We start from the raw sequence: 144,179 nt of genomic DNA on the forward strand, positions 1-144,179 counted from the left end.
AGCTGAGAACTGGTTTCTCAGGACAAAACTTAACCACAAGGAGATGGTGATGAGATGGAGAATAACTGGGGCAATAGTGGAGGGAAGTGGACACTGGTGGAGGGTGTGGTACTGGAATGTTTCATGTATGAAAGCCCTAGCACTGTAGTACTGGCCTCCAGTTGTTCATCGGTTTGCTTGAGCGGGCACCAGTAACGTCTCCATTGTGAGACTTGTTACTGTTTTTGGCAAATCGAATATGTCACAAGTAGCTTGCCAGGCTTTGCCATGCACACAGGATACTCTCAGTAGCTTGCTGTGCTCTCTGAGAGGGGCTGAGGAATCAAACCCAGGTCAGCCAGGCCGTCCGTGTGTAAGGCATTTATGGTCTCTAATATAAAATGCTTAAAAATATAAAAGGTAAAGGCCCTCCCGTTGATCGTCGATTTGCTCAAGCGGGCCCAGTAACGTCTCCATTGGAGACTTTGTTGTTACTGTGTTTGGCATATCGAATACTCTCGGTAGCTTGCCGGGCTCTCCGAGAGGGGCAGAGGAATCGAACTCGGGTCGGCCATGTTGGCCGCTTGTAAGGCGAACGCCCTACTGCTGTGCTATCGCTCCAGCCCACTTATAAATTTCAAAAATTTATATATCACCTAGTTAGCCGATGGTTACTATGAGAAAATTATTCTGCTTCTCATATGCTTGACTCTGCTGTACATTTGAGATATGATACAAAGTCTTTGGATTCAGAGTGTCTGTTTACAAGCTAGGTTTCCCCTAGATTTTTGGTTTCTTCAAATTTGCACTCTTCCAGTGGGTTTAGTACTTTCAGTCATCTTCAGATAATCAAAAAACAACTATCAGTTGCTCGGGAGTTGAACTAGATGGTGTGGTTATTGTACTTGACCTATATTTCACAGTAAATATACTACAAAAGTACAATATGTATAATGACAATTACTCAGATAATAGTAGTGATTTCTTTTCAGGGCGGGGCAGGGGTGTTTGGACACTCCTGGTGATGCTCAGGGATTACTCTTGCCTAAGCAATCAGCAATTACTCCTGACAAGGCTAAGGGAACCATAAATAGGGTCAGTTGCATGCAAGGCAAATGCCCTACTTGGTGTATAATCACTCTGACCCCAAGTAGTAATGATATTTCTATAATTAAGTTGTATGCCATAGATTCATGTCAAGATATGCTTTACCTATCTACTAAGATGAAACCTTGAATCAATACTTAGTTTCATAGAACATGAAGCATGGTTTACAGTCTTCTTTACTCTCTTTAAGGTGGCACATCTGTGGTCCTCATGTTACTGAATAATTTGGGGTTATTCCTGGTTTAATGCTTAGGAATCACTTTGGGTAGTATCTGGAGAACCACATGATGTTGGGGATCTAACCTCGGTCTCCTGCATGTAAAGTATGTGCTCCAACGTTTTGTGGTATCTGTCCAACCCCTAGATTATAGTGTCTTACCAAGACATTTGTTTGTCAACTTGATAATATTCCACTTCTATTTCTTCAATGTTTCCCCTATCTTTAATAATAAAACTCAGAAGTAGAGTAACCTACAAAATCTCACCCAACTTCCATAATATTGTCCTGTTGGTCACCCTGGGAAGTGCTGGAATGGGTCAAGACTCAAAAGAATTTCAGGAGAAAGCAGTGAAGTAAAAACAGCTCTACTTAGAAAATATGAGGAAGAAAAGAGTGACACACTCAAGAAAGAGCGTGGATTTCCAAGATAAAAGAAAACTGAGAGTACCCCATAAATAAAAGAAACAAATTAAACATACCATGTTGAGAAATGGGTGCCCCACAGCATAAAGAATAGCCCTGATTGCCTTTGCAAAGGTGACTTTTATAGATACTCTCCCTGGCAGGGCAATTTGGGGGGGTATACGGGGAATTCTATGTAAATAAGGGTGGGTCTATGTAGATAAGAGTTTATCTACATAAAAGGGTGTTATCAAAAGAAATACCTCTGGATGTTTGCTTGTCCATCTTTTTGCTCCTATAGCCATTTCTACTGAAGTTTCTTATCTCTGGAGTGGAGTCCAACCTTCTTTGGGCTGGTACCAGGGTCTTATTGGCCTCAATTCCTGTGTCCAAGAAAAGTGCATTTGGTTTTCCTGGGAGTTTCTTTCTTCTTTCTTTCTTTTTAAGGGCGGAGGAATGCTATTTTTGAGTTAACAGCAGAGTAGCTTCTTTAAATCCCATCTTGGTTTTATTGGTTCCTGAGAATTCATTGACAGAGTCATCTCTTCTTTTGTGTGTCTGGTTAACAACTCTAGTTTTCACTTACTGTTCCAGGGGAAAAATCAGGTTTCAGGTTATGAGCTACACATCATGATTAGAGCTCTACATTGCCTAAATTTTATAATTAGACCTGATATCCCCATGTCTTGTAAAAGGGAGGGAAACTGATCTATCTGATCCAAACTACCGATGAGTATTGGAAATCTTGGAAAGATAAGACTGAGGGCAGGTTCCTCCCTAGGCACTTTCATTTGAAGTGAAAAGGTGTCTACTTGTACACATTTTGTTTCTTTTATATTTGGCCCTTCCTTGTATAATTTGTTTTGAAGAAAGGGCTCTGGCACTTTAAGAAAGGGCATAAACACCAAATCCAGAGAGCTGTTATTGGTTTGCCTTCCTCTCCCTTTTCTTGGTAGTGTGTGCTGGGGACTAAGAAAATAATTTAAGCTGTGGCCTCCTGGGGATTTTTTTAGCAAGGATGGTATATTTTGACAAGCACTAATACAGAGAGTGTGTTCCTGGTATAGAGGTTGACTTCCTGGTAAGAATGCTTTTGAAAAGTTGTTTTTAGATTGCTCCATGAAACACTGGGGTGAACAAAATCTTCCTTTATTTCTATTGCCTTTGGTTTTGTCTCTTTTTTTATAGTGAACGTTGGTTATTTTTCTTTTGAAGAAAAGAAAATATAATTGCTTATATTGGTAGTTGAAAAAGTTTAAGCAACTCTTCTAAGAGCAGTTATATGGTTACTGAGAAAATATGAAATTTTGATTTGCCAAAGAGTTTGTGGCTCAGTTTGAAGTCCTGCCAGGACTGGTAGCTTTCGGGTGGACAGGGGCTAAGGAATTCTACCACAACAGCTCCTGTGTTTTCAGAACTGAGAGCAACTTCACTGGAGACTCCCATAAACTTTCTTTCTCAATCCTATTTTTACTGTTAAACTATTTTTTAAAAGGAAGAAATTATGTACAAGTATAAAATTACCATACTCTTATCTCACAACTAAGTCCTCATATAGAACAATTTATGAGTCCAGAATAAAATGTAATGATGTTACTGTCACTGTCCTCCAGTTGTTCATTGATTTGCTTGAGCGGGACCAGTAACATTGTGAGACTTGTTACTGTGTTTGGCATATCGAATACATCACAGAGAGCTTGCCAGGCTTTGCCGTGTGGGTGGAATACTCTCAGTAGCTTGCTGGGCTCTCCAAGAGGGGCAGAGGAATCGAACTCGGGTCAACCATGTTGGCTGCGTGCAAGGCAAATGCCCTACCCGCTATGCTATCACTCTAGCCCATAATAATGTAAGTTGGTAAATAATAAAACAAACACTGTTCTCCCGTTGTTCATTGATTTGCTCAAGCAGGCCCAGTAACGTCTCCATAGTGACACTTGTTGCTGTGTTTGGCATATCGAATATGTCATGGGTAGCTTTCCAGGCTTTGCCATGCGGGCGAGATACTCTCTGTAGCTTGCCGGGCTCTCTGAGAGGGGCAGAGGAATTGAATCCGGCTCAGGCCAGCTGCGTGCAAGGCAAATGCCCTACTGCTGTGCTATCGCTCCAGCCCAGGTAAATAGTAACTACAGTGTAAAATTATTAGCTTGAGGTCCAGAATGCTAGTATAAGAGTTACAGCACTTTCCTTGCACTTGGCTAACCCTGACTGGGTCTCCTAAAGCACATTGTTTCCTGAGTACAACTGAGAGTGACCCCTGAGCACAAAACCTGAAATAGCCCCCCTCCAAGCATTGTGAGTATGTTCAACCCCCAAATAATTAAAATATTTTTATATGCATACTAGCTCAAGAGGTATAACGGGATGCTACTAAGAAAAAAAGAAATAATATATTCCAGATCATGACATGTTGAGGAAAGTTTCTTTATATTTCATCTGATAGAGTAGTAGCAGAAAAATTACCATGCAGTATGACATCCTATTCCCATCATTGTCTATTATATAGATATTGAAATGATCTTTTCACAATTCTATACTGATAGTAACTAAACTGGGCCTCTGGTTTCATTCTTTTACACTACTTTTACATTTTATTCTACAGTCTTTCCTTCTAAGTGATAGAAAATAAATTTTTCAATTTCTGGCCTTATAATGACCCATACTCTAGAAAGACATTTTTTTGATAAATAAATGAAGGAAGGATTTTCATAGTCCACTGCAAATGAGCAAGTGGAAGCATTTATTCCTACAAAATTACTCTAATGCTCTGAAAAATTGAATTATATTTTCTAAGCTGATCTTTTAAAACTCTGGGTATATGTGGATTCTTTTTTAAAAACTCATACCCAGTGGTTCTCAGGGATATCTCCTTGCTTTGCACTCAGGGATCACTCCTGGCAGGGCTCAGGGACCATAAGTGGATGCTGTGAATTAACCTGGTTGGCGGTGTGCAAGGCAAAGTCCTACTCTCTGTAATATTACTCCATATCCAAATTCTTGTACTTTATATTTATGAATTCATCTAAATTAATGAAAGAACCATAAGTCCTTTTTGTCAGCTTACAAATAAGGCTAAAAGAGTTGGATGCAAAGTACAATATCTAATATGCCTTATATTTAGAATAAATGTCGATTTAAAGTTTCTTTACTGGGGCTAGAGTGCAGTGAGTAGGGGACTTGCTCTGCATGAGGCTGACCTGGATTCAAAAACTGGAACCACATGAGGTCCCCGAGCACTGCTAGAAGTGATCCATGAGCACAAAACCAGGAGTAAACCCTGAGCACTTCTGAGTCTGACCCCCAAACCATAAAATATCTTTTATTTGTTTTAACCTAACTTTGTGAGAGTGTCTAGTTGCTCCAGTAGGATGTAAAAACCATTGCTCAACATCTTTTGTTTCTGTAGGAATGACTACTTTGTACTTTTTGGAGCAGAGGGGAAAGGTTTGGGTCACACCTGGTGGTACTTGGGGCTACTCCTGGCTCTGTGCTCAGGTATCATTTCTAACAGTGCTTGGTATCATGTGGTGCCAGAGATCAAAACAGGGTCAGCTCCATATAAGGTTAGCATCTTAAGTAGTACTATCTCTCCAGTCTGGAATGGCCATTTTGAGCCTTTGAGATTTTATCTCTTTCTCCAGATACTTATTTCTGGAATAGAGCTCTTAAAGAGATTTTGCCTCTGCAAAGAACCAAACTAGTTATATCATTTCTGACTTTAAAATACATCAATAATAAAAATGGGATTCAACACATGTAATTGGGCTGTGTAGAGCAAGTGTACAATCCTTTGGTGGAGCACAGCCATCCACCTAAATCAGTATTAAGTGGAAGCTGTTCTGTGTTTTTTAATCATAAAGAATTTATCAAGACTGTAACATAAAGCTCACAAGGACTCTTAGAAATCTGGTTTAGGTTTGACTCTTTGGGATATACATCTAAAATAACTAGATTTAGATTTCTAAATCTAATCTAATAATTTAGATTTCTCTCTAAAATAATTAACTCTAATATCATCTTCTCATGACATGCCCAATTTATATATAGTTTAGAATACCTCTAAAACAGTTTTTTTATATGGAACTAAAATTTATTTTATGAATAGTAAGATGCTAGGGAGCATTAACACTTTTTTTTTGGAATCCAATGAATGAAGCCAGCACTGATAAGTGGTTTTATTATCTAGAAGAGATTTCTACTGGTCAAAACATCTTGGCTTAGAGGAAATCTATTCATGATGGTAAGGTTAATGAATTTCTGTTTCTGAAAGGAATTGAGTTAGGCTGAACCATCAATGAATACAGTATTATAAAGGATATTCAAGCATCTAAATTGTAATGCTTTGCTTCATCCAACTCTGTAATATTATTTATTTTACAATAAATTTTAGAAGAGTCTTCTGCACTCTACACATGTACATCAAACTGTCTACTTGTCTTCTCCTTTTGGATATTTCAAATTCAAATCTACTCCCCAGATCTTTGATTTTCTTATTTAAAAAATTTCAATTCTACTCATCTAAAAAAATCTTCATAATGGCAAATGGGTCCTCTATACAGCAGGTCAGTATAATTTATTTAATAACTCTAGTGACTTCTCATTTTTTCTCTTTATCTGGAATTTATCTCTTTCACTCCCTGTATGATCTGACCTCAATTTCTTGACCTCTGCTAAATTATTGTCACTTCAGAGCAGTTCTCCAAGACCACAAAAGCTGATTCTGTCATCACCACCCACACTTTACCTAACATTATTTTACTACGATCAACTGACATCATAACAATGCTCTCTCATCTGGCTGTTAACTGTTTGCATCCCCAATAAGAATATAAGCTTCTTTGATGAAGAGAATTTGCTTTCTTGATAGTGATAGCCCTGGTGCTTGGAACCAATTATGGCCTGTTGTAGGTATTACAAAATAGGAGTTGAAATGGTATCAATACTAATATACATATAAGTAATATAAGAAAAAGTGAAAATATGGAATAACCACATGTAGTAGAACATGTATTTTACATTATGTATTGTATTATGATGTATTTTACATTAATAGAAAATTAATTTTGGAAATTGATACATGTTTAATGAATTATTCTCCCCAAGAAGGCAGCTTATTATGAACCTCCCATAATCACTGGCACACATGTTCACTCTTAGACTTCTAAGGGAATTGGGACACTGCACGGATCTCACTAGCATTGGCTGAGATCAATTTTCCTAGAAAATATGGGGCCCTGGACATACTAGGTACCAGATACTTGACTGTAGATGTCCAGGAGTAGGAAATAACTATTGATTTTTATCTCTAAATCAGTTTTTATAAGAGTAAGACAAATACACATTTCATAAGTAGAGCAAATAAAGCTTTGCTATTTGCTCGTTCCACAAACATGATCTTCTTCATTCTAAACCCTCTGCGATTAGGTTTTCTTAACCTGTACAAATTAAGTTTCAGAGTCTTTAAACACAGTAAAAACCTCCTATCTCAATTATACTTCGATGATCAGGCAAAATCACTTCCAATTTTATCACTAAATATGGGTATTTCCTTAATAAAATTGCATCCCAAATAATGATTATTTGTACATTTGCTTAAAGTAATAATTATTATATTCACATATATCTTAAGCTTCTGTTAGTGACAAAAATGACTTTTCAATATGAATACATCTAAAATCTTACTCATGTAATGGGTTTTAAATGGGAACGGGAAAAGAAATACATTTTTATTTTTCTTGAAACTGAATTTTATCATCTTAAAACTGTCATAGACTTTAAAAATGAGAAGATATTCTGTGGAACTTTTATTTTGTTTCTTGGAGACTGTATTTTATTGGTGAGTTTCAGTGAAAATAAATCTAGAGATTGTTTAAATCCACGGTGCATTCTGGAATTCAATTTAGCAAACTCATAAAATATCAGACTCTTTGACTCCATATTTCTACTTCCAGGCATTTACCCTTAGGATATGGTCATGTAATAATTAAAAGATGGATACATACAAATGTATTTTACAAATCTGTTTTTAATGTATGAAAATTGGAAATATCCCAGTCATCTATCAGCAGGGACCAATTAACTGAATTATTGCACATAAACACAGTAAAATTCTTAAGTCATTAAACTTAATGTAACTCAATACTTATTGACAAGGAGAGATGTTTATGACATATCATGAGTGAAGAAAAGTTGAAAAGCTTCTCAAATATGATTTGTGTAAAACTATATTCCCTTTAGAAAGACATTCACTGAAATGCAGTTGGCTACAGATAATGTGCTTTATTTCTTAATAAGTTTCAACAGTGTTGTATATAATTTTAAGAAAAATTATGCAGCATACAGTATATTTAAAATTTTTAATTTAAATCCATTTTTATTTGACATTGATTTATAATGTAAAATTTTGGGAGTACAGTGTATGTGTCTCACTGTACCCACCACTAAGTACAAGTACCATCACTAAATCCACTGGTCCCCTCTACCTATTCTTCCTGTATCTCCCTGCCCCCTTCATCTGGTAACCACCATATTTTCACAGGTAAAGGTAAAGGGAAAGGCCCTCCCGTTGTTCGTCGATTTGCTTGAGCGGGCCCAGTAACGTCTCCATTGGAGACTTTGTTGTTACTGTGTTTGGCATATCGAATACGTCACGGGGAGCTTGCCAGGCTCTGCCGTGTGGGCGAGATACTCTCGGTAGCTTGCCAGGCTCTCTGAGAAGGGCGGAGGAATCGAACTCGGGTTGGCCATGTTGGCTGCGTGCAAGGCAAACGCCCTACTGCTGTGCCTAAGAAAATATCTGCTTACCACTCATCTGACAAAAGGTCAATATCCTAATATAGACTTGTAAGACTTAACAACTAAAAAGTAAACAAACCCATAAATGGGGACAAGAGATGGACAGACATTTTCTCAAAGAAGATATACAGATGGCCAATAGGTATATTTTTTAAAAAATGCTCTTCATCACTTGTTATCAGAAAAATTCAAATCAAAACAGCAATAAGAGATCACCTCACACTGTGATTTGGCACATGTTAAAAAGAAAAGAAAAGAAAAGAAAAGAAAAAACAGTGCTGGCATGGCTGGAGGAAAAAGAAAGAACTATCCTCTGTTAATTGTTCGATCTCTTTGGAAAGTATATGGACACCTCTAAAAAAGATAAACTAAAACTTGAGTTCCTGTATGATGCAGCAATTCCACTTCCTGACCCAAGAGCCCAAAACTATCTTAAAAAGGCATGTGTACTCCTCTGTTAACTGCAACAGCATTCACAATAGCCAAAATATGGAAACAACCTAAGTCCAAGAACAGATGATTAGATAAAGAAATTGTGGTATAATAAGGTACATTGAAGATAAAGTTGGCAAAACCCTCCATGACATTGAAGCTAATGGTATCTTCAAAGATGCCACGCCACTGGCCGAGCAAGTGAAAACAGAGATAGATAAATGGGACTATCTTAAACTAAGAAGCTTCTGCACCTCCAAAGAAACAGTGACCAAAATACAAAGACAGTCTACAGAATGGGAAAGGATATTCACCGAATACACATCTGACAAGGGGTTGATATCCAGGATATACAAAATACTGGTTAAACTCCACAAGAAGAAAACATCCAACCCCATCCAAAAATGGGGCAATGAAATGAACAGAAACTTTCTCAAAGAAGAAATCCGAATGGCAAAAAAGCACATGAGAAAATGCTCTACATCATTAATCATCAGGGAGATGCAGATCAAAACCACAATGAGATACCATCTCACACCTCAGAGACTGGCCCACATTCAAAAGAACAAAAGCAACCGATGCTGGCGTGGATGTGGCGAGAAAGGGACACTCCTTCACTGTTGGTGGGAATGTCCACTGGTTCACCCTTCTGGAAAACAGTATGGACGATTCTCAAAAAGTTAGAAATTGAGATCCCATTTGACCCAGCAATACCACTCCTGGGAATATATCCCAGAGAGGCAAAAATGTATAGTCGAAGTGACATCTGCACTTGTTTGTTCATTGCAGCACTCTTTACAATAGCCAGAAACTGGAAGAAACCTGAATGCCCAAGAACAGATGACTGGTTAAAGAAACTTTGGTACATCTACACAATGGAGTACTATGTAGCTCTTAGAAAAGATGAAGTCATGAAATTTACATACAAGTGGTACAATATGGAAAGTATCATGCTAAGCGAAATGAGTCAGAAAGAGAGGGATAGACATAGAAAGATTGCATTCATCTGGGGGATATAAAGTAACAAAGTATGAGATTAATACCCAAGAATAGCTGAGATCAGCACCAGGAGGATTACTCCATAGCTTAGAGGCCAGCCGGGTATCCTAGTGGAAAGGGCAGTTCAGATAGAGCAGGGAGCACCAAATAAAGGATGTTTAGAGGATCCTCCCAGGAGGGGAGATGCATGTCGAAAGTAGACTATGGACTGAACATGTTTGCCACTCAATGCCTCTTTTGCAGACCACAACACCCAAAAGGAGAGAGAGAACACAGGGGATTTCCCTGCCACAGAGACAGGGGGGATGGGGGGATGGGGGTGGGAGGGATATTATCCATGGTGGTGGAAAATGGGCACTGGTGGAGGGATGGGTATCTGATCATTGTATAATTGAAACCAAAGCACAAAAAATTGTAAATCTACAACTTTAAAAAAAATAAAATAAAATAAAGGGGAAAAAAAAAAGAAATTGTGGTATATATACATAATGGAATACTACTTGGCTATTTAAAGAAAGAGGAAATCATGCTTTATGAATAGAGTTAGAGGGTATCATGCAGTAGAATCAGCCAGAATGAGAGGGACAGATACAGAATTATCTTTCTCATATGGAAGATATAAATACATACAATATGGGCCAAAGAAAACTGGCCAAAGGTAGCAGAACATGAGAACTGGTCTACACAACTGAGTTTACCAAGTGGGGAGAAATGGTTGGGAGAGGACCTTGGGACATCGGCGAAGGGAAGCGAATATTCCTCCATAATGATGGAGGGCATGGTGGTGGAATATTGTATATATGAAACCCTATTAAGAGTGCTGTAAAGCAAAGTCCCTTAATAGAAATTGAAGAGGAGAAAAAAATTCATTGAAATGTCTCCCCCTTCCTTTCCTTCTGTTCTTGGTGCAATAAATGGAGATCATAACTTGAATGTAGTGCCCCAGAGATTGTCACTTGGGAGAGAATCCCAACAGCAGTGCCAAGGGGAGCATATCCGGCCTGAGGGTGATGCTAAGGATCTGGCTCTGGCCTGACACCTGCCATACAGGTGCACCGACACTGAGCTACATCCCTGATCTCCTAAAAATAAATTTTATTGTATTTTGCCAGTTTGTATGCTTCAGTTATTTATATTCCACATGTGTATCAAATCATCCAGTAATTGTCTTTCACTTCCTTATTTATTTTGCTTAACATAATCCTCTCAGATTCTACCCACATTGCAAAAGCATGATTGCATATTTTTAAGCTACTGGGTAGTATTTCCTTGAGTATATATGCCATAGCTTCGTTATCCAGTTATCCAAAGTTGGGTGTTTGAGCTGATGTCCTGATTTTGGTATGTGAGAAGTGCTGCTATGAACACAGAAGCATATATTCTTTTTTTTTTTTCCCTTTATTTTATTTTATTTTTTTTAAAGTTGTAGATTTACAATTTTTTGTGCTTTGGTTTCAATTATACAATGATCAGATACCCATCCCTCCACCAGTGCCCATTTTCCACCACCATGGATAATATCCCTCCCACCCCCATCCCCCCATCCCCCCGTCTCTGTGGCAGGGCAATCCCCTGTGTTCTCTCTCTCCTTTTGAGTGTTGTGGTCTGCAAAAGAGGCATTGAGTGGCAAACATGTTCAGTCCATAGTCTACTTTCGACATGCATCTCCCCTCCTGGGAGGATCCTCCAAACATCCTTTATTTGGTGCTCCCTTCTCTATCTGAATAGCCCTTTCCTCTAGGATACCCGGCTGGCCTCTAAGTTATGGAGTAATCCTCCTGGTGCTGATCTCAGCTATTCTTGGGTATTAATCTCATACTTTGTTACTTTATATCCCCCAGATGAATGCAATCTTTCTATGTCTATCCCTCTCTTTCTGACTCATTTCGCTTAGCATGATACTTTCCATATTGTACCACTTGTATGTAAATTTCATGACTTCATCTTTTCTAAGAGCTACATAGTACTCCATTGTGTAGATGTACCAAAGTTTCTTTAACCAGTCATCTGTTCTTGGGCATTCAGGTTTCTTCCAGTTTCTGGCTATTGTAAAGAGTGCTGCAATGAACAAACAAGTGCAGATGTCACTTCGACTATACATTTTTGCCTCTCTGGGATATATTCCCAGGAGTGGTATTGCTGGGTCAAATGGGAGCTCAATTTCTAATTTTTTGAGAATCGTCCATACTGTTTTCCAGAAGGGCTGAACCAGTGGACATTCCCACCAACAGTGAAGGAGTGTCCCTTTCTCACCACATCCACGCCAGCATCGGTTGCTTTTGTTCTTTTGAATGTGGGCCAGTCTCTGAGGTGTGAGATGGTATCTCATTGTGGTTTTGATCTGCATCTCCCTGATGATTAATGATGTAGAGCATTTTCTCATGTGCTTTTTTGCCATTCGGATTTCTTCTTTGAGAAAGTTTCTGTTCATTTCATTGCCCCATTTTTGGATGGGGTTGGATGTTTTCTTCTTGTGGAGTTTAACCAGTATTTTGTATATCCAGGATATCAACCCCTTGTCAGATGTGTATTCGGTGAATATCCTTTCCCATTCTGTAGACTGTCTTTGTACTTTGGTCACTGTTTCTTTGGAGGTGCAGAAGAGAAGCATATATTCTTTTAAACTAGCACTTCCATACCTTTTAGGTTAATTACTAACCTAAAGTAGTATTACTAAACCTAAGTGGCATTTCTGGATACTGTAATAATTTTATTTTGTGTCTTTTAGGGGGCTACACTGGTGGTGCTACTGGCTCTGTGCTTAGGGTTCATTCTCAGTGGTATTTAGGGGACCATATGTGGTACTGGGGATGTAACAGAGTCAGCCACATACAAAGCAAGCACTTTAGACATTTTACTATCTCTCTAGCTCCACTTTACATATTTCAATATTTTATCTTTTTAAGGACTCCATACTGTTTTCCTTAAAGGCTGCACCATTTTATAATCCATAGGTGAATTTCTTTTAAGGAAGCAAAATCTGATAGTATACTACTTTGACCTATTTAGAGTAATAAATCTAACTATGGGTAATTGGGGATCATTTGTTTAATGAGAGGAAAAACTGTAAACATAGTTCCATAAAGAATTTCCTCATGAAAAGAAGTTATAAAAGGAAAAGAATCGTAAAACGTGACCTGAACATGATATAGTGTGTCATTTGAACCTAGTGTAAAGAAAACATATATTTTTTTAAATTTTTAGACTACATAGCAACACTCAGGTTACTCCTGGATCTTCACTCAGGAATTACTCCTGGCAGTGCTCGAGGAACCATATAAGATTCCTGGGATCAAATCCAGGTCAACCTCAAGCAAAGCTAGCACCCTACTCACTGGATTATTGCTTCGGGTCCATATTTTCCAATTTTTAAAAAATTATTAAAGCAATGATTTACAAAGTTATTCATAGTTGGGTTTTAGATGTACAATGTTCCAGCTTCTATCCTGCCACTGCTGTCAACTTCTATCCACCAGTGTTCCCAGGTTCCCTCTGCTATACCCCACTCCCAGCCTGCCCTCTTGACAAGCACCTTTTTATGTTTGGTTGTTAAAGTTTGTTCATGATTTCAGTGTGGTTGATTCTGTGATTTCTGATATTTAGGTCTATCATTCCCTGACACAACTGATATACCTGAATCCCCTTGGCCCTTGTTGCTTCTCATCTGAGAAGACATTTTCCTTAGTATTCCTAGAATTCTAAGAATTCTAGACACTTCCAGTACTTTCTTCCTGGAAAAAACTCTTTGAAGGACAGTTTCCAGAGTCTGCATCTTTGATATTTAGTCTATAACAGAAGAGAGCTTGTAAGCATGTGGAGGTCTTGGGAACATCCCCAGCACCCAGGATCTTTCTGGTGGTTAACACAGTTAAATGAATGATTAAATCTGCTCATCTGCTCTCCACTGACTGCTAGCAAGCTCATTATGTATTCTCTGGAAGCTTTTAAACTATATAGCTTTAATTTCAAAGCAGTCATTATCTTTTTATTGATTGCTTTTCACAGGCAAAGATGGAAACAGTTTCCATTGTTCTTTTAACATAAGCTCCCAAGAACAGCTTCACAATCTCAGAGTTGAGAAAATTCCATTGAGACTTCTATGACTATAATAATGAAAACAATGAGACGCATGTGCGTTTTACAAAGAGAATTAATGACATATTCAGAATTATATTCTTACAGCAGTTATAATTCAAAGAAAATATTATGATTGATCCATTCTATATAGACATATTTTTGCTGTTGTGGCTTTAGCAGGTACGATGCGGCTTTGAAACTAGACACTACAGCAACATGTCCCCAGATTGCAGCTAAAATGTGTTTCTGGAGCAAGACCTGCAATATCTTTTTAAATTGATCAAACCCCCCCCCCCCCCCCCCCACACACACACACACTATTATTCCCTTTGTTGTTGCTACTGTTGTTTCATTTGCTGTTGTGATGTCTAGGGCTGTGGAATTCACACACAAACACTCTTGGTTGGGGTATGCCAGAAAAAACATACTTTTTTATGGCACTAGGAATCATTAGGGAGTCCTGCTGGGTATCCGGGATCTGTGTAGGGCTCTGCAAGGGGTCGGGGGAGGGGATTTATGACCTCATGCCTGCACAGTTGTGGCCTCCGCCGCAAGGCAGCCCCTTTATCATTGAGCTTCGTTCCTACCTTCAGCAGTATGATTTTGATTCTTCAGCTTCCTGTCTGTGAACAAGATAAAAGCCCGGCTCCTGTTCCTTTAAGTCCCTCCCGCCGGGAACCCTTCCTGGAATCCGGGCCCTTGCCTGTTATTCTGTTCCTTCCTATGACCGTGTAAACACCTACATCCCTGTGTTAGATGCCAGTCTACAGGAAAGACTTAATTCAATGTATAATTGGATTCCAACCTATCACCCCTCATTTGATCCATATGTTTTTGCCTGGGGTGAGTGTAATACATAGGAACCTTTTTTTTTTCTCAAATTGTTTCTGGATTGTGGGCATTACAGTTGCTGGTGTACCCCTTTCCCAGCTGTAATGTTACTGATTTTTACCAGCAAAGGCTAAGCTTTCATTCTGTTTCAAAAGAGTGTCCTCAGGATACAGCAGGATTTCGCTCACAGATGCAGAAAACTGGAAGGGTTGATAGTTTACGATCCCCTCGGGTGAGGCTTAGCTAATGAATGATCACTTTGGGGGATAAAAATCCAGTCCCGGGCCTTGGAGCTGTAACTTAGATGACAGAAATCCATGGACTCATGCTGAAACTGCTCTCCCAGGAATTTGCTGAAATCAAAACTTCTTGGTTTGTGGTTTTTTGGTTTTTTTTTTTTTCTTTGTTGTGCTTCCTTTTCTTTCTTTCTACCAGTTTCTTCTGGGAGCAGTTGTTTGCACACAAATCCTGATCTCAGGCTGCTTCCAGGGGTATCCAACCAGACAATAGATCAAACACTGCTTTTTAAAGACTCCGATTTTCCAGACTTGAATCTGGAAAAATATAATATCTATGTCTTCTACATTTGAGGCAGACAGGGGTCACACTTGATTCTGGGAGTTTGCCTTGTTCTCCGTTGAATCTGAGAATAAGGATTCGCAAGGGTAAAGGAAGTTACTGAATAAATGGAGGATCTAGGATGAGCAGTTAGTAATTTTGTTTGGAATTGCAATTAGACGTAAGTGAAAATTCTCTCATTATAATTCCCGTGGATTGATTAGCTTGATGTCCCTGGACCAAAAAAAAAAAAAAACTGGTTTGCTTCTATAAACCACTATATAGAATTAGACTATAAAAGATGCATTCCACCCTTGAACGTTTTTGTTCCAAATAATGAGGAATTGAACCATACCAATCTTCCTTCAATTAAGATAAATTGCCTTTTCTATTGTGCTGGAGAGCAAGGGGAGAGACTGTTCTTTTGTTGCTTTTAAGTGTGTCTTATTTGCATAGCACTAAAAATTAGAGGACATATGTGGATAGCAGAAGTCAAGCTTGCAAGCGTGAAATTAATTTAATATGATGGTATGCCAGCTTATTGAGGTCTGTTTAGCCTTCGTTTTCTACATAATAGAGGCATAGTAAGTGATATGGGAAATTTGGTTAATGGTGATATTTTACATTCATGTCCGGCATGAAAGTAAATTTCTCTTGATTTGATTTAGTTCTCTGCATTAGGAAGTAAGATAACTAAAGAAAGTGATTACAGTACTAATTAAATATTTTCTGTCATTTGTCCTTAGAAACCCTACACACACACACACACACACACACACACACACACAGTATTCTGGAATAATGAAATCCTCTCATCAGATACATGTCTTTTTCACAGGTAATTTTTGTAGCCCTAGTATATATTTACTGTTCAAAAAATAACTGGTTAAGGGCTGGAGAGATAGTACAGCGGGTAGGGCATTTGCTTTGCATGCAACCGACCCAGGTTCGATTCCCAGCATCCCATATGGTTCCCTGAGCACCGCCAGGAGTAACTCCTGAGTGCAGAGCCAGGAGTAACGCCTGTGCATTGCCAGGTGTGATCCAAAAAGAAAAAAAAAATGGTTAAAATGGTAGAATACAATTTGATGATTTAACTGTAAATAAAAATATCATTTAGATTTTCATTCTTGTTTATTTCATAATATATACATATATAGTATAGAAAAAGTTCTATTTCTTTTCTGATCTTTAGTCAATCAAAAAAGTAAATACTGATAGGTTATCATGTTTGTACCCCTGCCCATTTTCGACACACAGTTCCTATCCAGAGTGACCATTTCCACCCATTTTTGTCCTTGTGGTCCCTTTTCTATCCCAACTGCCCTTTCCCCCAGCACTCAAGGCAGGCCTCCAACAGTGGCCCAATCCTCCTGGTCCTTGTTTCTACTGTCCTTGGGTATTAGTTTCATATTATGTTTTTCTATATCCCACAAAGGAGTCCAATCATTCTATATCTATCCCTCTTCTTCTAACTCATTTCATTCAACATGATATTCTCAATGTCCATCTAGTTATAAGTGAATTTACTAACTTCATTCTTCCTAGCTGTACAGTGCATGTATAGACCAGTCATCTGGTCTCAGGCACTCAGGTTGTTTCCAGATTCTGTCTGTTGTGAATAGTGCTGCAATGAACATAGAAGTGCAGATGGCATTTCTGCTGTGTGTTTTTGGGCTCCCGGGGTATATTCCCAAAAGTGATATTGCTGATCATATGGAAGCTAGAAATTATTCTAGCTTTTTGAGGAATTTCCATATTGTTACCCAAGAGTAATTATTTTTAATGTCCCTATAAGAAATAGATGATCCAATGCACATCCTTTCCATGTTTTTTTTTTTTCTTAGAAAACAGGGCCCACACCGAGTGGTGCTGGGGAGGTGGGTGTTGAGGTAACCCAGTGGTGTTCAGCCTGGCGCAGGTGCCCTTTCAGCGCTCAGGCAGCTGCACCAGCTCCAGCCAGTTCTGGGGTGGAGGGTTTGTTCCCAAACAAAGGGCTTTGCCACACGCTAGACATGTGCTCTGTCACTTTAGCTATCTGCCCATTCCAAACCTAGCTTTTCTGAAAGAGAATGTCTTAGAGCAAGTTGTAACCTGCTCTGGGTTCTTGAACCCGGAGCTTAGGCATGCAAATCACGCTCTCCAGACTTTAAGCCATCTCCATAGGGATTTTGAAAAAACTTTTAATTAAAGCATCATAAGTTATAGTTATTTATATTTGGGTTTTATATGTACTATATTATAGCACCAATCGCACCACCAATGTCTTCCTTGTTTAAAGTGTTTTAACATTTTTAAATATTTTTCTATTGAATCACTATGAGTTAGACCATTACAAAGGTGTTCATGATTTCAGTCATACAGTATTGCAAAACTCATCCCTCCACTAGTGTACACTTCCCAGTATCAGTGTCCCAGGTTTTCTCCCATTACCGCCCCCGCCCCCCGCCTGCTTCTATGGCAGGAGTGTTTTTTCTTCTTCTCTCTTTCTTTTTTCTTCTCTCTCTTCCTTCCTCTCTCTCTCTCCCTCTCTCTGTCCTTCTCTCTCTCCCTCTCTCCCTCCTTTTGGCATCACCAATGTCTTCATCTCTCCACCAGGGCTCCCGGATTCCCTCCCACACACAATCCCCACCCTGCACCCAGCCTGCCATCTTGACAGGCACATTTTTTATCTTGGTTGTTGAAGTTTGGGTTTCTTGTTTTTCGTGTTGCTAACTCTTGGTTTGGATATTGAACTATCCCATTCCTTTCAAAATTTTTGTATGTATTCTGCCTGGTATCTCTGAATTTCCAAAATGTGTTGTTAGGCATTTGACATTGATCACTTAATCACTTGACATCCCCCGTTACTCATTGATTTGCTCAAGCGGGCACCAGTAATGTCTCCATTTGTCCCTGTCACATGCTAGTGTAGCCCACTGGTGTCTCCTCATTCTAGGAACATGAAGAGCTTCAAACCTATCATTCAGGGTCTTGCTGAAGAAGTCTGACCATCTTGTAGGTGGGTGGCCATGTGATCTTTTGATGTTCCATGGAATCTAGTCATTAATGGCTCTAGTCCAGCAGTCATCTCCAAATCGCATTAAGTATCCAGCCCGTGTGATTTTTAATGCCTTGGCAAATGAAACAGTGTCCCTGATTCTTGACCATCAATGGAGGTCAGAACTCCGGATTCTTTCTCCCACTTGAGTGAAGCGTGATACTCCAAGCATAGCTCTTTCGATTCCTCTTTGGGAGACCTGAATAGCGTTCTCATCCTGTTTTTGTAGGGCCCAGGTCTCTGAGGCATATGTTAATGCAGAATGAACAGTGGAATCGAAGAGATGTACCTGGTGCTGGAGGTTCTTTGTCCTCTTAGTTATTTCTTCGACGCTCTTGAAGGTGTTCCAAATCGCTCTCTTCCTCCTACGCAACTCAGGTACCAGGTGATTAGTCATGTTGACTTCTTGACCTAGGTACACATAACTGCTGCATTCAGAGACGTTCGTTTTGTTGAGAGTGAATGCAACATCAGGAATGAGACTGTTTCTCATAAACATTGTCTTTGTGAGATTCAGCTGTAGTCTGACCTTTCCACACTCACGGTCGAAGTTGGCGAGCATTTGTGCCACTTGGCTAATGTTTGGTGTTATTAGAATGATGTTGTCAGCGAAGCGGAGGTGGTATAGTTGCCGACCGTCTATCTTCACTCCCATTTGTTTTCATTCCAGTCGTAGCATGACGTTCTCGAGGATGGCACTGGTGAAATGGTATGACCCTGCCAAACCCCTCTCTTGACATGGATGATCATTTCCTTGTATAATGGTGAGACCCTAGTAGTGGATCTGTAATACAGCTCATGGAGGATCCTGATGTATTGAGTTTGAATGCCCTGATTGGCTAGGGCTTCGATGATTGCTTCCATCTCAATAGAATCAAAGGCCTTCTTTAAACCAATGAATGTTAGACAGAGTGGCATCTTGAACTCCCGAGAAACCTCAATGAGTTTGGTTATCATGTGAATATGGTCGGTCATCCTGAATCCTTTTTAGAACCCTGCTTGCTTATATGATTGTCCTTCATTTAGTGTTCTGCCAATCCTATTCAGGATGACTCGAGTGAACAGCTTGTAGATGACAGACAACAGGCAGATTGGGCAGTAGTTGCCAATGTCGTGGATGTCTCCCTTCTTGTACAGTAGTACAGTCCTGCTGGTTTTCCACTGGGACAGAACCTTGCATTCAGACAGGTAGTGTGTGAAGAGCCGAGCCAGTGTATTGATGAGTACTATCGGCAGGTTCTTCAGGTGTTCGGATCTGACCTTGTCTGGGCCAGGTGTTATTTGCTCCTTTACCGATAAAATGGTGTGTCAGATTTTGGAAGGGAGAATATTGGGAATGAATATGGTTTGAACCATGGGACATCTGCAAGGGCAATTAGAGTTCGCCCTAAAAGCCTCTATACCTCTCAGAGAGCCTGGTAAGCTATTGAGAATATCCCGCCTGCACAGCTGAGCATGGAAAACTATCTGTGGCGTGTTTATATGCTAAAACCAGTAAATACAATGGGTCTCATTCCCCTGACCCCGAAAGAGCATCTGACATTAATTTGGAGAAATTTTCAGTTGTTGCTTCAAATATTTTTCTTGTTTCTTTTTCTATTTTTTCCTGGTAGTCCCACTATATGTATGTTAACCCATTAATATTTGTTTCATAGATCATATATATTCTATCCTGGTCTTTCTCTTTCAGGTTTGAAGGCTCTGTTGAGATGCTCTCAAAATCAGAGCTTCCTTTTTTAAACTGTATCTAGTCTACTAAGTGAAAACAAAAAACAGCATTTTTTTGAAAATTTAAACAGTTTTATAACTTTATAAGATTATATTTTATTTTAATAAAGTTGTTCGCAATAGTTTATTATATTCAATATTTCAACACAAATTCCACCACTATTACACCTTCCCACCACCATTATTTCCAATTTTCCCAACCACCACTCAAGCCTGCCCCAATAGCAGGCCCTAACTTATTTATTTTGTATTGCTTGCAATAAATAATTTGCTAAAAGTAATCACCTTAGAGCCCTTAAGCCCTTGTATGAGAGGAGCCATTGGTGCAAATATTTTTAATCGAGATTGGTTGCCTTCTACTTTACATCCCATCCAATGTGATGTGCTACTCCTGGTACATTGGTAGTATAAAGTAAGAAATGTCACTCCAGGAATTCTAAGATTTTAAAAGACGTGATACACCTGAAATCAAAATTTTAACTGTATGGAGACTTTGGGGTCTGGATCCATCTTTGCATCTTGTTGATCTCTTCTGAGGTTCATTTGTGAGTCTCAAAAACAGCATTTCTAACTTTTAAAAAAAATTTTTATTAGTGAAACACCATGAGGTACAGTTGTAGATTTACAATTTTTTGTGCTTGGGTTTTGATTATACAATGATCAGATACCCTTCCATCCACCAGTGCCCATTTTCTACCACCATGGATAATATCCCCCCCCATCCCCCCCATCCCACCCTTCCTCTGTGGCAGGGCATTCCCTTTTGTTCTCTCTCTCCTTTTGGGTGTTGTGGTCTGCAAAAGAGGCATTGAGTGGCAAACATGTTCAGTCCATAGTCTACTTTCAACATACATCTCCCCTCCTGGGAGGATCCTCCAAACACCCTTTATTTGGTGCTCCCTTCTGTATCTGAGCTGCCCTTTCCCCTAGAATGCCCGGCTGGCCTCTAAGCTATGGAGTAATCCTCCTGGTGCTGATTTCAGCTATTCTTGGGTATTAATCTCATATTTTGTTACTTTATATCCCCCAGATGAATGCAATCTTTCAATGTCTATCCCTCCCTTTCTGACTCATTTCGCTTAGCATGATACTTTCCATGTAGTACCACTTGTATGTAAATTTCATGACTTCATCTTTTCTAACAGCTACATAGTACTCCATTGTGTAGATGTACCAAAGTTTCTTTAACCAGACCTCTGTTCTTGGGCACTCAGGTTTCTTCCAGTTCCTGGCTATTGTAAAGAGTGCTGCAATGAACAAACAAGTGCAGATGTTACTTCGACTATACATTTTTGCCTCTCTGGGATATATTCCCAGGAGTCGTATTGCTGGGTCAAATGGGAGCTCAATTTCTAATTTTTTGAGAATGGTCCATATTGTTTTCCAAAAGAGTTGAACCAGTCGGCATTCCCACCAACAGTGAAGGAGGGTCCCTTTCTCGCCACATCTGCGCCAGCATTGATTGCTTTTGTTCTTTTGAATGTGGGCCAGTCTCTGAGGTGTGAGATGGTATCTCATTGTGGTTTTGATCTGTATCTCCCTGATGATTAATGATGTAGAGCATTTTCTCATGTGCTTTTTTGCCATTCGAATTTCATCTTTGAGGAAGTTTCTGTTCATTTCATTGCCCCATTTTTTGATGGGGTTGGATGTTTTCTTCTTGTGGAGTTCAACCAGTACTTTGTATATCCTTGATATCAACCCCTTGTCAAAAGTGTATTCGGCGAATATCCTTCCCATTCTGTAGACTGTCTTTGTATTTTGGTCACTGTTTCTTTGGAGGTGCAGAAGCTTCTTAGTTTAAGATAGTTCCATTTATCTATCTCTGTTTTCACTTGCTCGGCCAGTGGCGTGGCATCTTTGAAGATACCATTAGCTTCAATGTCATGGAGGGTTTTGCCAACTTTATCTTCAATGTACCTTATGGTTTCTGGTCTGATGTTGAGGTCTTTAATCCATTTTGATCTTACTTTTGTACATGGTGTTAGGCAGAGTTCTGAGCCCATTTTTTTTTGCATGTAGCTATCCAGTGATGCCAGCACAATTTGTTAAAGGGGCTTTCCTTTCTCCACTTCACATTTCTTGCACCTTTATCAAAGATTAGATGATAATATGATTAAGGGGAGATGTCAGTGTATTCAACCCTGTTCCATTGGTCTGCAGTTCTGCCTTTGTTCCAGTACCATGCTGTTTTAATTATTACTGCTTTGTAGTACAGTTTGAAGTTCGGGAGGTTGATTCCTCCCATTTTCTTTTTCCCAAGAATTGCTTTAGCTATTCGTGGGGGCTTATTGTTCCATATAAATTTCAGGAGTGTTTGCTCCATTTCTTTGAAGAATATCGTGGGTATCCTTATAGGAATTGCATTGAATTTATACAATGCTTTCGGTAGTATTGCCATTTTGACAATGTTAAGTCTCCCGACCCATGAGCAGGGGATATCTTTCCATTTCCTCATGTCCTCTTTTATTTCCTGAGGTAGTGTTTTGTAGTTTTCTTTGTACAGGTCCTTTACTTCCTTAGTTAAGCTGATTCCTAGGTACTTGATTTTCTGGGGCACAATTGTGAACGGGATTGTTTTTTATTTATGTAGCTTTCTTCTCTCTCACTGTTTGCATATAGGAAAGCCATGGACTTTTGGGTATTGATTTTATAGCCTGCAACTTTACTACGCAAGTCTATTGTTTCTAGGAGTTTTTTGGTGGAGGTTATTGGGTTCTCTAAGTATAGGATCATATCATCTGCGAATAGTGAGAGCTTGATTTCTTCCTTTCCTACCTGAATGCCCTTAATATCTTTTTCTTGCCTAAACACTATTGCAAGTACTTCCAGTACTATATTGAACAGCAGTGTGCATCCTTGTCTCATCCCTGATCTTAGAGGGAAGGCTCTAAATTTTTCCCCATTGAGGATGATGCTTGCTGTAGGCTTGTGGTAGATGGCTTTAACTATGTTGAGGAAGGTTCCCTCTATACCCATTTTGGCTAGGGTTTTCATCATAAAGGGGTGCTGGATCTTGTCAAATGCTTTCTCTGCATCTATTGATATGATCATATGCTTTTTATCTTTTCTTTTCTTGATATGATGGATTATGTTGATTGATTTCCGAACGTTAAACCATCCTTGCATCCCTGGGATGAATCCTACTTGGTCATGGTGTATGATCTTTTTGATGAGTAGTTGAATTCTATTTGCTAATAGTTTGTTGAGGATCTTTACATCTGTGTTCATCAGGGATATAGGCCTTAATTCTCTTTCTTTGTGGTATCTCTGTCTGCTTTTGGTATCAGTGTGATATTTGCTTCATAGAAACTGTTCAGAAGTGTTTTTGATATTTCAATTTCGTGGAAAAGCTTAAAGAGGATTGGGAGTAAGTCCTCTTTAAAGATTTAGAAGAATTCACTAGTGAATCCATCCGGGCCAGGGCTTTTGTGCTTGGGGAGAATTTTTATTACCATTTCAATTTCCTTGATGGTCATAGGTCTGTTCAGGTATTCCAGGTCTTCTTGGTTCGGCCTTGGGAGTCTGTAGGAGTCTAGGAATTTATCCATTTCCTCGAGGTTTTGATGTTCCGTGGCATAAAGCTTCTCAAAGTACTCCCTGAGGATCCTTTGAATTTCTGTAGTTTCTGTTGTGATGACCCCCTTTTCATTTCTGATTCGGTTTATTAGGGTTTTCTCTCTCCCTTTCTTTGTGAGTTTTGCTAGAGGCTTATCGATCTTGTTAATTTTCTCGAAGAACCAGCTCTTGGTTTCATTGATCTTTCGGATTGTTTTTTGGGTTTCCATCTCATTAATCTCTGCGCTGAGTTTTATTATTTCCTTTCTCCTGTTCGGGTGGTGCTCCTTTTTTTGGTCCTTCTCCAAGCTCTTAAGCTGTGAGGTAAGATTACTTATGTGTGCTCATTCCTCCTTCCTGAGGAATGCTTGTAGAGCTATAAACTTTCCTCTTAACACAGCTTTTGCTGTGTCCCATAAGTTTTGGTAACTCGTGTCCTCATTTTCATTCGTTTCTAGGAATCTTTTGATTTCCTCTTTGATTTTCTTCCTAAGTCACTCGTTGTTCAATAGCGCATTGTTTAATTTCCAGATGTTTGATTTAGCTTTCTGTTTTTGTGTGTGATTTACTTTTAGTTTCAGTGCATTATGGTCTGAGAAGATTGTTGATACAATCTCTATCTTCTTAATTTTATGGAGGCATGTTTTGTGGCTCAGCATGTGGTTTATCTTGAAGAATGTTCCATGTACGCTTGAGAAGAATGTGTATTCAGCTTTTTGAGGATGAAGTGTCCTGTATATATCTACTAAGTTCCTTTCTTCCATTGTTTCCCTCAGATGAAGTATGTCTTTGCTAAGCTTGAGTTTGGTTGATCCATCAAGAGATGACAAAGCGATGTTGAAGTCTCCCACTAGTATTGTGTTGCTATTGATGTCTTTTTCCAAATCTATGAGTAGTTGTTTTAAGTACTTTGCTGGTTTCTCATTAGGTGCATATACATTTATTATTGTAAGTTCTTCCTGTTGTAGAGATCCTTTGATCAATAAGAAATGGCCTTCACTGTCTCTTATGACCTTCTTCACTCTGAAATAGATGTGGTCTGATATTAGGATGGCTACCCCAGCTTTTTATGGGAGCTGTTTGCCTGTAGGATTGTTTTCCAGCCATTGACTCTGAGTCTGTGTTTGCTTTGACTATTGAGATGCGTTTCTTGCAGGCAGCAGAATGTTGGGTTCAATTTTCTAATCCATCCTGCCACTCTATGTCTTTTAATTGGTGCGTTTAGCCCATTGACATTGAGAGAGATTATTGTTATGGGATTTTGTCCTATTGTTCTGTTGAAATTTGGTGTATTTGAGGGGCCTGTCTTGCCTTAAAGTAACCCATTTAGTTGTTCTTGTAACCATGGTTTTGAGTCTATGAAGTTCCTGAGCTGTTGTTTTTCTGTGAAACTGTGTGTTGTTCCTTCTATTATGAATGAGAGTCTCGCTGGGTAAAGTATTTTTGGAGAGGCATTTATTTCATTGAGTTTTTTCACTATGTCCCACCACTGTTTTCGGGCCATGAGGGTTTCATCAGAAAAATCAGCTGTGAATTTTAAGGATGCTCCTTTGTAAGAGATTTCTTTCTTCGATCTTGCTGCTTTCAGAATTTTATCTCTGTCTAAGGTTTTGGTCATTTTGATCAGGATGTGTCTTCGGGTATTTTTATTCGGATTTCTTCTAGCTGGTACCCTTCAGGCCTCCTGAATGTGGTCACAAGTTTTCTTCATCTCTGGAAACGTTGTAGCAATGATGTCTTTGACAGTTTCTTCTTCATCAAGGTTTTCTTCCTGTCCCTCTTGGACTCCAATAATTCTTATGTTACCCCTCTTGGCTTCATCATGATCTTCTCTTGCCATCTGTTCCCAAATTGCGAGTTTCTTTTCCATTTTCTGCTCTTTTCTGGAGAGTCTCTGAACTTCATCTTCGAGCTCACTGATTCTGTTCTCAGCAGCTGTTACTCTGCTGCTGAGGCCTTCCACTGAGTTTTTCAAGTTGCCTACCAGGTTTTTCAGGTCTGACATTTCTGATTGCATTTTCCTCATTTCTGCCTTCAAATCCTCTTGTCTTTTATTGGCATTGCTTTCCATTGTTTCTTTTAGTTCCCTAAGCATCCTAAGTAGCTCCCTTCTGAATTCCTTGTCAGAAAGGTTGTCTAACACTACAGTACTGTTGGTGTCTTCTGGGCTAGCCTCGTGAATATGAAAGTTTGGTGGGCTTTTGCGTTGCTTTACCATTGTGACCAGTGTGGCTTAGTCCTTCACGTTCACTGTTACTATTCTGCTTGATATGCTGTGTGAGTTGAGATAGGCTTATGAGTTATTGGCTATTGTGTTTCTAGTGGCTGAGCTAACCTAGAGAAGGTTCCATCTAAGAGGGTAGCTTATGGTTCCTATAGCATATGTAGAGGGAGAATATTTGTGGCCGTGGCCGTGGCTCTGGAAAGGGTCCCTGGCGCTGGGCACCGGGCTGTACCTGGTTGAATGAGGAGAGAGTACCCAGAGACGTTCAGCTTTGTTGCCGAGAGATGGGATGGGCTTCAGTTCCCGTCCTGTGCAGATCGAGGGAGGAAAAAAAAGATTTCTAACTTTTATTAGTGTTTTTTAAAATCTTTGTTATTCCCTTTTGGTTCTTCATGCCCTTCTTTTATTTTTTTAAATTATTTTTATTTTTATTTTATTTTGCTTTTTGGGTCACACCCGGTGATGCACAAGGGTCACTCCTGGCTCTGAGCTCAGGAATTATCCCTGGCGGTGCTCAGGGGACCATATGGGATGCTGGGAATTGAACCTGGGTCGGCCATGTGCAAGGCAAACGCCCTACCCGCTGTGCTATCACTCCAGCACCCCCCCTTCTTTTAATTCTCATCTTTCTAGGTAAAGTTTCTCACCTAGAGTTCCTAGTAGTTTAAATCACAGTTGTTTCAGATTCCTAGTCAGTTAACTCTAATATACCTGCTATATTTGAGATGAGTTTATTATCCTTGATTTGAATCTTAAAATTGTGTTTCTTGCCTCTTAGTATTTCTTGCATATTTTTCTTGCTGTATTTGTTGTAACAGGTAAAAAGAACTGCAGGCCAGTAATGTGATGAGTTATGGATCAGTGAACGCGTTCTATGATTCATTGAAAAGTCCCAGTCTTTTAGTGAGCCTGACTCTGAACTGTGAACTTCACAGTATTTCAATTGTCCCTCACCTCCTTTTGGTATAACAAGACAACTAGAAGTTTTCTTCTCCCATGGCAGGCTAGAGAAAGCTAGGTTGTATATTACCCTTCCTCAGGTCAGTTAAAATTCCAGCAAGTTATGTTTTGCTTATGAGCTTTTCCTGGGGCAGACCTCATTAAGAATAGAATGCTCTAGCATATTTAAAAATGGATGCTTGGCTGAAGCTGGAAAAATAGAACAGTGGGTTGGACACTTGCATATGGCTGACCCGGGTTCCATCCCTGGCACTACATAAGGTCCCTCAAGTCTCTCTAGGAGTGATCCTTGAGCACAGAGCCAGGAGGAAGCACTGAGCAAAGTCAGATATGGACCCCAAATACCCCCACTTCACCAAAACAACAACAACAACAAAAAACCCCAAAGACTTCTGGGACAAAGAGATGGCACAGTGAATAGGGCACTTTCTTTGTGTGTGGCCAGCCTGAGTTAGCACCCCAATATCCCAAACGGTCCCCTGAGTACTACTAAGAGTGATCCCTGAGCATTGAGCCAAGATTAAGTCCGGAGGAATGCCAGGTATGACCAAAAACCAAAACAAAACAAAATTAAAATAAAATGTTTCTATTGCCCCTCTTTTTGTTTTTCCTTTTCATTTGCGCAAAAGAAGCTTGAGGAAAATTTTTCTCTAATACTGTGGGAATATGGGCTGGAGTGGCAGCACAGTGGGTAGGGCATTTGCCTTGCAAGCGGCCAATATGGCTGACCCCAGTTCAATTCCTCCGCCTTTCTCGGAGAGCCCTGCAAGCTACTGAGAGTATCTTGCCCTCATGGCAAAGCCTGGCAATCTACCCGTGGAGTATTCGATATGCCAAACACAGTAACAAGTCTCACAATGTTACTGGGCCCGCTTGAGCAAATCTATGAACAATGGAATGACAGCGACAGTGACTGTAGGAATATGGTATAGGACTCTAGAAGGTAAGTCATAGCTAAGTGTGAATCTTCAGGTCACTGGATTACCTGAAATTTTTCTCTCTTCAAAAAAAAATTCTTTCAAAAAATATCTGAGAGAATTTGTCAACACTAAACTTCTAGCAATTTACCAATTACACCTCAGGCTTTTCTGCTCTAGCATAGAGATAGATAGTATAAGTAAAACAAGACTGAAAAGTTCTTGGGACTGAGGAATCTGCAGTTTTACTTTCATATAAATGATCAACCTTATTTAAAATGAGCTAGAACAATAACTTACATAATGAGAATTCCAGTGGCTGAGTGGGTTCCAGTCACATTCTCTCAATCTTTTGGTTCTTCCATTTATTTTTCTCAACCTTATTCTGTTAGCCTCATCTTTGTGTTTTCATTATTTGATGGCATCTAGAAGAGTTATATTTTCTTTCAGTTCTTTTTCAGAACTACATAAATAATTCCTAACAATCTCTTTTGTCATCTCCAAATATATATATTTATTCTTCTCTTATTGACTACCTTAGAGTGAATTCTGGTTCCCAAGTCAAGATGAGGTAGTGTTCTGATTATCAGACGTGTAAATAGATGGCTGGCAATCAAAACTGTGAGCACATCAAGAAAAGAATATCCTTACAATTCAATGAAAACAGGGAGTTAGGCCATTTTTCTTCATAAGAAGCAGTTATTAGTGTCACAGGGTGACTGGGGAAATGGTTGCTTGAATATGAGCAGGGAGATTATGGTTCTGCTCTAAACTGGCATTTCTTCATTTAGTGTGACTCAACTTGAAACCTTATTTTCATCATGTTTATTTGAAATTATAATAAAATTTCACGAAAGCGAGTTTGTGAAAAAGAGATAGTTACAATTGGTCAAAATGTTGGGAAGTCCACCAGCTGTTGTTTCAATGGCATCATTATAAATGTATTTTATTCAAATAATTAAGAAAAAATTATAAAAGTTTCAGGGATGATCAGATGCTGAAGTAAGAATCTGGTCTTTCCATACTAAAGATCAACTCTTTTATTAGTGTTAAAAATCTTCAGGAGCTAATAAAGCTCATTTTTAGTAGAATCTTTACTCTAAAAAATTTTTTTGATAGTCCAAGTACTTCTGACTAAAAGCATTAATGCACTCTATCATTACTGTAAGGAGAATTTTCCCATGCTCAAATTTTAACCACAATTTAGTAATCTCTTTAATCATGTTTACATCAATTTAGTCAGCCTAAAGTGCAGTAGAAATGTAATTAAAGACACTAAGAAGAATATTTATCATTCCAGTGTTCCCTCAGAGGATTTAATTTTTTTCCTTTCGGACATTCTCTGAGGGAACTGATAGGGAATGATAAATGGGCTGTCTTATATATTTTGATGTTTTCAAGCTCTTCTACAACTTCTGGCACACATTAGCATAAGGGTCAAATTTGGGGGGTACATTAATTTTTTGAATGGTGACATTGTCTATCAATGTTAATACATACCATATTCTAAAATAAAATTAAACTGGTGATGTTTTAAAAGTTTGTAAACATCCAATAACCCCCTTAGAAACATGAGCAAAATTATTACAGCAACAATTTTCAGTAATCAGCTAGACCAGAGCTATAGAATTTGTTTTTAAAAAAATTAAATATAAATTTTTTTAAAAGTGAACTAAAACTATGTCTTGACTTAGACTTGAGATCTGGTCAGGATTTAGTTAGACTAAGGCTAGGGTGACGCGTAAACAGGACATGCTTACCCCTAGTACATGAATACTTATTTTAACAATAGATCAGGTATTGTTGAACACATTTCTATATAGTAAGTAATTTAAGACTCACAAGATCCCTCTGAAGAAATTGCCATTATCCCCGTTTTGTAGGTAGAAGAACTAAAACACATCCAAGCTAAGTAAAGGATCACAAGGTCCTGAGAAGGGCTGGGCCAAGATTAGAGCCCAGGCAATTTGCCAGTATTCTTCATATATTCAACCACTATCAATAACTATCTAATAAGAACAGTTTCTGCTATACTCAGAATCTTCAGTAACACTGATACAGAATTTCTTAGAGGTTTAAAGCCAGATTCTTACCACTTAATGGTTAAGAGACAGCAGATACTTAACTGTTCTCTGTATTCCTGAGCTTTAAATCTGGATTAGTGTTTGCATCTAGTTCTTCCCTAAAGATTGTGATTCAGTATGAAACTATTACCCACAGACAAAAGAAACAAGAGTCAAGAGGACTGGTCCACAGTTGGAAGCTTGTCACAAGCGGGGGAGAAAGCGATAGGACAGTTAGGAGAGAGAAGGGACTGATAATGACAGTTGGAAAGGATCACTCTGGACAAGAGTTAAGTGCTAAAAGTAGGTAAAGGGATATACATGATAACCTTACAGTACCCATACTGTAAGCCATAATGACAAAAAGAGAGAAACAGGGAAGGGGAGGGAGGGGGGAGAAGAGAGGAAGAGAGAGAAGAAAAGTGAATATCATAAGGCAGATGTGGGTGAGAGTGGAAGGAGGGAAATTAGGGACAGGGACTGGTATTGGAACATTGTATGACTGAAACCCAATCATGAACAACTTTGTAATTGTTTATTTCACAGTGATTTAATTTAAAAAAAATTTTAAGGTTGTGATTCAGTAAAATTAGGCTAGGTCCAAGAATCTGCATAATAATAATAATAATTATTATTTTTATTATTGACAGTCAGCACTGCTCAGGGACTATTTCTAGCTCTGCACTCGGGAGTGACCTCTGACCGTGCTCAGGGAACAGTGTGTGGCACCAGGGATAAAGCCAGAAGAATTCAGAGAATGTTCCAGTGGTCCAGCTTAGAGCTCATGTTTTTGGTCACCACAATTTTTTAAAAAGAAAAAAAAATAAGCATTACAAATATTTTGGAAATAATCTATCCTCATACTCACATTGGGAAATAGTGAATTCTATTTAATAGGAGAGATGAGGTGGTCAAGTCACTGAAACACTGTCATCACTCTTGGTTTTTGGTGTAGAAATGGCAGCTTCTATCTGAATGTTACAAAAATGCACAAGGTCAGGACAGAGAAGAGTCTCAGAATTCAGATGCTGCTGCAGATAAAGAGACACCATAAGCTAGGTAATGCTGATGATGAAGACAAAAGATGTAATTAGTATTATGGCACCCTCTATTTGGGGGTATCAAAAAAGAGTAAATAAGGCACTTGCTGTATATGTGGGTTGCCCTGGTTTCATTTAAACCTCAATTCTTCCAAAAAGGACTTACTTAAGTTTTTCTTTTGTTTCATTTTAAGGCTCACTAGCTCATTCTCTGCATATTTCTTTCTTTGTTCGACCATGCCAACATTCTTTATTAGGAACAATTTTTCACTTTGCAACTTAATGTGCAATCCAAAATGCAGATGTCCAGAGATGATGTGTCATTTCAATATGTTTTAGCAAGGTGTCATTAATCAGCCATTTAACAAATGCATATATCTACTTAATAAATTCTTCTTTATTTTGATAAGATGAAGTAGTGAAGGAAATTGGAGTTTTTACCATAGTTAAAACAAAGGAAGGAAATCCACAAGGATGAGGAAGGTCATTCTAGAGATCTCATATTGCTATAGACTTGTCTCACTTAGATTGACTTTGTTCTCTCAGTTGTACTGGTGAACTTAAGAACCATGTGGAAAGTTCTGCCATGTAGCCGCAGAGTTGGGTAGCTCTTCTTCATAGTTTGTTGAAGTTCCCATATTCTTTTTTGCCCCAAATAATTTTTTTTTTGCTTTTTGGGTCACACCCGGCAATGCACAGGGGTCATTCCTGGCTCTGCACTCAGGAACCACTCCTGGCGGTGCCCAGGGGACCATATGGGATGCTGGGAATCGAACTCAGGTCGGCCGCGTGCAAGGCAAACGCCCTACCCGCTGTGCTATTGCTCCAGCCCCAGCCCCAAATGATTTTAATGGAAGCAGCATTATGTTGTGGTATAATGTCTGGGTCACAGATGTAGTCTAGGAATAGATCTATAGCCTGTCTTCCGTAGATCAAAGTTGTGGCTGTATTTCATAACTACTGTCACAACCTTTTCAGGTCCACTAAAATGAAGACAAACCTTTAAAGTGTACCCCAGGGGCTGGAGAGATAGTAAAGCAGGTAAGGCATTGGCCTTGCATGTGGCTGACAAGGTTCAATATTTGGCACCACATATGGTCCCCTAAACACCACCAAGAGTGATCCCTGAGCACAAATCCAAGTGTATCTCTGAAAAACAGTAAACAAAAAAAAATTTTCTTTCCTTTTTACCCTGTCAGTTTCCAATCAGAGTGCATACTCACTTGCAGTCTCTAAGAACTGTGGTTTGTTGGTCCTGGTATTTTGGTGTGGAAGAGAAGGAACTCTCCGTGCCCCCAAAGTTTTGAGAGTTTGAGCATAAAGTTTGAAGCAGATTCACCAGGCACAGGACTTGGGATTTATGTGACATTTTGAAAATCTCTCAACATCTCTGAAGCTCAAAGTTTCTTTATGTGGAGCACTCAAAAGGAGAGAGAGAACAAAAGGGAATGCCCTGCCACAGAGGTAGGATGGGATGAGGGAAGGGGGTTGGGAGGGATATTGGGACTGGTGGTGGTGGAGAATGGGCACTGGTGGAGGGATGGGTATTCAATCATTGTATAACTGAAACCCAAGAACAAAAATTTGTAAGTCTACAAGTGTACCTCATGGTGTTTCACTAATAAAAATTTAAAGAAAAAAAAAGGTTTCTTTATGTGGAAAGTGAGGAGTCTTAGAATTAAGAAAAACGGTGTTTATTAAATATCTCCTCCGTAATCTGGCACATAGCATGAAGACATGCAAGATGTGGCAGCAGCTCAGTACAGTTTCCTTTAGCTTCCCCTCTCCTCTTCCCTTCCCTATGTTGCTGCCATTGTTAGGATGAAGCAGGGCACAGTCCTTGGGTGTGATGCTTTGGGAGGTGCTCCCACACCTGTTGCAATGCTTGTGCACATGCTTGCTGAGGCTGCACTCTTTTTGTTGTGATGCTCACACTCATTTGGTTGTAGTACTTTCTGTTGTGGTGTTCACACTTGTGTTCACTGGGGCTGCCATGCCTAGCCTTGTACTCAGACACCTTGAAGTGCTTGCGTGTTCCTTTCAGTGTATCAAAGATCACACACTGCTATGACACAGGGGCAAGGGGGAGTGGGGGAAGGTCCACACAGTAGTGCTACTGGGTCCATGCTTGATGCTTGTGGGTGGCACCAGGGATAGAACTCACGGCATCATGCTTGTAAAGCTGGTGGGTTTTTTTTTTTTTGCCTTTTCCAATTGAACTATCTTCTAAGTCCAATATTAACATTTCTTAAATGTTTATTATCTTCACACTAAACCATCATCTAGCATACAACAACATCAACACATATGTCAGCACATATAAAGTAACTATGTATATCAATACATAAATTATAGTACATATAGATAAATAGTTTAACACTATTGTAACAATGCTATCTAAATTACAATAAATAAAACTAAAATCCTAAAATATTTTCTCCTTTTCTCTTTTTGCTTTTAGTGGTTATGGAATCTTTGCATTCCTTGGCTAATACAATTCTGGATGTATTGCACCATTCTGTGGCTCTGTTTTCACCTGGTTATCTTTTATATGTGTCTCTTCTGTGTCCCCATGTTTTCTTCTCCTTAAGAAAACATCCACTATTAAATTTTTTCTGCTCCCTAAATCCAATATGACATCACCCTAACTTGACTACTCTGCAGTAGCCTTCTTTTCAAATAAGGTGGTACTCATGGGTTTGGGGTAGACGTGAATTTTAAGGGGAAAATTATTCAATTTATTGCAGGGGCAAATCCCGGGTGTGTCTGCCTTTCAAAGGAAGAAATCACCTCTTCCTTTCCATCCCTAACATCACAAATGCAAAGGGATTGACTTTAGGTCTTCCATATCTAGCAGCAGTGTGCAAACATTTTCTTTTCAGCCATCAACTTTTTCCCAATTTTACCTCTCAAAGTCCTAACAACGTTGCTATTTCTGGGCTGAAATAGGACTCCTTCCTGTCATTTGCTTTGGAAAGTTAGAGATAGTTGGCATATATTGACAACATATTCCTGTAATGCTAAGATGAATTTTTATGGATTGATGGACTATTATCACCCTGGCTGAGGAGTAAATTAGCACTGAGCTGGCTGCTCAGTTAATATCTGCTATTTATTATTTTGATATATTTTCCCATCATCACTCTTTAGTGTTAAGTAGTATCACCCCATTTTACAGCAAAGGAAATTGAGGCCATAGAGCAAGTTAATAGCAGAACTGGGACTGAAATCCCAAATGTGAGCACTGCTTTCTCCTAAAAGAATTTGGGGAGTAATTAGCTTCTGACATAAGAGAACTGTTTTTTTCTATGTCTTACTTAAATGGATTCAATTGTAACTATATCTGAAATGAAACTGTCAAATCACTCTTGTTTTTCCATCCACTCTGAATCTGAGGAAAGGCAGGCTGCTCCAAGGAAGTTGACTGGCACCAGGAGCCTGCTGGCAAACAATTTGGAAATACTTGCTGACACACACCCAAAGTTTGAATTTGAATAATGTTTTTATTTCCAAAAGAGACCTTCTAAAATGCTTTCTTTAAGAGAATAACCACAAGACAAGGTTATACTTAAAGAGAACAAGTTTGGATGGAGAAGTAGAGTTTTTAAAAAATATTATTTTACTTTTTCATAAGTCAGAAACCATATGGAATTTCCACTCTCACATAGCTCATAAATGACTTTGCCTGGTTTCCTGGAAATTTGACCCTCCAAACCCCAAACTCAGCAAAGTCTGAAGATGAGTTGGTTGTCTGGAACTGATATTCTACAGGCTAGTCTGTGACACCAGATGACTTGTTCAGGAAGGAAGGGAAAATATGAGACATCTTTTCAGCCATCAAATTTTGCCCAATTTTACCTCTCAAAGTCCTAACAATGTTTCTATTTCTGGGTTGAAATAGGACTTCTTCCTCTGTCATTTGCTTTGGAAAATTAGGGGTAGTTGGCACATATTTAGAAGAACAAATTCCTGTAATGCTTAGGTGATTTTTTTATGGATTGATGGGCTATTATCACCCTTGATCTAGTTTAGATGCAATATTTTCCTTATTTCAGTTGATAATTACTGAGTAATCCCATCAATGGCCAAGACTCAGAGACTATAAAATCCAGCGTGATATCTTATCAGGACATTTTTTATGACATTTTATTATCTCATTCCTACTTTGGACAAACTTGCAGGCTATTCGAATGTAGCCTGCCCACAGGGCAGAGTCTGGCAAACTCCCCGTGGCGTACCAAATATGCCAAATACCAGTAACAATGATGGGTCTCATTCTCCTAAATAGCCTTGAATATAATCTCAGGGCTAGGATGAAAGTGATGTTACTGGGGCCTGCTCGAGGCAATCGACGAATAACAGGATGATGAAATGAAAATGAAATGAAAAATTACTGAGTAGAAACCACTCTCAAATGTACCTCAGAGTTAAATATTAAGAGATCATTTTAATATGGAGCGAATGTAAAATGGATTTTTAAAAATAGCCATTTCTTATCACTCACTAGATTGTGGGTCTGGTGAACATGGTGCTGCCCTTGCTTGACTGATGTTGCTTGGTCTTGTTCATGTTTTCTGTGAACTGTGAGTTGGTTGTGAGCTGGCTGGTTTAGAAAAGTCTGCTAGATGGCATATTCTCTATACTAAATGCTTAACCCAGGTTGGGTATTTTTTATTTGTTTGTTTTTTTTTTATCATGGTAGAGACTTAGAGTCCAAGTTAGAAAAATATAAAGGCACAACCAGATTTAAAGAGTAGGCAAATAAACTTCACCCGCTCTTAAGAAGTGAAGTCGCATTTCAATGAGGGTGATGGAAATTGGGGCCATATTTATAATCCACTTGCCATGTGATATAACAGTAAAAATATGAAGTGAATGTAGTTGACCTTTGGTAACTCACCAGTCCCTTTCTTACTACAGATGTTGAATGCAAATTTGGTATGTTTGAAGCCAAAAGCCCAGTTTGAGGTTCGAGGTCTATGGTTTCTTTGGAAAGTCATTTGCTTGGAGTCAATTTGCTGTCTGAGAATAGTGTGCTCATCTTTATCAGAATGACTTCTACTTATTTCTTTCAGAATATTTTTGCTACTCAAACTCTCATGTGTGTAATCCATAAATTTTGAAAAATCCCTTTTTTAGATGTGTGAAGACTTTGTGCTGGTTCTCAGCTGCAGAATCCCCTTTTCACTGCCATCATCACTCTGATCCCCATCTCTGTCCCATGTTATAGTTTTGGCTCAAGTTAGGTTTCTCTTATCAAACCCCTCCTCCCACCCACCCTCATTTAAACCTTCCCTGAATCTCAATTCATCCTTCTCAGAAGTTCTCTCATTATTTCTTTCTCTTGCTTTGAAGTTGTTTAGCTAATTTGATAAATGTCTTCAACAGAAAGTGACATTGATTCTACAGAAAATTGGCATTTTAACATCAGCCTTTTTAGGAAATCATTAATGTTTACACACTTCTCATCAGCTCTACTGAGTTCTCAAAGCACTTTGCATGTCCTTCGTCAATAATTGCAACCATCTCTTGAGCACTGACAAGGGCTTTAGATGTACTTTTTCCTCATCATCAACTTGATTAGTTGTCAAGAGCGCCAGGCTTGCCACTAGCTGTGTGACATGCTTGGGGCATGTCATCTCTCATTACACTTTAGTTTTCTCCCCTCAAGACTGAGGAAACTTGACAAACTGACCTTGAGAGGTCTTTCAATTCTGATAACTTCTAGAATATTTGCCTTCTAAAAGGTAATTCCTGAAGAATTCCATATTGTTTTGAATATCTCTTTAATTTGTGGTTTGGTAAGTCAAGTATTCTTTAGCCAGTGATGCCACAGAAAAGAAATCATAATCATAATTAAGATTGCTAATATCTTATTAGTAGCTTTGAATCCTGCTTGACAAATTGTGATAAAAATCATCTTGTCTCTAGCTCATAGTTTAGTATCAATTAAATAATTATCATACTGTATTTAGTGGTATTGTTTTAAATGAGATTTTTTTCTATATTGAGGAATGAGAAAGAAAGAGAGGAAACTCAGGGAGAGAAAGGAAGAAATTAACACTAACTGAACTCTTACTATGTGTGTAGTAAAAATGGTTACCAAAACATGGTCTTTGGAAAAATTACTAGAGTTGTCCAAGTTCTAGATATTGTTCTCCACAGTCATATACTTCACACTCATGGTTCACAGTTCACACTCCATTTCCTCTGCCCTCAGCCACATAACATCTACCAGCCTCTTGCAGAAGGCTGTGTCTGTATGTCCGAGTTCCACACATCAGAATGTATATGGCATCCTGCCTCTCAGACTTGACAAAAACCTTCCAAAGTTGCTTCCCCTGCTTTTGCCCACAGTCAGATTTCCTAAATTGAAATGATGACACTCATGTCATGAGATCCAGTTGTTGGGAGCATAAAGATAGAATAGAGGTTAAGGCACTTGCCTTACACATAGCCACCTCTGATTTAATTCCCAACATAGCATATGGTCCCCGCAGCACCTACACAAGTGATCCCTAAGTAAAGCCCAGTGGGTCTCCCCACCCCAAAAGAAAGTCATTGCTGAATACAGCAGGCATGTTATCAACCTGCTAACTTGATCCAGAGTTATACCGCCAACTCAACATGGCTGCTTTAGCCTACAAGGTGAATGAATGGGAAGAACATCGGTATGATATTTGAGCCACTGTACATCGGAGGTATGTATGTTACAGAAGGATATGTTAGCATCTCTTAAAACACATGATTATTTTAAAAATTATCTCGAAGACAGATACTATTTATTTTTACAGTGGGGAAACTGAGGCCCAAGTGAGGAGGTGACATTCTCAGTCATACAAGTGGCAAAGCTACATTTAAATTTGGGTCAGTTCAGCTCTGCTCACATGGATCACAAACTTTCCAAATGAGCAGAGAAGATTCCACATGGTTTAATTTGAAAAATCCTGGTCATACTTGCATATGCTGGACAAAGGTCTGCTTATGAATAAATGAGTAAAACTAATTCCTACAGGGTCTGAAGCCAATATGCACAAGAGGCACAATGGTGTTAAGGTCTGACAATCTAAATCTGTCATTAGTAGGACTTAGGCAGCTTTTTGAGCATCTATAGGTCCCAGGGTTCCAATATGGACAATTTCAATAAAGATGAACAGAACAAATTTGTTTATGAATGACTGGTAAACAGTGATCTTTCAAAGTTTTCTGCTCCCAATTTCCTTTTGTCAATAAATCTTAAATAACAAAACAAAAACACAACTTGCATCCAAGTCAGTCTTACAAAATTGTGTTGTTTGGGGGTAAAAAGCCCTTCAAAAATAGAGGTCAAAATTGCAATTGAGAAATATATTTTATTGTCGTTATTATTTTTGGGCCACACTCAGCGGTGCTCAGGGATTACTCCTGTCTCTGAACTCAGGGATCACTCCTAGCAGGCTCAGGGGGCCATTTGGGTGCCAGGGATCCAACCCTGAGCCCAGGTCAGCTGTGTGCAAGGCACACGCCCTATCTGCTGTACTATAGCTCAAGTCCCTGAAAAAAATATTTTGGAGATTGAAAAGACAATGTTAAGCACTTAGTAAAGTCATACATGTTCAATAATATTGGATCTCTTAAGTAAGGCAAACGAGCCTTTATTTGTACCATGTTTGGGAACTTGGTCAGAGTTACTCAAGCATTCGAGGTTTCTTCTTCCTGTATTTATCTATTGGGTTCTTATTTTCCTTACTATTAACATAAGTCATAAGTATCCTGCTCTAAGTTTCTTTTTTTTTCTTCAGGAAAAGGAGGTAATTTGGGCAACAGCCATGTTCTCATTAGAGAAAATGAGAGCTGTTAATGGTTAGTGTTCAAGAACCACAAAACTCTTTTAGTTGCTTAGCAACTGAAGCTGGGGTGGCGAGGTGGTGGACAGAGACTGTGTGAGAAGTGGGGGAGAGAAAAGCAGAGAGCAGTATGAAAAATTGAGTTTAATGTCCGGGTCATTCCCAGGTGGCTGAGAAGAGCTTGAGATAGCTTTGGGATTTTTAACTGTGCTTATCTTTTCCATGACTGGAAAATTTAATGAAATACTAATACTTTGAAATTCATCAGTGGTAAGTTTCAGTTGTCATTAATTGTTCTAATGTAATATGTAAACTGTTTACTTAATGTGTTGATTGCAAATGAAATACCGGGAAGATTTTAAGCCCCCCGAGTTTGGAAATGCCTCTTTCTGTACAGACACTACTGCCACCATGTGGACAAAGCTGGGAAGACAGACCCGCTGTGGAAGGGTAAGGGATGGGGAGGAAGGTTCCATTCATGGAAAATATGGTGGTCTGCATGGATCCCTTAGAATAATTCTGATAAATATTCAAGTTAGCATGTAAAAATGATAACAGTTTAATTTTTGCTAAGAAATACAGTCTCTTCTGATTGTGAATATTGGCATATATAAATAAAAGTGCTCTATGGCTCTTTTAAATGTGTACAATCAAATCTTAATATCATTAGTGATTTACTAGTACCACCAACCATTTTAAGATGACATGAGCAAACGCTTTTCAGTGATTAATTTCCATGTATTTTATTTTGCTCCTTAAATCTCCATTTGAACTCAACTTTTCCAATAGAGATATTCTTACAAGTAACAAGTGGGACCTCAGCTATGAAATTTTTGGAAGAATTTAATTATATATATTCAACATATAGTTAAAAAGAAATATAATAAATGTTGATCAATAATTACTAAATATTAAAAAAATAATGCTATGGGTGTTGCCTCCTAAGCATTGCTCAGGGGATCTGGGGACAATTTCTAGCTGTTCTCAGTCCCCTGGGCTGGAAAGTTGAATGCTAAGCTCTGAGGATATGGTGCTGCTTTGAACTTGTGCCAGGGATGACCAGGTCCATGTGGGGGTAGATGGGACCACCTAGTGGTGCTTGGGGACCCCAGGGTGTGGAGGAATTGAACAAGAGTGGGGACAGTGGGCTTTTAGCCCTATCCTATTTCCTGGCCTCAAAAGGTAAGCTTTCTTTGAAAATCGACCTCTAAATGAGATAGATGAGACTTGGCTTAAAACAGTGACAGCTCCATTACTGTTTGAGTCATCTGGCCTTTTGTTTGGGTCATCTGGTCTCTTAATAGCAGGAAGAACTGTGTAGAAAGCCATGAGCACTTAAGTCTCTCAAATCTTCAGATCCAAAGGGATATGCATCACTTCCGCATACATTGATTTGGAAAAAAAGCAAGTTCCTGGCCTCTACTGAGTTCGTCATGGTAAGGATGTACAAACTTCCTGCAGGAAGAGGCAACTGATATTCTGACTGATCTGTAATCTCCCACACTCATGATCCCCCCAAATCTTGTGATTGTGACTTGTGTAAACAGGTGATAATCACTTTGTAAAATTATTCTGGTAAAAATAAGTTTTATGTTTTGTTTTTAGACACAACCAGTTATGCACAAGGGTTACTCCTGGCTCTGCACTGAGGAATCACTCCTGGTAGTGCTCAGGGAACCATATGGGATGCCAGCAATCAAACTTGGGTCAGCTGCATGCAAGTCAAGCGCTTTACCCTCCGTACTATCTTTGCAGCACCAAACAAATTTTAATTAGAAGATATTTCTGATATTCAGATAAATACAGAGCTGAATATAACAAAGGTATGGATACTTATATCCAGAATAAGCAACTATAGACATTTTTCATCTTAAGAACATTTTATTAAAAAGGAGATATACAAATTTATTGAAGTACCCTGAAAATCCCATCTTCTTCCCTTTTCAAAATGTATTCTGAGTCTAGTATTTTGTGTGTGTGTGTGTATTCTTTTATATTTTTATTATAGAAATACTTTTAAAAAGTGAGATGTGCATATCTCTAACTACTATTTTTTGTACTTAGTGTTGTTTTAGATGTGTCTATATAAATGCCTATAGATTTATATAGTTATATAGTTATTTCATTTAAGCAATTGAGTACTAGTAGGTGACCTCAATAGATTTTTCATGTTGTTGAATCTATGAGCTGTTTGTGCCTTATTATTACAAACAGCTGAACAATAAATACCTTTAGCTCTGTCTCTATGCATGGGTTCCTTCAAATCTGCTTGAAATGTTTTTCCAGTTCAGTCTCACAGGATTGACAAAATCTGATTTCTTTTGCATGTTAACTTGAAGATTCATGTAAATGGTGACACCAAAGGGGCCAGTGAACAGAAAATGAGACTTGTGACTCAGTCTCCCCCAGATCATCTTCTTGGCAGAGAGAGAGAGAAAGAGAACCAAAGCCTCTCTCAAGACTTTCCTGGGGGCACAAAGTAGTTGGAAGACCACTGTTCTAGAAAATCAGCTGATTTCTAGGGGCCACAAGTAACATGGTGAATGTGGACTGAAAACTGGCAGAACAAGAAGCACCATCTGGTTGGAAGAGAGAGGCCCAGCAGGGGAGTTCTGGGGGGTGAGTGGGAAGCTGGGTGTCTCAGGATGTCCAAGCAGTGGATGTCAAAAGGGATAACAGGAACCAAGATATGGAGGGGGTCATGCGCATCTCAGCAGGTGACACTCTGAAGAGGTCAGGGCTGATTGCTAGTCACCCTCCTGCCCTGGTGCCAGGCAACTGCCAGAAGAGGGGTGGGGCCATTGCTAACCAGCATCTGTGTCCTCTTCTCTCTGTCTTAACAGAATCCACCTTTTGTTCAAGAATCACCTTCCGTACAGAGCTGTTGTGCTTCAGTTCCAAGGTCAGATCAAAAATAGAATAAAGGTAATTCCATATCTCCTGTCACTATTCATCGAGAAATGAACATAATTTGAGCTAATACAAATGAGAGATTTTCCGGGGAACTCAGACAATGTTCTGGAAGAGCTTCCAAAGAATTGCTTTTTCTCTTCTATTGAGCTTGGCTTGTGTGAAATTGTACTTGCAGCAGCTTATAGATAAAAATGACATACAGAGGAATGCAGGGTCAAAGGAATAGGATGACAATGAGCAGAAGTCGTTGTCCTATCACAAATTTCAGTGATATAAGTCAACAGGCTTGCTTGTTGCTTAAATTTGTTTAAATTGTGTTTTTAAATACGTGCCACCAAAAGTGATGCTTCTAGAGAGGCAGGAAGTATGGAGCATATAAAGGGAGGCAGAATTGACTGATAATATTCTGAATAATTGGTAAATATTATTCTAACTAGAACTAGATTAATTTCTGCCACAGGAAACAAAGTTTTAAAATAGAATTCTCTTCCAATCATAGACTCTATACAAATAATTCTTGTTTTGTGCAGTTCTGATATGCAGACATGTCAGGTGCCATGATTCAGGTTAAGTAATCCCCATTCGCAATAACATAATTTAAATTTCAGTAACTATGATATGATAGACCAGCAGTAATTGCCTGAAATGCCAAGGTCTCTATTTCAACCCACAGTTTAGCATGCAGACAACAAATTCCATTGTGGCCAATTACGTGTGACAGGTCACATGTCTTCCTTCAAGTCTGATCTTTATGTGGCTATTAAAGCATGTAGCTCTGTCGTCTCTGTGTTTCTCAGTGATAAAGAGGCAGAGACCTTTATAAAGCGGATGTTCAGAAGAGACCAAAAGAATTGAAGTGGCACAAAGAAGCAAAATGAGCATCTTGGAATCAAAATTTGAATTAAACATATAGTTGATAAGTATTTGAATTAAACATATAGTTGATAATTGAAATTTGGATTAAACATATAGTTGGTAAGTGTAGTTGATAAGAAGTAGCTGATAGTGGCAATGTTGACTGCTTCTGTCTGAGAGACTCCAGCTCTTCAGCTAGAGGAGCGCAAAGAAGCTCCATTTTTTTTGCCTTTTGGTGAAAAAAGGGATTGTAACAATAAAAAAAAAAGGTAAAGATACCCCAGAGAAAGCAATGTGCAGAAATGTCACATTGAACAGACTTTTGGAGATATTTTATGGAATTTTAAGTACAAATGAGAAAATTTGGATATTGATTTAAACTTAGAGATGAGAATCAACCTTAAAACAAAGTATAATCACTTCTTGTTGTAATTTGTCTAATTTGTTCAGCACTATTCAAACCATTCTTATATTTCTTTTGCAAAAAAATTATAAGTGTTTGTAATCTTTTAAAATTAGATGCTCCATAAATTGAGTTTAGTAATTTTAAAATATATATAGTCTACAGTAAGAAAACTTCTAGTATTTAGATAAATTAAAGAATGTAGAATGAAGGCCAGGGTGATAAAGATGTGGATAATTCACTTGCTTTGCACATGGCCAGCCCTGGTTTGATCTCTGGTGATCCCCTAAGTATACCAGGAGTGATCCCAATGCAGAGCCAGGAATTAGTCCTCAGTACTGCTGAGTGTGACCCAAAAAATGAAAAATAAGAAGAGTATAGAGTAATTGCTGTTATGCACCCGTGTCTTTGCATAAGCCAACAGTCACCCACTTTACCCCAATATCTCTCCCACTCTTGTCTCTGAAATGTCATGGACATTTTTCTAGAATAAGGTCCTGTATTCAAATTGCTTTGTACAGTTTCAGTTTGCTTGACCACTTTCTTAGTCCCACATTATTTTGCAAAGAGAGCACTGTATACGCTGCCCACGTAATAAAAGAACAACTTTCTACACACCTGAGTTTGTCATTGGTAGCCTTCATAATCCTGAAAGTTGAACAGGCTTGTATGGTTGGCTCCTTCAAAATTTGCCTTTGGCTCGCTAAGAGGTGGGGAATAGGAATAAGGGTGCTGGCCTGGGCTATCAAAGTTTTTGCTTCTAGTCTTGGTTCTGTGGTAAAGTGGTTATACAATCCAGGGTAAATCACTTAATCCCTTTGCTTCTATTTCCTCCTATAAAATGAGAGGGTGAATAAGGTCATTTTCAATGTCTTTTGGAAATATAACTCTTCAGTATCATCTATCATTATTAAAGAGAAAAAGGGTGGAAAGTCTTCAACTCCAACACTACTTTACACAGTGACGATAAATATTTGAGTGATTAAATAATTGATATGACTGGTGGAACAGGGCTATGCTAGATTTGGGCAAGGCAAGAACCAGTGAGCACTTGATTCTGGTAAGAAGCTGTGCTCACTTGCTGTACTGACTGTATCTGTGTTGCCATTGCATATTAATTCACAGTTGGTAACTTCTGGTGAAGTCTCGTGATTCTGACATGTTGGTTAACCTCTTGTTTACATACTCAGTAAGCACAATGCTAGCATTTGAAAAACTTAATTCCCGGATCCCTTTTTGTGGTGGGAAAAGAATTCATTCTTCCTGAGGGATGGTTATTTGGACTGGATTTTGGTAAATAATGGAAATACTTGGTTGTGAGATAACAAGAGAGAAAGAACTGGGTGAGAGAAAGACAATTTAGACCATGGTAAATGTCACCTCAAAGAGGTATAAGGATGCATACGATAATAGGAGGAATGTGAGCCTGGAGCATAAAGTGACTGATAAAGATGGGCAGAGTGGATGAGAGGGAGGGAGGAATTTGTGGAAATTTGTGGAAATCAAACTGGGTCAGTTCAGTGTGGAAACTTGTAGACACTAGATATCTCTTGCAGGAAGGTTTAATACAGGTTTAATCTTCAGCAAGAAGGTTCAATACAGGTTTAATACAGAGAATTAAGGGGCTACACATTTTCTGGATATAGAGTAGAACGAGGGCATTGTTCTAAAATGTTTAGAAGATGATATGCTGTTCCAAGAAAAAGTGACTATTTCCTTGTGATGATTGGAAACAGTATAAAACCACACCAGTATTGCTATGAGTACATAATTCTGAATGAGATTGTAGAATGAAGTAGATCCTCCAAACCTGTCTGCTCTAAACTGTGCATGAGTTGCTCTCACTGTAAGTAATATAAGAACATTAGTTTTCTATCTCTCTTGTAAATATCCTGCATGAGTATATCTATTTTACTGACACAATCCCAATGGGATCCTCAGAGCAGGGAGCTCTGGGAAATGTAGTCCCCAGAGCTGTGATAAAGAGAACATTTAGAAGGGGAGTGGAAATAAATAGTATAGATCAATAAACAATTTCTAAGGTAAGTTCATGGATTATAAATTCATGCCAAAAGAAATAGAAAAATGCCACAAGGGCTTTACTCTGCAAATTTAAAAGCAAAGACTGCCACAATTCACTTATCCACATTGCTGACAATGGTGGGAGGCATTTTTCTAAATTAAAAACAGAGTTTAAAAGCAAAAAAAAAAAAAGAGTTAAAAACCAACGCACTCCCCACCCCTGCCCGCCACAACCTATATGCCACATTGATTAACTTTTACGTATTTAATTTGACCAATGCATTTTCAAAAATCCCCTTAACTTAAAAAATATTAATGGTAACTCATCAATATTCTTTCTACCAATTTAAGATATCACTATCACTGTCCTCCCCTTGTTCATTGATTTGCTCGAGCGGGCCAGTAACGACTCCATTGGAGAATTTGTTGTTACTGTGTCTGGCATATCGAGTACATCACAGGTAGCTTGCCAGGCTCTGCCGTGCGGGCGAAGATACTCTTGGTAGCTTGCCGGGCTCTCCAAGAGGGGCGGTGGAATCGAACTCGGGTCGGCCATGTTGGCTGCGTGCAAGGCAAACGCCCTACCGCTGTGCTATCGCTCCATGTGCATATATATACACATACATACATACATAAATATATCTATATATCTAAGCCATGGAATCAACAAAACTGGGAAGCAGAGATCCAAACTACAAACTTAAAAGCATGCCTGTCAAGGACACAGGCTGTGGGGTGGGAGGGAAAAGGGGGGCACTAGAGAAAGAAACTTGACACCGGTAGTGGGAAGGGTGTTGGAAAAATTATAATCCCAATATTCAAATCTGAATAACTTTTTTAATTATGGTTCCTAACTTAAAAAGCAAATTACACACACACACACACACACACACACACACACACACTTGTTTGGCAGGGGGCACACCCAGTGATGCTCAAAGGACCATATGCTGTGCTGAGATTCAAGCCAAGGTCTCGGTGGTCACAGCTGCATGCTAGGTGAGTGCCTTAACCTGTGTGCTATCTCTGCCAGTTTTTTATTGGGTGCGGTTTGTAGCAGGCATTATGAACACAAATTTAGATCATCTGTAGTCTCTGACTATGAGAAGCTATTGTTGGTTCTTTTGCTTTTTGAGTGAGCACAAAGTTTTACAGGGATATCTGGTAGGTTTGTTGTCTGTTTTATTTGTTTTGTTACTCATGAGATACCTCCAGTTCAGTGCTTTTGAGCTACACATGATAGTGTCTGGGGACCATGCAGTGCTGGGGATTAACCAAGGTTTCCTGTATTGCGAAACATGTACTCTGGCCCTTTGAGCTTTCTCTCCAGCCATAATTCTCTATTTTTTTTTAAAATTTTATTTTTATAAATTAGTTCACAGTATTTGATTATGCGTAATATTCCAATCCCACCACTTATATATAACAATATAATATTAATATTCCAATCCCACTGCTTAACATACAAATCCTACCACCAATATACCTTCCCACCATATAACTGTCTCTTAAAGTAACTCTAACTGAACTGTAATCTTCTAGGATTATCACAAAAAAAATATGGTCTATCAGACCAGTTTTTAAAAATGGTATTATATATACTAGTTGTTCTTTAATAAATTTGATTCTAAAACATCCTATAGAAAAAAAATAATTTTATTATGCCATGATTGCCCACTTTTATTTGGCTCATTAAGTAAGTAAGTAAGTAAGTAAAGGCCCTCCCGTTGTTCATCGATTTGCTCGAGCGGGCCCAGTAACGTCTCCATTGGAGACTTTGTTGTTATTGTGTCTGGCATATCGAATACATCACGGGGAGCTTGCCAGGCTCTGCCGTGCGGGCGAGATACTCTCGGTAGCTTGCCGGGCTTTCCGAGAGGGGCAGAGGAATCGAACTGGGGTCGGCCATGTTGGATGCGTGCAAGGCAAACGCCCTACCGCTGTGCTATCACTCCAACCGATTGGCTCATTACTTTTTAAAATTTATTTTTTATATTTTTTATATTGGTAAAGGGAAATGTGTTTGATATTTGCATGACCGAGACTAAAACCTGAAAGCTTTGTAACTTTTCCCACAGTGGTTCAATAAATAAATAAATTTTATTTTTTAAATTCACAGTAACAAAGCTGTTCATGGTCAAGTTTCAGTCATAAATGTTCCAAAACTCATCCCTCTACTAGTGTACATTTCCTACTTCCAATGTCCCCAGTTTCCTTCCTGCCACCTCTCACCCCTTTTCTCTGTCTCTGTCTCTGTCTCTCTCTCTCCCCCTCTCTCCTTCCCTCCTCCATTTTGGACATTATGGTTTACCATATACTGTGAGGTTCTCGTGCTTGTTCCTTTACCAATTTACAGCGCACAGTTCTAATCCAGAGTGATTATTTCCAACTATCATTGTCATAGTGCTTCTTTCTGTATCCCAAGCAACTTCTGCTCCAGCATTTGAGGCAGGCTTCCAACCAAGGATTAATCCTCATGGCCCTTATTTCTATTATCCTTGGATACTAGTCTCATACTGTTTTTTATGTCCACAAATGAGTGCAATCATTCTGACTAATTTCGTTTGCATGATACTCTCCATGCTTATCCATTTATAAATGAAATTCATGACTTCATTTTTCCTAACAGCTGCATAGTATTCCACTATATAGATAGATGTTCCATAGTTTCTTCCAGTCGTCTGTTCTCGGGAACTTGGATTGTTTCCAGATTCTGGCTATTGTGAATAGATGGACCTGCAATGAACATAGAAGTGCAGGTTTTTCTGCTGTGTGTTGTGCCCCTGAGATATATTCCCAGAATATACTGGGTCATATGGAAGCTCCATTTCTAGTTTTTTGAGGAATGCCCATACTGTTTTCCAAAAAGGCTGGGACCAGTCGGCATTCCCACCAACAATGAGAGTCCCTTTCTCCCCATATCCGCACCAATACTGATTTTTTTTAATTCATTTTGATGTGTGCGAGTCTCCTTGGTGTAATATGATAACGTAATTGTTGCTTCAATTAGCATCTCCCTGTTGATTAGTGATGTAGAGCATTTTTTTTATGTGCCTTTTGGCTATTTATATTTCTTCTTTGAGCAAGTTTCTGTTTATTCCTCTTCCCTCCTTTTCCTATTCCTTTTTCCTTTTCGTTTTTGATGAGCTTGGATATTTTTTTCTTATAAAGTACTACCAGTTCTTACATATCTCAGATATTAACCCATTATCTGATAAGTATTAGGTAGATAATTTTTCCCATTCTGTGGGCTGTCCTAGTCACTATTTCTTTTGAGGTACAGAAGCATCTTAGTTTAATGTAACCCCATTTGTTAATATTTGCTTTCACTTGCTTGGTCAGTGGTGTTTCATCTTTGAAGATGCCTTTAGCTTCAATGTCATGGAAGGTTTTGCCTATGTTTTTCTCCATGTACCATATGAATTCAGGTGTGATACTGAGGTCTTTAATTCATTTTGATCTGATTTTTGTGCTGGCATTAGAGAGAGATGTGGTTCATTTCTTTGCATGTAGCTACCTAGTTTTCCTTGCACAACTTACTGAAGGGGCTTTTCTTGCTCCACTTCACACTTCTGCTCCTTTATAAAAGATTAAGTGGTCATATACTTGAGGGTCTGTGTCAGGATATTCAACTCTATTCTATTGGTCTGGTGGTCTGTCTTTATTCCAATACCATGCTGTTTTAATTACTACTACTTTGTAGTAGTTTGAAGTTGGGGAAGCTGATGCCTCCCATCTTCTTTTTCCCAAGAAAAAGTGGGGATTTATTGTTCTATATTAATTTCAGGAGTGTTTTATCTATTTTTTAAAAAATGTCATTGGTATCTTTATAGGGAGCACATGGAATTTGTATAAAGCTTTGGGCAAATAACATTGCCTTTTTGACAATGTTAATCCTCCCGATACATGAGCAGGGGATATGTCTTCATTTCCTTGTGTCCTCCTTTTTAACTCAGTATTTTTAACTCTTGAGTTCTTCAGGGTCTTTTTTTGGGAAGGGCTGGGTGCTTATAGAGAAAAGCCAATCAAACTGACAACTACTAATGGGTTCATTACAAGAAGGATTTAGATGAGAAAACTAACCAAAAGAACAGTGCTATTTAACCTTAGGGGTTTTTTTTTTTTTTTTCAGATTTCAGAAGCAGTTTCTGGTCACAAAATCACATGGAATCAAACCAAAATGGAATCATTTTTAGCACTTTAACACTAAAAACAAATGAATAGCTATGAAAAATTGCTTCTGTCAGGTTGAATTTATCAAGTGCCATACTAATTCTCTAGAAAACTGCAAATCTTAGACATTGGTAATTTATAACTATTGTAACGGGATGTTAAATGGTGAGCTGGCATGCAGCTCCTAATGTGGCATCTGAAGAACTGATAAAGGTATTTTTTCAAAGCTTTTACACAAACAGAAAGTCCCTATCCATAAAGACTTAAGTAAATGGATTTAAAAATGGATTATGCAGACTTTTTTAAAAAATTAATTTTATTAAATCACCATGAGATAGTTACAAGCTTCTATGTTTGGGTTACAATCACACAATGATCAAAAACCCATCCCTCCACAGTGCACATTCTCCACCACCAATATCCCCAGTATACTCCCACTTTCCCTCTGCCTCCATGGCGGATATGATTCCCCATAATCTCTACTTTTTGGCATTATGGCTTGTTATACAGACACTGAGAGGTTATCATGTTTGGTCCTTTATCTACTTTCTGCACACATCTCCCATCCCTGATTCCTCCAGCCATCTTTTTCTTAGTGATCCCTTCTCTATTCCAGCTGCCTTCTCTCCTTTGCTCATGAGGCAGGCTTCCAGCTATGGAGAAATCTACCTGTCCCGTGTTAGGTGTCAGCCTCATGTTATGTTGTTTTATACTCCACAAATGAGTGCAGTCCATCTATGACTGTCCCTCTCTTTCTGACTCATTTCACTTAGCATGATACTCTCCATGCCTATCCATTTATAAGCAAAATTCATGACTTCATCTCTCCTGACAGCTGCATAGTATTCCATTGTGTAGATGTACCAAAGATTCTTTAACCAGTCATCTGTTCTAGGGCACTTGGGTTGATTCCAGATTTTGGCTATTGCGAACAGTGCTGCAATGAACATATAGGTACAGATGTCATTTCTACTGTGCTTTTTCGCATCCTTGGGATATATTCCCAGAAGTGGTATTGTGGGGTCATATGGAAGCTCATGGCTATGCTATGGCTGGAGCGATAGCACAGCAGTAGTGTGTGAAGGATTGCACTCATTTGTGGAGTATAAAACCCGGCTCAGCCTTGCTAACAGCTGGCCCGGCTGAGCCGGGTTTGATTCCTTCGCCCCTCTTGGAGAGCCTGGCAAGCTACCAAGATTATCTCGCCTGCACGGCAAAGCCTGGCAAGCTACCCATGACGTAGTCAATATGCCAAACACAGTAACAGGTCTCAAGATGGAGACGTTACTGGGCCCGCTTGAGCAAATTGATGAATAACAGGAGAACCGTGACCATGATGGAAGCTTAATTTTTAGTTTTTGAAGGACTGTCCATATTGTTTTCTAGAAAGGCTGGACTAGTGGGCATTCCCACCAACAGTATAAGAGTGTCCCTTTTCCCCCACATCCACATCAGCACTGGTTGCTTTTGTTCATTTGAATGTGTGCTAGTCTCTGTGGTGTGAGATGATATCTCATTGTTGTTTTGATTTGCATCATGTGGAGACTTCTTAAATCATGCTGGTTCCTCATCTCTGCCAAGCTAGAGACCTAAAGGAAAGGGTATTAGGGTCTGCAGGCCTCTCAGCTCGGGCCTGCAATTGGAGCTGTCTTGGTATCTGGTTCTGTCTGGGCAACTGTCCAGTGGCCAGCAGAAGGAAGGGAAAGTGACCTGGGGTTATGGCTAAGTATCAGGGCAATGGGTACCAGAGTTGACCTGTACCCATTGGTCCAAAGTGCTAGCCTAGGACTGTTCTAAAATCCTGCCTGAATATGTGGAGCAGGTGGCAGGAAAGCCAGAACTGAGCAGATTTGGGAAATGTAGGACTTCATCACTGGTTCAGGTAAATGCTCCCCAAGTGGATATCCCAGAGGACTGTTCACATCCATCAGCTCAGACATCTGTGAGACCCAATACTGAGAAGTCCAATAGCCCTCCCACCTCCTACTCTGACCATGCTGGGCCTAGAATGTAGGCCAGCACACTGAAGAACTTCTCTACAGGGAACACACAAGGGACCATGGCCTTCTCTTACTTCCTAAGTAACTAAGGTGAGCCCCAGCTGTACAAGTACCAAGCATTCATTCTGCATAACGAGCTGTAATCACTTTTGTGACTTAAAATGCTAAAAATTGTTATTTTTAGTTGTCGGAGAAATTACCTATTTTCAAACAAGGCCAAGTACGTCACCCTCCCCCTGTCCCTTGTCCAGCCTTAAACAAAACAATTGCTCTCAAGAATGACTATATGCTTGTTCCATGTAGTTTACCAATCTAGCAAGACTACCATATTAAGTAAAAATGTCATTATGTCTCCAATTTTACTCATGTAGAATAAAATCCTAACACTGTTGCATGTGTGGAAGTGAGCTATTATCTTAAGTCTTGAAATAAGAAATGTGTTGGGGACTTATGCTATTGGGATTCCAAGCCAGTGTATTCCTTAACACCTCACATTTATCAGGGGAGACTGAGAATAATGTATTAACGTTGCAGCTATTAGGAGCAAGGGAAAACTGCTGTTTGGGAACTTCATTTAAAAAGAAAAGGTTAAAGCTCCTCCTTAACTCGGTGAAGTTCTGGTGACCCCAGCACCATTAGGTCTGAGCAGCATCTGTTATCAGGCCAAAACACCAAATAGTACAATTTAGTTGAAGAACATTGCCAGGACTGGTAACTGGTACCTTTCGTGTGGGGTACCCCTCCCAGTCTCAAATTCTGTTGTTTGAAGCAACAGAATCTGGCTTTGAACGATGTTTGCTAGATATTTAACCTTGCAGATATTTAGAACTTCTACGTTCACCTATGATTTTTTCTAGGTAAATCGTAAGAATTACCAAGAACTTCCAAACTTGAGATTCTGACTCAGAAATTGAAAGGTGGACTCAGCGGCTCATAAACCCATGTAATTTCAATGTGTGTTGAAAATATGTCTTCAAAATGTCAATATGTCTTGACATTTAGAAACCACCCAAAGGCCTTAGCAAAGAGATCTACCTTAGGTCCGCAACAGCCTGGCTGGGTAGGCTGCCACTGTTCATTGTTCTACTGAAAATGTCAGAGAGATGCTCAACAACAAACACCCAACCTCATTTATTAAAAGAATGAATTTTTATTGCTATTTTATAAAGTTTAATATTTTTTCTAAAAGAAAACAAAATCAGCTTACATGGGATAAAGTCACAAGTAGATAGCTATACAGGTAACAGGCATGAGAAAACAAAAGAGGACTAAATCATATGAAAACGAAAGCAGTAAGCAGCAATAAACTTAATACCTACATAACACTAGCAGTGCAATAAGATAAGCAGAAAGCAGCTTTACACGAAAACAAAAAATACAGAAGTAGCACCTTAAAACAAGGAACTGAAAAATGTAAACTCGGTAGGTAGATTCAAGTATAAAAGTTAACCCCCCAGCTCTTGTACCGGAATGAAAGGGTTTCACAAACCCTGGACGGTGGAGGCCCACACCTCAGTGCCAACTCAGAGCTGCGTTTCCCTAGCAGGATCACTGACAATGATTGGTTTCAATTAACTAGGCCATACAACAGACTAAGATTGTCCCACTTCTTCAATACCCAAATGTCCAGGTCTAGCTCAGCAGCCTCATGATCACTACAGATGATTTTCCTGACAGAAACCACCCAGCATTATTTCTTGTTCACATACAAGTCAGATAAAGGGATGAGTATGAATACAAATCTCATTTTCTATTGTTCCAGAGTCATAAGGACATAACATTCTCATATAGGGGGTTGCTTCCTGATACCCCTCAAAAAATTCTGAGGTTCATATGATCCTATCACAAACAGAATTTAAAAATGAATGAGAAAAATATTAAGGTGATGAGCATGCAAAAACATTACGGGGAAAATTAGTTTGTGTTTTCAAATGTAAACTTGCCTGATGAAAATATTTTGTGGAAGAGTACATGAGATATTTAAATTTCGTGTACTTTTGTAGTTTTCTATGTTGTGGTTCCTATAGTCTATTTGAAAAAAGGCTCTTTCAATTTGTCCTATTAGAACCCAGCATATTAACCAGAGCAAGTATTATAGTGTCATTATAATTATTAGAAACATAAAAAATACTATTATTTTATGTTTCATTTGAGAGAAGACAACAAAAAAGGAGAAAATGTAGTCTTGTAAACTTTAAAAGCTTAGTGTTGATAAAAATTTTATATAGTAGCAAGTTTATTGAATCTAGCTACGTACCTCAAGTTTTCAAAAATCATATGGGGGTAATAAGGCTAATATTATCCTGGAGTTAATATAAAGCTACTTTACTCAGACTCCCAGAGTCTCTTATATTAATATTTTTATTCTTTCATATAATATTTTATTGGGTCCAAAATAAAAATCCCACACCAAGATTCCAAATGTAAGACGTTTTAAAAAAGAGAAGGAGAGAAATAAAAGACGAGAGAAAGAAGGGTGGGAGGAAGACATGTACTCTGAAGAAATGAATGACGTAAATACTAGGAATACAAAGATGTAGTTTGGCTACTTTAATGAAACGCTAAAGTAATGTGGGTGAATGAAGGGATATTGCATCATGATTTCCAGAATTGCACTCATGCTGGAACAGTGACCACGCATCCATCTATGGTTATTTTCTTAGAAGAGCCATGTAACTCTGATATGAATCTCCTCAGATACTGAACATAATGCATCATTTCCTCTACCCTCTCCAAACATTAAAATCCACGTCTCCCCCCGCACCTCCCCAAAATCACCAGATGTCCTTTACCATTCCTCTTCAGAATTCTACCCAGAGGTACCATCTAGGTTCCAAGTCTCCAGACAATTCCTTTCTACCATCCTGATTTATTCAATGAACAGCAACTGTCACAAGGCACCCAAATCTGCTACTCTATGTTAAATTAAAAACAAAACAAAACAAAAATACCACTGGGGCATGGAGTGAAGGAAGCTGAGCTCTCCCAAGACTCACGGTTCCCAGGGGCTAGAGACGCAGTGCCAAGGCTGTTAGAGTTCTTCTTTGTCCTGGTGACCCAGCAGGGCCCGCGTAAGTCCATGACAGGAAGGTGTATCATTCACAGTTATTTTGGTCTTGACATTTTGTCACACATCTACATTTATCCACATTATTACTAGGTTGTAAAGTAAGTGCAGGGTAAATTATAGGGGAAAAAAAAAAGTTATCAACATTCAAGTAGTCTTACCCTGAAAAACGTGTTTTGCTGTAGCTGTAAACCTTTTGCACTCAATCCCATTCCAGGAATAAAATAAATAATACCATAGGATTCACAACTGAAGCAGGCTTCCTGAGGAAGCTGAAGGAAGCAGTAGCTTTCTGGAACTGCCAAAAGGATGTTGCTCTCGCCCCAGAGTAGGGTGCAGGTGGCAGTGCAGGTGAAGAATGCTCGCTCACCCCGGTTAAGTGCTAGACAGGCCCCCCCCACCCCCGCCTTTAGAAAAGCCACAAGTCTCCAGCAGCCTGTTGAGGCCAACTTGCCGCAAAATGAGGATTCCAGTTGGTGCATTCACTGTGACACCTGGTCCAGAGTCTGGACTCTATCTGGGACTAAATGCATTAATTCCTAACAATGACTTTCAAGAAAAGGGATACACAAAGACGGGAAGTAACATTAGAAGCAGTGGATGGATGAGAAAGGAAACATGTGCTGTAGTCTGGAGTTTTTGCATCCTGCTGTCTGTGCAGTGTCGTGAAGATGTGCCCGGCGACCCAGAGCGAAATGGGCAGCTAGCGACAGGCTAGTCAGGGCCGCTGCCGGGAATTTCGAGCCTTCTCTGTGCCGAGCTGCTGTTTCGCTTCTGGCTCCTCTCTTTCCTCTTCAGAACGGGCTCTCCATGGCTGCCGGGTGTTTTGAAAAATGTCTCGCGATGTGTACCTCGGATGCTTTTGGGAGTTACTGGGGCTGGAGACTAAAAAAAAAAAAATCCCAACCAAAAAGGGTAAACAGATAATATGGATCCCGATTTCTTTTTCTGTTTTGGGTCAAACCCTGTGATGCTCAAGGGTTACTCCTGGCTCTGCACTCAGGAATCACTTCTGGCAGTGCTGGGGGACCACATGGGATGCTGGGGATTGAACCCTGGTCGGCCATGTGCAAGGCAAACACCCTACCTGCTGTACTATCCCTCCAGCTCCATGGGCCCTGATTTCTGAAATGCATGTTTTTTCCTTTTTTCTACATAACTGAGCTTACTATGGTGGAGACAGTGGGGGGTGGGAGAGGGGTTTCAGGGGAGATGATCCTGATGGAGGGAAGTGGACACTGGTGGAAGGTGTGGGTTGGAATGTTATGTGCATGGAACCTATCGTTAACAATATTGTAAACGGTGGTGGCAGAAACTTTTAAAAACATTTTCAGTTTAAAAGAGAAAATTTAAACATACAAAAATGCATGCACAAAATTCTAAACAATGTTTAACGCAAAATATCAATTCCGTACTTATTGGTTAAATTAACTACAAGTGGAACTGGGAGAACAAACAAAAGTGCCAATTAGCTTATGTTGACTATATACGCATTTACGTTTTTACCTGAATATATTTGATACCACTGCATTTACCTAAACACCGCATTTTGAGAGATACTAAAATTTTTTTGAGTATCAAGATTTCTTTAACCCCTTGATTGTCTCTCTAGCTGGCCCATAGAAAGTCAGAGTGGTCATCTTCATTGACTCAGGGGAAGATTGGAGAAAGCATCTGAATATGTAGCATTTCTTAAAAATTCTATTTTTAGGGGGCCAGAGACAGTTAAGGCACTTACCTTACTAACAGCCAACCCCAGGTGATCCCTGGCCCCGCATACGGTCCCAGGAGCCCTGCCAAGAGTGATCTCTGAACACAGCGTGAACAGTGCTGAGCACTGTCCAATGTGGCCCCCAAACAAAGCAAAACCCTCTTGACTATGTCTAGAGGAATTCATTTTAAGAAACAGATTTATAATGAAAAAACATTTTCACCATGAAACATAGTCTTGGTGTTTACAAAACACCACGGGTATTTGTAAAACTCTGGAGAATATTTTACAGTCACGTGTATATTTTATATACTCTTTTTTAATATATAAAATACTGGAGGTTACACGGTCACTAAGTAGAAGCGAACCCAGAACCCACTGTGAAGTATGAAACTGAAATAAATACAGGAAAACTTCCCCCCCCCCCCCCCCCCCCCCCGGGAAGAGCCTCTCTGTGCCAAACTGTGATGAAATGCAGGACTTACCTGTTGTAATTTGACTACAGAGACTGGATGGCCCCCGTAGACGGGGGAGTCGGGTTGGATCACGTGGTGTGATCTGGACATCACTGGACTCAGGTTAAGTGAGCACGGACCCGGGAGCTGAGGGTCTGCTGAGGGGAGTATCGATGATTTGGGATTCACCATGGTGGCGGGGCTGATGAGAAGGTGAGCCGTGGAGCCAAGGCCAGGCAGGCCAAAATTCACCGGTCCTGTGGGTGGGAGTGTGCCGGGAGCAGAGGGCACCGGCTGGGGCATGGTGGGGGAGTAGAGAACAGGAAAAGGGCCCAGCGTGGGTGACGGTAAGACCATGCAAGGAACGCCGATGGATGGTAGCTGAGCTGAAGGGGGCCCCAGGTTATGAGGGGACTGACTGCCAGGTAAGAGCACGTTGAAACCATTTAACCCTGAAACAGAAGAAGAAAACAATACGAAATGAGATTATCATTCAAGCTCTCACGTCTTTGTTTTTTTGCTTTTTGGGTCACACTCTATGATGCTCAGGGGTTACTCCTGGCTCTGCACTCAAGAGTCACTCCGGGCAGTGCTCAGGGGACCAGATGCGATGAGGAGGGGGATCGAATCCTGGTAGGCCGCGTGCAATGCAAATGCCCTACCTGCTGTACCATCTTTCAATTTTTTGCTTGTTTTTGTCTTACGGTCACATCTGTTGATGCTCAGGGGCCATAGCTGTGCTGGGGGACCCAAATGAGGCTGGTTGAGTGTAAGAGAAGTGCCTGAACCCCTACATTCTTTGGCGTATCAAGCTCCCACTGTTTCACATGGGAGTGCACAATGGATCAACCAACCCACCCCTTCTGTCCTCTGCTCAAACCACATCACTCCTGCAGTGCAGTGACCACGATTATAATCCCAGTTACTGGACAATAATAATCTATTGCTAGCCGTGTATCCTGAGAGGGTTCTTTGGTTTACAGGCCACACCTGGTAGTGCTCAGGAGTCACCCCTGGTTGCCGGGACAGGATGGAGTATACGCAACACCAGCACTCCAGTCCCTTGGATGGGCTGTCCCCCAGACTTGTGAGAGCGCTTCTTTCAAGTGAGCTCCACAGGTCACAAAGTGAGAAGCAAAGTGAACCTGGATGGAAAAAATTCTATCATTGTGTTCTGAACTTCAAACTGAAACCTTTTCTTCCCTGATTAGGATCAAAGGCAACAAATCACAACGATGTTAACAGAACCAGGACTTGGCCACTAGTAAAAAGCAGGAATATGGTCTGAGTACATTAAAAGACAGGAACGTTTGGAATTATGAGAATGCTGGACTTTTCAGATCTTTTTTATGAGCATAATTAAAGTTTTTTCCTGCTGTATTCCAAGAGAAGTGCCTTCCTTTGTATCCCTATGTACTTAATCCTACAAATTTTCTGAGGAAGGAACTATAGTATTTAAAGGTCTATGGCACAGAAAATATTAAAATCTCTGTGCTGGGAGTATATTTCATTCAGTGGTGGCTGAAACTGTTTTTAGTTTATTAATGTACCTATTTAAAGTAAGCCCTCAAACATATTTGCTCAAGGAAAACAATATTTTATGTGTGCAGCAGATACCTATCCTGTGAAGAAAATAAGGAACTGAGAAAAACCATTTCAATGCTCTCTATATGAAGAGCAGATATACAATACATGATCTTAAAAATTAGGTATACATAGTATATTTGCTTTATTTCGGAATATTAACAGCATTTATGGCATACCCACATGCTTTAGGTACCATATATATTTTTTTTAATTCAATTCTCAGGTTTGAAGTGATAGTACAAGACTTGCGCTCCAAGTAGCAAACTCAGGTGAGCCACCCCCGCCTCCTGGAGTGATCCCTGAGCATCACTGAATGTGCCTCCTATCCCCCCATTTAACAAACAAACAAACAAAACCCTTCAGTTTCCAAAACTATATAGAGAGTACAAGGGTTAAGGCACCTGCCTTGCATGTGCCAAGCCCAGTTCGATCCCAGGCACCACATGGTCCAGCAAGCACAGCCGGGAGCAATTCCTGAGCATCACATCCCCAACCCAAATCCAGTTTTCATAGTACTCTCATGAATAGTAGGTGCTATTATCATTGATGATTTACTAATCAGGATAGCTGAATACTTGTTCCAAGTTCATGCGGAGAGTTAAGGGTCATTCACACCTCCCTTTCCTCCAGACCATGCCGTTGGTCGTGGTGGCGTGTTCAGCGCTGCTGGACACATAAAGCAGCATAGCTGCGTGGCCAACAGGTGCAAAATATCATCCCCAGCCGGGGCCGGCATCAGCTGAATGACAGGGACTCATTTTTGAAGTTTGTTGTGCCTTTTTCTCTTAACCAATTAATATTCAATGCATTAAGACAGGAAATCGCAGATTTCCCCCAGGATCTTTGATCTTGGTGCCGGTGAAAGGAGCTGCTCTATAGATGGGGAGAACATGGAGGCTACGAGGAAAAGTCCCCACCACAGACAGCAGCTCAATGAACCATGTTGGCTGGGGGACATGGAAAATAATGTAAAAATCTGCATTATGATCCAAATCCCTTCAAAGGGCCTGTGAGAAATCACAATGACAAAAGAGCCCTTACCGGCCGGTGACTGTACATAAAGATATGGCAGCAAAGAGGGTTCTTTGGCGCTCTCTGTTTCTTGCGAAGGCTTTTCAATGTCTGGGTTTCTTGGAGGGTTGCCCCACTCAGAAGACACGAAGCTGTTGGCTATTGCTTTTCCCAAACCCTCCTTTGCAGCAGGATGCTGGCCGTTCAGGTGGCCATCTTCAAGAAGTGCAGGTCCCGGGATCCTGGGAGAAGCAGTGTCCTCGGACTCTGAGGATTTCTAAATGCAAGCGCGCCAGGAACCAGAAAAGTCACAAGCCCAGTCATAAAACTACATAGCAGCTTTATGAGAACAGTTAAACCATAAAAAAAAAAGTCAAGCCTAGCTGTCTGCTGCACTAATCATCAGTGAATATCAGTGTTCTCAGTCATATTTATAGGAATGGGCTGAAAATCAGTGTCACAGCAGATGCATCTGATTTCTTAAAAATTTCGAGATTTTAATCAAGGGAGACTGAACATCAGGTTGAAACCATGAAATAAATTTTGGAAGTACTGCTATGCCAATCAAGGCTATAGGTACCAGTCTGTTAAGAACCCGACAAGAATGACAGGGCTGAGCTCAAAACCCTGTGGTTATGTGATATGTACCACTCCCATCGCTCACTTCTGGCCCATAACCCCAGGGTCTATTCTAAACCAGAACAATTTATCTGGCAAGAGGAAGGAGGAAGGTTCTTAATTACTGGACTGATTTCTATGCAGGGTACCTCGCTGACCCACTGCAAACTGCTGTCACTGCAGTGTGGCTTCTTTCTGCGTCTGACCGGCCACATCTCATTAACCTCAAATGGCAACTAAGCAGGAGAAGAGGAGACTGTGTGTTTTTGTTCTTCGCATTTCACAGAAAAATAGGCAAAGGAAACGGAAAAGAAATGGCAAGTGTAGAGATACTGAGAACCAAGTTGTACACCCATTCCTGAGCTTAGAATTCAGTTGCATCTTAGACTCACATGATTATTTTAATGATCTCAATTTGGGTGTTTTTTTTGTTGTTGTTGTTGGGTTTGTTTTTTTTCTAATTTGTTTATTTTTGGACCATACCCAAAGTAAGACCGTACCCAGACTCCTACTCTGCAGTCAAGATTCATTCCTTGTGGTGCTTGGGGGACCGTATGGGGTGCTGGGGATGGAACTCAGGTCGACCATGTGCAAAGCCAGCACCTTAGCCATTGGACTATCTTTCCAGCAGGATCTCAATTTGTTTTACAAAAAAGTGGGGTGGGGGGCAGGCGGAAATATAGTACAAGGTATTAAGGTACTCGGCTTGCATGCAGCCAACTCTAGTTTACATCCTTGACACCTGAGATGGTCCCCAGAGCACCACTAGGGGTCACTCCTGGGTGCAGATCCAGGAATATTCCCTGAGCATGACTGGGTGTTACCCAAACCCATGTCACAGGGCCAGAGTGATAGTACAAAGGGCAGGGCACTTTCCTTGGATGCAGCTAAATCAGGTTCGATCTCTGGCACCCCATATGGTCCCCTGAGTACTGTCACATGTGATCCCTGAGCATAAAGCCAGAAGTAAGCCCTGAGCACTTCTGGCTCTGTGCCCAGCATGTACCCCACCCCCACAATCTGCCTCAGCCCCTTCCATGAGGTGCTCAGAAGACCAAGAGCCCCACCCACTAATCCTTGGCCAATCAGACCTGAGGATGAGGTGCTCTCAGTGTCTCCAGGGACAAACCCAGCAGTGCTGGGCCTAAAGGGCAGCATGTGGTGACACTTGGGTGACCACGTGGTACAGGGCTCAAACCAGGGTCAGTCACATGTTAGTCAAGTGCTCCAACTCCTATAATATCTCTCCTGCCCCATTAATCTCTTTAAAACATTTCAGTAGCAGAAAGACTGAGAGGAAGTATATGTTAAAAGTGACTGCCTTTCAAAAAAGCACATGAGAAAATGCTCTACATCATTAATCATCAGGGAGATGCAGATCAAAACCACAATGAGATACCATCTCACACCTCAGAGACTGGCCCACATTCAAAAGAACAAAAGCAACCGATGCTGGCGTGGATGTGGCGAGAAAGGGACACTCCTTCACTGTTGGTGGGAATGTCCACTGGTTCAGCCCTTCTGGAAAACAGTATGGACGATTCTCAAAAAATTAGAAATTGAGCTCCCATTTGACCCAGCAATACCACTCCTGGGAATATATCCCAGAGAGGCAAAAATGTATAGTCGAAGTGACATCTGCACTTATTTGTTCATTGCAGCACTCTTTACAATTGCCAGAAACTGGAAGAAACCTGAATGCCCAAGAACAGATGACTGGTTAAAGAAACTTTGGTACATCTACACAATGGAGTACTATGTAGCTGTTAGAAAAGATGAAGTCATGAAATTTACATACAAATGGTACAATATGGAAAGTATCATGCTAAGCGAAATGAGTCAGAAAGAGAGGGATAGACATAGAAAGATTGCATTCATCTGGGGGATATAAAGTAACAAAGTATGAGATTAATACCCAAGAATAGCTGAGATCAGCACCAGGAGGATTACTCCATAACTTAGAGGCCAGCCGGGTATCCTAGAGGAAAGGGCAGTTCAGATAGAGAAGGGAGCACCAAATAAAGGATGTTTGGAGGATCCTCCCAGGAGGGGAGATGCATGTCGAAAGTAGACTATGGACTGAACATGTTTGCCACTCAATGCCTCTTTTGCAGACCACAACACCCAAAAGGAGAGAGAGAACACAGGGGATTGCCCTGCCACAGAGACAGGGGGGATGGGGGGATGGGGGTGGGAGGGATATTATCCATGGTGGTGGAAAATGGGCACTGGTGGAGGGATGGGTATCTGATCATTGTATAATTGAAACCAAAGCACAAAAAATTGTAAATCTACAACTATAAAAAAAAATAAAATAAAATAAAGGGGGGGAAAAAAAAAGTGACTGCCTTTATGAACCGTGATGACAGGTAGGGTTTTCTTTGCTTTATCATCTTTGCATTTTATGCAAAATGAGACCTTTAACAAAAACCACTTCTCTCAGACTCATTCTCCCAGGGAAGATTCTTCTTTTGGGAGAGCCAGTCCCAAGTTGAATGAGATCACTGATTCCTGAGATGTCCTCCCATTTCAGGCTCTGCAGCTTAGTGACACGTGTCTTAGAGCAAAGCCATGAGTTCACAAAATGGCACTCAGCAAGCCCACCCTTACCCCTTACCTTGGGCACGACGAGGGACAGAGGACCGTCCTCGTAGTCCCGGCTCTGCCGTTTACTGGCTGGCTGCTCCTCTTCAGGGCTCCTCTCCTCCCCAAGGCGCTTCTGAACTGTGGATGATGGCTCCGCTGCTGTGGTGCTTTCTGCACTCCGGCTGTCCCTCTCTGACCCTGGGCCCGGGGACGCTCCCTCCGGTAGGCTCCCATACAGCATGAATAGTGAGGTGGAAGGCACGTACACCATGGGCTGGCCGGCCAGCAGGGCTGGCTTCAGGCTCTCCAAGTCCGAGGGTGCTGAAGCGAATGAGATGCCTACGTGTCCATTTACACCGTTCTGTACAGAGAAGGCCTGCACGTCCTTTTGAGCCACGGAAAACACAGGGTGGGCTGAGGGATTCACACAGTATTCAGGATCCATGGAGGGGATGAGGCCGGGAGCAGCAGGGTCCAGGCTGCCCACTGGAGGCACTGCGCCCTTACTGGCAAAGGCGTCCCCCCTGCGAGGACAAGAAAGACAACGGATACTGTCAGGGGACCACATTTCCTCAGCTCCATACCGCCTGCTTGCCTAATGGGAAAAATACCAGAGCAGCAGTGAAGGGACTCTAAAGGCTGACATTAGCATCCCACCCCAGAGCACTTATTAGCTGACCCCAGGGGCAGGTGAGGAAGGATAATCTGGAAGGGTTGGGATGCTTTGGGGAGACAACGCTAGACAAGACCTTGGAGGACATTTCAGGGACATTACAGGTAACACTGGGTCTTACCCAGCTTCTTTCACAACTAGGAACTCTCCATTACTTCACATACTCTCCTAATACAGGTACTATGCTGTTTACTGTTGTAGAATAAGTCTACAGCAGTGCTGGAGAAACAGTAGAGCTAAGGCACTGACGCTGGTATGAATTCTTGGCATCACATAAGGTCTCCTGAGTACTGCCAGGGGTCATTCCTGAGCACAGTCGGGAATAGCCGCTAAGCAACATCAGGTATGCCCCTCCTACCCCCGATTATAATAGCTTTTCTAATTCTGTCCACTTTCGATTTTTTTAGGGGGTAAAGCTGAAACTCAGACATTAAACAATCTGCTGAAGATCACTCAGTCTGACAGCAGTAAGGCTGGTTCTCACATTCAGATGCTGGGAAGGGACCTAGCAGGATACCAGCTGGGACTAGACTTTGACTTCAAGGACACATCTAGTTTGCCTCAAATGCACTGTGAAACAAATCAAGTGGGCAATGAGTGAGAAAATAAGCTCGACTGCAAAATTAGTTTTTTTCTATCAATCTCATCCTGCTCTGCTTAGTATTGCTTATACAATTTTTAGGTAAGTGCATATTAAAAATTAAGTCATTATGAGATTATAAATGATGTCTGGGTCTTGAAACAGAAACATTTTCAAATGAAAAACCATACATATATGTCTGATACATTTTTAGCAACAGATGAGAAAACGTAAGATTCCTTTAAGAGGTAGCAAGGCTCCCAACCCTTGTGATTAAATCACTGAGACCTATTTTGCTCCCAATTTTTCCATCCTTGTGTTGCAGAGTTGAGCAAATTTCTCTAACCACAGCCCTTCTTGGTGGGGTATGGGTCATGCTTACTCTGGGAGATCAGATGTACCCACACTGAGTATCTCACCCATCTTCTCAGTAACACCAGTATCAGCATCATCTGAAACTCAGATATTCTTTCAACTTCAATGAATCTTGCTGACTCACTCTTCTCAACTGATTTCCATTTCTCTCCATCTCCAGCTGACATAGCTCTGACCTGTCTCCACGGCAGACAGAATGAGTGCTTGGGTATCAGCTCACCCAGAACTCTGCTGTCTGCCCCCAGTCCCATTGGCTGGAAGAAGTCAGAATGGTTTTCTCCAGTGAACCGATACGTTCTTTACTGTCTGACAAGTCCAAGTTTTTCTGACTTTCAAAGCTCTTTGTCAGTCCCAAATGTTTGTCTCTAAACAGCCACCTTCTTATGCCACACCTAGCAGTGCTCAGGGTTTATCCCTGGCTCTGCATCCAGGGGTCACTCCTGGAGGGACTGAGGAACCATATGTGGGGTACTGGGGATTAAACCCCGGTCAGCTGAGTGCACTGCAAGTGCATTACCCACTGTACTATCTCGTCGCCCCGTATTTGCACAAATATGGCTCAACTCATTCTCTAGTTTCTATCCCTGGCCCAGTCTTGCCTCACAATGTTTCTTTCCACATCAGTTACTAAGAATCTCCCTTGTTCCTGCTCTTTCACAGTTCCTCTGTTCCCTAAGAATAAGGTGATTTCCTTCAAAACCAGATGCCAAATTAAGAGTCAGATGCCAGGGTCTGAAGAGTAGCAGTGTGGCATGAGACATACTGTTTAACCTCTCTGCGCTTCAGTTTTTTCTGTAGAATGAGGATATAAAGTACCCACCTCATAAGTTAGGTAGGTCTGTATTCATGAGATATCAAGAATAATTAATTGCAAAAAAAAAAAAGCTATGATGACAAAATGACTCCTGTGTCTATCATTTCTCAGTGTCATGTTAGTGAAATAATCTTTTATTTTTTGTTGTCAGTGTTTTAAAATTTTTTTTCCCTGTAAGCTTTCATAGCCCAGGGGATAAAATATCTATACTTCTATGTCCCAGATGTTACATTCTATACCAGGTTGGACACGAAGGGGAAAATTCTTCAACAGATGGCTGACTTATGAGCAAGACTACTATATTTTACCATTTGTGGGATGGCATTTCAATCCAGTCAAATTTAACAGTAAGAAATAAAAAGGGATACACTTAAGAGTTTCAGCAGACTACTTACTGTGATTTTTCTTCTATTTTCTGTCTGTAGACAGCTGCCACACTTCCAATTTCTAAGGAGTAGCCCCCTGTTCCTGAAAAGGAAAGTGAAGGTCTAGCAAATACAGCAAGAGATCGAAACATGCCAATTATAAATAGCAGGGCTTATTATTCATAGTTCAGGGATTGAAAGACGATCCCAAATCTGTGCTGGTTTTATCCAGAAGCTGGCTATTCATGGTGAATTAGGGTCTCATCAGAAATTAGTGAGAAAACAAGCAATATAAAACAAATTATTTCTGTGCCTGCCAACGGGCAGGCTGGGAGTTAGGAGAGAGTGGGGAACTGGGACAATGGCAGAGGGAAGGTCATACTGGTGGTAGGATTGGTGTAGGAACACTGAATGCCCGAAACAACTAAACAGCTCTGTAAACCACAGTGTTTAAATAAAGTTTTAAAAAGAAAAGAATTAGTAAGCAAACTAAGTTTGACTCTCTAAGTCCGATGAATTTCTGAGAGGCTTCCAACAGGCCAACCATAACAAACATATCGATCTTCAAGGCTAATCAGCCATGAGACTCCAGCCATAGACTGTGATATCAGCAACTCTTTTACCCTTAATAACCTCTGCAACTTCAGTTAAATGAAAACACAAGCACAGCCGTGAGAGTCAGCTCACTGAAAATGTCTGGGCGTGACTACAGTGTGGTGACAGGCGGATTCTGTGGATTTCATGAAGGCAGATACCTTGCGCTTTGTAAGGGCTGTTGGGTTCTGAGTTCACTTTCCTCTGGATCCTCTCAGAAGCCTGAACTGTGGGAAAAGAACCATGTCGAGCCAGCCTCTGTTTTGCACAGACCCGAATCTGGCCATATGATTCTTTCTTCAGTTCTGGTAAGATAGAGGCAGAAACATCCACGAGTTCTTCATCTAAATAAATGAGAGAATAGGTCGTGCTGCTATAGAGCTGCAATTCAGGATAATTTTAGCTTTTTTTTTTTCCTTCCCAAAAAGAAATGGCTTTGAGAGCCTGCAATTGTAATAGAGCTACCCTATAAATTAAAAACGAAGATAATCCAAGGGAGTTTATGAGCGTTACTCAAACTTCAATTTCTTTGGATGTACTAATCTCTTTTACAAGTTAGTAGACGACTACAAAGTGAGTCCAAATCCACATATATTCTAAAATTATCTGAACTGCAACAAAAGTAGAGCAAGATGCTCTTCAACCCAAATTAGAATGGACCTGACATTTCAGTTGCTTTCTCTGGGCACAGTATCAAAGGATAACCCAGTCATACTTAGCTCAACATGCATATTTTGAGAGTTTTAACATTAACAGAGATCAGCCTCATACCACAGCTCTAGCACAATGAGTCTTAAAGTCTATTTTTTTCCATTTAGCTTTATTATGTCTTTCTTACGCAGTAGGAGGTTCAGTTACAAAAAGTGACCAAAGGAATAAGGTCACCAGAAATCTCATGATTGAAATGTCACAGAACACTGAGAATAATAGAAGCCTGGACCTGGGCCTCAGCAACCCATTTTATGCTTCAAGAAGGCTGTGTGAAGTCAGGATAAAACTTTGTATAGAGAACCAGGACTATACTTCTGTATATAAAAGGAGTCCTTTTCCTAGCCTGTTCATCTGGGCTATTTTTCCTAAGTTGAAAGCAAACATGGCTTAATTATAAGGCTAGTTTAATGAAATGAAAGGCCTTGCTAGACTAACACTTTCTAAAACACACCAAACTTGAAAAAGAGAAGAACTTATGGCAGAAAGCCAATGGATATTCTTTTCAGAAAAATCAGAAATTATAGGATCATAAACAAGAAAAGTAGGTAAAGGCCACACAGGGATCTTATTTACCCACTTTTCTGAAACAAATACGGAAAAACAACAACTACCACAAAAAAAAAACCACACAACCGGTGGTTTTCAAGACATTGGACATCAGGACCTGGTGGACAGTCTCTCTTAGAACAGGAATGGGGGACGCCTGGCCCACATACAGGCCTGTAAAATCAAGTAGTCTGGCCACAGTACAGGATGGATAAACACTGTGCTTCTCACTGGCTGCCAGTAGCCGATTGTAAGACCACAAGTAATACTATAAATATACAAATGGCCCTTGGCAGAAACAAATTTCCCTATCTCTGGCGTAAATCAAGTAAGAGTGAGCTGTGTGGTTGCCCCAGCTTACTGTGTAATGAATACTTCCAGGTTAGGGTACAGAGAAGAGATCTGACTAGAGCCCGGAAGCCTCCTAGGTTGAAGAGAGTGGGGACAGTTAGAGCTCACAGGACACAAGAACTGTACAAAGAGAAAGGCTGGAGATCTAGAAAGAGGCCCCTTAAGCATTCGGTGAAGAATGCATGCCCGCATGCTCACATATGCAAAAACTTACTATCCAAGCCCAGGAAAAAGACCACTCAAAAGAGGGGCGGCAAGAAAAGTATGGAGATAAGATGCTTGCCTTGTACCCAGTTGACTCTGGTTTAATCCCTGATCCAGGTCCCAATTGGATCCCCCAGCATTGCATATGGTTCTCCGAGCATCAACAGAAGTGATCCTTGAACACAGAACCAGACCCTGAGCGCTGCTAGGTGTGGCCCCCAAACAACGAAATAGAGGAATAGTGTCTGCAGCTCACAGTGGGCTGGAAATATTGCTTACTGCTAATAGTCATAGCGGAAAATTCTCATAATTTATGGGGAATTATGGACAACACCAAAAACGGTGTCATCTTGGTAGTCAGGACAATGTACTCAAGCTAAGTGTTGATCGGATCCTGTTGGGGAAGTTTAAACGCAAGATCTGAAACAACTGTTTCTAAGTACATTCATCGCATAGTAATAGAGAATTATCTGGCACCTAACAGCATATAATTCATAGTGTCAGATACAATCGAAAATCCCCAGGAATACAAAGAGACACAAGAGAATATAACCCACACACGGAGGCCAAATATTTTTTTTCACTTTTGGGTAAAAAACCAATGATAAAATCAGGAACAGATAAGCAGCATAACATAGCTATAATTCTTCTCATCAATTCAAGAAACTGGAGGAAAGATTACATACATGATTACATACATACAAATATGTATATATGTATATATTTAATGTATATATTTAATATATATACATTAAAAATATAACTGAAATCAGTGATTAAAGACTATAATGCTGGAGATGAAAGATACAATGAATGGAACTAATGGAAGTTCAGATATTATCAGAAAGAAGTAGTTGAACTTGAAGAGAGTAAAAGATTCCATCCAAGATGAAAGAGAAAAGAAGAAAAAAAAACCACCATGAGTGTGAAAAACAGTGGGGCAATTTCAAGCAACCAAATGTAAATGCAATTGGAATCTTCAAAAGGAAAAACATTAAAGGAAATAACGGATGAAAATTTGCCAAATTGATGAAAACCATAAACCCACCAATCCAGGAATTTCAACAAACCCAAATGAAAGAAATATGAAGAAATACACACCAAGACGCACATAATCCAACTGCTTAAATAGGTCATAGAGAAATACTGAAAAAAAAAAATCACATAAAAGGATGTGCTAGATATAGAAGAACAGGATGATGGCCGATTCCTTGTTAGAAACAAGAAACAAGCCAGGAAGTAGCTCACACAGATGGAGTGAATGCCTGAAGTTTGATCCCTGGCACAACTAAGCATCGCCCCTGAGGCCTCCAAGCACCTCCAGCTGTGGCTCTGGTAGCTTCTGAGCATGCGGCTATGGCCCTGGACCAAGCAGCATCATATTGTCAGGCCTGAGCATTGAACCATTTGGTCCTGCTGGCTGAGTACTGTTGAGTGATTTCTCTTCTTTAATAGGGGCCAAACAAAGTAATGCTTGTGGAAGCCAGGGGCCACTCCCCACAGACACTAGCTGACCTGATACTCAAACCAAGGGTGCCCGGGGCCACCAAGTTTGTGCCCAGTAGTGCTAAGGGTGGTGCTGTAGATTGATGCTGAGTTGTGCCAGGGATCAAACTTCAGGCATTGACTCCAGCTGCGTGACCATCTCCCTGACTTGTTTCTTGACGGACTTTTCTGCTTGAAGAGTCCATCAAGCAGAAAAGTAATAGCAAATGAAACTATGCAGCAATGCTCAAGTGGCCACAAGATGTTGGGAACTGAACCCAGAAAATTGCACATGGTGATTTTCAATGATGCACACTAAACTTCTACGCCACAATGCAACATTTAGTGAAAAGTAAAGGATGAAATTAAAGCTGAAGAGAGAGTACAGTGGGTAGAGAACTTGCCTTGCACACAACTCACCTTGGTTCTCATGCTTGGTTCACCATGGCACATGCAGTCCCCTGGGCAGTGCCAGGATTCATCACTGAGCAGAGCCTGGGAAGCCCTGTGCACAGCTGAGCATGGCCCCAAAGCAAAAACAGAAAAAAACCAAAAATGTTTAAGGAAAAAAAAATTCTCCGAACATCAGTAACTGGATTAAATGTAAATGGTTTAAACCAGTTTCTGAACTGGAGGCCCCCAGGATATTCTAATGGGGCCAAAGGTGAAAACTGTGTAAATGCAGGACACTACATGAGACAGAGGGAGCCAGCCTCTAGAATGGGAGGGGCAAAGAAGGGAAACAGGGTGGGAAGGCTAACCACGGTTAGAAAAATGTTGAGAAACAAGGATTTAAATCCAATTAATAAACAGAAATGGTCAGATTACATTTAAAAAAATTCTCAGCTTTACCATAAAATGACTTTAAATATACTTATCATTTAAAAAAAAACTATGCTATATGAACAGAGAATTTTATCAGGTACAAAGGAGATATTTTCATTTAAAAAAAAAAGGCTCAGCTCATTCAAAAGGCATAACAATCAATTCCAAATGTTTATGCGTTTACTGACAGCTTCAAATACATGAAACAAAACTGAACAGAACTGCAAGGTAAAACAAAATCAAACTAGTAATTATAATTCAGATTCCAACATCCCTCTATCTATAATAAGTAAACATAAAATGATAAGGATTTAAATTAGATAACACTATCAATCAACTAGCTGCCATTTGTAGAACATTCCACTCAGCCCAAGCAGAGGATACAACAGTTAGAGCACATGCCTAGCACCATCTGGTGCCCCGAGCATTGCCAGGTGCAGTGCTGGAGGCTCCCTGGGCGTTCAGGTGGCCCAGGTAGTTCCTGGCTCTGCAGGGTGTGAGCAACCTGGCACTCCAGGGTCTTTGCATTGAGTCACTGGCCCAATGAACAATTCTTGGGAGGCCCAACAAAAATTTTTTTTTGGTAGAATATAAATTTTTCAAGTGTAAATGGAATATATAGTATGCCTGTCTTTATCTGTTTGATAAAATTGATCTCAATAAATTTAAAAGGATTCAAGTTTCATATGAAGTATGTCTTCTGCTCACATGGAATGAAATTACAAGTGATTATGAAAAATACATGGAAAATCTCAAAGTATTTGGAAACTAACATATCTAAATAAGCTGTGGGTTAAAGGAGAAATCAAAAGGGAAGTTGCAAAGTATTTTGAACTAGAAGACAATGAAAGCACACATATCAAAGTCTGTGGGAAAGAGAACAGTACTTAGAGGAAAATGTATAGCATTAATATTAGGGGAAAAAAAGTTCATAGTAATAACCCCACTTCTACCTTAAGAAATTTGAAAAAGAGATCAAATTAAACACAAAGCAAAGGAATTTACAGAGATAGACTATAGCTATTACAGAAAAAGAATCTGGTTAAAAAACCTTCATACAGACCAGAGCGATAGTATAGCTGGTAGGGCATTTGCCTTGCATGGGACCAACCTGGGTTCGATCCCCAGCATCCCATATGGTTTGCCAAGCAGGTCCCCTGAGCACTACTAGGAATAATTCCTGGGTACAGAGCCAAGTAGTAACCCCTGAGCATTGCTGGGTATAATCCAAAAAGGCCAAACAAAACAAAACAAACAAACAAACAAAATACCCTCTTGCACAGAAAAGTCCAGACCTACAAGACTTCACTGGTGAATTCTATCATGTAAAGATATGCACAACTTTTATGTGATGAACAAAACCTGGAAATGATCCAAGGTTCATCAATAAGGAAATGAACAAAGATATAAAATTGAATACTCTGCAATAAAGAATGCATAAATGTCATATATTTTAAAATAATTCATCTAGAATAATTATTAAAGCAGCTTGCTAAAGAGCTAGCAAATACCGAAAAATTGAACCATTGCTCCTAAAGGAAATATATGATTAGGTTTCCTGTGAGTGTCTCTCAGGTCAATGATCAAAATACAATCTTATGTGTCTTTCTGTTTAAAGAAATCTTCTTTAAAACATTACACTGACCTATTAGCACTGAAGTGGATGGCGAAGTAGCACTAGAAATCTCACCTGAATGAAGCTCCTCAAATGTATGTATGTTTTGTCAGGCATACCATAGCCTTCTGACACTCAAAAACACTAGACTGTACTTCAGCATATCAGCTGGGAACCCTCAGCCGTGCTCAAGGGCTAATCCTGGCTCGGTTCTTGGGAGTCATGTCAGATGGTACTTGGGGTACCATGTCATGCCTTAGATAGAAACTGACTGAACCTCCTGTGTGCAAAATCATGCACTTAGGAATAGCCCCTCAGCACCGCCAGATATGGCTTCCCTCCACCCCAGGAAAGAATGATGGTGTCGTAATGGAATTAGGGAATGTTTTCTAAGGATAAAGAAATTAGGTTCAGTTTGAGACTCCTGACCTGATTCCAGGCTTTTTCCTGTCAGAGCAGCCTTCTTCCAGTTTCCTATCTAGCTATGCAATGCAGGAACTCTTTGGCTTATCAACACCAACTCTCAACCTCTTTATTTTCTGTAGTAACACCCCCAACTTTTGAATACCTTCATTTAAATTCTCTACATCTAAAGATCCTTTTGTCACTTCTACAACATTTAGCTCAAACTTCTTGGCCTAACTTTTTTTTTTTTTCCTTGTTTGGTTGTTTTATTTTTGGACCACACCCGGCAATGCTCAGTGGTAACTCCAGGCTCTGTGTTCAGGAATCACTTCTGGCAGTACTCACGGGACCATATGGGATAACAAAAATTGAACCCAGGTCACCTCTGTGCAAATGCCTTACCACTGTCCTACTGCTCTGGCCACTTTTTGGCCTAACTTTACAGGCCTTCCAGAATGTGACCATAACTGAGCACACACCTTATTTCTCATTAATCTTAATCCTATAACGTTTCATTCAAATCAGAGTGGCTGATTTCTTTAATACAAACCATATTTGTTCTTAGGCATGCTATTCCTTCTCTACTCCTTCAAAATCCAACAATCAATCCATCAGAACAGCCCATATTTTAAGTTTCTCTGTGTTTCTTTCAGGCCACATTTGGCAGTCCTCAGAACTTACTCCTAGCAGAGTTCCAGGATGGCAGTGGTATCAGACTGGGGTTAGCCACATACAAGGCAAGTGTCTCACTCAACCCCTGTGCTAGCTCTCTGGCCCCACAACTCTATATTCTCATAAAGGTAGTGCTCGTGTGCAGTGCATAACCTCTGTCTAATTTTCAGATGTGTACTATTTATATAGTCTCACGGAATCTTCATGAAACAGCTAAAGTAAGGCACTGATCTATGTGGTGCTCAAAGATGAAGACTGCACTGGCCTCCAATATGCAGAGTAGGGACAAAGCATACCATCACCATTACCAAGTATCACAGCAAAGGTACAGATGAGACACTGCACTAGGAGATCAGGGAAAACTTCCTGAAGGAGATGCCAGACACTTGAGTTAGAGCTCGAAGGGTGAAGAGAGTCTTTTTATATTGAAACAAAGAGTTTTAAAGGTGAAAATACTAAGAGGAACCAAAAGCAAAGATAACACAGGAGTGTAGTAGGTTCTATAATAATGTTATTTTGTTAAAGCATAAAGGTAAAGGTAAAGGGCCTCCCGTTGATGGTCGATTTGCTCGAGCGGGCCCAGTAACGTCTCCATTGGAGACTTTGTTGTTACTGTGTCTGGCATATCGAATACTCTCGGTAGCTTGCTGGGCTCTCCGAGAGGGGCGTAGGAATCGAACTCGGGTCGGCCATCTTGGCCACTTGTAAGGCGAACGCCCTACCCGCTGTGCAAAAAAAATCAACCAAAGTTCTATGAAACCTTATTAAAGAACCTGTTTTTTATTTGTTTGGGGCCATACCCAGTGATGCTCAGGACTTGCTCTTAGCTTTGTACTCAGAATTTTTCCTGGTAGTGTCCAAGGACCATATGGGGTAGCAGGAATTGACCCTTACCTGCTGTACTATCTCTCCAACCCCATAGAACCTATATGCCTGTTATGTGACGCCCCAACATATATTCATGTAGAGGGAGGACTGTGCTATATGTATTTTTTAACTCTCTCATGGCATTTAGTGTAGTAATTATGTATTGGCTTTGCTGTTCAGAAAGTATTGGCTGTGCTGACTTAGTTATACTTGATTTTAAATGGCTTCATCTAGATCCTAAGTGACTAATGTTTTGCAAGTGAAGCTGAGAGCTCTATCTTTTATGTGCCTGGGTTAAGTGGCAGGAATTTATGCCAATGGTGCTGAAATTGGAAGGGTGATTTAAAAATAACTGTAATGGCTTTTCTCCAGGCAGCACAGCTCTATGAAAAGTAACTGGGGCAGAGATTCAGTCTCCTATTACTCAGATATTACCTGTGAAATAAGTAGAAGGTAATATCCTCATTTGCTCTAGGTTTGTAAAATTACAACATCCATAACCTTTTAAATAAATTACAAAAGAGGGGTTCATCACATGCACACTGTATTTAAAAGCTATGTTCCTACATATCAATATTGTCATAGAAACTGACATAATGTCTACATCATCTGAAATTTCAAAGAAAAGCGATGTTTTCTTCAGCAAATAAGGAAACATCCAAAGTTCCAAAGCAGTTCTTCTCAGCATTCAACCCCAAAGCTCCAGAACACTTCAAAACACAACTACACAATTGACCAAGTACTGTAATTTACTAGAGAGATTGTGTGCAAGCTACCCAGCACAGAGGGACAAATGCTCTGTGTTCTCAGAGTGACATTACCAGGTAAATGTTGAATGCGAAGAAGCCAGATGAGACAGAGAGTGCTAGCTCAAAGCCTTAGAACTCCAAGATTGTTTCCTGGCATTGTCTGTCCTCCACATATAGCAAGACTAGAAGACAGTTGGGCCTCAGTGCTGAATTGTCTGGCCCAGAGAACCAGGACAAGCATAACCAAGAGTTGCCACTGGCCCCTTCAGTGCTGCAAAAACAGGGTCCTACCCCAAGAGCTGCTGCCTTACCACTAGAACTAAAGTCAACGGGCCCAATCCACTTGAAGGCAGGTTTCCGGCCTCTCTCTTCCGTGACATGCACTTTCTTGATGAGTGCCAAGCTGGTCAGAACATTGGCGATGTCATAGAGACGCCGTACCTTTGCTTGAAAGAGAACACACAGTGAGGGTCACACTTTCCATGATGCCATGACATTTGAGTTGACGTGACAAGTCACTTTTCTTGGCCACCACACCAACTGCAGTTGTAAAAACCAGGGGTAGGAGGAAGAGACAAACGGCTCTGTCACGAAATCACCCATGGTGGCATGTGCCCAATGACACTAACTCAGGGAAGGTCAGTGTGTCCCCTCTGTGCTACTGTGTCTCACCTGTAGAAGAAGCACTGGTGACAAGCAGGGAGCCCTGCGATTACTGAGTCACCTGGGAGGGAGCTAGTAATTAAAGGCTTAGCAAAAGCAATTTTGTGCATGTCAAAAAGACAGCCTGAGTCTTCTCCTGCAGGAGTTCAGGGCAGTGGGCATCTGGCCTGTGAAAACCAGAGTCCCTGGAGCTTCCGGTGAAGTTGTACTGCCGGGCACACTGGCAGGGTCGAGCTCAAGATGATGAGGTGGGACCTCGCTAAGGACAGTCAGCTCCTCAACCACATCTGCCACCATCCTCCAGGCCCCAGGAGGGCGGGAGCACCTTTGAAATATTCATGTTAACGCTTGAGTTAAAAGAGAAACTCAGAGGGGCGGTAACTCATCAGCGAGGCAAGACAATGTCCAGAAAAGCCATTTTTTGTTCCAGAAATCAATTTCTGGTAAGAAACCTACTTGATCTCAGGGCACAGATCAAGTGAAGGAGCTTTATCATCCGGAAACATCAAGCCTTCATCTAGATGTCACTTTGTTCCCAGACCCAAGAGAGCTGGATTCCAACCTATTTCTTCCACAAGGTGGCTCTGATTCCAAGTTAAAAACAAAAACAAAACAAAACAAAAACACCAACAACACCAGCAAAATCTCCACAAACAAAGAAGGGGCCTAAGAGCTGTGCTGTGCTGCCCGGGGTTGGAAAGGGGTGGCAGCAGCAGAAGCACCTTCATTGGCCAGAGGGAAGCAGCCCTGACATCGGGCCTGGGAGTACCTTCCTCATCCGTCAGTCACTCCGCCACCCAGCCCCTACCCTGTCATTCCTCTGGTTCTTACCTGCAAATAACTGTCATTTCCACCCATCAGAAGAGTATGCAGGGGGTGAGGAGAAAAGGGGAAAGAAAACTCAGACATTCTGTTCTGGACGCAGCATCACCCAAGAGAAATACAAAGGATCAGACACAGACACACTCCCTTACCTGCCCCTTTGGGCAAAACTTCAGCTTCCACCGAACACTTTAACTGCCAAGGAAAAGGTCAGAACTTTCACGGGAGTTCTAGCACATGACAACTTACCTCTCAGCAGCAAGGGCACTTTCCTAAGTACAGGAAGGCATGCACTTCTCAAAAAACTCTCTTCTCCTCAGAGTCAGAAAAATATCAACAGAGGAAATCCCGCCCTTTTGGTCTTGATAAATGGATTTATGAAAAGATGCTTACTTTTAAATTTACTGTGGTCAGGGGTGTCTTGGCTTTCTTCTATCAGGATTTTGGCAGCCACGTCAAGAGTAACAATCTTGGTTTTGGAGACCAGGAACAGCATGACAAACTTCTGGCTCATTATTCTCAGAGACTTGTCTTTTCGACTGTTTGCAGATGCTACGAAAAGAATCAGAGGAAAATAGCAAAACAGATCACTAACCACAACACTTGAAAGAGTTTGATAAAATTTGATCTAACTACCAGCACATGGAAAGACCACTCTTGTTGGCAGAAGTGTACACTCAACAGTTGGACCATTAGGAAATAAGGCAGAGGGAGCTGGAGGGATAGCACAGCAGGTAGGGTGTTTGCCTCGCATGTGGCCGGCCTGGGTTCGATTCCCAGAATCCATATGGTCCCCTTGCACCGCCAAGAGTAATCCCCTGAGCATCACCGGATGTGACCCAAAAAGCAAAAAAAAAAAAAAAATCGAATTTCTTTTATATCCTTTGCAATGCTTTACCCTAAGTCACTCTAAATGCTTTACACTCATTTCTCATAGAGCAGAATCCAGGAGGTAGTTATCTTGAAGCAATTTTAAAAAGATCTACATTAAAAAGATGAACACAGATGGAAAGATGGCTATGTAGCAGGAATTATTTTGAGGGTATCAACTCTCTTCTCAAAAGCAAGGAATCTTTATATCTTCTGTGCCCAAAATAACTAGACTATGCTTTTAACATAGCTGGGACCAAGTGTACCCATTTCTCTTCAAACTTTTCCCAAAAGATGGGGGATCTTCTGTTTAGTCAAATGAGAATGACCCATCGGGTGGAGCTAGACGGCATGAGGCAATAACTCTAATAAAAACCAGCCGGCCCCCTTCTTTCCATTCTCTTTCTTATAACTACGGGAAAGAGAGTGATGTTCACACTTATTTTCACTGCATGGGGGAGCAAAGTGAGAATGATGATGGTCCACTGGGTGGAACAAGAAGAAAAAGGAGAGGAACAAGAGAAGTGAAATATTCTGCATGAGCCCAAAGCAAGGCTGTCTGTCTTTCTAACCAACACTTTCTGTTAATGGGGTTCTTGGCTAAGGAACCTTAATATATCACTTTGAAAGTTCAGTTCTTTGAAAAACATTCACTTCTTTCATAGGGAGTTTTCCTGGAGGGCTCACACACAGAATGAATCACGATGCTGTCTATGTGGAATGCCAGCACTGTGGGCAACCTCAGGCACCCAGCACCCCCAGAAAGTACCCACTGCTCTGTGCTTCTGGGAGGCTGGGCTGACTGGGCCTTTCTTCTGTAGAGAAAATCTACAAAAGGGCACGGGCCTCCTGGGATTCGGTGTGGTATATCGCACCTTAGTATCACTTTTCTTTTTTAAATTTCATTTTAGGCACTATGATTTACAACATTGATCAAGGCAGGGTTTCATGCAAAAACCATTCCAACCCCACCCCCTCCAGCAGAGTGTCAGCTTCCCTGCCCCAGGCCCAGCGACCCCCTCACTTTATTCCCCCATTCCTCCCTACAGTGATAGCAGCATCATTTCTCATCTCTGCCGAGGTCTCTCCAGAAGAGACTGTCGCCTTCTCTCTCTGCCATTCCTCCTGCAGTGATAAAGGGACTCACAAGAGTGATAGTCGGGTTCAGAGAAGTCCAGTAGTTGTGGATCTTGGGAATCGGGATAACCATCTTTTTTACGGTCTCCAAATTTATAATCCATGAGGTCAAGCTCCTTCTGCTGGAGGTGCGCCATCTGCTCTTCATATTTCTGCTCCTCCCCGAGTCTCTGGAGGCTCCTCAGGGTCTGGGGCAGGCTGTGCCGTCCATGCCAGCCATACTGATTCTTGGCCACCCGGCTGACCAGGTGCAGAGACTCCAGCACATTCACGATGTCATAGATCCGCCTCCGCTCAACACCTGTGTGAGAAGCCGAAGCAGACAGTCATCAGGGGGAATGCTTATGAGGATAACTCCATGAAAGCCTGCACCAGGTCTGTGAACTAACTGGCAGGACCCCAGTGTGACACCCACCATGCAGATGCTCAGTAGGATTAAGCTTGAAGAATACATGCAAGGGGAATTTATTTTTTCTTTTGTCTTCTTGGTATCCAGACCTCAACAAGACCTGGGATCAAGCATTCACCCAGAGATGGATGACAGGGTCATCTGTATTACATAACCAATTGCATAGGATTGCTTTATACTACGCAAATAGTTCAGGGTTAAAACCTGTGGGATCCGATAATGGGGTCATTAAAGTCCTTGTCTGAGGGTTCACTCAGCTGTTTGTTGCCAGTTGAACCTTCAGTGTTATTGTTTTTGTTTACTGAGCTTAGCTGGCTTCTATATTCCTTTCCTGCCTAATTTTCTATGCTCCTACTGGGCTGTTGACCCCATGCTGAGATATAACAACTTTCACAAATTTTCTTCCACTTAAATAGTTTTTGATAATCCAATTAGCCATTTTGTTGTAACAAGCAATATAAAATAAACCATTCTGTGCTGGATAAAGGGGCAGGCTTGCGGAGTGGGTAAGAAACTGGAGACAATGGTGAAGGGAAGGTTACACTGGTTGTAGGATTGGTGTGGAACAATGAATGCAAAACAAAACAAAACAAAAAATCAAACTGCATTATGAACAATTCTGTTAATCAGGGTGTTTAAATAAAGTTTTTTAAAAAAAACTAGTGGGATCGGGCAATTCTAGGTACATGCCTAATGGATCGCTGGCTGGATGCTGGATGGTTGTTACTAAACATAAGGACTTTGACTTACTAAACATCAACTATGTCTAATAATTAATATTCCATTATTGGACAATGCTTTCCCTTTCCTTGAGTTTGGTACGAAAATATTACCATATTTCTCTTAATGGCTTAATGTAGGAAGGAAAACAGATGCAAATACTTATTTCCTGATTTCACCCGGAAATTCAGAAGTCAAGGACTTTGCCAGGATTCCCAAGGTGCTAGGGGAAACTCTAAGTAGGGTTTAAACAACTGAGTCACTTCTTTCTTGTCAGGTATACGACAACTCTCCTTATTCTCATTCATCTGTCCTGCCAGACAGTTGAACACAGAATCCATTATAATACTGGCTTACCAGATAGTGAGTTCATCGTTTGCTATCCATGTTTCTAACTTCCTCCCAAAATTTATTATTATGAGTTATCTACCAAATGTACCAGAAGTATTTACAGTATTTACTACTTCAATCTGAATTTCAACTCTGTTCCTTAAAAGTTGTTTTTTCATTTTTAATTGTTTGGGGGTAGGGCATGCCCCGCAGTAGTGCTAGAGGCTTACTCCAGTGCTCAGAGATCACTCTTGATAGTGCCAAGGTGGTGGTGGTGCCTATAATCAGACCAGTCAGACCAGGGTCAGTACATCCAAGGCAAGTACCTTAACCCCTATACTATATCTCAAGCCCTGTCTCTAACTAGTTGGGATGGACCTTGACCTTATCTTTCTGTGTATTAATATTTATCTCATAAAATGATGACCATAAACATAAAGGGTCTCCAGTGGGTATTAATTTACCCATGGCATGGAGCGAGAGCACAGCGGATAGGATGTTTGCCTTGCACTTGGCCGACCCAGCCAACCCGAGTTTGATTCCTCCGCCCCTCTTGGAGAGCCAGGCAAGCTACTGAGAGTATCTCGTCCACATGGCAAAGCCTGGCAAGCTCCCCGTGACGTATTCAATACGCCAAACACAGTAACAACAAGTCTCATGATGTAGACGTTACTGGGCCCGCTCGAGTAAATCGACGAACAGGACGACAGTGCTACTAGAGTGCTACTTCCTGCATGGCACTGTGGATAACTGAGATCCTTGCTAGCATGTAAGGCCAAAGGAGAAACAGATTTTTAAGATCCGCCTATGAGTCATCCTGTTGTGCAACAGACTGTCAGGCTTTTGGAATCCACCAGCCTCCTTGCTCTCCTCCAAGTATCCATAACAAAGCCTCCAGGCATGGCCTGCAAACAGGCCGGCTAGATGCCCTTTTTCTGTTTACTTGCCAGGAGTGCTGTACAATAAGGGCAGGCGCTGAATGCAGCTTCTGGCCCTGCAACGATTTAACATGAGAAACAGACTGCTATGATGAAGACTTTGCACCTCTAAGAACATTTGGCCACACGCATGAAGAGGCATTCAGTCAATCAGAGCGTTTCTGCTCATGACCCCGTAGGGCTCTTCACTCTCTGAAGCTTGGGGAAGCAGGTGTCCGTTGGATCATGCTAGCAGGGACGGGCGGCAGCCTTGGGTCTATATCCATCATGTCCTCTATTCTGGCCTCTTTGCCACATTAGCACATCTCTTTTTTTTTAATAGAGTGTAACATTCTACAAACCTTCCCATTAGAAATGTCAAGTGAATGCAACTGAGACACCCCAGGGCTAGCCATATGCCTGGCCGCTCTGCTATTCTGAATTAGATACAAGCTGTTCAGTCTCCATCTAGTGGCTAGACGGCCACTGTCCAGCAGTGGGGGGGCGGGGGAGATGGAAAAAAGAAGATTCCGAGCACTGGGGAAAATGACATACAGCACAGCTGTTTAGACATGGTGCTGGCAAAAGCGAATGTGTAGCCCAGTTCCTGGGCAATCACTTTTTTTATCTGGATTTTATTAACTATCCACTATTTGGTGTTTTTTGTTTGTTTGTTTGGTTGGTTTTTGGGAGGGTCACACCCAGCAATGGTCAGAGGTTACTCCTGGCTCTGCATTCAGGAATTACTCCTGGTGGTGTTCAGGTACCGTATGGGATGCCAGGGATTAAACCTGGATCAGCTGCATGAAAGGCAGGCGCTCTATCTGCTGTGTTATCATTCCCGCCCCTTTGGTATGTTTTTTTTAATTTAAAAAATTTTTTTTATTAGTGAAACACCATGAGGTACAGTTATAGACTTACAAATTTTTGTGCTTGGGTTTCAGTCACACAATGATCAAGTACCCATCCCTCCACCAGCGCCCATCCTCCACCAGCACGGGTCCCAGCATCTCTCCCACCCCCCATACCCCCTTTCCAACCTGCCTCTGTGGCAGGGCATTCCCCCTTGTTCTCTCTCCTTTTGGTATGTTTTTTGAAAGTTTCCTTTCACATATCTCAACAGCTGTAGGTTACTCTGGGGTATACTGTCAGGAAAGTTTTCCCTGGCACTAGTCTTCTTTTTCTTTCATCTATAGCAATCCTACGAATCCTAGACACGACATTCTTATGTCTTCAAGGATCAGCTAATATGCCCATGCTTTCTTCATCCCTGATGGAACTTACCCAGAACATCTCTCAACCCTGTAAAACAATTTCCTAAGCTACCACATTTCCCAAGTGCTCAAGTGACTCCTGGTCCTTTAACTTCTTATTGATGATGCCCATATCAAATCTACATAGCACTAGAAGCTGGATGACAATGTAATCCAAGTGGCCTGCATATCCTTGGTTGCAATTTATGACTTAGGAAACAGCAGGGAGCTGGGACTCAGCCCCAGGAGACGGACCGCCCCTCCCACAGATCTTGGGAAGGAAACCCAGATTTCCGCCTCACGTGGCAAGTTCACTTGGGAGATCTGTGTGGTCAGGAGTCATTAGAACTATAACACTGTTGCCCCATTGTTCATCGATTTGCTCAAGCAGGCACCAGTAACGTCTCCATTGTGAGACTTGTTATTACTGTTTTTGGCATATCAAATGCACCACCGGGAGCTTGCCAGGCTCTGCAGTGTGGGCGGGATACTCTCAGTAGCTTGCTGGGCTCTCTGAGAGGAATCAAAGTCGGGTTGGCCGCATGCAAGGCAAACGTCCTACCTGCTGTGCTACCTATCACTCAAGCATTAGAAACTGTGACAAAAGTCTCTGAGGTTCTACTCTGGGGCAGTTATACTGGCAGGCTCCAGAACCCATGACAGTAAGAATTGGCCTTTCTGTCCCTTGGGTTATGGAAACACAGCCTTCCAACAGAGTCTGCCATGTCTACACAGACATCAGCAAAAGGCCCCTTGATGGAAGTTAGATATGGAGATGTTGTTGAATGAGCTCCAGTGAGAACAATACCGTATGAGCCGTTGCTGTATCTTCATCATCTGTGAGACTAGTTTCAGGACTCTGTGCCTCAACCAAGGCCACCCCAGGTCTGTCCAGCACAGTCACTTTACCTGTTGATTCACTGGCATGAACATCAAATACTGTATGCTATTTTTAGGTTCAGAAATGACTTCACACCCCTTCCCCTGGCTTCAGAGTTTGACTTGATGACTTGGAGAAAAAAAAGCGATCTAGTGAAAACAGAGGAGAATCTGTTCCACCCAACACAGCATTACCTGTGCTGAACCCTTAGTGAGAAATGTCTTATAAGTACCACACGCTACCTGATTGTGCCACTGGAGCCACACCAGATGTGGGTCCTGAGCAAGTAATGTCACTAACATTATTCCCAGCTTTGCTAAGTTTCAGCAAGATAGGGCAAGTGGGTCCTAGGTTTTAGTCAAGAAAACTGCTGATTTTATTTATTTTTTGGTTTTGGGGTCAGACCTGGCGGTTTTCAGGGCTTACTCCTGACTCTGGTCCAGGATTAGCTGTGTGCAAGGCAAACATGTCCCTGCTGTATTTTCTGCCCTCAATTTTTAAAAGCTCTTACAGCTCATTAAATAAAGAGCTACACCTCAAAGTTAGCTCTCTCTGACTGAAAGTCCAGGCCATGGTATTTCAGTCACAGTCTGCTGCTGCTTATTTATTTAGGCTTTTTTTTTTTTTAGTCACACCCAGCAATGCACAGGGATTACTCCTGGCTCATGCAATCAGGAATCACTCCTTGGCGGTGCTTGGGAGACCATATGGGATGCTGGAAATTGAACCCGGGTTAGCTGCATGCAAGGCAAACACCCTACCCGCTGCACTCTAGCCGCCCCCCCCCCCTTATTTTTTTGCTGCTGCTTTTTTAAATCTCAGTTTCCCACAATTAAAAATATTGTTTGGAAGCCAACAGCTAGCCAAGCCCACTAGGGGTCTCTATTTGCAGCTGCTGCAGGCTACACACCATTGTGCATTACATATACCCAGGCTGTCAGAACACGCCTTCCTCTTTGTTAGAAGGTTTAGCTGTTTGGGTTATGTCCAGATGTGTTTTCCCTTGCTGGACAGGTTTGCTATGGATAGCACAGCGTAGGGCCGCAAATAAAATGCTCTTGCTCGCAAATCTTATTTACTAATGGAAATCATACCAGCTCTGAACTCCTAGAAGCATTATTAAAAGCAAACAACAGGAATGAGCTGAAGACAAAGTACAGTGGGTAAGGCACTTGCCTTGCATGCAGCCAATCCAGGTTCGATTGCAAGCTTCACCAGGATCTATCCTGAACACAGAGCCAAGAGTAAGCTCTGATCTCTGAGTGTGGCTCTCAAAACAAGTAAAACCAAACCAAAACAACAGCAACAACAACAACAAAACCCTGTAGATCTGTCTAAATACTTTTGAACCTGTCTGAAATAAGATCAAATTGATGATATTCAATCTATCATGTGAGTCTATCATAAAGATATTTTTTTAAGGTTAAAAACAAATCTCAAAGTTTTGATTCTCAGGCCTCACCCATTTGGTGGGCCCACTCTAGATTGTGCAGAGTTTGCTAAAACCCCCACCCTGTCCGAGAAACCAGTTTCCCACCTCCACAAGAGACAGGTCCCCAGGTAATGAGGATACATACCAAGACTGACAGCAACTTCATCGAGGGAGATGGTAGTTTTCTCAGTTGACAAGGGATAACTTGGATAGCGAGCTAGGAACTTCTGGCATAGGAGTCCTAAACTTTTCTGTTTCCTGCTTGGCCTTTGCTTTTCAAACTCATCAACTGCACTGTCCCCAACAACGTCAAGCTACAGAGGGCAAGCAGAAGGGAAGGGGAGATGTCACAGTTATCATCCAAATGGACAAATCACAATGGGCAGGATTAGTGAGTAGCGAGTCATCCCAGTCCACACCATCCTTGAATCTGGTTAAAATCTACTTTTTTTTTTTTATACCCGGTGATGCACAGGGGTTATTCCTGGCTCATATACTCAGGAATTACTCCTGACAGTGCTCAGGGGACCATATGGAATGTTGAAATCGAACCTGAGTCAGCTGCATGCAGGCAAATGCCCTACTTGCTGTGCTATCACTCCAGCCCCTAAAATCTACTTCTTAATCTAATTTCTTTACTGCTGTTTTTCCTATATTTTCTTCTGGACTGAGTTTCATTCGCCTTTGAAACTGTAGGCTGAGTCTACGGGGAAAAGCCTTGAAAAGAAAGTTGGGTGGGGAGGGTGTGATCTTTTGTAGGTTGCATACACTTGTGTTGAACTGTGATCAGCATTATCCTGAGTCTTTTAGAGAAGTAAAATTGCAGGGCTCATTCCGAAGTCTGATAAATCCCAGTGTATCAGAATCCATCTTTCTATAGGACTCTGTGATTCCCTATTGAAATGAAGGTTTGAGATGTATTGGCCTGGTCAAGAAATGATGGAATTGAACAAAGGGAGATGAACCTTATCCAATTCTTCCTTACTCTTTAAGTACAGTCTGGTGTACTTGTCTCATCAGCTCACATTTGAAAAGGGACATCTCTGAGTCCAGAAAAAGTAAAAGGCTTTTCAGTGAGCATATTCAAGGAAAGAGGTAAAATTCTCTCAATAGCTCCAGAAAGAAGCATTTAATAAGTTTAACACTCATTTGTGACTTTCAGAAATGCCCTTGAAAACTAGTAGTGGACAAATTATTTAATAAAATGTTCAAAGCATTAAAACGGAAAGGCAAATATCTATCTGTCTTAGTGGGAATACCTTAGAAGCATCCCCTTGAGATCAGAAAAATAAAAACAATGCCTAGTATCACTGCTTCTCTTTGACATATTATATTAAAGACACTAAATGATGTATGGGGTCAGAAACAGAGGCATAGGCATCGGAAAGAAATAAGTAAACGTTCATTCTGCAAAAGCACAATTGCTTCTATAAGATAATTTAAAATTATTTAAAATAACAGAATTTAACAATGTAGCTAAAAAAGTCAGTAATATTGAAAAACCCATTGCATTGCTATGTTATAGTAATAGAAAGAGAACTAAAAACATCTATTATAATAGCAACAAAAATGGTAACACTTTTAGGAGCGCATCTAGTAAAACTCTATTTGCATAAAATACTAAAATTGAGGTCGTTGAGAAATGTAAATGTAAAGTGTGGATAAATATGATCCTTCATGCATAGTATACTCAGTACCACAAAGAACATGAATTCTCAAATTCATCTACATGCAAAGCAATTCTAATTAAAATCAAATCCAAAGTTTATATGCAAGCACAAAGGGTGAAGAAGAACTAACACATTGAAGGGAAATTGAGGTTCTTCTATTATGGGACATCAGTGTTTATTACTATGTGGTACAGGGGTAGGTATAAATAACTTACCACCAGAACAGAAAAGAGCCCAGAAGGAGATGTATGCATGAATCAAACTTTGACATAAGACAGAAGTAGAATTGCCAACTAGAGGGAAAAGGAAGGACTGAATAAGTGGTTCAGGAAAAATAGATTCCTAGCAGCAAAATAACGGGGAGAGAAAGACAAACACCACACTGAAATGTAATACTTGTAACTGACAAAGATTTAGTGTCTAGAATATAGACCATAAACTCCTAAAAATAATATTAAGAAGGAAAACCTAGTAAAAATCAGCTAAGAACTTAGGCAGGATTTCACAGAAGAGAAAAACATGCAAACACATGGAATGAAGCTTCAACTCATTAGTAATCAAGGAAAGGCAAATTAATTCCACAAAATACACAATCATACACCCACGAGATTGGCAAGAAATTAATATGTTTGACAATTTCAAGTGTCAGAGAGGATGTGAATATATCAATGCCCACACATTAGTGGTGGAAGCAAACAGCCCTTGAGAAGGCAATTTGGCATCATCTTGTGAACATCTGCAAATTCAGTGACCGAGCAATGACACTCCTCGGCCTACATGCGGGAAAGCAGTTCTCAAACTTTCTGGACACAGGATCCTTACAGATTCTGAAAAATTTGGGGCTGGAGCAATAGTACAGCGGGTTGGGCATTTGTCTTGCACACGGCTAACCCAGTTTCAATTCCCAGCATACCATACCCCAGGCATGGCCAGGAGTAATTCCTGAGTACAAAGCCTGGAGTAACCCCTGTGCATCAAGGGGTGTGATCCAAAAAGCACAAAAAAAAAAAAAAAAAAAAAGAACAACCGAAACAACAGACTGAAAAATTTGATTATGTGGGGTTTGTCTATAGATACTTTAAGCCTAGTGATACTTAATTTTTAATTAAAAATTAAAAGACAGTTCAATTATAGGGAAAAGGACAGTTTTTCTAATTGTTTCACATCTCTTTAGTGTGTGGCATAGCAGAAAAGATTCTCATCTCTGCTGTATTCAATCTGTTATAATATCTGCATCATGTAGTTACTGAAAAATTAGTGTACAAAGAGTTTGAATGGCAAAAGTCTTGGATATTGTTATAAAAATCAGTTTGACGTTTCTGACACTCAAAGAGTTTCAGGGACTCTCTGGTCCCCAGTCCACATTTTGAGAACCACTGTGTCAGAGAAACTCTAGGACATATTAGCAAGAATTATACAGGTTGTATAGTTTCTATTAGTTCAAAATTGAAAGCCTAAACCTAAGGGCTATTCTGGGAAGGATGCTTGCTTTGCATATGGCTGACCCAGGTTTGATCCCTGACATCCCATATGGTCCCTGGAGCCCTGCCAGGAGTGATTCCTAAGTGTAGAGACAGAAGTAAGCCCTGAGTACTGACAGGAAACCCAACCTCACCCCCACAAAAGTTCTAAGAAATATGTTGTTAGACAATTCTGTCATTGGATGATCACCAAAACATAAATATAAAAACCTGGATGGTGTTGTCTATTGGAACCACCATCCTATAAATAGTCCATAATTGACCATAATATCATTAAAGTGATTCAAAAGAGTGTTGTGCTGTGAAGAGATAGCATAAGCAGTGAAAACAAAATGACAACGATATGAAGAACACTGATGAATTTTAGAAATCTATGTTGGTGGTGAAAAGCAAGTGCCAGAAAATTATACACCATACAGTTTCACAGTAACAAAAGCCTACGATTCAAAGCAAAGCAAAAAAACCACTTAAGCAATATATTATAAAGACAATATATATATGTACATGTCTATAATAATGATTTAAAATTAGCAAGGAAATGAAAAATACATAAGAGGTTACTCTGTGGAAGATAAATCTTGAGTACTTACATCCTGGTTTGGAGGTTGGAAAGTAAAATCATGATATTACATATACAATAGGATATTAAGGATATTACATAAACAATAAGTGTATTTTATGTCAGGCCAAAAATTTCAAAAGCAATAAGATATTAAAGAACAATTAAGATATTAAATGATCTTAATGGCTATTTTAAGACCACTCAACTTTTAAGCATTTACTTCCTAGAAGGGAATATTTCTAACAATTGATTCGCTTGGGGGGGAGGGTAAACTAGCTTTACCAAAATAAGAAATCAAGAGTATTTTCTTGTGAAAGACATCACTAACAATTTCCCAGAGTGATTTTTATTCTGCTGTTGTTTCTTGATCAAGAAAATGAAAACTAAATGATATTTAGAAAGTTTTGACAGCAAAATGTGCATTTAATTGTGATTAATTCCTAAAACCCTACTAGAACCAGGGCAGGTACTGCAACTCTCATCTTAAAGGTGAGTCAGCTGAATACAGAGTGCCCTCGGAATTTATCCCAAGATTCTAGCTAGTGTGTGTCCACAAATATTTCTGAAAACAAATCCCTTTGCTTTCTCCAGGATTATAAAATGAAAGAAAGTCATCTTATGGAAGAATTATTAAAACTTTCTGACTTTGACTACATAGGAATTCTCTCAAAACTGCAATTTGTATTTAGTTAGGCAGAAGAATCTATCAGTTTTATCACTCCAAAGTAGTATATAGCAGATCAATTCTTTTTGCTCTATTAATTTCAAGTTGTAATTCAGAACACCCTTTTCTTTACCCATTCTCTTCAGGGTGGTAATTTTTATAGCTCAGAAAATCTGCTCAATGGATAAAAATATGGAAAAAGAAAATTCTAACTTTTCTAGTAATTCTGGAAAGAATTAGGTAAGAGTAAAAATATTGACCATAATTTTTTTTAAAAAGTAGAGATGTGCCAGTTATCTGCAGCTCTGACTTCCCACATAATAGGTAACTTAAAGATAACTTTAAAATCTAAAACCAATTAAATAAATATATAGGGAATAATTAAATTTATCAAGTTAAAAATAATTAATGTTAACTGTAAAACTGGGCTGGAGCAATAGCATGGTGGTAGGGCATTTGCCTTGCATGCTGCCAACGTGGTCGACCCAAGTTCTATTCCTCCGCCCCTCTTGGAGAGCCCAGCAAGCTACCGAGAGTATCTTGTCCGCACGGCAAAGCCTGGCAAGCTGCCCGTGACATATTCGATAAGCCAAAACGCAGTAACAACAAAGTCTCACAATGGAGATGCTACTGGGCCCACTCCAGCAAATCGATGAAAAACGGGAGCACCGTGACTGTGAACTGTAAAACTAGAGCAGGGCTTGATAGAACAGTGGGTAGGGCACTTTCCTTGCATGTAAGAGACGCAGGTTTGACCCCAGCATCCCATACGGTCCCCCGAGCAACAGCAGGAGTTAATTCCTAAGTGCAGAGTCAGGAATGACCCTGATATTTGTTGAGTGTGACTCTCCCCGGTCCCTACTGGAGGGGGGAAAACATGGCAGTGCATAAATCATTAATAGTGTTAAAAAGAAAACCAAAAAAAAAAAAATCATTACATCATAACTATAATTATTGCTTTAAAATCATTTAAAAATGTGTGTAGACCAAGGGAGTAGCATAAAAGAAAATATTCACATAAAAAGTGAAAGTCAGTTTCATTTTAGCTAGAAAGACATTTTAAAAATATATCGAGTTTTGCATCCAATAGTAAATAGAAATTAAAAATTCGACCATCTGTTGATAATCAAATAAAAAATTAGAAATTCTCTAAAAGTCCTAGGTGCCCAGTCTACTTACTTGCAGAGAATCTGTAAAGGCATCATCTTTATTCTCAATGGGTCTGAACAATTCCTTTTTCTTCTCCCGGTCTCTTATGTCTGGGCTGGCAGCACTAATGAGCATCTTTAGGTTAGCTGTGGGCGTCCATGGTTCTGTCTGCTGTCTATCCACCAGCTTGACGGGAGTAATAGGATTTCTTTCTGGAGAGAAGATTTTTTGCTTCGATAAATCAATTGGCTCATTTTTTATTGGCGTCTTCGGAGCCATCCTCAAGCGATCAACAAAAATATTTTCCTGTTTGAAAAAAGAAAAAAAAGACACCTTTTAGCAAAAGCAACAAAGGGCAAGTATCATCAGTTCAGAGTATCCCTATATACTTATCACTGACCAAGGTAGGAAAATACACAGGAACCTGAAGGTTCCTGGCTGAAAAATCAGGACAAGACAACAAAAGCCAGATTAGTTAGATCTATTAGATAGCTCTCTCTCTCTCTCTCTCTCTCTCTCTCTCTCTCTCTCTCTCTCTCTCTCTCTTTCTCTCTCTCGTCACACCCAGGGCTTACTCCTGGCTCTGCACTCAGGAATTACTCCTGGCGGTGCTCTGGGGAGCATATGGGATGCCTGGGATCAAACATGGGTACACCGTGTCCAAGGCTAACGCCTTACTCACTGTCCTATCGGTCTGGCTCCTGGATCCCCTAGATCTGTTAGTCTTTAAACTTATGTTTAAGGTGTCTTGAGAAAGAAGTGAGGTAACTCAGTGGTGTATTTTTGTGACAGGTGGGGATGGTAAATACAAGTTGAGCCCATACTGTTTCTAAGTACTGTATTTCATTAAACATTATTGACAACTTTACACAACGGTAAAGATAATTAAGCATGTGTAGTCCACAAGTTCTAATATAGCAATTTGTAACAGAACTGACTGAAAGAACATTCCAAATCCCACATTTCAAACCAACCTGGAGTACCATGTAATGCTAATTCCCCAGAGCTGTGCTTCTCAAACAATCTATGGCAAAAGATCAGAGGTTTCCGCATGTTGGTATGTGGTCTTACTTCACGTGAGGAATCTGTATCTCCTGCCACATATGTGTGACTCTCAATTTGAGCTTGTTGCGCAAACTGACCTACAGCCTGTTTTGCCAGAAGAAAACACTGTTCCACAGGTCTTGCTGTCAGAGACAAGATTAAATTGCCACAAAGGCGAGCAAGCTCTTTTCTGAATATATTGCAGTTTGCTAACAGTTTGTGGACTAGATCAGTTCCCCCTGATACATTTTGAGCACACAGCCTTAGATAATTATAAGACAAGATTAACGATAGTTCTCTTAGTATGAAAAAAAGGACGATGTATAGAAAAACCCAAGTTTAGAATTATTAAAAAATCAAAACAAATTCCTTTCCCTTAAAATAAGTTTGTACCACTGGGAAGCAAAGATCTTGCTTTTCCTATAGAATTCCCCTCCAGGCAACAGCATCTTATGTAACAATGAAGGTAGATGAGTTAAGTATTTGTCACTCCTTTCCCTGCACATGTATTACTTGGTGGCTGCTGTAGGCTTGGCTGAGCAGTGGTTTAAATCAAATGCTTTCATGGGGGCTGGAAAGATAGTACAGCAGGGAAGGTATTTGACTTGCATGCAATTGACCCAGGTTTAATCCTTGGCATCCTATATGGCTCCTGGAGCACCACCAGGAGTAATTCCTTTGTGCAGATCCAGGAGTAACCCCTGAATACTGCCAGGTGTGCCCCTAAAAAGTAAAAAGGAATTGGAGCTGGAGTTGGCTGGTTCCTTGGACCAGCAAAAGCCCCACCCCACTCCGCCCCCCAGCCATGGTGCAGGACAGTTTACAAAATGTGAAGGGAGATAGTTGGGATGAAGGTAACTGTTTCTCACACCACAGCAGTAACAGGCAGCCAGGGTGTGGGCACGTTTCCTAACAAGTCCCTGCTAGTGTATAATCCGGATGAATTCTTCTAGGAGGAAAATGACTGAGAGTTTCCCATTAGCCACACCCTGTCTCATGCATTTAAGCTGTCTTCTGACCCCCTACCCAGTCCCTTCTCATCTCTCATCGTTGTGATAAACAGGAATCTAACACATATAATTATGGTACTGTCCACTCATTTTGGTTGCAACAATCACCAGGAGACATATAGGTGGTCATGAAGCTCATCACTCAGCTGCAGTGACCGATACGGTTGCACACGTTAGTTGTGGTGCCAGGGATCACACTAAGCAGGAGGGCAATGCCAGGGATCGAACTCACAGCCGCAATCCTGCAAAGCAGGCACCCTATCACTGAACCATCCCCGGGTTCCTTCTTCACGTGTACGAACTCCTCATCTGTATCCTGGGACATGGACGGGCGTTATAATTTTCCCAGGCTACAGATGACAGAAATGGAGGCATGGAAGGGTTAAATAACTTGCCTGGGGTCAGAGAAGCTTATTCATCCCAGGTCACTGGGATGCAAGAAACAGCTGAAAACAGCAGTTTCTGAAATTCCGTTTCTAGAAGTGAGCCAGCTCTGGGAGCACACGGGCAGTTACCTTTGTCCATGTCAACAAAAGGCACCCAGCGGGTTGCTGATGCCCACTGGCATGTATGGAGCACAGAAGAGGAAAGCAATCGTGCCCGTGGGCAGAGATAGGCCCAGCTGAGCTGCCTTTCTTTGCTCCTTCTCCAGCGTTGAGGCTGTGTTCTTCCTCGCCCCTTCTCCTCATTACACTCATCACTAAGATGTTTGGAAACAACCAACCTGAAGGACCGTGAGAAACAGTTCCTGGGCTGCAAGGGCCTGCAAAAAACTTCACGATGATCTTTTCTCCCTTTTCCTATTCTTTATCAGCACTTGGCACTTCGAGTTAAGCTAATATACGGCACCATATCACCACTAAATTTCCTGGGCATATGTCTCATCTCATTTGTGATGCCGAGTACTGAGTGCTTGGGGAGATTGAGGAGCAAGTATGCGTGCCTCACTGCTCACAATTGCCTTGTCACTTACAGGTGCTCAGAGGACACGCCTGAACGGGTCTCGTGGGGCCAGAGCAACAGTACAGCAGGTGGGGCGTAAGCCTTTTCTGAGGCCAGTCTAGGTTCGATCTCTGGCACCCCCTATGGTCTCCTGGGCACCACCAGGAGTAATTTTTGAGCACACAACCAGAAGTAGCTCTGAGCATCACAAGCTGTTGTCGCAAGAACAGCCAAAAAATAGCAACAACAAAAAGGTGTTTTTGGGGGAGACAAAAAGGCCCAGGCCTGCCAGGATGCAAAGTACTGACTCTCTTGCCCTAGTGCCTAATGTTTCTGGACTTAAGAAAAAGAGGAGCAATGTAGGCAAATTAGCACTGTAGCACTGTCCTCCAGTTGTTCACCAATTTGCTTGAGTGGGCACCAGTAATGTCTCCATTGTGAGACTTTTTGTTACTGTTTTTGGCATATCGAATATGTCACGGGTAGTTTGCCAGGCTTGGTCGTGTGGGTGAGATACTCTCGGTAGCTTGCCGGGCTCTCCGAGAGGGACAGAGGAATCGAACCCGGGTCAGTTGTGTGCAAGGCAAACACCCTACCTGCCATGCTATTGCTCCGGCCCAAATTATTTCCATCTATATCTTGATTGACTTTTCCTTAGAATTTAAGTCATGTTTAAAGTGAGAAGGGTGTTAGGATACCCGGTAGGTCATGACTAGCAGATCCTTTTCAGCCAACAATAAAAACGTGCAGCAAACTGTTTCTTAAGGAGTTGGGTGGGCAGAAGGTCACCTGAAAGTCAGTCATATCTTGCCCCATCCATCCATTCATGCTATGATCCTGACCCTGGACCAGGTAGCAGAAAGGGCATTGCAACAAAGACGTGGACTCCTGGCTTGTTTCAGTCTTTGTGTTTTTGATATTGGGTCAATATTCCTTTTCCATGAGCCCAAGTCTCCTCCTGACTCACAATAGAAGTGATTCAGCCTGAAGTCTGTGTGCAGAACTCTCCAGAGAGGCTGAATGATGGATTCTGAGCATCCCCAGGAAATAATGACAGTTCTCCAGTGGTAGAAAAAAGGCCCGCAGTAAGCTTCTTACGTTGGCTTCAGAGGCTGATTCTTTGGGGATCATGCCCTTCTCAGAGAATCTGGGCTCCCACAATGGCAAGTCAAAGTGACATGTAAAAAACCTGACTCTCTTTGCCCTACTCAGGACTCCATCCAAGGGTCATGTGGGAACGCACCATGAGGTATAATGAGGCTGCATCTCCGCGTCTCCCTCTGTCCAGTTACACTAATCTCAAGTGTATTCCCAAACAAGCCTCTGCTCACTAAACCCCATATCACGTCGGCCTGCCAAGAAATCAAAGGTGCAACATGCAGGAAGCCACTTCCTCAAGGAGAGAACCAGGAAGCAGTCACGCAGCAAACAAGCCTCAGTGCTCATCTGTAAATGCTGCCCTGTGACTTCAACTTACCTGCCACAGAGATGCGTGAGGATCAGATAAGATAAAGAAAGTGAATGCAGTTTGTAATCTGTGAGTGCTATGCAAACACTGAGTATTAATTATACCAGCATGATAACTATGCCTTCATTGAAAGTGCTTTTTAGTTAAAAGGTCTTGGTTCTACTCCTGCTTCTGTCTCAGATATGGCTTTGATCATGTGACTTCAAATAGTACAAAGCCATCTCCTTGTCAGGCCCTGGGCAATGTTTCTAGCCTCTGTCCCAGTTCTGTTTCAAGCCTATCTAATGTTTTTTTTTTCCCCCCTCAAAAAGTATGCTGTTTTTCTTTAAACCAGCCCTGTACTTCTTCGTCACATCTGAGCTGTTGCTTACATCAGCACTTTGTTTTGAATGTCAACAGCTGAGCAGTGCCCCAGACATCCCTGCCTATTGTTTAAGGCTCCCTGCAAGTTAGGGAGTGTCTCCTGCTAGCTACTGGCTAACAGCTCTCATCCCTTCTGAACAGTTTCCAGAATAGGTGGTTCACAGTGAGTGCCTCCCAGGAGGGTCTCAAAGCAAAGGTTGGTTCTGAACACTCAACTGCACTCTTTCTTTTTGTTCTCTTCCTCGTTCTCTGACTTTCCTTGTTAGTCTCCTTCACTGGTTCTTTGTTTCCACTGTTAGGAACTTCAGTCTTTCCCCCTTTGCTATTTGTCTCTCTGGGGTGGATCACCCATACTCAAGTGCTTGGTTTTAAGATCAATCATGTACGTAATTCCCAAATTTGTATCCAACTAGCACCCTCGCGCTCACCTCCCCCCACCCCCAGCCAATTCCCACAGGTAGCATCTAGATGCTTCCTGCACAAACTAATCTTCATAGCTAAGTCACACAAATAGTTTATATCATTTAACATTTTGGTCAATGACACTGAATATACAATGGTGATCGCAGTGCGCGTGATTCCATACAGCCTAGGAGTGAAGTGGGCCCAACATCCAGATGCGTGTGTTTACAGTCTGTAGACATTTGTAGCACTGTCCTCACGTTTTTCATCCATTTGCTCGAGCGGGCACCAGTAATGTCTCCATTGTGAGACTTGTTGTTACTGTGACTGGCATATTGAATATGCCATGGGGAGCTTGCCAGGCTTTGTTGTGCGGGCGGGATACTCTCGGTAGTTTGCCGGGTTCTCCCAGAGGGACCGAGAAATCGAACTCGGGTCAGCTGCGTGCAGGGCAAATGCCCTACCTGCTGTGCTATTGCTAGAGATTTGTACATTGGTGAAATTGTCGTTATTTCTCAAAATGCGTCTTTTTGTTGACATGCATGACTATATAAATATATTTAAAATTGAATGTGCCTTTCTGCACCACTCTCCCAAATGAAAGACCATTAAAAAAGACCCATTGGGGCTGGAGTGATAGCACAGTGGGTAGGGCAGTTGCCTTGCATGTGGCCAGCCCCAGTTCGATTTCCAGCATCCCATATAGTCCCCTGAGCACTGCCAGGAGTAATTCCTGTGTGCAGAACCAGGAGAAACCCCGTGTATCACCAGGTGTGACCCAAAAAGAAAAAAAAAAAAACACGCACTGAGAGTCCACTAAATGTGGCCTTATGTGAAACAGACCATTCTCATTTTTGTGCCTCTTTACTGGTTCCTGCATTTCTCTACATGCCTGCAGTCTTAGCATCCATTGCTTCAAAACCCTCAAGTACAAGCCCTTCTTCACAGAACCTTCTTAAATGCTCAATCCTATTAATCATGTCTTGAATCCAAACCATCATTTTCGACTTTAGCTGTCCCCAATTGCACTGACAACAACTTAAGATGACATTCTTGCTTCTAATCCCACAACTGAAAACAGTAAACGTAGGTAATAAAAGTACAGATTATATTTAAAGAAATTAAGTTTCTCCACAAGCAGGAAGAAGGTATTTGCATAAAACAGTATTATTAGATGTTGGTCAGTTTGCAGACAGTCAAAAGGAGATACCTCGGGGCTGGAGTGAGAGCACAGTGGGTAAGGTGTTTGCCTTGCACGCGGCGGACCCAGGTTTGATTCTCAGCATCCCATATGGTTCCCCGAGCACTGCCAGGAGTAATTCCTGAGTGCAGAGCCAGGAGTGACTCCTGAGTACAGAACCAGGAGTGATTCCTGAGCATTGCTTGGTGTAACCCAAAAAGGAAAAAAAAAAAGAGAAAGAGAGAGATACCTCAGGCTGGGAGCGGGTAGGGCATTTGTCTTGCACATGGCCGACCCGGGTTTGATCTCTCTGCCCCTCTCGGAAAGCCCAGCAAGGCACCAAGAGTATCCCCCGCCCGCACGGCAAAGCCTGGCAAGCTCCCCGTGATGTATTCGATATGCCAAAAACAGTAACAAGTCTCATAATAGAGATGTCACTGGTGCCCACTCAAGCAAACTGATGAACAACGGGAGGACAGTGCTACAGTACCTCTGGCTGAGGAGATACCACAAAAGACTGGAGTACATGCCTGCATGTAGAAGGCCCTGAGTTCAATCCCTACCACTGTATGACACCCATCTATACCACTAGGATTGGCCAGTGGTATTGACCCAAGGACCCCTCTGAGCATCTGCAGAGTGACCCCAGTGGCCTCCAGCATTACTGGGTCAGAGCAGCACAGTATTGTAAGGCCCGAGCATTCAACTCTTTGGCTCAGATAACCTCACATCACCAGAAGTGGTACCCAGACTCCTTCAGCATTGCTTGGGAGGCCCCCAAAATACATTACAAAAATTTTAAAAAATTAATAAAAATGATAAATGCATTAAATGCCAATTTGCCCCCAAAGATCGCTCAAAGGAGGTTTAGAAACAAGTAAGCACCTCGAGCTTTTGGCCACTTTGAATACCCTGAACATTACTTCCTGTCCATCTCTCTTCTGCTACAATTTCCATCTCACTCATGTTTTTTTGTAGGTGAAGTGCTGAATATCCTCAGCCCAGATATGATCTCCTCTGGGAAGCTCCCCAATTTCCATGCATTTGTTCCCAGCATTCACCAAATCATAGTAGAGTTGGTTAGTGTTATAGCTGAGTTCCTGAAAGACCAGCTCAGGTAAAAGGCGGGGGTGGGGGGCGGGGGGCTGATATTCATTTGTGTACTGTCAGTTTAAGTGAGTAAAATGTGAACACTTAGTGTTGCCAGGTTCCTTACAACATACACAGGAAGAGGTGCAATCTATTAACTTGAATTTATGGAAGGAAAAAAAAAAACACAACAGGCTTAGAGAGGTTAAGAGACTTATTACACCATGGTATCCCCAGCACCTCGAACATAAATATTTGTTGAAAGACTGAATAAATACATTTGTTTGAGGTTACATAGTTACTAAATAGCAAAACAAGAATCAGAGCAAGAATAAAACCCAGTTTTCACTGACTCCAAATCCAGTATTCTCACTATGCCTGGGAATTCTTGACTTCAGAGCAAAATGAAAGGAAAATAAAAGCCCCTCTTAGCATCTCTGCAAAGTACTCTTCTTGTCCATCTCATTGGGAGCTGAAATAATCCCTGCTCATACATTCTATTTCGCGCATTTCAAACATGTTCACAATCTCTTTTGGCTCATCTGGTTTTTCTCTCCAAACCCATTAAATGTGAAAGATAGCCCACCTGGACAGAGCACTTACTAAGTGCCAGCTAGGGTAGAGGTGCCTTTGATGAAGATACTTGATAAAACACTACTGACCCAGAAGAAAATAAGTGGGCACTGACTCATGCTTTATCTAAATGCATACAGTTTCTCCCAGAACAGTCCCATCCAAATTATGAAGGAAAACAAAAAAGTTTGCTCTGAAGCGAAAACTTTGACTATATTAATATTCAGAAGGCACGGCTACTGTTCCATGATTTAATTTAAAAAGAAAAAAAAAACAAATTTTGAGTGGGACTGTAGTAATAGTACAGGAAGGTAGGGTTCATGTGGCTGACCTAGGTTCAAACCCCAGCATTCCATATGGTCCCTCAAATGCTGCTGGGAGTAACTTCTGAGCATTGTGGGTGTGCCTCCCAAACTGAATGTTCTCTTCAAGGGGCTGGAGAGACCATACAGTGGGTAAGACCCTTGCCTTCCAGGCTGCTAACCTGGGTTCAGCTCATGGTCCACATAGCCCACCCCTAACTAAGCACCACGAGGAGTAATCCCTGAGCACACAGAAGGAAGCCGTCGCAGAGCCATGTGACCCCTAAGCAAAAAACTGTTCCCTTTAGAGCAATGTTGGGATATATTTTTTTCTGATAAAAATAAACTGAGTGCTGAGGACGGGGGTGGGGGGGGAGGTATGAGGAGACAGCTTCAGAGAAAACACACAATTTTTCACACCTATCCCAAATTAACAACTGTCAAGTATGCGTCAAAGGCCAGTTTAGCAGGTGCTTCGCACCCAGGCAGTATCATAGTTGATGTTAAGCCAGAAAATAAGACAAAAGAAATTCAGTGCTCACACAGGTTTGTTTCTAAAAACAGATTTGTAGTATCAACTTGCTTCTGCTTAAAACACTTTCACTGCTAACCAGTTATACCTTTTTGGTAATAATAGCAGGTGAGGACAACCGTGTTAATATGGGTTCAGTGATATGTATTTTAACAATTTCTCAGGCTAGATAGAGAGTACAGGGCTTAACACACTTGCCTTGCAAGTGGCCATCTGTGGCTTGATACTGGCCTGGTGTACGGTCACCTGAGCACTGCTGGTTGCGATCCTGGGGCACTGCCATGCATGGCCCAAACATCACAACCCTTTCCCCCAAATTGCTATGTCTAGTTTCCTAAGCCATATTTTGGGAAGACAGCAAGGATCACTGACCATGAGGGGTGCAAAAGAAGGGAGGCAACGATTGCAAGACCAGTAACAGAACTGTGAAATACTGAGGGCACACTGGCAGACTCAATGGCTTAAACAGGCAATGGGCACAATCTTGGGCTCAGCCTATAGAAGTCTTGAGGAGAACATTCCACAACATTTTAATAATACAGCATTAATAGCAAAAGAGTCTATTTTCCCAGGAATTGGGGCTTAACATTCCTTTGAAGCATGAGCTAATTCCAGCATATTTTTCATATAAACTATTTCCAACAAGACCTATAAGCAAGCTCTGTTTCACTGCACAAAGACTGAATCTCAAAAATCAAGTCGAGAAGCCTGCATTTGACAAAAGTATGTTTCTATAATGTTCATCAATCAACTGTTGATAAGACAGGTGCAAGTGACATGTTGGAACACTTACTTGAACCAGACAGCACCATCACAAATCTGTGCCGGTATTGAAGAGCACTTACCTTTTGAGCATTTTCTCCGTCTTCAATTGCAAAATCTAGTCTGGGCGGCCTGGGGTGGATCAGGTCTTTGAGTGTTAAACAATTTACCTCCATCTGTAACGCATAATTTATATTGGAAAATGATTTTACATTTAGGTATTTCCTCCTCCAACAACAAAAAAGTTTATTTACTACGAGCTATGAACGTGAACTTCCCTTCCCTAAATACATCCTGGGAATTCCCAGGAGGGATCCTGGGCCCCAACCATCTCTAAAACGCACATGAACGAACACAACCCCCTAAAAGCAACCTGGGAAGAGAAAAAATAAATAAATAAATCAGTAAATTTCTACGAAAAGTAAGAGGGCAAAATGAGTTACCTAAGTCAGGAGGGCGCAGGGCAAGTCTGTCAGAAAGCGCAAGGTCTCCTAGGTCAGTTAATTTTGGCGCAAAGAACTGGGAGGAATTCGGCTTTGAGGGGGGTTTTGAATCAGGAGGGAAGGAAACCTGATCGCTAGACCAAACCCACTCAACACACTAAGCGCAGCCCATCCCCAGGCCTCGGAGCACAACTCCACGGAGAAACTCTCGCCAAGAAAGGTCCCAAAATCGAGAGCAAGGACGGGTCCCCTCTGCTGCCCAACTGCAAGGATCGCTCCAGGCACGCTCGGTCCGGCGGCAGAAATCCGCCCCCCGATTCCCCGCCAGCCCGGGGGATGGGAGGGGAGGTAGTCTGGGATCCCGAGAGCAAAAAGGGGGGTCCCTTTACCTCCCAATTCCCGCCTCCCCTCCAGCGCCCAGGCCGCCTTCTACTTACTCCTGCCGGGAGATGATTTCCTGCCTCCTCTCGGACCCCAAACACCCCACCAGGGAGCGATCAGCAGCGCTTTTTAAATGCGGGGCGTGGGGATCAGCAGTCGGGCGGCGGCATCGGGCGGGGAAAGCGACGCGTGCGGCTCCCCACCGCCACCGCACCACCAGGCTCTGCGGGTCCGGCGCAGGCGAGGACCCCCGCGGCTTCCCAGCGGCGTCAGCGCTACGACCCCGCAGAGCGCGTCTCCGGCGCCCCGGCTAGGAGTCCCCGCTAAAACACCTCCTCTGGCGCCTTGAGACCGAATTTGAGCACCGGCCAATCAGCGAGGGCCGGCGGGACGTCGCCGGCCAATGGCGCGGCGGCACGCCCCGGGCGCCCCGCCCCTCGGAGTCTTGGCGCTCCAGGCCCCGCGTTTCGGCCGCACCCGCCCAATTGTTGCCGCCTCGGCCCCCTCCCCCTTCCGGGTACCTGGAAACCTCGGGCCCGGGAGCCAGTTCCTGCCGCGGACCCGGGCCCCGGGCGGCCGCGCCAAGCCAAGGTGGGGGCGCGGCCCGGCGGCGCCGAGGGGGAGGGAGCTGGAGGACTCTTTTGTTATGCAAAAAAAAAAAAAAAAAGCCTCGAGCTCCCGCTCCCGTGGTTTGCCGCGTCTGGAGACCGCGAGCACTGCCAGGGGTGGGGAGGAGAGCAGATGGGATTTGGAAAAACGATCTAGAGGCGACCCGGGATGCGGCCACCGCCACCGCCACCCCAACCCCCAGCAACCTGCGCAGAAGCGAAGTTGTCGAGGCTTGTTGGGGCAAACTTCCCAACACGATCGCCGCTGGGACACGTGAGCCATGGTTACCACTCGGTGCTGCGAGCAGATGGCACGCCAGTTAGTCCTGGAAACTCGACTGCAAGCAGAACCAGCTGTTTGCCCCCCCACCCCCAAGTCCCACCACACCCCGGTTTAATTTTGCAAGCGTGGAAAAGTTTCTTGGCGGTGGTTCTCCTTCCCCCCTTCCCCCCAAAGCCTTGTTAAACGTGCTTTGCAGTCTGGACCAGCATTCTAGAAAGCCCTTACCGCGAATTTCCTCGACATTGCTGATTTATGTTAAGTGTTTCGCTACCTTCAATTCGGTAGATTCTGACTTAAAATAGGAAGGCCCATGGGCACACTGGCGTGTATTTTAATAGCCGTCCTTGTTTGGGACAGTTTCAATGGAAAAGTAAGATCGAGTTCTCCAATATTAGGCTCTTCATTTCCCCTAAGTTGGGCATATCTTACATTGATATGGTACCTTTGCTAAAATAAAACCAATACTGGTATATTATCCTTAATGAAAGTCGTTATTAGTCCCAGTTTTTTAAATTTTAAGTGAGGGGCTGGAGCGATAGCACAGCGGATAGGGCGTTTGCCTTGCACAGGGCCGACTGGGGTTCGATTCCCAGCATCCCATATGGTTCCCTGAGCACCGCCAAGAAGAATTCCTGAGGTCAGGAGCCAGGAGTAACCCCTCTGCATCACCTGGTGGTTAAAAAAAAATTTTAAAAATTGAAATGAATGTCCCTTTTCTTTTTCAGGATACTAAATGTCGTCATGTCTCCTAAGGTTGTTCAAATGTTCCTATTCCATGTTTTCATGACACTGATGCTTCTGAGGGTTGCTAATCATTTGGTAGAATATTCTGCCATTAAAATTCAGACCAACCTCTCTTAAGTGTCCTTACCGCTATCTCTCTAGAACACACTTTACAACAAGGATTTACTTTTTATCTTTTCTGTACCAAGTACTCTGTTCTCCACCTTCTCCTCCCAAATATCTATTTCCTAAACTAATGGCAGAGTACAGAATGCTCGATCAACTGCTTCACTTATACTCTATTTAGATTGTTGATATATACAGCCTGCAAATCACTGCTAGGTCTTCTTTGAAAAGTGAAAAAAAAGGGGGGGATGCATTCACTTGACATAGCAATGTTAATTAGAACTTAAAGTGTCTATAAAAGAAATGTTATTTTGAACAGAAATCTTCTAGTCAAAAACATAAGGAGAAAAGTGTTAACAATTGTAGTTTATTTGATCTCACAGTTATATGGAAGCAAGACATTTTTATTTGAAAAAAATATTCCAACTGTATTACCTGTGATTACTGGTGCTAGAATTGGTCTTTTAGCTTCTGGTAGCTCTAAGCAATTATTTTGTATTTGTTTTGTTTTGAAGCCACACCCAGTGATGCTCAGGGTTTACCCCTGGCTTTGCACTCAAGATTTACCCTTGGCAGTGTTCAGGGGACCATATGGGATGGCTGGATCAAACCTAGATCAGTGCTGTGCAAGGCAAACCCCCTACCTGCTATGCTATCTCTCCCGTTCTAGCAATTTTTGAAGTACAGCTGGCTACCTCAATCAGATCTCTGCACTGTGGGTCACATTGCCTTCCCTTTTCTCTTAAATTTCTCCTCTCTCTTAATAAGAACTATCATCACTGAATTTAGCCCCCCACCCCCCAACTTATGATCTAGGTGATTTCATCTCAAGATCTTTACATCTGCAAAGATCTTGAGATCTTTCTAATAACAGAATACTTATAGGGTCTGGGGATTAGGATATGTGTGTACCTTTTTTTGTAGCTACCCTTCAGGTACCTAGGCCAATATCTAATTAGTTATATCCATTTAATTTTATGATAATTCATATGTATTTTCAGGGTCTTAAGATTTGTTTTCAACTCAAATGTAGCCTCTATCTAAAATAAGAAAAGTTCAATATGTAGCTTCAGAAATTATAATTTCATGGATTGCTTAATGTAAGAATGAGTGGTTGGGGGAAAAATGCTCAAGTAGAAAAACTCATTCTGATATGTGCAAATTTCTGAGTTTGATCCCCAGCACTGCATTGCCTTCCAAGCACTGCCAGGTCTATCATACAGCCAGTACAAGCATCATCAGAAATGGTCCTTATAAAAATTAATAAAGGGAACTGGAAATGGCTCAGTAGCTGAAGTACCTGGTTTCCCCCCATCCCCATTTTTATTGAGGTATCATTTTTTGCAATAAGGTTGAGACATTGAGTTCCATTCCCAGTACAGTCTTCCACACATACAGCAAAGTGCATGTCTGGCAGCAAAGTGATTTCTGCCTATGCACAACCTGATGTGTGCAAGTGACACAACTAAAGACACAATCCTGTTGAGCCCCACGACTGAGTGATCCCACACCAAACAACAGCAGAAGCAGGAAGGGAAAGGGAAATAAAGTAAAATCAAATAATAGTTATCTCAGGTTTGGAAAACAAACTAATCCCCCCCCCCCGCCCGGGTCTAATGGTGAGATATTCAGGGACACTGTTCTAATATACTTATGTATATTGATGTTTTCAACTTCCATTATTTGTAAATAGCCTAGTAATGTCTTGGTTTTTGGTCGATACTATTAGTGCCTGGGAACTGAGCTGTAATATCATGTGAAGGACCTGCATCTGGTTCTGCATATATCTGATCTTGTAGCATGGTGGCAAAGGAAGTTGGATTGACAGGGTTAGCCAGGTTCCAAAATGAATGTTATCGCGCATGTAGTAGAAATGGCACAAACTTCCTTGACATTGCCTTCAACCACACACAACATCAATTTAGTTAAGCCAATCTTTTTCTACTTCAGATGGGTCTACAAACCAATAAACTCATAATCAATTGAAAATATTATTAAGTCAAAATTTCATTTAATGTACCCAACTTACATCATAACTTAGCCTCGCCTCCTTTAAACAATGACACACACTTAACATTTGTTTTAACATTTGGGCGATATCATCTAATACAAAGCCAATATTGTAATAAAGTGTTAAATATCTCATGTAATCCAAATGCTTTACTAAAAGTTTAAAAATAGCCTGTAGAGTATGCTTTGTTTGTTCTCTTGATTGTGCAGTTTGCTGTCTCTATTCAGCATCACTAGAGAGTGTACAAGTGCATACTGTGTGCTACTCCAGATGGAATCCTGGTGCCCAAGAGGTTCCACAAGCAAGGCCCAGGTATGCGGGTTCCAGGACGGAATCTCCAGGCCACATGGTGGCAGAGGACCCGGGTTGTCCCTCCCCAGGTCCCCTCTTACCCTCACCCAGCAGACTGGCTGTCATGCCCACAACTTGCCTCTGGGCACCATCTTAGCGCACCAACAGCCCTGGCCCAGGGTCACAGCAGCAAGTCCTGGAAGACACCACAGCACTGCAGATCTCTCCAGGGCCCCATACCGGGCCAATTTCACCAGTGCACTGCAGATGGAGCAGGTACAGTCTCCCTACCTACTCTAGATGGAGCAACAAAGAGCCTCCACAAGGAAGCACTCCCCCGCCCACCCCAGAATGTGGGTTCCAGGGCTAAGTCTCCAGGCCACATGATGGCAGAGGACCTGGACTGCCTCTCCCTGGGTCCCTGCCCACCCAGCAGACTGTCTGTCATGCCCACAATTTGCCTCTGGGTGCCATCTTAGCGCACCAACAGCCCTGGCCCAGAGACTCCCAATTGAATCCCAAAATGGATAAGTGCCATACAGAGATGTCTTTGGAATCCAATGATTTACAATCTAGAAATTTACATTTACAATCATGGCTGTGCAAGCTCTCATGATATTCAAAATGAGCAATGGAAAATAAATTATCCTGTGTCTGCCCTTGGCAGGTAGGCTTGATTGATGGTGGGAAATTTTGAGAACATAATGCCCAAAATTAGAGAGTATTGGGGAAATTGTCTGCCATAGAGGCAGGGTGAGGACCGGGATGTGGGTGGTAGAAAATGTGCAGTGGTGGAGGGATGGGTGTTCCAACATTGTATGGCTGAATCTCAAACATAAGTAAGTAAGTAAAGGCCCTCCCATTGTTCATCGATTTGCTCGAGCGGGCCCAGTAACGTCTCCATTGGAGATTTTGTTGTTACTGTGTTTGGCATATCGAATACATCACGGGTGGCTTGCCAGGCTCTGCTGTGAGGGAGAGATACTCTTGGTAGCTTGCCGGGCTCTCCGAGAGGGGCGGAGGAATCGAACTCGGGTCGGCCATGTTGGCTGCGTGCAAGGCAAATGCCTTACCGCTGTGCTATCGCTCCAGCCTGTATGGTACAGTTTTTTTTAACTGTATGGTGATACAGTTAAAAAAAAAAAGTAATGCGGAACTCATGCCCAATTCAGTCAGCTTAATCAATGGCTGAACAAATAACAGTACTCCTACATTATTTAATAAAAATAAAGCAAGTGCATATTATGATCCAGAGAAAGATGGAAATTCAAAACTAAGCATACTTTCTATTGGACACCCTACTGCTTGTGTATCACTGTAAAGTTAAAAATTGGAAGTCACAAGTTGGGAACTGACTTCACATTTTTATTTATTTATTTATTTTAGTTCACAAACAGCTTTAATTGTTTTAGACACATTTATTTAGATTACATTAAGGTGACAGAGATAATACAGGGATTAAGGTGTCTGTCACCTGAGCACTACCAGAAGTGATTCTTTTTTTTTTTTTATTATTGAATCACTGTGAGAAAAGTTACAACGCTTTCAGGTTTAAGTCTTGGCCATACAATGATCAAACACCCATTCCTTCACCATTGCATATTTTCCACTACCAAGAACCCCAATATACCCCCCATCCCACCCCTCCCGATGCCTGTGAGGCAGATGATTTCCACTTAACTCTCTCTCTACTTTGATTACATTCATTATTTTGACAAAAGATGCACCATTATTATTTGGAATTTTTCCCCAACAATCAGACCTGCTGAAAAGGCATTGTGAAATAATTTGTTTTCTATTGCTGGTTATGAAGACCATATGATTTTGGATTTCTGATATTTTACTAATTAAGTCTGGAGGGATTTCTGTCAAAAGCCACATAATTACCAAATTGGTTTGTGTGCCTCTGGGGCCATGGCCGTGCCAGAGAACTGCTCATGGGGGGTAACTCATGGCCTCGGCAGGGCAGGAAGGATGTGCTGGTTCCGCCCCCCATCCTATGAGGCCACAGTTATACCATCACTGTCGGATCATACCTGGCTGTCCAATAAGCTCTGAGGTGGAAGCCAATGTGCTGGGAGAGGGTCGGGGGGTGGATTGCGGAAGAAACAAGACACCCTTGGGGGGGAAGGTGGAAGAGACAGACACCCTTTCCCTCCCAGGGGGGCACGGAACCATAGTTTAATGCGTAGTCCATTCACATTTCTGCCGAAAGCTGCTGGGTTCCAAATTAGGTCCATGTGCCTCTGGGGCCATGACCGTGCTGAAGATTGACTTCACATTTTTAAATGAAGCATAAAACTCATATTCACTAGGAGAGGACATATACCCTATCTATTAGTGGGAACTGTCTGAATGAATTTGGGGCTCTACTTTTATTTTTAATTGCTTTTATAAAGCTGTTCATAATAATTTATTACATTCAATATTTCAATACCAATTCCACCATCATTACACCTTCCCACCACCGTTATTTCAAATTTTCCCATTACCACCCAAGCCTGTCCCACAGGTAGATACTGAATAATTTATTTTGTATTGCTTGTTATGAATAATCCATTAAAATGATCCCAAAAGGTTTTCTTAGAGGAAAGTATGTGAAAATTCTTGTACCTCACCTTGGATCCACTAAGTCCCTGTGTTAGATTATCACTAACATGTTGTTACAGGTTGAGCCTTGTGCGATATATATATATATATATATATATATATATATATGTAATATAGGTTGCCTTCTACTTACATCTCATCCAATGTGGTGTGCTACTCTTGGAATATCTGCAGCATTTTTGCAGCTTCACATTCCAGGAATTCTAAAATTTTAAATGGGGTATTAAAGCTAGAGTTAAATTTTTAACTGGATGGTGACTTTGGGGTCTGGAGGCATCTCTACAGGGTGTTGCTCTCTTATGAGATTTATTTGTAAGTCTCTGGATCGTGGCCATTCATGAGCTTATATGGTGCCAGAGGCAGTTGTGGGCATGGCTCCAAGGTACTAGGAAGCATAGGGAGATGGGGGGGGGGGGGAGAGAAGCTGTAATTTTAAACTTCCACAAGATTTTATATGAATTGAAGTCTTATATAGTGCTTCTTTAATATTTCTGCCTGAAATGCCATTGATTTCAGAGCATTATAGAATATCTGTATGGCAGTAGTCCCTAGGGATCTGATAAGCTCTTTGTTTTCAGCCTTGTCCATGTCTTAGAGTCATCTGGTAAAGATTTGTGGGAGTGAGGGTAGGTGACCACATCCAGAAGTGCTCAAGGCTTACTCCTGGTTCTGTGCTCAGAAATCATTCCTGGTGGTGCTTGGGGAACCATACGTGGCAGTGGGTTTCAAACCAAGGTTGCTGCTGAAGCTAGTCACATTCAAGGCAAATGGTTTATCTCCTATATTATCTTTATGGGTCAGGTGAATGAGACCAGTTGTAGTTACTGGTTAAGTGATTAAGTGATAAGTGATTATCTTTATGGGGCTGGAGCGATAGTACAGCAGGTAGGGCATCTGCCTTACACGCAGCCAACCCAGGTTCGATTCCTCCTCCCCTCTCAGAGAGCCCGGCAAGCTACTGAGAGTATCTCGCTTCCACGACAAAAGCCTTGCAAGCTACCCGTGATGTATTCAATATGCCAAAAACAGTAACAACAAGTCTCACAATTTGTTGTGAAACATTACTGGTTCCCCTCTCGAGCAAAATTGATGAACAATAGGAGGATAGTGATACAGTGATACAGTGATTATCTTTATGGCCCTGAGAACTTTTTATTACTTATATATGACCCCTATACTCAAAGGCTTCTAATTTACTAGAAAAGGAGTTGGGAAGATGTTTTATCCTCTGTAGTCAGTGCACCACTGTAAAGATACTGAGCTTTGCTGAATTGTGCTTTTTCTTTAGTTGTTGGAAGAAGCTGAGGATGTAAATGGGAACTTTTATGAGCAATGTGAAGGTAAAATGAAGAAGAACAGCAAGGCTGTGACTAGGAGACGATACACAGATGATGTTAGACATTCCTCCGGGTAAAGGACTGACTCCATGGGATCTTAAATAATCATTGCAAATAATTTTCTATCCTTTAGGAGTTTCAAATCCCAAGGTCTATCATACTACACAGAAAACAGAACCTTGTCACAGTTTTGATGAAAAAGCACAGTATAGTGGGGTGTCTAGTTCCTGTCAATCAGCACTAGGTCTGTGTTGTCCAGGTGATAAATAAGATCCTTTGATATTTGCCTTCTCTGTCTTTCTTGCAAATGCTGTCACCTTAGTGTGGCAACTGGTTTTAAAAGTCTAGTCTCAGAAGGGAACTATATCCATTGCACAACTAACAGAACAATCTTAGCTTCTTATTCTGGTATTCTCAAGTCTCTTTGAGTGGCTCTTTTTATCAGTTCTTTTTCAACTGAAGCTACCATTTGAATGACCTTTGTCCTTAGCCACATATGAATGTGAAACATTTTCTTCTCTGCTAACTAGTTAGGAGAAGGCATAAAATTGATAACTGGCTGAGAACAAGCAATGTCAGAAGGGGAATAGCTCCATGGTCGGCTCCACGCATGACCTTAGCAACGATAAAATAAAAATGATCATGCTAATAGCAAAGACCATTATGGCTCCCACACTCAAAGGGAGGAACCCAACTGCAATTACTTGTCCCGTAGGGAGCAGAGGGAGCTCATTCTTTATCTTTACGGACTCCTTGTCAACCTTAGCTCTATGGAGTGATGTCACTGTCTTTAATACTCATGTGATTTGTGTTCTCATAAAAAGAGCATATTTGGTGTGTGCTTGAGTGTGCCTATTGAAGACACTTTAGAGCTCAACAGTTAGGATTCATATTAAGTAGGTATGAGTGTTACTGGGAACATAATAATGAAGTTTGTATAATGTGGCATCCCTTTATGTGGCTTCATGTTTATTACACAGACTTGGGCAAGGTTGTGATGGAGAGTAAAAATAGGGTTCACCAATGCTTTGGAATGTTTAGTCTAAAGAAAATGGGGCAGGGGAGCCAGAGGAGAAGAGAAAACTTCCTATTAATCTCCCGAGCTTTAGCCAGAAAGAAAGAACTTACTTTGATGGAGAGGCAAACGTTCTTGATCAAATTTGACCTTCTCTGTGAGCTTGTTGACTGGCTAACCTGAAACAAATGTCTTTTCATCTTAGACCTCAGCTTTCTCTTCTAAGTGGTAGAACTAAGGGCCAGAGAGATAGTTCAGGGACAAGACCCTCGACTTGCATGCAGCCAACTCCTGTTTTATCCCTAGCACTGCATTTGACTCTTGAGCATCACTAGGAGTGATCCCAGGGTGAAGAGCCAGGAATAAGTCTGGAGCACAGCCAGGTGTCAACTAATCCCCCCAAAAATGATATAACTGATTTGAAAGACCTTGGAAAAATCTGTCAATTCTGACAGTCTAAAATACTTACGGAACACAGTATACCCTTGTGAAACTATTTGCTGTTAACATTTAATAAGTTAGAGTAGATATGTGAGAATAATGCTATAACACCTTTTTTTACCTGCAATTTGGTGAAATAGCATATATCTTAGTGCATTGTATTACATTTATTAGATGTATGTTCACATTGATAATGATAATTTTAAAAAGAGTCCCAAACTGACTTTTGTTACTACCGTTTTTCTAAACTTAGAATTAAACAGGATTGTATACTTTTCTTTTACAGGGACAACACCCAGTGGTGCTCTGGAGAGGGCCTGAGGCCACTCTTAGCAATGCTTGGTCTAGTGGTACAGGCCTGAGAGTTTGGGGCTTGGGCCAGCATTGCAGTGCTCAGGGCCTTCAGGACCACCCTGGAAGTGCTTGGCGGGTGTGGGTGGGATGTAAAGCACATGTAGTAAGGGGATCAAATACAGGGCTTTGCACATGACAGGCACGCCTTCTACCCCATTTAAGGTCTCTTTCTAGCCTGGCTGAAAGCAGTTTCTTATGTCTTCCCAGTAGCATTGTTTTCATAGCATTTATTCTTTTGAATACTGTGTAAGAATCTGGGGTTAAAGGTAAGGGACTGGATACTTAAAGAACTGAAATTAAAATATTATAATAAATATGACCAAATCCTAATTTAGAGCCACCTCCTCATAGGCAGGCTCTTTGAGCTTGGAGGTAGATTGAAGAAGTAGAAGATTAAGTTCAAACAGTGCTGCATTAGTTCAGACCTTCTGTAAGCAACATAGGGGAAATTGTCTTGAACAAAGGTCAGGGTACTGATTATTAGAAGTTCCTATTAAAATGCAGCCTATTTCTCGAAGAAAACGTTATTCATTTAACTCACGTCATCTTTCCTCAGCTTCTAACCTGGGGTGAAAATCAGGGTTCACCTTAAAGTATAAAGTACAGTTTCTCTTGTAAAGCCTTCTTTTAAAAAACAAAGAAACAAAATTAACTTAATACCTGTCTTCTACATGATTTATTGCTACTTAATTTTTAAAAATTGTATTGTTTTGGGCTGGAGCAATAGCACAGCAGGTAGGGCATTTGCCTTGCACATGACCAACCCAGGTTCGATTCCTCCGCCCCTCTCAGAGAGGCTGGCAAGCTAAGGAGAGTATCTCGCCCACACGGCAAAGCCTGGCAAGCTACCTGTGATGTATTTGATATGCCAAAAATAGTAACAACAAGTCTCACAATTTGTTATGAGATGTTACTGATGCCCACTCGAGCAAATTGATGAACAATGGGAGGACAGTAATACAGTATTGTTTTAACCACAATAATAAAACCCAGCACATACCTTCTACTAGTGTCTGCTGCTTCCCTCCACGTACCCGCTCTACCCCTACACCCAGTGGTGAATTTCCCATTGAAGCCCAGTTGTTAGTTTCTGTTATCTTTGTTATTTTTTTTTATGTAGGAGTACTGCTATTTATTCAGCCACTGATTAGCTGATTGAATTGTACATAAACTCCACCTTACTTTTTTTTTCATTTTTTATAATTTTATTTATTGAATCACCGTGAAAGCAGTTACAAAGCTTTCGGGTCTAAGTCTCGGTCATACAGTGAAACACCCGTACCTTCACCAGTGCCCATTATCCACCCCCCAAAACCCCAGTTTACCCCCATCCCACACCCTCCCCCTACCTGTGGGACAGATGATTTTCACATTACTCTCTCTCTACTTTGATCACATTCAATATTTTGACACCAGACCCACCATTATTATTTGAGATTTTACCCCAACACTCAGATCTGCTGAAAAGGCAACAGTAGACAATTTGTTTTCTATTGCTGGTTATGAATAACATACGATGTTGTGTGGCTGCAGTAGTGGCCACGTGATTTTGAAATTTTGAAATTTTAACACTTAAATCTGGAGGGATTTCTGCCCTCTGGGATTATGGCTGTTAAGCAGCTTGATCAGGAGCCAGAGAGGCCGTTTATGGGCAATGACTCGGGGTCTCGTTGGGGTGGGGAGGACAGGACTGGCTCCACTCCCATCCCATGAGACCCTGTGTGTCTCGTCACTGTGGGCCCAAACCTGACTGTCCAGTGGCCTCTGGAGGATGGTGTCCACCGGGTCACCAGTGGGAGCAGGCCAAGGCACAAAACCTATTCCCACCGGCCCAGCACCGGTAACCTACTGCACGAACTGAATGCATTTTTGCCAAAAGCTGCTGGGTTTCGAGATTTGTTTCTGAGTCTCTGGGATTATGGCCATTAAGCATTTCAATCAGGAACCAGAGAGGCCATGCCTCCAATTATGTAGCTGAGCCGGAGGTGGATTGTGGGTGTGTTTCCCACATACCTAACTTTTGGCAGTTTACTTTCTTGGTAAACTTTTCCCTAAGTTTTTGGGGTCTGGCCAAAGGCACAGCAGCAATTTTGGGGTATCTGGAAGTCTGAAGGGGCCATCAGGCTGCTGATGCACTGGCCTCACAGGTACAGATTGACCTGTTGGCGGCACCATACCCCCAATTTCTGTTATCTTTGGGCTTTTGTTGTTCCCCTACTATGTTTTTTTATATCCCCCCAAATAAAGAGATTATTCTTTGTCTTTCTCCTTCTGACTAACAGCGTGATATTCTTCCAATTCATCCACACTGCTGCAAATTTCATAATTTCATCTTTTCTTATGGCCTAGTAATATTCCATTGCATATTATGTATACCAAAGTTTTTTTTGTCCAGTCATCTATTCTCAGAGACTTGGGTTGTTTCCATATGTTTTGGGTTTTTTTTCTCATTTTTTATAATTTTATTTATTGAATCACCAAGAGAGCAGTCACAAACCTTTCGGGTTTAAGTCGCGGTCATACAATGAAACACCTGTACCTTCACCAGTGCCCATTCTCAAACCCTCAAAACCCCAGTATAACCCCATCCCACACCCTCTCCTTACCTGTGGGAGAGATGATTTCCGCATTATTCTCTCTCTACTTTGATGACATTCAATATGTTGACACCAGACCCACCATTATTATTTGGTGTTTTACCCCAACACTCAGATCTGCTGAAAAGGCAACAATAGACAATTTGTTTTCTATTGCTGGCTATGAATAACATATGATCTCACGTGGCTGCAGCAGTGGCTGCACGATTTTGAAATTCCGAAATTTTAGCAATTAAATCTGGAGGAATTTCTGTCAAAACCTGCTGGGTTCTGAGATTTGTTCCTGAGTCTCTTGGATCATGGCTGTTAAACCACTTGATCAGGAGCCAGAAAAGCCGTTCATGGGCGGTGACTCGGGGTCTCCTTGGGATGGGGAGGAAAGGGCCGGCTCCACCCCCATCCCATGAGGCCCCACATGTCTCATCACTGTGGGCCAAAACATGACTGTCCAATGGACTCTGGTGGATGGCAGCCACCGAGCCGCCAAGGGTGAGCAGGCAGAGGGACAACACCCTTTCCCCCTTGGGTTGACCCGGCGGCAGTAATCTACTTCGGAGTCCGGATGCATTTCTGCCAAAAGCTGCTGGGTTTCAAGATTTGTTTCTAAGTCTCTGGGATCATGGCCGATAAGCTGCTTGACCAGGAGCCAGAGAGGCCGTTCGTGGGCAGTGACTTGGGGTCTCATTGGGATGGGGAGGAAAGGACGGGCTCCACCCTCATCCTGTGAGGCCCCATGTGTCTCATCACTGTGAGCTCAAACGTGACTGTCCAGTGGCCTCTGGAGGATGGCAGCCACTGGACTGCCAGGGGGAACAGGCCAGGGCACGATACCTATTCCACCTGGGGTGGCCCAGAGCCTGTAACCTACTGCAGGGACTGGATGTATTTCTGCCAAAAGCCGTTGGGTTGGGAGATTTGTTTCTGAGTCTCTGGGATCATGGCCATTAAGCATTTCAATCAGGAACCAGAGAGGCCATGCCTCCAATTATGTAGCTGAGCCGGAGGTGATTTGTGGGTGTGTCTCCCACATACCTAACTTTTGACTGTTTACTTTCTTGGTAAACTTTGTCCCATGTTTTTGGGGTCTGGTCAAAGGCACAGCAGCAATTTTGGGGGTATCTGGAAGTCTGAAGGGGCCATCAGGCTGCTGATGCACTCGCCTCACAGGTACAGATTGACTGCTGGCAGCACCATACCTCCTGTTTCTATACGTTTTGCTATTGTCAACAGTGCTGCAATGAGCAAAGGAGTGCAAAATGTCTTTTTTGAATAGAGGGGTTTTTTTTTATGCCCTGGGGTAGGTGCCAAGAAGTGCAGTTTCTGGGTTAAGTGGAAGCTCAATTCCTACCTTTTTTTTTTTATTTGAGAAGTGTCCATGTCAGTTTGGACCAGTTGACATTTCCACCAGTAGTGAATGACGGTCCTTTTCTCCCCACATCAACACTGGTTGTTAATGTTCCTTTTGATATGTGTCAGTTTTTTGCCTTGATGAAAAGTGATTCAAGCCACTGGATCACCTGCATGTTTTCTTTTAGGAAGTGTCTGTTTACCTTTCCTCTCCATATTTGGATGGTATTGGTTTTTATTGTTCTTGTTCATTTTTTTTATTGAATCACTGTGAAATGCAGTTACAAGCTTTCATGTTTGAGTTACAGTTATACAATGATCAGACACTCATCCCTCCATTAGTGCACATTACCCACCACCAATGTCCCCAGTATAGCCCTCTTTTTCCACCCTCTCCCTGCCTCCATGGCAGGCAATTCTTTCCCCCATACTCTTTGTTTACCTTTGCTTTCACTTGCTTGCTAGTGTCACTGAATCATTGTAAATACCTCTAGATTCAATGCCATGAGTGTTCTGTTTCCTCATTGTGCTCTGTGGGTTCAGGTCTGAACCCATTTCACACTTTTGCTTTTTTATAAAAGATCAACTGTAAATATATTCCGGATTCTGTCTCTGAGTTCTCAATTCTTTTCCATTGTTTTGAGAGTCTATTCTTATTTTAGTACCACATTGTTTTGATTACTATAGCTTCATATTACTGTTTTAAGTCAGAAAAGAGAAGCTTCCCATCTTTTTTTCCCTAAGATTGCTTTAGTTATTCAAGGGTTGGGCAGGGTGGGTCTTGCTCTATATAAAATTCAACAGCATTTTAGCATATATTTAAAAAATGTTTTTTGTATAAATTTATTTATTGAATCACCATGAGAACAGTTAAGAAGCTTTTTGGATTAAGTCTCAGTTAAAAATGTATTTTTATAGGGACACATTGAAACTATATAATGGCTTGGACAAGACTGTCATCTAAACAATATTAAACCTCCCAATCCATGAATAGGGTATGTGTTTCCATTTCCTCTTTTATTTCTTTTAATAGTGATTTATAGTTTTCACCTGTTTTGTTAAACTGATTCCCAGATACTTCATTATTCTAAATATCAATTATTAATGACATTTGTGAAAAGCTCTCTCTCATATTTCATTCAAAATTTGCATATAGAAAAGTTGTGGATTGCTATGCTTTGATTTTGTAGCCTTTCACTTTATTGTGCAAGTCTATTGTTTTGAGAAGCATTTTTTTTGTATGGAGACTTTAGGATTTTCTAAGTATAGTATCATATCATCTGTATATAGTGAGAGTTTGACTTCTTTTGTCATCTGGATGCCTACAGTTTTTTTTCTTGCCTGATTGCAATGGCAAGGACTTCTAAATACTTAATTAAATAGTAATGGTGACAGTGGGCAGCACTGTCTTTATTTATTTATTTATTTATTATTCGTGAAACACCATGAGGTACAGTTGTAGACTTACAAAACTTTCGTGCTTGGGTTTCAGTTATACAATGATCAAATACCCATCCCTCCACCAGTGCCCATTCTCCACCACCAATGATCCTAGTAGCCCTCCCACCCCCGCACCCATCCTCCCCACCCCACCCCGCCTCTGTGGCAGGGCATTCCCTTTTGTTCACTCTTTCCTTCAGGGTCTTGTAGTTTTACAATAGAGGTATTCAGTGGCCATTGTGTTCGGTCTATAGTCTACTTTTAGTACTCATCTTGCATCCTGAGCAAGTCCTCCAAACCTTTACTTGGTGTTCCCTTCTCTATCTGAGCTGCCTTTTCCCCCAGCATGTGGAGCAGCATTGTCTTTAGCTGATAAAGTTAGGTCTTATTTGTTCTTTTGACTCAAGGATGATTTAATCCTATTTCCAAAAGCCATTTTTACTGCATTTTTTTGTTTGTCCATTTATGTCCTCATGTGCTCACTGCTATTATTTCTTAAGCTTGCTGAATTTACTCTGGAAATTTGATTTTCCATTTTATTAATTACTTTTAATACTAATTGCTAATTTTTTTAATGTTTGCAATTGTAGTAACTTGTTGCTTGAATAGACACTTAGGATCATTTGTATTTGTTCTTTTCCTAAAATTTTTGTAAACTTGTGATTTTTTTTATTATGAAAAATTTCCAGAAGAGTCCACCCTAGTGTTAACACAAACCAACCAAGAATATTAGCTGAATAATAATACAGCTATGTTAATGACTTACACGGTTTTTCCTAAAGAAATAAAACATTATAAACTCACCTGAAGCATAGCTGAAAATACGTCATAATGACAGGAAAGCAGATGTGATTGGCATGTAGAGGAGAGCATGTGATGTAACTATAGAGCAAAAATTTAAAACATTAAAGCAAAAGTGCTCTGTGGGTCTGGAGAGATAGCACAGCATGTAGGTCGCTTGCCTGCATGTAGCCAACATAGGTTCAATCCCCGTCACCACATAAGAACCACATATGATCCCCTTATCCCAGCCAGGACTTATTCCCTGAGCACAGAGCCAGGAATAAGCCTGAACACTGCCCGGTTTGTCCTAACAACAACAACAGCAGAAAATTCACAATACTAAGAAAATAATTTCTCTAACCAGTATCTAATGATTCTCTTGCTCAACAGATATTAGAAAGAGCAGGGCACCGCCATTGAGTTTGTGACATTCAGAGCTGTGAAATGCATCTTCATAATTTTTCTGTTAAAACTGGTAGCCCTATGGCTTGTTTTCTTAGAAACAGTCACAGGTGGCTGTTTGGAGAAACCCAGAGCTGTCTTGCCAGTTTCATTTCATTTTCATTTCATCTTCCTGTTATTCGTAGAATGCCTCGAGCAGGCCCCAGTAACGTCGTCTCTTTCATCCTAACCCTGAGATTATATTCAAGGCTCTTTAGGAGAATGAGACCCATCATTGTTACTGGTATTTGGCATATTTGGTACGCCACGGGGAGTTTGCCAGACTCTGCCCTGTGGGCAGGTTACATTCGATAGCCTGCAAGTTTGTCCAAAGTAGGTATGAGATGATAAAATGTCATAAAAGATGTCCTGAAAAGATGTTGCGGCCGCGAATGCGGCCGGGCGGTTCCGGGAGCTGGATTTTATAGTCTCTGAGTCTTGGCCGTTGATGGGATTACACGGCGCCAGGGGGCCAGGTGGTGGGTGTGACCCCCGCCTACTGGAATTTGGAGGATCTGGGTGGAGGATGCTCGACTCCAATCCGAGTAGGCTGGGAGATCTCGGCCCCGGAACCCGCGTGGATTTGTCCCTCTGCCAGTACCTTCAGGTGTGCGGAGAGTGGTCTCAGCATAGTGGTGGCTGGTCCTGGAGGTCTTCGGCTGCCGGAGCCCTGGTCGGGGTGGGGAGGAAAGCTCAACCCGCTCCCCTCCACCGGGTCCCGGCGAGGAACAGCCAGGCGCAGGGGCAGACTGCACTGTTCTCGTCCGGGAGCTGGATTTTATAGTCTCTGAGTCTTGGCCGTTGATGGGATTACACGGCGCCAGGGGGCCAGGTGGTGGGTGTTAGGCCAATGATAATATCAAAAGTTAATATTTTGCATTTCTTTCTGTGAGGTAATATATGTTTAGCATATAGGATTACCACACCAGGAAATATCGTGGTTAACATTAAAGATATCACTGAAGATGGATATATTTTACCAACATAAAATTTCAGAGAACAGTTTGTTGTTGCTTTTTGGGACACACCCAGCGATGCTCAGGAGTTACTCCTGGCTTTGCACTCAAGAATTACTCCTGGCTTGGGGGAACCACATCGGATGCTGGGAATCGAATCCAGGCCGGCTGCATGCAAACGCACTACCTGCTCCAACCCTGTTGTTGTCATTTTGTCTTTTGGTTTTGCGATCACACCCTGCAGTGTTCAGGACTTGGTCCTGCTCTGTGCTCAAGGATCACCTGGTAGACTTGAGGGACATTATGGTCTGCCGACTTTTAAAGGCAGAACCAGGTCAGCCACATGTCAGGTTAGTGGCCTACCCTTTGTACTATCTCTGCCATGCCCAGAGAACAGTTTTATATGTTGGGTAGTTTGAAAAGTATTCATAAGACCTTTAGTCTGTCAGTTTGATTGACATTTTACACATTAGTAAAATTTACTATTATGCACAGGTAAAAGACCTTTCCTTACATAATATACCAAACACTTTCTGAGCTGCTGGTAGCCAATTTCTATTCTTGATGCCCAGAGTTCTGTTTTGAGAGAGCCAGAAATGTAAATATCATTTATTTATGAATTGCAGACACTACCTGGAGGATGTATCCAAAATTCAAACATTGTTTTCCATCCCCCAACACAGCCTCCCTTTCCAAGATGTTTTTCTTCTGTGGATTGTTGTAATAGTCTTAAAGTGAGTTCTGTTGTCCCACTAAAATTTGTTTCTAAGCACCAGCCTAGTGTCCAAACACTTCAATGGCTCCTCAACTCACTCAAAATCAATACCAAAGTTCTTAGGAAGTTCTTACAGAGCCAACATTTTTTTTTCAGAGCCAACATTGTTGTCTTCCTCCTCCTCCTCCTCTTCTTCCTCCTTCTTCCTCTTCTACCTCCTTCCCCATGCTCTCCCCCTTCCCCCTAAATGTTTTTATCCAAATTGCTGCTTACCACTTTTCCTTCACTTTCTTCAGGAGTATATTGATTAGGATTACTTTTACAGCAAAGAAATCTTATATTTTAGTGGCATAACAGAGGAATTTGGTCTCATCTAACAGTCTGATTTTGGTCTTTGGGATCACAGGTAGCTTTTGGCCTGAAAGTTATAGGACAAATTTGGGGCCCATGTTTCTTCTATTTATAGATCTACAGTCTCTTTTGGAAGCCTCAAAGTTTTCTGTTTCTAGCTGGTAGGAGGGAAACAGAGTGGGCAAGGCACATATCACATAAACTCAACATTTTATTGTGAGAACAACTTTTCAAACAGCTGCACAGAGTTTAAGTCATCATAATCACCGAGTCAGCACCACATCTCAGCAAGAATCAAACCCTGTAGACAAGGGAGGAAGGACAGACAGGCCTCTTTGTGTTCTCCCAGAGTTCTCCCCAGCTGCTGCTTGCAAGACACAACTCAGGCATGCGGGGTAATGGATTCCTCTGCTCCAGACACCCATGAATTCAGAATCAGATTGTCTGCCTGTCTCCTCTCTGGCTGACAAACCTCATAGAGAACTAGGGGCTGGGGGTGCAGCTCTGTAGTAGAGTACTTGTAATGCTTTTGTCAGGCCCTGGATCCCCAGCACTGAAAACAAATTAGTATCATGTTCTTCCTTGGGACTAGGCAATATCTTAGTGGCAAAAAGCCCCTCTCTTGAAGCAGGAGGTCTTGAGGTCCATCCCTGATGCTCTCCTAATATGTTTGTGTGATCCTAGCAGCAGGAGTCTCTGGGACCTCTTGCAACCTCAACAAGGGTCAGTCTTGGGAGCATCACAGACAGGGGCATGTGAACATGTGAACTATAAATTGTATGCCCTCTGGCAAATACCATAGCTAAAAATTTGTGTACAATGCTGCCAGGTGTACAACCTCAGTGAGCCACGGGTGTGAGCATCATAGCAACCCCCAGTAAGCACCACAATCAGAGTGTATCGGAGTATCACAACTGAAGTGTATGACCTCAACAAGCATCACAACCAGAGGTGAGAGTACCACAGCAAGCAAGGGAGCCATCCCTTCTCCTCAATGCCATAGCCAAAGAGGTGGGAAGGACTGTGGGGGTGGTGGGTGGGAGTGAGGGAGGGATAAAAAGAAAATAATATTGTACCAGGGATCAGGTGAAAACAAATAGAAGCTGTGGTCATTTCACCTTATCCACAGTTCTTTCCATAATTTCAGTTGCCTGTAGTCAGTCTTGGTTAAAAATACCAGAGACCAGAGAGATAGTACAGTGGGCAGGGCACTAGCCTTGCTTGCATGCAGAGAACCTGGGTTCAATCACTGGCACTACATACGATCTTCTGAACACTACCAGAAATGACTCCTGGGCACAGAACCAAAAGTAAGCTCTTAGCACCACAGGGTGTAGGATCCCTTCCAGCCGTATTACAAAAGTCCTAAATTAAAATGTACAGAAATAAAGAATTCATGCATTTAAAATTGGAGAAGTAAGATGAAATCCCACACAGTCCTGCCAAGGATATGAATGGCACCTTTATTCAGAGTATCCACATGGTACAGGGGCTCACCCATTAGTCACTGAGAGGCCAGCTGGACTTTGAGATCACTGGAATAATCACATAAATAGAAGCCAAGAGGTCAATTGTAGCTGTATCACACACACACCGCCTATATCATTCGCTTCATCTTGCCACATCGGCACTATGTCATCTTACATCATCACAAGAGGAGTGAGTTCAGGAAAATTAGCTGCTTTGAGAGGGACAGAGTAAGAACATTTTCATCACTTTGTGCAGTATATTCTTTTAACTCTCTCATTTTATCATATTGTTAGTCTCTTATTGAGCCCCCAGTTATAAATTATAGCACATGCATGTATGTATAGAAAGAATCAGTTACACACACATACACACACACAATTAGTGTTCCACAGTTTTCAGGCAGGACTGTGGTCTTGGCTATATGTCCAGTTGAAAGGGGGACTGTGACATAGAAAGGGTCACACTGGGAGATCCACAGAAGTAACCAGCCCTTAGCCACAAGGAATCCAACAGAGGAGACTTCACGAAGACTTCCTGCCCTGGACCTGGAAGAGATTCCTCCAGAGACTGCTCCTGCCCAGGGAAGGAACTTGTTTATCTACTCTTCTTTGTAGTCTTGGCTCTGCCCTCCAGGATGTTCTTTCCTGCCATTACCTTCTCCATCAAAGAGCCTGGTAAAGGACTCAAACCTTGGAGCTTATACAGCTTCCATGGTCACCTTCCTGCTGTAGGGGATTGCAACCCCCTGAAAAAAGGTTTCACTGTCACAGGATATGTGTGTGTGTGTGTGTGTGTGTGTGTGTGTGTGTGTGTGTGTGTTGGTGGGGAAAGAGTCATTGTTTTGGGCCACACCTGGCTGAGATCAGGGTTTTATTCCTGTCTCTGTGACCTTAGTGTTGCTCTACAAACCATAACTGATGTGGGGGGTGGGAGGAACAAAATATGTCATCCCCATACAAGCACCTAAACCTGTGTACTGTCTCTCCTGCCCTTACAATAATAGGATTTTAAAGGTCCAGATTAGTATTCTCCAGAAACACTCATTATTCCCTTGCATTCTTTGGAACCACCCTTTTTCATTAGTTCTGTGGACTAGTAACCATATCCAAACTTCTTCCATAAAAAATGTTTCATGGGGCAGGGGTATGTAAGAGTGATAGAACACTTGCCTTGAATGTGTAAAGCTCTGAATTCAATGTTCAGCACTGCAAAAACCAATCAACCAATCAATCAAACAGAGTTAGGCATTATTTCTTTCCCATATTGCCCCAAGATTCCATGCTGAATTTTGTGGGTCTAACGTAAAGCCTTGAAGCAAGGGGGTTGTTGGGAGGAGAATAAGTTATCTGGATATCTATTTCATTAAAATTTTTTCACAGCGGGTAGGGCGTCTGCCTTGCACGCAGCCAACATGGCTGACCCGAGTTCGATTCCTCCGCCTCTCTCGGAGAGCCCGGCAAGCTACCGAATTCGATATGCCAGACAAAATAACAACAAAGTCTCCAATGGAGACGTTACTGGGTCCGCTCGAGCAAATCGATGATCAACGGGAGGGCCTTTACCTTTTACTTTACTTTATCAACCTTTACATTGCAAACCAACTTACTCGTGTTTCATTGCTATTGTTTGTTTATTCCTAAGTATATTACGTCTTATCTCTGACTGCTTGGTGTCTAAGAAGTTAATTTTTTGAAACTGCAATCTGCCTTCATTAATAGATTCTCCTTTATTTTTGCTTGTAATTTAGTCAAATTCTTTCCTGAACATATTTCTTGCTGGCAATTGTCATTCACTGCAAAGTGGAGCACTCAACATCTTTTATGGACTGAAATTGCTCCCCCAAACTAATGTGATGAAACGCTAAGAGCCAATGAATGTGACTGTATTTTGGATACAGGGCCTTTAGAGAGGTAATCACCACTCCCTACAACCTTCTCCCATTATCAGAAAACCTAGAAGCCCATGCCCAAACCCACCATTTTGTGGCAAATGGCCCAGCTCCACGACTAATCTTGAAAAGGACATGATACCTCGAAATTTCATAGTATTGCCATCCCAGTAGGATCACAGCAAGTCTGATAGGAAAGTTGTGTAGAAAACCACCAGGCTCAGTGAGCGAAAACAGTAACACAAAAGACTGAATTAGCCGCAACTCAATTACAGCCTGGTAAATCCTCAGACAATTACTTCAGTAACACCACTGTGAGGTATAACAATGGTCATATGTTGAATTTTATTGATCTAAGTTTTGATATTTCCATTTGTCTTTGTATTGCTACAAACAATATGAAGTAAATTTGTTTCTGCAAAGGGAGCAGACTGAGGTGGTAGGTGGGGAAACTGGTGAAGAGAAAGTAATACTTGTGGTAGGATTGTGCTAGAACATTGAATGCCTGAAACAAATGTAATGTACAGCTTGGTAAATGGTGTTTTAATAAAATAATTTTAAGAGGTAAAGTTAATCAAGGCCATCAGAAAAGCAGGTCTCCAATCCAATAAGATGGCATGCTTATAAGAAGAAGAAGGAGACCAGGAGTCACATACACAGGAAAGAGAACAGAATATATATATATATATGTATATATATATGTATTATATATGTATATATATGTATGTATATATATATATTGCTTTTTGGGTCACACCTGGTGATGCACAGGGGTTACTCCTAGTTCATGCACTCAGTAATTACTCCTGGTGGTGCTCAGGGGACCATATGGGATGCTGGTACTCGAACCCACGTCTGCTGCGTGCAAGGCAAACGCTCTACCAGCTGTGCTATCACTCCAGCCCTGACAATAAGATAACACACTGAGAAAGTAGCAAATAAACTGTTAGTGCTTTTCCAGAAATGAACTTTACTGGAAACTTGATCTTGGACATCCCAGCTTCCAGAGCTGTGAGAAAGTATGTTCTGTTGCATAGCCACCTATCTGTGGTGTTTTGTTAGGGCAGACCTACTTCACGGATCAATAATCATTCTGGATCTTTCAAACCTACTTTCTCTAATACTATGGTCTCACTAGAAATATATTCTATCTTACAAGTTTGCACAGAATCTATTTTTATCATTATAGAGCAGAGCTCACTGCTATTCAGCTTCAACATCTATTTTGTGCACCTGGCACTTGATCGTTAAATCACTGCTCTATATTTTTGTTTAGTTTTTGTTTTAATGTATCACCTGAAGAATCAATTTCTATAACAAAAAAGTCAGAATTTTGGAAACGAAGATTTATTTTTCTCATCGACTGATAAAGTGTGAGTATTCCTGGGCAGTGGACACTGTCCAGCAGAGGGATATTTGGGGATGCACCTTCTTTCATTTCACTGCCCTACCAGACTCTAGACTTCTGTAGTCCCAAGTGATCCTGCATGTGGCTATGAAGAACTTGAGAAAGAGTTCACAGCACCTATGTACAGTACTTTATACCATGCTAGAGTATAAAACACATACTGAATGTTGAAAATATGAATTTAAAGTACCTTATTTATATTTTTGTATAAAAATGATTTGGAAACAGTAGGCTCAAATATATACTGTTAGAATGAATTTCATTTATTATAATTTTTTCATTCATAATGTTGCTACTAGAAAAATTTAAGTAATAGAGGACACATTATGTTTGTGTTGGGTGCACAGCTCTAAAACCATAAGATTCTGCTCTAGTCAGAACACTGGAAAAATAGTGGAAAAAGCATTTTGACCTGTGAAAAGCCTGGCTTAAGGTTTGGGGAATACCTCAAAGGACTACAGTGCAGGTTTGATCCTCGGCATTGGTAAGTTCCCAGGAGCATTTAGTCAGGAGTAACCTCTCATGGATACCGCCAGGTATAGCCCCCTCTCCTTCACACAAGCACAACTTTGCTTAGAGGTAAGAGAAACAGATCTACTCTCAAATTTCACTGGGTAGAATTAGCCATATGGCTCTGTTTAGATCAAAGAGAGGATGAAAAACACAGTCTTGACTCAAGACCATCTCTTTGCAATGAATCCACCATGGAAGGGGAGAAACTTTAGTGGCCCTCTGAACTTCATGGACACAGGTTTTTTCTACCTCCTCAGTACTCTTACCTGACTGCAACTGCCACAAGGCCAATCAGTCCAGCATTTATTTTCTTTCTTGTATTGTATTTTCTCTAGAACATATCACCCTTCCTTCCTTCCTTCCTTCCTTCCTTCCTTCCTTCCTTCCTTCCTTCCTTCCTTGTTTTAGGCCACACCCAATGGTGCTCAGGTCTTATTCCTGGCTCTGTGCTCAGAGGTCACTCCTGGAAGGGATTGGGGGGCCATATGCTGTGCCAGGGATTTAACTGTGGTAGTGCAAGGCAAGCACCCTACCAGCTGTACTATCTCTCCAGCCATGTTCATTTTCTTTTCTAATCCCTACATACGAATATTTTCTACAGTTTTTATATTATGATAAATTCACATAACAACACCTACTGTCTTACCCGTTTATAAGTGTACTGTTCAGTGTTATTAAGAACAGTCATCTTGTTATGCAATCATTATCAGCATCATTTCTGGAAGTGCTTTCATCTTGCTAACAACCATTAAATTTCAAGTCCCTATTAACTTCTTCTCCCAAGTATCCAGCAGCTGCCATTATTTCAATAGGAGGATACTCCTAGTGGTGCAAAGGGGGTTAGATGGCCGGTTTCAGAGAGTTTTGGCTACTTGGCCAGCAGTTCAATGCAGAGATGCAAGGATATAGAATCTGTGTTGTTGGAAGTTATGTGGGCCACTTGGTGGTGCTCAGGGGCCTTCAAGGTCAAACTCAGTGATGCTTGGGGGATCCTGTGGTGTCAATAATTGAACCAGGATTGAGTACATGTAAGGCACGTACCTAAAACTCTGCACTACCTCCTTAGTTTTCCATATGCATATTTATGAGATACTCCTGAAGCATAAGAACTGAAAAGATGCTGTAAGTAAAATACTAAGATATGAAAGAAAAACAGTACCAAAAATTAAATTTAGCTGTATGAATTTGCATGAAAGCTGACTTTAAGAGGAAAAAGAACCCCTGAAGGCAGTTTAACAAAATGAGGCAATGCTCAGGGGCTGTTACTCAATGTTAGGTGGGTATTCCTAGTGGTGCTTGGGAGACTTGGGGAACCACCCAGTGCTCGGGATCCAACTGGGCCTCTTGCATGCAAATCATTCACAATAACCCTTTGACTTTTCTCCCTGGCCCAGAAAAAAATTCTTAAAGGTGAAAATTCACCATGTGGGGCCAGAGAGATAGCTCAAAGGCTGGAGTACATGCTTTACATGTGAGAGGCCCAGGTCCCAACCCACCACAAAGAGCAATTCCTAATCATGGAAGCAGGCAGGAGCAGCCCTGACCACTGCAGCGGTGGCCCTTAAACACACAAAACAAAAACAACAGCAATACTATAATGAAAGGTAGTATTTCATTTCAAAAGGAAGCGTCAAAGTTATTAGCACTTTAGAGTTACTGGATTTATAAAACATCAAAAATATATGAAATACTTCATGAAATTTATGAATTCTCAAAACATAAGGTATATATTATATATATAGCACAGCGGGTAGGGCGGTTGCCTTGCACGAGGCCGACCTGGGTTCGATTCCTCCACCCCTCTTGGAGAGCCTGGCAAGCTACTGAGAGTATCTCGCCCTCACGGCAAAGCTTGGCAAGCTACCCGTGACGTATTCAATATGCCAAAAACAGTAACAACAAGTCTCACAATTTGTTGTGAGACGTTACTGGTGCCCGCTTGAGCAAATCGATGAACAACGGGAGGATAGTGCTACAGTGCTACATATATATATATATATATATATATATATATATATATATTAGACAAATGCAGTGGCTCAATGGAAGAGTTTGACACATGACTCAATTTTATAGAGCATATTTAATGAATGTGTAGAAGACTGAGTTACACGTTTTACAAACTACAGTATAACTACGTTTACAGTACAGAATACACATTCTTTTCAAGAACAAAGAAAATTAAGAAAAACTCTTCTGATCATGTATGTGGTTATGGTGCAAGTCTTATAAATTTTAAACAATAGATATTATCATTTTTTTGTTAGCAATGCTAACTACTATAAAAGCAATAACAAAAAGCATATCCTTGTACATTTGATTTAAATGTATATATTTATAAATCTTCTCAATAAATGAATATAATGGTGGATTGAAATATTCTTGAAACCGGATTATGAAAATCTTATACATAAAAACTTGAGGGATTGGCAAGGAAGGTAAGTAGAGGGAAATATATAGTAGCAACTGCTTTAGAAAAAAATTAATATAGATGAATATCAAGAGACAACGTTTACTACTTTTTAATGGAATAAATCTATCAGAATTCAAGAAAATACATATAAAAATAAAAGTCAAAATTAGTGTAAAATGAAATGAAGATATAATGGTGAGACTAAACAAAGACTCAACTTTTGTATCTAAGTATATATTCTAGAGAAATTCTTACAGAAGTGCATTAGATAGAATAGACATAAATGACAGTAAATTAAAAAAATTAAATGAACAAAATGGAAATAAGTGAAAGTCATGATCAAGGCTGATACAAAAAAACATAAAGGATTAGTTTTTATTTCTTTTAAAAATTTTATGTCATTGCTGAAAGTAGACTATAGACCAAACATGATTGTCACCCATTGCCTCTTTTGCAAACCACAACACCCAATCAGAGAGAGAGAATGCCCTGCCACAGAGGCAGGGTGGGATGGGGGGGATGGGGGGTGGGAGGGATACTGGGATCCGTGGTGGTGGGAAATGGGCACTGGTGGAGGGATGGGTATTTGATCATTGTATAATTGAAACCCAAGCACAAAAATTTGTAAGTCTGCAACTGTACCTCATGATGTCTCACTAATAAAAAAAATTTATGTCATTACATCTTTTTAAATATTTGAAATGTATAATTAGAGGTTTTTTCGTAAAGAAAATCCCAGTCTTGAATGAACTTAAGAGAGAATTACAGTTGTATATGAAACTCTCCAGAAAATGGAAGGAAACCAAATCTTTTCATGAGAATAAAATTTCCTGATAACAAATTTATTAAAATGTTATTAAATTGAATAAAAAAAACTTCCAGGCACACACAGAGAGAGGTTATTAATTACATTGAACAAGACAAAAAGTAACAGATAAATAGGACAACTCCCAGGAACAAGTTACATTTATCTCAGACTTTTAAGATTGGTTTGACATTCAAAAATCAAAATGTCATTCTTCATAGCTAATAATAAGGGTGAATTTGTATGGTCATTTCCATATATGCAGTGAGAGTGTTTTCTAAAAATTTAACAGCCGTGAATGACTGGCAGGGGATGGGGCAGGGGGATGGGGGAGTGTGGCGTGCCGGGGGGGGAAGCAACCCTGGGAAAGAGTAAAGAAAAACTTTGAGAAAGAAGTCTGAAAACACAAATAACTTTAAACTTCATAGCTCTACTTTAAGGTAAGAGTGTATGCTTTCACCACTCTTATTCAGTATTTTCTTGGTTATTGGAGCTGTTCCAATGGGCAAAGAAAATGATAATAGGGTTAGAGAGATCATACAAAGGTTAAGGCTCTTGCTTAGCATGCAGCTCTTAGCGTGGTTAGAATTCTGCATGGAATATTGTCTCCTCCGCATTTCCAGGTGTCGCCCCTGAGTACAGAGCCAGGTGTGGTGGCCCCTCAACACTTCTGGGTGTGGTCCAAAAAGGACAAAAAATAAACAAAAATAAAAGAACCATATACAGATCACAAGGAAATAATACTTGCAATTTGCAGAAGATATGGTAATATATGCAAAAAAAGTAATAAATCTTTTTTTTAAAGCCTCTAGAACTAATAAGTAAATTTAGCCAGATGGCTTGGTACAAGTTCAATATACAAAATTCTGCTCAGTTTTTTTCACAACAGCAATAAACAATTGGAAAATCAAATTAAAAGAGTACTATTTACATAGAATAAAAATAAGAGACCTAAAAATAAATCCAACAAAATATAGTTGGTATTTTCACACAAAACATCACCAGATATTGCTGGAAAAATTGAAGATACAAAGAAATTGGGGCATGTACCACTTGTGGATTGAAGAGATGAGTGGGATTTAAATTTCAACTTTTCCCAAATTGTTCCATTGAACCTCACAGGTGGAGGCAAAGGAAAGTCAGCTTAGAGAGAAAGGAATGGCATAAACAAAGAATTTTTTTTAAGAGTAAAAAATCTAAGGTATTCTTGGGTCTAGAGCAATAGCACAGTGAGAAGGGTGTTTGCCTTGCACACAGCCGACCCAGGTTCAATTCCCAGCATCCCATATGGTTCCCTGAGCACCGTCAGGAGTAATTCCTGAGTGCATGAGCCAGGGGTAACCCCTGGGTTACACCGGGTGTGAACCAAAAAGAAAAAAACAAAAACAAAAAAGAATCTAGGTATTCTTTACTCTCCTTGTTATGAAAACTATTGAATCAAAGAGTAGGTTATCTCAGCAAACTTTCATATTTAATTTTTTCAAATTGTGTTCTTACCATTTCATGAATATTCACTAAATCAATACCTCAAAACTGAGCTGCCCCAAAGAGCAGAAGCAAGAGTATTATATAGCTAATGGGCTTTCAAAGCCTCACGTGATTATGTCACTCATGTAAATGTGTGACATCATATGCCTCTAACTGACATACAGAATGTTGGTTTTAGTCTCGCTTGACAGTAATTCAAAGAATTGTTGGAATCATAATAAAGGGAAACACTTTTCAATGTGGGGAAAATAAAAGGACATGTACCCAAGGTCAATGTAAATAGACAAGGAATAATGGACAGCATTAACATGTGCCTCAGAGACCTGGGCCCTACGCAAACAGGATGAGAACGCTATTCAGGTCTCCCAAAGAAGAATAGAAAGAGCTATGCTTGGAATATCACGTTTCACTCAAATGAGAGAAAGAATCTGGAGTTCTGACATCAGTCGACGATCAAGAATCAGGGACGCTGTCTCATTTGCCAAGGTGTCAAAAATCAGATGGGCTGGTCACGTAATGAGATTTAAAGACGACCGCTGGACTAGAGCTGTTACTGACTGGATTCCACGGGATGTCAAAAGACCCCGTGGCCGCCCACCTACCAGATGGTCAGACTTCTTCATCAAGATCATGAACGATCGGCCTGAGGCTCTTCATGTTCCCAGAGCGAACAGATGCCATTGGGCTACACTAGCACGCGGCAGGGACAAATGGAGACGTTACTGGCGCCCGCTCGAGCAAATCGACGACTAACGGGAAGTTAAGTGATTAAGTGATTAAGTGAATGGACAGCACTGCCCTTGGATTTGCTTCTTTTCTTCCGTCTCCACACCTCTGTGCTCCTCCTTCTCTAAGAAGAAAATGTTTCTGGGTCCTTTTTGAAGGATGGCTTAGACTCAGAACACGACCATTACATTATGCACTTTAGCAGCAGAGTAGCAGAAGACGGGGCAAGCAGCTCACCAGATACATAACCTAGAGGAAGAAGCCACATCCCGAGGAGAGGCTTAAAACTACAAGTGTTTCATTTCTCAGTGTTGATTTGAATTCCAGCAGGGTGCAGCTGCACTTTCCCTCTGCTTTACGTGATTATATCTGGGGTCATTCATGTGGCTAAATTCAACTGGGAACCCAGCTGGGGCTGAGATATGCAAGGCTTTTTGTCACTCAGGGATGCTTTCCACATCATTCACTGTTCGGCTTGTACTTTCTACATCTCACAGTGACTGAGCAAAAATTTGGTTCATATTTTTATACAAGCTTTTATCCCAACACTCTGTTTTCTAAACACTAAAGAAATATACTTCACAAGACATACTCATGTAGTTTTCTCTTTGTCCTCTTCCTACCTTCTGCCCACTGAAATCCCTTTCATCTTGCAGTATCCACCTCTGAGGGACTCTCTTGTTCTTATATTTTTGCTTTTCTTTCCCCCGGCTAGCAATCAGAGAGAAATAATCAGGCTGTAATTTAATGAGGAAGACATTTTTTTTCAAGAATAAGAATCATGTTTTGGGTTCATATCCAAGGGGCAGTCACAAGGTATGTACTAGATAGGTTAGGGCATGGGACAACTTTAAAGAATCAGGCAGAGAAGTGGTCTGAAATTGGGTCATTTGTTGCAATCTTTTGGATTGGTTTTTAAGTACATACTTTTATCTATGATTGAACTATGATTGGTGAGCAAAAGTTTTCAAATAGAAGGGTGTGTGAGAGAGAGAGAAAGAAAGAGAGAGAGTGAGTGAGAGAGAAAGAGAGTCAAGAGGACTCTTATAACAATCAGCACATATCTTCCCTTTTTTTCAGTGGAAAGGAGGTGGTGCAGATTCATCCAGGCTAAGCCACAATTGAGGCAAACTTAACCTCTGCACCATCTCTCTGGTCCCCTCTTCCATGTGTTTTTCTAAGTTCCCAGCTGCATCTGCAGTGACTTGCCCAGAGGTCTACACAGCAAGAGAGACAAGATAGATACTGTTTGACTCAAAGCGATAGACGGATTGCTTTGTGATGGTACAGTTTATCATCCTGTGATGGTAACACATTAGCTCTTTCTAAGCTTTCACAAAAAGCTTTGTGTCAATGTGTGTGTGTATGTGTGATTTTTTGGGCCATACCTAGCAGTGCTCAGGTCTTAAACTGTTACCCTGACTCTGGAGAAACCCCTGTCAGCTGTGTGCAAGACAAGTGTCCTGCCTGCTTCACTATCTCTCCCACCCTATGCCACAAGTCATTCTGCCGTATGTTCAACTGTTCAGTTGTCCTGAGAAAAGCTTGGCCTTACACATTTACACCTATTTGGTGGATTCACTTCTGTGTGGTTTTGAGGAGGCTCTCTTCAGACATACCCTCTTAATGTCCTCAACTTTCACAACAGATTGTCAATTACCTTCATTTCAACTGGCTAATGAAACATAAAATTGTGTATTATAGAACAGTTTGTATGGCAAGGGTTTGTCAGAGGTTACAATCTAGAAGCCTCTAGTGCCCAGTACCTAGCAAAAATGCGATTGTAAAAAGTTAGATATGTGGAGAATAAACTAAAAGTTATGTAGCCTATTCATTCTCTAGACACATTCCACATATAATTCCTGAACTAAGCTAAACTAAGAGTGAACTAGAACCTGAAATAGTTTCGTCTTAGATTCCTGAAGAATTGCTTCTAGGGAATTTGCCCTTATCATTATGCCATACTATTGGCTTCCATTTTGATGACTATTACAAGGAAGGAAAGCCTGTTTAGTATTTTTGCCAATGAATTTAAAAATCTATTTGAAGTAGGTGATTACATTTATATGTATGTTTGTATACATGTAAATGTATACATTCATTTATACAGGTAAAGTTAGAAAAATAGGAATAGATTGATGGCCATAGAAGGAATTTAAAAGGTTTCAAAATATATTATCCTTTATAAAAACATAGTAAAAGACTAATACCCAGGTATAGTAGAAACGAGAGTCAGGAGGATTGGTCCACAGTTGGAAGCCTTTCTCAAGTGCTGGAGGAGAAGGCAGTTGGGATAGAGAAGGAACAAATATGACAAAGATTGTTGGAAAAGATCACTCCAGATAAGAACTGCATGCTGAAAACAGGTAAAGGAACAAACAAGATACCTCTCAGTATCTGTATTGCAAACCATAGTGTCTGAAGGGGGTGGGGGGGGGGGAGAGAGAGAGAGAGAGAGAGAGAGAGAGAGAGAGAGAGAGAGAGAGAGAGAGAGAGAGAGAGAGAGGAAAAGAGAGGAAAACTGGGGACATTGGTGGTGGGAAATGTATACTGGTGGAGGGATGGGTGTTGGAACTCTGTATGACCATGAACCGCTTTGTAACTCTGTATCTCATGGTCATTCAATTAAAATATACATTATATATAATACATATAATTCCTCTCGCTACATCCTTGGGGGAGCTACAAAACCTCCTCCCCACTTTCAGTGGTTGTCAATTATGCTTATTTGTGTAGCAGTTCTTTCTTTTATATCATCAGTTACCACTTCTTTCTCTTCAGGTGTATCCTATCCTCTCCCATGACAATTCAATACTGCTATGGGAAATCACAGTATAGGTATTCCCTGGTTAAAAACTTTTTTCCATGACAGTTTAGGTAACATAGTTCCAGTAGTATAACCATGTTAACTTAGTGCCAGTGATTTTGATATATAAAGTTGCTGTGCCTTGGGCTGCAGGGAAGGTTTAACATATATTGTTTTCAAGCTAGAGACTTGGTGTTGATCTCCAAAACCACAGGAGTTCCTGGGTATTGCAAGGAGTGATCCTTGAGCACAAAACTGGCAGTCACCCCTTGGCCAAAAAAGGGGGGAAAATTAAAAACCCTCAAACCAAAACAAATTATTTGTACCTGGACCATCACTGAAATCCCCAAGACTCCCCACCACAGTCTTTACATCACTTCTAATCCACTTCTTCCTCCTCTTATATCCACTCCTCCCTAGATTGCTCAATACCAGCAGTTTTCTAATCAATGACCAAGGATTTTTGTCATTACTTGATATATCTTGATTTTTTTAAAGTTCCATTTACACATGTGGCTTCCATGAAAGACCTATTTTTAAAAACTAGTACCTATTTTTAAAAACTAGCCAGAAAAATACAAAGAGGCTCTCTTACTTTTATGATAAAGGAAGGAGAGCATGGTGTTCAGCTTTTGTTTTGTAGTGGCTGTTTCAAAGCGAGTAGCGCTCTGAGAATCCAGAGTGAGACAGCCCAGCTCTGGGCCCAAGATCCACTTTACACAGACTCTTATGTGTCACAGGAGTCCTGTGTTTATATGGTAGTGTTATTTTAGGCTGTATGTATTATTTGGTGTGTGTTGTAGGTTATTTTTAGGGATCTTGAATCCTGCCAAAATCCTTCATTTAAATTAATGCCAATTGCTTCTTTGCTTTATACCTTCCTTTTAGGCTATGGAAGTTTTAATAGGAATGTTGTGATTTTGGGTCATGGGGAAACTTCTAGTCTGATTTCTGGTCACAAGAACAAATCTATTGTACCTAACTATATTTTCATAAATCCTTGAATATGTTGCTCCATAATAGGGCACATCACCCAACTCACCCCAATAGAGTTAGTTGGAGTCCTTTCCTATAATTATGCATTCATGTCTGTGAAAAGAGCCTTTCTGGGTTGAAGAGGGGAATGCATATTTTTAGTTAAATCACTATGAATTACAAAGTTACAAAGATATTTATGATTGAGTTTTAGGCATAATTATTCCAACACCAATCCCTTCACCAGTGTCTACTACCATCTACCAATGTCCCCAGCTACCCCCCTCACATAAACTAAGCTCACTTACAATGGGAGATTAGAGAGACATAGAGAAGGGGTAGACAGAGACAGAGACAAGGAGAAGGAGAGGCACAGAGAAACAAAGAAATAAGCCCACATATGCACTGTCACATGATCAGGTACCCAGTCAAAAACTCTTGACAGAGACATGGAGCTGATGAAGAGACTAAAACCCACTGTCAGAAATCATCACAGAGACAATAAGAGAAAGAGTCTCCATTGTTTGAGTCCTCAGTGCTATTCTCTTTGTCCTTCCTTCATGTGAGCAATAATTTCGCGTGTGTGGGTGTGTGTGTGTGTGCATATATGGCTGGTTTTAGTTTAAGAATATTTCACTTACAAGAAAATATTTCTTTTTTTTTGTTTTTTGTTTTTTTTTTATTGTCATGATTTTTTTATTTTATTTTTTTTTTCATTTTTTTCCCTTTATTTTATTTTTTTTTACAGTTGTAGATTTACAATTTTTTGTGCTTGGGTTTCAATTATACAATGATCAGATACCCATCCCTCCACCAGTGCCCATTTTTCAACACCATGGATAATATCCCTCCCACCCCCATCCCCCCCATCCCCCCCTGTCTCTGTGGCAGGGCAATCCCCTGTGTTCTCTCTCCTTTTGGGTGTTGTGGTCTGCAAAAGAGGCATTGAGTGGCAAACATGTTCAGCCCATAGTCTACTTTCGACATGCATCTCCCCTCCTGGGAGGATCCTCCAAATATCCTTTATTTGGTGCTCCCTTCTCTATCTGAACTGCCCTTTCCTCTAGGATACCCGGCTGGCCTCTAAGTTATGGAGTAATCATCCTGGTGCTGATCTCAGCTATTACAAGAAAATATTTCTTATAAAAATTGTTTTATAGGTGAACTTTTACAAAAAGTAATTTAAAAGTTAACTCCTTCCTTTGAAAATTCTAAAACATAGAAAAAATCCTGAAATTTGTTTATGCATTTTTCAGTCTACCATCACTGTAATACTAAAGCTGAAAAGTCAGAGCACTAAAGGAATGTGCTGCATATACATGTTTATAGGTGCATATTCCTGCATGTAGCTCAGAAGACATTTGTCATCTTATCCTCATAGGAGACTCCATTTGACCCTCTTCCATTCAGTCTCGAAAATTGCCACTTCCTTGGTTTTCTCAGAGAAACTAATCATATTTTTTCAATATACACAAGGTTTTGCTGTGATAGCAAGTATCTCAAATTCTTAATAGTTTAAAGTCAACACATGCTTATTTTATCTTTACCCTACTGAGAGTCAGATGGAATTTTTTCACGTGAGGAAAGGGGCTTTTTAGAGTACAAACCATTTGGAAACCACCTCGCAACGCCTATCAGGGAAAGGAAACCCTAAGGTAAGGAGGATGAGGTTCTCCCTCTTAGTACATTGCCACAGAGATGATTTATGTCACTTAAGCTTAGATACCTTTTTCCAAGGCAAGTCACATGTCTGCATCTAACTTGTTTAACTGTAATTCACCCTTCGTCCTGGATATAAGGAAGAGCTGGAAAACTCACAAACCATCCTAATGATTACCCAGCAACTCCTTTTTGGTTTTGTTTCACTCTCCTTTCTATCTTCAAAACATAATTGTTCCTTCTTTAGCGAGACTAATCAAAATTTGATAGTGTCACAAAACCAGATTCCATTCAGGATCTCTGGATGATGCATGATTATGGTTTTTTCATCAAGAGAGAGACATGCCTAATATCTCTGAATGTGGCTTATTTCATTTGAAAATGTAGCACTGTAGCACTGTCCTCTGAGCGGGCAAATTGATGAACGTCAGTAACATATCCATTGTGAAACTTGTTGTTACTGTTTTTGGCATACTGAATACACCACGGGTAGCTTTCCAGGATCTGCTGTGTGGGCGGGATACTGTTGGTAGCTTTCTGGGCTAAGAAAGATAGAGGAATTGAACCCTGGTCAGCTGCATGCAAGGCAAACACCCTACCCACTGTGCTATTTTGGCTAAGATCAAGTTTAGTGATTTGAAAATGTATGAACCAAAATGTTTTCTGCTCCTCACGCACTCAATAAAAGTGCTTAAGTAACAGGCAAAGAATTCTGGATTACTTCTTGATCAATTATTAATTCTACTTACAAAACAATTGGTTGAGTAAGAGATACTTAAAGGTAGATGGTAGAGACAACATTAGAACAAAGAGAATAATGGTTCTTCCTTTCCATTATTCTCCAAAGAGAATATCTGAAGTAAGCATCAGGGACCATGTCTGTTATTGGGGTAAGCATTTTTATCAACCAACTTCCTGTTCAATGGAAGATTAAAACCCATGTTTTTCTTAAACTTGGAATGGTCATAATCATTTTTAGTCCAGATGGATGGTTCTTTCATAGTTCTTTCTAAAAAATCTGTTAGAAAGCATTTTTAAATTTCTTTACTATTTGATTTTAATCATCAACATGTGCCAATATAAATAATCAAAATTCTTTTCTGAAAATGATCTTCATACTTGTTATTTGTGGGTTTTTTTACCTTGTGCCTAATTATTTCTCATAGTATAACACATGTTTTTGTCTTATGTTTCAACGTTTTCTTTTCCTTCCATCTTTAATCCACCTATTTTAGTCTTTTTTCAAATACAGTAACATGGGTATCTTTGCATATTTAGGGTTTCATATCAGGATAGATCCGGTTATCCTTCAGTAAAAATATTAGAATTGTAAAGCATAAGATAGAAGAAGATTTACTTTCCATTTGCATTATGTTGACCTTTGTTTGACATTGACTTTTGCTGCATATAGTCCTTGTTTAGGAACATAGACTATCTGAAATTCCATTATCTAAAATGCAGCCAGTAGAGAAAGAGAATGTGGAAATTATGGGCATGACAATTTTCTGTCTAGAAGTGAGTGATCCATGTTACTTTTTCTCATGTTACTGGTCAGTCAAAAGCACCAATTTTAATTTAGGAGGCTGGTGAAATTAAATCCTACAAGGATATAAAAGTAGTATATCCAGGAAAATAAAAGGTAAAGGTAAAGGTAAAGGCCCTCCCGTTGATGGTCGATTTGCTCGAGCGGGCCCAGTAACGTCTCCATTGGAGACTTTGTTGTTACTGTGTTTGGCATATCGAATACTCTCGGTAGCTTGCCGGGCTCTCCGAGAGGGGCGGAGGAATCGAACTCGGGTCGGCCATGTTGGCCGCTTGTAAGGCGAACGCCCTACCCGCTGTGCTATGGCTCCATCCAGGAAAATAATCAATATCCAGGAAAATAATCAATCCAGGAAAATAATCAATACATAATGTACATTTCAATATTAATAATTTTTTAAAAATTCTACTGGAAATCTGTGGGAATCAAAGGAGGAAGTTACTTACCTCATATATAGAATCTTTAGAAAATCATCATCTAAAATCACTATCAAAAATTTCTCTTCCTTTTCTAGTTCCATTTCTGTGGTGTCACTAATGTTTTCTTTTTTTTTTCTTTTTCTCTACCTCTTTCTTCATGCACTACTTAGCCTGAGTGGCTGCACTCTGTCACTCTTGTTATTCTGTTTGGGTCTTAAAATTCCATACTCCTTCATTATGAAGAGCTAATTCCATTATCCTTGTTATTTGCACATTCCCTTAAGGTTTTTTATACTATCCCAAGAGACTTATGAAGCATTTCTTCTAAACAAATATAGTACTTCTCTAATAAGAATCCTGGTGAATGCAATTTTCTCCCTCTTACTTCATTAATAATATATTGGCAAGTCAAATCTAGCATAACCAAATAGATTTTGTCCCAGAAATGAAAGATGGTGTTTAGCATTAATATATCTATTATTTCAACAACTCATATTATAATAATAGAAAATGTATATATGAACATATAGATCTGCTTTATCAAAAATGGTAGACACTATCTGTTTGCAACTATTACAGTAGGAACTTGAATAATTTAAATTAAATTAATTTTAAAATTGGTTCTTCATTTCCACTAACAATATTTCAAATACTTACTAGTCACACATAACTGATACAAGGAGGAAAATTTTCATAATTGCAGAAAGTTCTGTGGGACAGTGCTAGTATGAATAAATGCTGAAGTCATTTGGTCAAATAATCATCTTTAATTTGTTTGTTGTTGTCTTGGGGCATACTCAGTGATGCTCAGGGCTTACTCCTGGCTCTGTGCTCAGAGATCTTTTTTTGTCAGTGCTCAAGGGACCAGATGTCAGGAACCAAATCAGGGTGGATCACTGCAAGGCAGGTTGCTAAAGCCCTATATTATCTTCTTAGGCCTCTAAGTTTTAATTTTTCATATATTATATAGAAAACAACTATAATTTTAAGGAAAAGTATTTTTAGTTAATGTTAACTTTTAACATGTTAAATGTTAAAGATCATACTAAGTATTGAAACACAAATAATATTTTCATTATATTCAGGACAGTGATGGAAGTCACAATTGTCTTTATTACAGTTAGGTGAGATTTTTCTCTCTGTCTTTAAAAACTGGAAGAAATAGTATTAAAAGTGGATCAACTCTATGGCCTTTTTGGTATCTAGGTTAATTCTATCACTTCTAGAATATTGTCTTTATTCCATATATATTTTAAGATAACAACTCAAGTTGTTGATAGTCATATGTGTATCTTATTTTCAAGGAAGAACAATAGAGAAATAGAGAATGGGAGAAACACCTAATTTAGTATCTCCTGTCTTTAAAGAATACTTAGGGAAATAGTCACATCATAACTTCTGCTGACATGGATCAGAAATTGCTCACATGTTTGTTCTGTTGTGAGAACTGGTAGAAGCCAGACTTTGCTCTTACTAGGCAGTGCCCATTGGAAAACTGGGGTTTTCTGTGGATAAAGAAGAGAACAAATACAGAGGAGAACTAACACTCTCTGCCTTACCACCTATTGAATAATATTCTGTATCTCTTAGTCAAAGTAAAAACGTAGAAAATACAAGTACAAAGAAAAGAAATGTGCAATTATTTTTCTTTTTAAATTTTTTTCAGATTAATTAATTGAAATATATTAGAAATGAATAAGAGATCAATAAGAAATGGAAAACAAGATATAAAAAATTAAGAATTTTCCATTGTTCCAGACAGCAAGATACAGGAAATAAAATATTTGAAATATAGAAATAAAATACAAGGCCTGTTGATAAATATAGCAAAACATTTTTGAAATGCATGAAGAACACTATAGTATTATTACATAAAAAGAAGATTCAGATAAAGAAAAAAAATCTTGGCTTATTTCTGGATGCAGTGACTCAGTGTTTCAAAAATGTCAGTTCTTTCAAAATTTGTAAATTTCATACAATTCTGTTCAAAATATATATTTTAACTTGTCAAGTAAATGGTAAAATTTATGTTGAATATTGTGAATAGCAAAAGTACAAAATAGAACCTGAGGGGCATGTTCCCCAGGAATGTGAAAAGTTATGCTAATAAAAGTGTGATAGCGGTTGAAGACTTGATAATGGGACAAAATAGAGTTCCTTGTCCTGAAGTCTATTCTTTCCCATTATCAAGCCCTCAACTGTCAGTGTAGCATGTCTGGAGGAATGTACAGATTCTGGAACCACATTGTTAAGGTGCATGATGCAGTTTTGTCATTTATAGCTTGAGACTGTGAACAAATTATTAAGCCCTTCATTATTTCAATTTTCTCATCTATGTCACTTGTCACTTGTCATCCCATTGATCTTCGAGTTGCTTGAGCAGGTCCCAGTAATGTCTCCATTCATCCCTGTCACGTGCTAGCGTAGCACAGTGGCATCTGCTTGCTCCAGGAACATGAAGAGCCTCAAAACGTTCGTTCAGGGTCTTGACGAAGAAGTCTGGCCATCTCATAGGTGGACAGCCATGGGTCCTTTTGACGTCCCGTGAAATCCAGTCAGTAACAGCTCTAGTCCAGCGGTCATCTCTAAATTGCATTACGTGTCTGGTCCATCTGATTTTCAATGTCTTGGCAAACGAGACAGCGACCCTGATTCTTGATCGTTGACAGAGGCCAGAACTCCGGATTCCTTTTCTCACTTGAGTGAAATGTGATATTCCAAGCATAACTTTTTCTATTCTGAGGTGTATGTTAGTGCAGAAATAATGGTGAAGTTGAAAAGATGTGCTGAGAGAGAGCCAGAGGATTTTTGTCCTCCTAACAACTTCTTCGAAGCTCTTGAAGGCACTCCACACTACTCTCTTCCTCCTGTGCAGTTCAGACACCAAGTTGTTCCTTATGTTGAGTTCTCGACCCAGGTACACATAGCTGCTCCATTTTCTCATCTATAAAGTGGTCTATTGTGCATAGATGGCAAAATACTTAAAGTATTAAAAAACTGCCTTTTTGGTAATCACAGTGAAAGGATAAACTGTTATTAATGCCATACTTTAATATACAATAAACTACCATTAAGATTAGTAGGGGGACAATGCATAATTTAATGTATAAAATTAAAGTAATTAGTTTTCATTTGAAATAAATAACAAAGGAAGAAAGGATGAAAAGTTAGGAAGAAAGAAGGAATGGAATAAAAAAGGAAGAACTTAAGCTTACATTCATTAATCATCACTTAATCACTTAATCCCCGTTATTCATCGATTTATTCGAGCGGGTGCCAGTAACGTCTCCATTCATCCCGGTTGCGTGCTAGCGTAGCCCAATGGTATCTGTTCGTTTTAGTAACATGTAGAGCTTCAAACCGATCATTTAGGGTCTTGACGAAGAAGTCTGACCATCTTATAGGTGGGCGTCCACGTGATCTTTTGATGTCTCGTGGAATCCAATCAGTAATGGCTCTAGTCCAGCGGTTGTCTGTAAACCTCATTACGTGTCCAGCCCATCTGATTTTTGATGTCTTGGCAAATGAGACAGCGTCCCTGATTCTTGAGCGTTGACGAAGATCAGAACTCCGGATTCTATCTCTCATTTGAGTGAATCGTGATATTCCAAGCATAGTTCTTTCGATTCCTCTTTGAGAGACCCGAATAGTGTTCTCATCCTGTTTTCGTAGGGTCCAGGTCTCTGAGGCATATGTTAATGCAGGAAGAATAGTGGAATCAAAGAGATGTGCTCGTAGCTGGAGGTTCTTTGTCCTTTTAGTTATTTCTTCAATGCTCTTGAAGGCATTCCAAGCCGCTCTCTTCCTCCTGCGCAACTCAGGTGCCAGGTCATTCATCATGTTGATTTCTCGACCTAGGTATATATAACTGTTGCATTCGGAGATGGTGGTTCCGTTGAGAGCGAATGGAGTATCAGGAACAAGGCTGTTTCTCATAAACATTGTCTTTGTAAGATTCAGCTGTAGTCCGACCTTTCCACATTCACGGTTAAAGTCGTTCAGCATTTGTGCCGCTTGGTTGATGTTTGGTGTTATTAGAACGATGTCATCAGCAAAGCGGAGGTGGTGTAGTTGCCGACCATCTATCTTCACTCCCATGTTTACCCATTCCAGTCGTCGCATGATGTTCTCGAGGGTGGCACTGAAGAGTTTTGGTGAAATGGTATCACCCTGCCGAACCCCTCTCTTGATATGGATGATTACTTCTTTGTAGAATGGTGAGATCTTGGTAGTGAATCCGCAATAGAGCTCACGAAGGATCCTGATGTATTGAGTTTGTACGCCCTGATTGGCTAGGGCTTCCATGACCGCTTCCGTCTCAACAGAATCAAAGGCCTTCTTTAAATCAATGAACGTTAGACAGAGCGGCATCTTGAACTCCCAAGATACCTCAATGAGCTTGGTTATTGTGTGGATATGGTCAATGGTACTGAATCCTTTTCGGAATCCAGCTTGTTCACGTGGTTGTCCTTCATCTAGTGTTCTGCTAATCCTATTCAGGATGACTCGAGTGAATAGTTTGTAGATGACAGACAATAGGCAGATTGGGCGATAGTTGCCAATGTCGTGGATGTCTCCTTTCTTGTATAGTAGTACAGTCCTGCTGGTTTTCCATTGGGATGGAACCTTGCATTCAGACAGGTAGCGTGTGAAGAGTCGAGCCAATGTATTGATGAGTACTGATGGTAAGTTCTTCAGGTGTTCAGGTCTGATCTTGTCTGGGCCAGGTGCTCTTTGTTTCTTTACTGACTAGATGGCATGTTGGATTTCGGAAGGGAGAACATTGGGAACGACATATCCATCATGTGGTATGTGGTATGTGGGCAAGTGGATGTGGCTATTAAAGAGATCTGAGTAGAAGTCATGAATAATCTTCTCCATTGCCCTTCTGGAAGATGTGATAGATCCATCATGATGTCGGAGGGCAGTCATCTTGGTTTTGTAGTTGGTGAAGGACAGGCGGGCATTACGAATGTTTTTCCCAGCTTCTGCTGCATCTACCAGTACTGCTGCTCTCCTGTTTTTGAGGTCATCCTTGATGGCTTTTCTGCACTGTTTTGCCAGTTCGGACGTTTGCTTGTGGTTGCCTGAGGCACGTGCCAAGCCACGTTGGCGAATAAGTTCAAGAGTGTTCGAAGAAAGACGTTTTTTTGTGGTTATCTCTCTCTTGGCATTCCTTGCACAATCATGGAGGTGCTGAATCATTCGATCGTATTCCTCATCAATGTTGTCATCTTCCCATGTTGCCGCAACAGAGCCAAAGAGTTCCCAGTTGGTGGTTGTTCTGGGAGTCCCCTTCGTAAACCTTGCATTCTTTTCTCCTCGTTCTGTGAGGTAGAATTTTGCACGAAGAAGACGGTGGTCTGATCCCGTTTGGAATTTTGGGACAACAGCAACATCGGTTAGGCAAAACTGCCGATTGAATATGATGTGGTCTATTTCATTGTGGAACCGTCCATCGGGAGACTCCCATGTCCAACGTTTAGATTCAGCCTTTTGGAATTGTGAGTTACCATGGAAGGTTTTGGTTGACATGATGAATTCAGCTAGTCTGTCACCCTGTTCGTTCCATTCCAGGCCATGGGTTCCGATGTGGAGTTCATCGACTGATCTTCTTGGTCCTATCTTGGCATTAAAATCACCGACAATGATCTTGTAGAGGTGTGATCTTCTTTATAGAATTTCTCCAGCTCCATGTAGAATTTCTCAGTTTCTTTTTCACCATAACTGGATGTTGGTGCATAGACAACAAAGATAGAAACTGCCGGTAGTGAGCCACATTTATTCAAGTGTAATCGTCCAATTCGGGTTGTTAGGCATTCAAATGAATCAATGCTCGTGACTAAGTTTGTGTTGACAAGGATACCGACACCACCGACGCCTCTTTTATCACATGTTCCAAGGAACAGTTCTTCTCCAGTGTCGAAAACAGCATGATGGGATTGATGTCTTCTCGTTTCGGTTAGACCAATGATGTCGTACTTGATCTTTCGTGCTTGTACCATAAGGTCTTCAATGGATGCAGCAGATGCCAGTGTACGAGCATTAAAAGTACAGACAATCATTTTTGTTTTTCTGCGTTTTGGCAGCCTATGTCTGCCTTGGTGTTTTATCAGCCTCTCCTTCCATATCCTTCTTGACTCTGTATATTCAGGGTTAGGGAAATGAGATCCATTTATTACTGGATTTGGCATATCAATTTGGTCTATTTGGCATTTTTGTGGGAGCTTGTTGTGATAATCTTTGGATCCTGGCCTTTGTTGGGGTTACACGGCAGTTGGAGGGTGTAACTGTCTAGCTACTGACAGGTCCAGTCCCAAACCGTGCAGGTTTGGGATATATATATTATATATATAATATACATTCATTATACATTAAAATTATAGTGTAATTATTTGATAATAAAAATCTCTCTAATGTTGCATGAAAAATTCCAAACGATTTTCCTAATTTTTTTAAACTTGGGATATGGCTCTGGTGGTAGAGCATGTGCCTAGTTTGTTCAAGGCTTTGGGTTTGATCCCTGAGACTGCAAAGCACCCAAACTCTGCTAGGTGTGACCTCAGGAGACTTAAACACTACTGTAGGTATAACAACAAAGAAAAACAAATGGCAATCTTTCAGGATGAAGTTTTAAAAAAATGTATTTTCCCATTTTCAGAATTTCAGCAAAGTACATTATAAAAAAATACTCTCAAATTTTACTGCTGATTAAAAAGGAAGGTGAAAGTCTAAATATCTATTGCATATGTAGCCCAACGTCAATCCAATCATTTAATCAATCAATCAATCAATTTTCTAGCTGAGGGGCCAGAGTGATAGTGCAGCAGGTAGGGTGTTTGCTTCGCCAGAGGTCTACCTGGGCTCCATCCCCACATGGTCCCCTAAACCTTCTAGGAGGGATCCTAGAGCACAGAGACAGGAGTAAGACTTGAGCACTACTGAGTCTCTCCCCAAACTAAAAAGCGAAACATAAAAGACTACCTTATAGTTTAAAAGTTAGATGATAGGGGCCAGAACAGTACTACTGCAGTAGGGCACTTGCTTTGCACGCTGCAGACCCAGATTTAATCCCTGGCATCCCATATGGTCCCCCGAACTTTTCAGGAATGATCTCTGATCACAGAGCCTAGAGTAAGATTTGAGCACCACCAGACATATTCCCCAAAATAAAAGAAAAACTAGATGGTAATGATGGGGAAGATATAATTATTGTAAACAAAATGCTTTAGATAACCATTCAGATTCTAAATTAGAAGCAAGTTGTTGTGATGAAGGAAGACATGTATGTGTGTGTTTGTGTACATAACAATTACATAAATATACATAATAATTATATATTGATTATATTAATATTGCACACACAACCATCCCGTATATCACAATTATATGGCAATATTCTTATTTTGTTTTTGCAATGCACATTTAATGTGATAAAAATAACTGTCTTTTTAAAAACTTGGTAGGTAGACATTTGTACAAATGTAAACAAATATAAAGCAACAGAGCAGGGCTCAATATTGTAAAACTGTAAGATTCTAGAGAGTAAGTATTGTTTGTATATAAAACTTAATGTAGAAGATAAAATATTTAGTTGGAAAATAGCTATTGAATTTAAATTTAGAAACTGTAAGATTTATTGTGTCTCTCTGGCTGCTATCCAGATCATTCACTATTCAAAGTTTCAAGTCAAAACTCTGTAAGAAGCAAGTGAGGACATACAATACAAAATGATCTTTACCAAAAAAATCTAATTATGTAGGCTCCCTCCTCAAATGCCCAAAAGTCTGACTGCCATAAAAGCATTAATGGACTTCTTTATTTTGTTGCAAAATACTCTCTGAGAATTTTTAGACATCAAAGAGTTTGTAGCCTCTAATTGGTATTTTCTTTAGTTTCATACATGAAAGAAACACTATTTTGAACAAAAGTTGTAAAAAAAAAAGACTGTTATATATATTTGATATCCTTTGATTTATGAAAGGATGCAAACAAGTTGAGGTTTTCCTCCCCCAGGATGTGAGTACAGCTTTTTACACAATTTATTCCCCCTGAGTTCTAAAAGGAAAGAATTAGGTCCCTGCGTCTCTAATTATAACTGTTAATTTATTAATGCCTTAAAAGCATTGCTTCCTTACCCACTACCATGACAAATCAGACACTTATTGACAATGTGGTTGTCTTACTCCTCTCTTTCCATCT

The 144,179-nt window shown here is 40.9% G+C and overlaps 1 protein-coding gene across 1 annotated transcript; it reads right to left on the reverse strand.

Moving 5' to 3' along the window:
* Positions 1–54,900: 54,900 nt before the first annotated feature.
* E2F7 (E2F transcription factor 7) lies at positions 54,901–98,787 on the reverse strand. Its single transcript, XM_056118405.1, has 12 exons — positions 98,695–98,787; positions 88,975–89,250; positions 83,564–83,732; positions 77,488–77,778; positions 75,864–76,022; positions 74,297–74,431; positions 65,717–65,899; positions 64,992–65,064; positions 62,186–62,678; positions 58,981–59,227; positions 56,383–56,804; positions 54,901–55,071 (listed from the first exon to the last, which is right to left on the reverse strand). The coding sequence occupies exons 1-12, from the start codon at positions 98,785–98,787 to the stop codon at positions 54,901–54,903; spliced, it is 2,712 nt and encodes a 903-aa protein (XP_055974380.1).
* Between the last annotated feature and the right edge of the window lie 45,392 nt (positions 98,788–144,179).

This window comes from Sorex fumeus, unplaced genomic scaffold (genome assembly GCF_029834395.1).
Source record: "Sorex fumeus unplaced genomic scaffold, SorFum_2.1 ptg000003l, whole genome shotgun sequence".
In the NCBI taxonomy this organism is placed as follows: domain Eukaryota; kingdom Metazoa; phylum Chordata; class Mammalia; order Eulipotyphla; family Soricidae; genus Sorex; species Sorex fumeus.

Coding starts and splice junctions, on each gene's coding strand:
- E2F7 (XM_056118405.1), bottom strand. CDS start 98,787: ATGGAGGTAAATTGTTTAACACTCAAAGACCTGATCCACCCCAGGCCG. Junction 76,023..77,487: donor TGAACCCGACTATCACTCTT/GTGAGTCCCTTT, acceptor TTCTTTTCGTAG/CATCTGCAAACAGTCGAAAA. Junction 65,900..74,296: donor CGTTGACTTTAGTTCTAGTG/GTAAGGCAGCAG, acceptor TCATTTATTTAG/ATGAAGAACTCGTGGATGTT.